We start from the raw sequence: 115,245 nt of genomic DNA on the forward strand, positions 1-115,245 counted from the left end.
AAAGTTGCAGAAATTATTCATAATGATCTGATTTTCTTTGAATTAGTTGTAGCAAGCTTGCCAAAGGGACGACCAAAAGAAATACAGTCATCTATCATTTGTTATCTTGTGACTAACAAGAAAAATAAGATTCTTGCAAAAAGTGATGTAAAAAGTCACGATTAAGGTTAAAAAGGAGAAGAAATTCCTAGCTGTCATAATTGATGATGATGAACACCTGCTGCTCAGTATTGCTGCCACACTAGTAACTGGATAGATAATAAGTGACTTGAACGCTTTGAGATTGACCAAAAGCATGGTTTGACTTCTCAGTACCCCATTCAAAAAGAGTAGACTCTATCAATTATAAGAAAAAAATGGATTTTTTTTTTTTTCCAGTGGGAGAGAAAATTTAGGCTCATTGGGAAACTGATGGCTCGAAAGATCCCAAGCTGGGATTCCTAATATGTTCTGTATTATTGCAAGACTATAGATTTCAAGCTAATTGAAGGAAGTGTATGAGTCTTAGAAGATCTGGGAAAGGCAACTTTTAAATAGAATGGTTTCTCAGTTTTACCTATGGCACAGATAGCACACCGCTACAATAAAATATAATCAGTGTTAGTGCCTATTAGAAATGTTCTAACAACATAAGTATATTTTACATTTCCCTTAAATCCTCTTTTGTCACTTTAACGAGATCTGTCATTTATGGTAGAGCTGCCATTAAGGTTGTATAATGATTACTGACATGCAATATTTCATTTTGAAAAGCTCAGTACAGTTGCTTCCTGAAAGGCATTGAATAAACAAAGGTGCGAGCTGATGGCTTCAGTTCATCTCACAACAGGAAAATACTGTATTTGGGTCTAATGCAGGTTCCTTCAGCAATACTGTCACTGTATTTTAATATTTGATTTTGAGAAAGCAACTTGCCATATAAAAAGTTAGTTGCAGTTTTTTGTTTCCCTCAACTACAACTTGTGAAAAAAGTGTGTTAGAAACCATTCTCGGAGTACTTACAATGTTTTTATTTTTACTGGAGGCAGTCCTTAGAGTATGATTTTTTTCATGCTTTGTTATTCTGATGACCATTTGACATTTTCTGGTGGACAGTAGGATTGGTTTTTTCCATAACATTTCGCTTGGGTGCTCTGTGGACTGGACCATGAGCTGAAAAATCTCTTGATTAGTGCATATGGTAGTCAACCCAGTACACACACTTACATAAACACACACACACACATAAAACAAGCAGTAGTATATGAGTAAGTTCACCTGTTTGATGTGGGAAGGTGGATAAGCTCTAAGCTGTTCTAGTTAGAAGTAGATACATTCTGGTTACTCCTGAAGACTCCAATGCATGTAACAAAAATAATGCCCCTGCCTTAAAGTGATTGGAATGCCAGATATGAGTAGGTAAATACAGCAAATATACGAGATAGAAATAGGTGTATTTGAGCCTGTAGATGTTTACTGGTAAATCTGCATGTTCTAGAAGTCTAGAACACTCAGTGTAAATAATTTGCAATGGTTTGAAAACAAAACCATGTTTTTATTTTACTTGTTTAACTTTTTATAGTCAGTCCTTGATCCAAATAGCAATACCTGATACTTTCGTGAAATGTAGATATAAATTAAAATGTTTTTCTGCTACAAGTGTAGATAGAGTATTTTACCTTGTTTGTATCACAAAAATGGTAACATTTGGATTTTTTATGTGGCTAGTGCTCATACTATGTACCTGCCAACATAGACACAACGTGCAGTGCAAACCACAAAAAAAATCACATTGGTTGAATAAGCAGAATTTTATTGACAATAAATAGTATGGGAATGAACTCATAAAGGAATGTGAATATATTATATTAAAGCAACATTACTTTATTATTAGATTATATTATGTGCCATAAACAATGGTGTTAAGTATTATTATATTATTATTGTTGGTGTTTTTGATTATTACATTCTAACATAACCACAGTTCTCATCATTTAATATGTTCTGGCATAGAGCATATCTCATACTAGAGTTTGACCAGTGTCAAAAGCAACACTGTTATTGTATCATCATATAAAATAGCTGTGCATATTTGTTCATAAATATAACTTAGATAACATTAAAAAAAAAATATCTTTTTACTTGAAAAAAGAAATCAGTTCTGGTTAGATAATGGTGTATTTACCATCTTGATAGAGCAAAGAAAACACCAGAAAATAAAGATTCATAGGAAGACTGAATAATCAAACCATAAAATAAAGCATATATATATATATGCTTTTTAATATATATATAAATATATAAATATGCCATTTGTTGACCCCCTGAGCATCAGATAAATGTGCATAACATATATTATGCCCATTTATTTAATCCGAAAGGCACACTCACTTACAGAAAGAGATAGAAAGTTTTGGCACTGAATAAACTTCGGGTAATTCTCAGCTCTATTTCTTCAGGTTTAAAGAAAGCAGTATTTTGTATAAAACTACAATCACAAAGTAAGAAATCAGAATTACTGAACTTTTTATGCTGAAGAAGCCAACGGCACAGGGAGAAGTGATGTAAGGCAGAAGAGTTTCAGTCAGCTTCAAACTTTGTTAAAGCCTGTAACTTTGACAAATACTGTTCTGCTCAACAGAAAGTGCAGATAATCCTTTTTATGCTCCAGAAGTGGTTGATGTGAGACATGTGAAAGCGAGGTTGTTGGTGGATATATTAAGGCACATAGCAGGCTGGTTTATCTGGATGACTACAGAGTTTCTGTAATTGTATATGTAGATTGAACTCTGACCTGTATATATTGAAGTGGAGGAGTACTGAGTCTCACTAGGAAAAGAAACAAAGGGGCAAAATTTGTGTGGTTCAGGACTTTGTGGAATTACAGCCTAGGGTAAAACCATGCTGCTGGTTTTTCTTGCCTAGGGAATTTGAATATGATGAGAGACTAGCTGTATTACCAGATAAATCTTAAGTAAATACTTGGGTTTAGAAATCTGAGGGAACTGTGGACACATCCCATTGGAATATAAACCCATTTATGTTCCCTAGGGAGACTGGATTTTGAAGAATAGGATGAAAGATTCAATTCTTTTCCTGGGTGACAGCATTAGAGTCACAGTTGATAGGAACTCTGTTATGATCCATTTATGTTGGACATATGTTTTCACAAATGGCTTCTATTAAAACAGTTGAGGATGAAGGTATTTGCATCAAATAATTTCTTTTGTCCATGAAGACATGTTCTAAGGATTATGCCTCACACCTTAGGTAACTGCTGATGTTTCTTCAACTGCTTCCCTCCCCATTCACCATTGGGCTGAGACTTTAAAGCTTTTACCCAATAGTTAGTCATCATCCATCTCTGAAAAATCTGATTCAGACTCAGAAGGAAGAGAACCAGGATAAGATATTCATTTATATGCTGAACTTAAAATAAGCTTCTTTAGCCTTAGGTATTTCTCAAGAAATTTCGCAGAAATCCCCCTGATTTCTGTTTATATTCTAACTTAATTCCTTTTTCCCCTATACATTTTTCACTTTTAGAGGTAGTGATATGCCTATGCCAAGGTACAGATAAATCAGTCATTTAAACAGATGTTTCATTCTTTCTTGTATTTGACTGTCTTCTCCCCCATTTTTACAAATCCAATTGATTCCCGACCAGTTTGACTTACCAAGAAAATACCACCTCTAATAAACATTCAGAGGAGGGTGAAGTTTTGGAATATTTTTATTTCTTTACATCTTTATTTAAAGTGTTGATTAGTGGCCTAAATAAGCCTTTTGATAAGGAGATAAGAATTCTCCAATATTTCCAGGTTTTGGGGAGAAATAGTTGGAAGGAAACAGTGTAGAGATGCTGATTTTATCTTATTATTGCAAAATACATAATCTACTCATTTGCAGCTTTCTTTTCCTCCTTAAGTGCATGTGAGTAGTAGTCCATAGAGAGCACAGTAGCAAAGTTTAATTGTTTCTTCTCTGCCTCTAGAAAAGGTATAGCTCTTTACACACTACAGAATAGTCCCCTTTTAAGTATGGCTTAGTGTCACATTAATCAGTCTCATGAAGCTGTACAGAAATTCTGGTATGCAGTGCTGATTTGATTGCTAGTAAGGTGTGCCTTCATATGGATAAGCTGCAAGTGAAGGCCACTTTCTCAAGATCACTAATACTGGCTTAAGGATACAACTAAGTTTGTATCTTCTGCTTTGGCTTCATCAAGTTGTTCTGAGCAGCTAGTTCATTCTCATATTCTTAATCCTCCTGCCAAGACATCCCACCATGACATTGACTCAAGGACTCAGGATGGGAATTTCAAAAGTCTTTCAAAAGCCCCCTCTGGTGCCTGTTAGGGGGAAGACACAAATGATTTGACTGCAGTTATGGGAAGTACTCTTTGAAATTTACTGTTTAACTTTGAAATTGCAGGCATATCCTTATTTCCATCCATCTCCTTGCCAAATGCTGCTACTCAGAAAGAACAGATGCAGTAGACTTACAGTGAGTTGGAACAATTTTGATTTCACTGTTATCATGTAAGGTGGTGTTCACTTCTCCCTTCTGTTTGCTTTCATTCCTATAGTGGATGTTTCATTTCTCCTGTCCTTCTGGTTGTCGTGGTTTAACCCTGGCTGGCAACCAAGCCCCACGCAGCCACTCACTCACTCCCCCAACAGTGGGATGGGGGAGAGGATTAGAAGGGTGAAAGTGAGAAAACTCATAGGTTGAGATAAAGACAGTTTAATAGGTAAAGCAAAAGCTGCGCATGCAAGCAGAGCAAAACAAGGAATTGATTCACTACTTCCCATGGGCAATCAGGTGTTCAGCCACCTCCAGGAAAGCAGGGTTCCATCATGTGTAATGGTTACTTGGGAGGACACACACCGTAATGCCAGATGTCACCTCTTCCTTCTTCTTCCCCCAGCTTCTATATTCAGCATGACATCCCATGGTATGGAACATCCCTTTGGCTAGTTCAGGTCAGCTGTCCTGGCTGTGCCTCCTCCCAGTTTCCCACGCCCCTCCAGCCTTCTGACTTAGTATAAACCTTACCCAGCAACAACCCAAACCATCAGTGTGCTGTCAATGTTGTTCTCACACCAAATCTAAAACAAGCACTGCACCAGCTACTGAGAAGAAAACTAACTCTGTCCCAGCTGAAACCAGGGCACTGGTACTACAAGGAAAAGGTTGGCAGCTCAGTCACCTTTGACTATAACTGAGAAAAGCAAATCTTATGGTACTGGAGTCATAATTGCAACTAGGCTAATCTTAGATGACTTTATTACAATATTGTTCTTATATTTTCTCCATATTCTTCCTGTGAGAAATGCAACAAAACATTAATAGCTCCATCCTGTTGTAGTGTTTCCCATATTAAACTTGGAAAGGATGGCAGGCAGAGAAAGATTCACAAGGAGGGTTTAGTGGACAGTAGAACTACAGTATCTGTGGTGCAGCTGTCTAGACGAATGAGTTGACTAACAGTTGTACACGTAATTTACTTGGACTGGGTAGTGATGTGATTATCTAGTGCTATGTGTTGTAGGAGAGCTAATCTGCAACACGCCTCTGTCCCAGCCAGCTTACCTGGAGGCCATAACCTACTGGCCAGTAATTTTCTGTGTGAATGGAAATGTCCTTTACCTTGCTTTACAAAATAGATGATTCTTCTGGAAACGTTGACTGATCCTGTGGTGTGATAGGAGGTTAATGTTGTTGCTCCAGTGTAGCCACTTGAAACCCTACAATCTGTAATCACTGTACAGTGGGCTGAATGACTCAAATGTTCATTGTCTCTCTGAGCTTTTGCCGCATGGAGCTGGAATGGATCCTAACGAATCTTTCTAACTACTGTTTTCCTTATATAGCTATATGAACAAGATGGCTACTCTGAAACTGCTGCTGAGCTCCCAGCTACCTCACTGGAGGCAAAGAATTCCCTTTTTCATATTTTCCCCCAAACATCGAAGCTCCCACAAGAGAGGTCGCTGCAGTTCAGAGTTTGCCTTTTTCCACTGCCATTAATTATTCTGGCTTTCACAGAGTTCTCATTTCCAAATGAAGTAGCATCAGTGAACACTTACATCTATCACTTGAAAGGGGATCTGAATGGAGAAAAAGATGAAGCCGTTCACACTATCACTCAATTCAAATGAGGAGTCACCTCCTTCTGCCTGGTCAAAAGAGACCATCAGCTATAGACCTGTGTACTCTATTGGCCTGCCCTTTGCCTGCTCTTAAGGTTCCCATGGCCGCTAGCTTCTCACTGAAGGCATCTTGCCCATTAGAATAGCATCTCCTTGGTTAAAGAACAGACAAACGGACCACTGCCTCTGGGCAGTGATTAATTATTACAGACTTGTGCATCCACATGGGTAAACGTCTAAGAAGTGCACTGAGAATGTAAAAGCTTACTTGGGTATCAGAGCAGAATACTCCTTCAGAGTATGCAACAGTGATAATGTTATATTACTGGCTTAATTAAATCCTGTATAACCTTAGTCAGAACTCGAACTGACTTAAAAAATTGAGGTGAAACTGTCAGATGCTATGTTTAGGAACCAAAAGTATACTAGGGAAATGAAATTCATAATCCATACTGTGCTCTGTAATTGTAAAAGACAGTTGGACATTGCAGAAACTGAAATCTGTTGATTGTGCAGCGTAGATGGACTGTTTAAAAGAAAATCTGGACTGCAAAAGTTATTGGCTAAATTCTCTTGTGTGTTTTAAGAGGAAGTATTATAGGTAATAGTCCTTGTATAAATATACTGATGCTGATCCAGAACTGACTTTAAACTGTAAGGACTTTCAAACATCTCCTGTGACATTATCTGCACAGTGCCTGATCAACAGGTGCTCAAATATTCAGAGCCACCGAGGCAACGTTCTATTGATAAGTAACCAATATTTATCTTCAGGGGCTAGTAAAACAACAAGAAGGCAGAGGATGTCAGATATCATCTGCATGAGTGCTACCTGCATTATCCATTTAAAATATTGACAGAAATATGGACACTGAATACAAGGAAAGGAGAGGAGAGGAGAGGAAAAATAGATTTTAAATTATTGCAAAGTCAGGAACAGAACTGTGTAGTGCAAAACTTCTGTGTAAGAACGTTCTTCTTCTCTTCTGGTGTCAAAAAGCAGAGTTATTTTTCTTTCTGAACATAGAAACTCTCTGTTATGAGTCACCTTAGTCCCAAACTGAGTTGGATTAATTAGAGAAAATGCAGTATTGATCTTTTTCTTAACATTTACCAAGAGTAGTTGTAAAAGATTAGGTAGTAAATGCCACACAAATGAGTTGATCTTGTGTGGAAGAAATACCTTCCTCAACCTAGCAATGTCTAGTTCAAAAGTAGGCACCCTGAATTAGTTTTTACTGTTCTGTCTGCAGTACTAACAAGACAAATGAGATTCATGCATGTCTTAGTCATACTGAATCTTTTCCTCCAGGACATGTATGAATCCCCTCACTACAAAAAAATACCAACCTGACCTTAATTTAGCCCATCCTTTAAAAATTGATCAGATCATGTCTTGTAACCATAGGATTGACAATGTAGTAAAGATTTCAATTGGCAGCTTTGGTCCCAGGAAAGGGAAAACCCCAGGAGAAATACTGGAGAACTAGATTAACAAATGGCCTTTTATGGTTCTAGAATGTGCATCTGGAACAGGTGGAGGTAAAATGAAATTAAAGTGATATTGCCAATGTCCAACAGAAAGTGGCTACAGGGTGGCAAGATGAGCAGTCACAGACTTAGCAATATTCTTTCAGAAAGGCAAATTCCCAGCAATTAACATACTTGCCACTGGTAAATGATTTAATGAAAAACAGAATAAAATTAATCAGGTAACCCATTTTCATAATGGCCAAGATAAAGAAAACTGTCTGAGCAAAGGAGTTATTAGTTTCTCCCATCATGAATACGGCTGGACTGTGTCTCAAGCTCCCTCAAAGCTAGAAATAAGGAAAATCCCTTTATCTCTTTGATTAAAGACTACAGTTGTAATTTGGTATTATTTTGCCTATGCATGTGACATCAGGTAAGAGAAAATCATATTCAATGCATACCACTGTTTTAAGGAAAAAATTAAAATATAGGACTAGTTTTCTTTATCCAAACTATGTAATAAAACACTTCTTTCATTGCTATTTTGCAGTGGCAAATAATCTGTTTATTTCTTCTGTGATACCTCTGCTGTTGTTTAATCCCATTCTCAATATACTTATGAATTTACTGATCGGTTACTCTATAAGTCACCTGATGATGACACCCACTGTGCTCACATTCATGTTCCTTCTCTTGTAGTTTACTGGAGATTCAGCTCCTCAGTGCTGAAGACTGAGTGTTGGGAGTAACCCAAAAATAAGGGAGTACCAGGCAGTGTATTTGTTGCCACAATGAGATTGAGACTTCCTTCCTGCTAAGTGAACAGCTGAATAACTCAGCCATTTATCAAATGAAGATGGAAAAATGGAGGTGTCTGGAGGAAAGAATTACTTATTATAGATAGCAGTTGGTATGACATGGTTATGAATCACTAAGAAAGCAGTTACTTTAGAAAAAGCTGAAAGAACACTATGCAACATTTCAGAACTACCAGGGGACAGGTGATGGCACTGAGTCTCAGAAATATGGTTACCATGATTTCCAATAACCTGTCAAAAGTGATTCCTGCCTTTGAATTTCTTACCTGAAAAGGAGACCAAAGTTACAACCTCTTCTACATTGAAAAGATTTCTGCCACATATAATTTTTTTTTTCTAAGTGTGTAAGAGATTTGGTCACCTCCTTTATTCAGAGAATGAAATTTATGCTACTTTTCTTTGGTTGAAATTTAGATTGAAATCTTTGGTAATTGCTAAAGGAACTTTAGTAATTACCATAATGACTAAAGTAGTGTCTGTCAGAGGTAACAAATGAAGTAACCAATGATGTTCTGTCACCAGACAGTGGAACCAAGCATTAGCATTACCTTCTGTTGAGAAGACTGGAGATAATTTTTAATACCTTTATGCTACTATTGTAGAAAAGGGAAAAAAAAGGAAAGGAAGAATCTTTAAATAAATATTCTGTTTTTTTACTTTGAATTCTTAGGTGAAATAAGTAACTGGATTTACCTGAAAACCATGGTAGAAATAAATGTATTAAGAGATAGCCAATACACCTTTAAGACAAAGAGGCCTTAGCTTGTGTTTTGACACTAGTTTGTTGAAGAAATATTTAATAAGAAAAAAAAATGCAAGGAAAACTGTCACATGTGACTAAGAACAGAAGTGAGAGATGAGCTGTGATCTTCTAAGAGCACAGATGGTAAAGGGAGAGATTTCAGATTACAAAAATAGCTATAGCCAAATGCTTTAAAAGGGTATGATAATTTTATATTAATAGTAATAAAAGAAGAGCTTTTCTCTGAAACCCCATTCAGTTAGCCCTGAGCTGATGTTCATGAGGACATTCCCACTGCAGATACTGTGAGATCTTTTTAAAGAATTTTTTTGAAAAGTTGGTAAGTTGGGCAGTGTTTCTTTTCCAGTGAGCTTACCAAAAATAAAGACACTTTAAGTCAAGAAGAAGCTTTAAACCCTGTTAAATTCCTTTCATTTATATTTCATAACTAATATCATTTTTATGTACTTATTTATGAATACTCTGTGAACTACAAGGATTTTATTATTTTTTACATGTTATGGTATGTAAGTAGGACTGTAAATGTTGCTCTTTTCAGTTTATTGTTGGTGACAACATCATTTCTCTGAGGATATTCATGGAAGATCTTGGTTCCCAACTTGTGTCTTTTGGTCAATGTTTGCATTCCTTCTGTATAACCTTTACAAAACTCTGTATAAATTCTGTAAAATTTTTTTCTTCATACTCTTCACATTCTTTGCACTTTGCTGATGTTGTAGAATTCAGCTGAAAAACAAAATGCAATAGTAAACCAGGATACTGATCTATTTTTTCTGAGAGACAACTAACCCTTGTCTGTCCTGTTTTTTTTTAATAACTCCAATGCAGTCAATGACTACAGAAAGGATTGCTGGAGGCTTACACAGTACTTATGGTCTGTGCAGCTCCTGGCCTGCTCTTTCAGTAGGATCAGCTTTCAAAGATACAGCACTTCAGTGAGAGATGCAAGTGGCTGTCCCTTTTGAAAATTAGGATCCTTTTCTGTATGTGTCTGACCATACCTGACTTTTAGATACTGAAGTTCCAAACTGTTATTTATACATACACATTCAAACACCTTCATATGTATACATGCACAATCAAAAGTATCTGCTTTGAAGGGAATCCTGTTGGTTTTTTTTTTCTAAAAAACCACTAAATTTTGCTTTTTCATTGTTCTATGTGTAGCTTTTTCACTGTTATATGTACAGGTTACTACATCCCACTTGCTTTCATCTCTGCTATTCCACTTTTTATATGATGAAAGAGGTATTTCAGCTACTGAAGTAACACTTTTGACTTGCCTTTTTTCCACAGACTGTTGGTGTTACTTACCTTGTTTTTTTCAAAGCTTATGTTTCCATTTTTCCATATGTTTAATACATCCTGTGTTTTACTACAATTTTTGATAAGACATTCTTGAAGAATCACATTTGTCTCTAGGAAAAAGCATCTCATTACAGGTTCTTGGCATTCTTTCTGAAAAAATGAAGTTGTAATAGTTTTACGATTAAAAAGGAATAAGTGAATGTAGGATATAATTTACCAATATGTGGCTAATTTTTATTTACTGCCACCTTCTCCTAATATTCAAATGCTTTTAAACATCTGCAAAGATTGGCTGTGAGAGCTAACAGCATAAAGGCTGGCCAATTTGCTAAGATGAGGTTAAACGTAGGGTCTTGAAGAACCCAGGAAAATAATTAATTAGGATAAAAATTTGGGATATAATTAAACTTAGCAGAATTAAGTTAGTATCATCCTTAGTAGTCTTCTTCAGAGATCTGAATTCAGAATAGGAAGAGGAGAAGAGAAAGCAGATATTACCTGTATTTCACAAATTAAAGACAAAGAGGCAGAGGTACTAATTTCTCCATCCAGTCAACAGTAAAGCCAAGGATAAGTCCCAGGTTGTCTAACTTCCATGTCAGATTGTCCCACTTTAAGAAAATCTTCCAGGCATTGCAGGGTATTAAATCAGCCATTACAATGGGTTAACCTCTCTGGCTCAGTTCAGTTAAGAGAATGTGTGTGCAGATGTGGATGTGTTTGTTTTGCGACCATTTTTCCGTCATGTACAGGGCTAACTGTACAGACGCATCAGACAGTGCTTTCTCAGGCTTGTCAGATCCACTGAATAAATCAACACCGCTGTATTCTGCATGCACACTAAGACTATTCTGAGACGGTCAGGCCATCATTTCTAGGAAATCTTTCATTAACACTTTATGTACAAGATTCATGTATTTTCAGTGTTTGGGACAGTCCTTGCATGAATGTTTAAGTTGTCAGGAAAGTAATGTCTCAGGAGCAGGATACTACCACAGCAATAAATCCAGCCAGTTCCACCAGGGCTACACCAAAGGCGACTGCTTGGAGTGGGGTACTGGCTGGATTAATTTTCTTGGTGGGACGCATGTATCCTATGGAGTGCAGACTGAGCTCCACAGCAACAGATTATGAAAAAGTCCCTTCAGGAATGCATTTAAGATGATCATATTTTACATAGGTATCTATGATTGCCTTAAGAATTAATTGACAAATTAACATAATTCATCCTTTGCAGGATCTAATTCCTTGAGAGTACATAGGGATACATAGGTACATAGGCTACGCTAAGGAGTGGCAAAAGCAGAGAAATGCACAAGTAGATGCTGACAGTTACTCTCCATATTCCACCTCTCCGGTATTTTATGCCATTAAATAGCTCATGGTGTTAAACAAATTACTTTGGAAGTATTTTCTTTGTTGTTCTTTTCCTCCCTCAAATTACAAACAAATACCAACAGTATTTTAGCAGTGTTTAATAAATTAATTTTGGATCATCCTTTTAAATTGAATTATTTTAATAGCAGATGATTCAATAAAAAGAATTAATACCTGCTTACAAAATTTATCGTAAGTACTTTAACTAACAAAACTGTTCCTTCCAAGGCAAATTATTTGATTTCTGAAACTTTTCTCAATTTAGACCAAGGCTGACTTAGGAGAAAGTTGCTAGTGAAGAAATGAAGCTATCGTATTAGACCAGTTGTGGCCAAATTTCAAGTTTACTTACATCCTCATCTGTGTTTGCAGTATATAAACTGACATCAATGTCCTAAAAGAAAACAGGAGTTAGAATTATGAACATTAACTAACAGATGTAGAGATAATAAAGCTAACTCTGCAAAACATGGATTAGCTCCAAATTTAAAGGCCCAATCCATCCAGGTACAGGGAGCCAGCAAGTCAAAGGATCTTAAAGTAACCCAGTAACCTGCAGGATGGGCTTCACTGTGAGGAGGACTCAACAGAATCAAATCCTACAATACTTTCTCTGAAGGAGCTAACTCCCAAGCCCACTGCCCATTTTCTTATGAAAAGTGAGAAAGAAAATAGTATGTAATTCTAGAGTCTGCAGTATTTGGTCAACTCCAATTCCCTTTAACCTCCTATTCCTTTGCTTCCACCCATGAAACAGCATTATACAAACACCATTCCTTTTCCTTCTCCCTGTCACTGACACTTCTTAACTGAGTACAGTGTTAAATATTTAATTATGTCAGCTCCTATGATGATAAGAAATGAAGACTTTTTTATTAACTTACTTTGGATGTCTTGATCTGCTCCAAATCTTTCAGAACTTCTGCCCACTTGCACTGACCTGCTGCTGTCTTTGGTACAGAAGCACTAGAACAGAAGAAAACAAGAGACCATTAGGCTAAACACTAGGTATACACAATGTTTGTGCTGGAAGAAGAGTCAGAGATCATTAAGAAATTATAGGTACATTGCTTACATGTATACAAATATATGGTAAATGTGTGGGGCAAATATATTTGACAAATTATAAAATCACACAGATAAATATAATATAGATCATATAGATAAAAGCTATCTCAGAGTCACACACTGTATAAACAGTCAATGTGGTTTTTAAAAGGCCAGTTTTGTAGAAAGTAATGCAAGAGAAAGGTTAAACTACTTAATGTAAAATACCTACAATTCTTTTAAAGTGTACAAAAAATCACAAATTTCAAAGTCTCTTATATGAAAAATCCACCCACCCACCCACCCACCCCCACTACTATGGAATTTCTGCCTTAAGCCCTGTAGAAATGTAAATTTTTGTGTACCAGGAAAGCTTCCTCCTGCTACGTATAAGATTTTGCACAAAGTGAACCACTAAAGGGTGGAAGGGAGATTTCTGTCTCCTTGGAAGATTTTTGGAATGTGAATTGCAGTTTTAATGTATCCCCACTTGGATCCCTAATTTGGATGCCTTTCAATACTGCTGTACTATAAATAATACACAACAGTGTAGGGAAAGACAGACCAATTGTTTTGGGAAGTTGGTTTGAAACAAGCAGTTGTTAAACTTTAAAACCTTAACCAAAGGCTCAAAAATTACAAGATTGGAAAAGGAAAATAAATGGGGTTTATAACAAGACTCAGAGGACACTTACCATGTTTTTGCCAGGGAGAGAGAGAAGAAATGTCAGACCTTAGCAAAGAGATTTGATTGAAGGGGCACAAGGAGAAAACAACTAGGGCATGCAGGCCCTTGAAGCATGGCCAGTTTTCTAAGACAGGAAACTGGAGTGAGAATGGAAGGAGGCATCTCATATACATAACTCAGCATACGTACTTAAAAATGCTCGCATGTGGCAGTTTTTTCATTGCAAAGACGTATGGCAATCGATGGAGGTCTTTAAATGCCACAATTCCAACAACTTGAGGGTTACCACAGCAATTAGGGCCAGGACGCAATCTTGACCGTACTGAGCCTCGCCAAAGACAGAATAAAGTAAGGGGTAGTGGCCTATGAAGCAATGCAGGACTGCATGTCATGGCAGGAGAGGATCCACTCTCTAAAGTGACTTGAGGCAAGTAACAGCTGTAATAGTAAAAATAAATAATGTGCATTTACTGTCTAATTAACATAGACTTTGTATTTACCATAGGAAGAAGATGATTAGTCCCATCTCATTCTTTAAAAGGCCAAAGAAATGGCAGTTCAGAAGAAGACACAGCTGATATTGCAGGCAAACGCTTTTCAGGTGTGTTTTCTGAAAGACATAACCAAGACGATAACTTATCACAATCTGATTTCACAGAATTTTGCTTTAGTACTGACTTAATTAACCAATTTGACAAGGCATCCAATCAAGACAAGACTACCTGTTGTGTGTAGATTGAAAGACCAGCTGATTTGAAGCTTGCAGAAATATATAATCACTTTACAAAACAGTTGGTAGAAAATCAGATGCTGAAGACATGCTACAAAAATGTGAACTTACCCGGGCCTCTCTATTTATTTATTTGTTCATACTGCAGACTGCAATTTAATGCAGGGACAATATTAAAGAACTTTTGTTTTGTTTTCCATCCTGGAGGTCTTTCCCCTGGCTATCTATCCAAATTCTATGAATTACCTACAATGATAATATTACCTACAATATTGTGGTTGCATATATATGAAATTCTGCACTGAATACATCAAACGCTATAGTTATGTGTATAGAACTTAATTATAATACTTAGATATATTTATACTTTTTTTTACATAGACTATGTACATCTAATAGTGGGAAATTATGCATTTAAGAATTCTGTCAGTGGAGTCTGGCAATTAGAAATACAGAGGAAGTGTGGGTTGTGAGCTATGCATTGACCATCAGCAAACATTTCACTGTGCACAGCCTGGGCACCTTTGTTTGAAAGGCACAAGCCCTTTCATTTGAGCCCATACAGTTCCTTCACAGAGCTAGGTTAATTATCTGCAACTGTGCTTTTGATCAAAGATTTTATTTCTTACCATATGTACAACACTTTTATATTAACTGACCTAAGCAATGCTTCATTACTAGTGATTTATTTACATACTAACTTGCAAGTGAATATTTAAAAATGGACCAGAGAACGTAATAAAGCTGTGCAGTGGTAGAAGTATCAAAATGGGAGGTCAATCCATACCTTGTCATGTTTACAGGTTTAACTTCCTGAAAGCCACCTTATTAAAGTATCTACTGGCAAAGCCAGGACATTAATACTTACATGTGTCACACGAAGAGTATTTGTAACAAATATTTGTTACTTTTTTAAATAGGAAATGTTTTAACTGCATTGCAATTTGTTTCCAAAACCCACAGATACAGCTGAAATAGCATAATAACCTGATCACTACATAAATTTCCACACTCAATAATGGAAAGCAGTGCCAGATCTTTTATCACCTGTGGGTGTCCAAAACCTGTTAAAAAAGAAGTATGTAAATTAATGATAAATAGATAATCTAAATTATGGTAAGGCCAGAGCAAGTAATACCTCTTCCATCTTCTGAACTATTTCAGAATGGAACATGCTGTGTTATTGTTACCCAAAGTATGTCTAAAACCAAGGTGGTACCTGTTACTGTCTCCACCACAAATGGAAATTGAAAATATGTGAGTATTAAAACCAAAATATTAAGAATATATAAATATATGTATTTTCCAAACATGCAAGAATGTAATGGAAATATTAACTGCTTGGTTATGGTCAAAATTGCTAAATCATTTTCTTATTGTATGACAGAAAGGCTGTAACATTTCCACAGTGATCTGAAATTTGTCATGGTGTTGGTTTTGTTGTTTTTTAAATCTACATACTAATTGTTTTGATTTGGTTTGCCAGTCTTTAGAAAATATCCTAGTTTGGGGTTGGTTTGTTTGTGGGTTTTTTTTAAATTGAAGTTCAAAAGTAGCCTTATGGGAAAATTCAAGGTACATTTAAAGAAATGTAAAATCTGATTTGTTGGATACAGCTGAAAAAAACAGATTTCAGTCCCATGTCAATTTTTTTAAATTTGTTTTAACAAAATTATGTAAAATGTATTAGAAACATTTTGTAATAGGTGAACATTTTGATCATTTTACAAGCCAGTGTTTATCAAACAAGATGAGATGGCTACAAATGAAAATATGAAAGACTTATGTTGAGTCCTAAGAACTTACTAGCTTTGTGTTTCATAATTAGTATTATTAAAAACCTGATTTGAGAAGGAGTTTCAGTCCAACTGCATTGTCAAATTTATGCTGTAGACCAAAGTGTTCAAGGTAAGGAAAATAATACATTATAGTACCTAATGAATAATGGGGCAGGGTTATCATTAGCTTGTCATTTGTTTTCTTTTTTAAATAATTGTTCACTGTGGTGACAATGGATCACTGTGTTCTTTATGATTAGTGTAGTTGCCTTGATTTTTGTTTTCTTAAGTATGCTAGGTAACTATTTTATTGTAATGAAATAATCATTGTTAATTTAAAATAAATCTTAGCCTGTAGAAGTAATGGAGAACTTGTACTGATTGTGAAATGTATTAAAAATACACTACATGCACACTCTGAAGGATATTCCATTTGTTTATAGAGAAGGAAGTTCTTAACTTCAATTAGATCACCTAACACATTCCTTTCAATAATTCAGGGCCATTTTCTACTTGAATTTCTTTATTATTTCATCCAAACTATTATGCAACAACACAAGGATTGTTAGCTTACTTACATGCTTGACAAATTGTTCTCCTGCCTTGAACACACATTGCTGTAACGTAAGAATTTTCTTTGCCTAGTGTCAGTTATTCATTTCTTACTCTGTTTAATCATTACCAATTCCTCTCTGTCTTTGTTATGTCTCTGATACTTACTCTGGTTTTATGGAAGCTTGAACATTGGACAAGGGAGCAGCTCATATTTAGATATATAAATATTTTTATCTGTAGCTTGCATCCTGATAATCTGCAACTCTAGGTTAAGGATTAAAGCCTTTGTAAGTGAATATATGTTATACCAAAATGCCATTAAGAGTTATGATATACACAATAATCTGTTTAGAAAAGGAATGTTGTTTTTTTATAATGAAGTTAAAATGAAGCACTTTAAGAACAGTTACCACTGAGTAAAATCTAAGCCACAGTGGAACTGCTTTCTCTTTAAAGAAGCAAATGTATAAGCAAATGACAAAACTTTTCTTTAACAAGACAGAAAAAATCGCTGATTTTGCTGTTTTGGCTGTCATAGAAACTATAATCTAACTTAGTCAAAAAGAAGTATTCATAACACTTTACAATATTCAAGTTATATCTGAAGGAAAGTACAGAAAGGTAAAATTACATGTCTGTGCCTCTATATGATATATCTAAATTTCTTTCTTAAAAGTTGCTTATAAATTTCTCAGTGAATCCTTGAGATGTGAGAGTCATAAGAAAGTTTAGTTCCTGTGCAAGGTGGTGTTGTTATCTATAAAGGTCCAGTATTTTTATTGCTTATTTTGAACTGTATTTTTCTTCTCAGGGAATTTAGATCCTGAACGAACAACTCCTTGACCACCTCTTGTTTATATGTGCATACGCTTTCGATACTGTTCTTCAGCCTAAAAAAGCTCGTTCCCTCATTGGGATCCCTGTGGTGAGTAAGTAGACAGCAGCCTTTTCTCAGCCTCCATTTTGCTAGACTGTTGTTGTAGGCCTGGTCCAGACGGAACTGATGTTCTTCATAGTAGCTGGTATGGTGCTACATTTTAGCTCGGTGAACAAAACACTGTTGCAAACTCACCAGTGTTTTAGCTATTGCTGCACAGTGCTTGCAAGTCCTTCTCTTTTCCTCACTCTGCTCTCCCCTACCACCCGCAGCGCGTGGGCTGGGGGTGCAGAAGAGGTTGAGGGGTGACACGGCCAGGACCGCTGACCCAAACTGAGCGAAGAGATACATCATACCATAGAACATCATGCAGTGTTAGAAGGATGGGGTGGGGTGGGGGGAGTTTTTCAAAGCTAACCATTGCTCAGGGACTGGCTGGGCATCGGAGACTGGCTGGGCATTGGTCTGCTGGTGGGAGGTGATGAGTGACTGCTTTTTCATTACTAGGGGGGTTTTTTTCAGTTTTTTTCTTTACTTACTAAACTGCCTTTATCTCAATCCCTGAGTTTTTTCTGACTTCCACCCCCCCAGTTCTCTCTCCCGTCTGTCTGAGGTGGGGAGTGAGCACACTACTGGGTGGCAGCTTAGCTACCAGCTGGGGTCAACCCACTACAACTATACAGTGCCACCTCTGGAAGCCTCCATTTCTGTGATGTTCCTCACAATGCTCATCTGCTTCACTGCTCTTGAAAGCAAGTGACCAGAAGCATATAACATACTGATATGTCATGAAGGATTTAGAAACTGGTGCTAATATTTTCACTTTCCACAGCAAACAGGGAACTGCCTAGTGCCAGTGCTTTCTCCATGACTGTATCACACTGGTGGCTCATACTTCAGTATGAGTTCCCCTCATTCCCCAGAAGTTCCCCTTCCAAAACTTTATGTCCAGTTCTTTCATAATCCTGGAGTTCCCTTAATTCCCCAAAAGTTCCCCTTCCAGAACTTTATGTCCAGTTCTTTCAGAATCCTGGAATGTCTGAAGAATCTTTCACTATTTGTGCATACACACACACACACACTCATCTGCCCCCCGAAAAACACACCAACACACCAACAAAAAAAAAACCCCAAAAACCCCCAAAAAAACCAACCAAAGTCTAACTTGCTTAATTTTTGGCAACTCTCAATTTTTCCCAAACTTCTTGACCTCTCAAACACATCTTTTTTCTTAATCAGTCCTTTCTCCCTTTGCCTGTGGGCTTTCTGGCTAGTCTCAATGGTGCTGACAGGTGTCACTAGTCTTTCCATTCCTTACTCCTGTAAGCAAATCATCCTCCTCAGACTGTTGTCTCTTGTAACAACCTGTATTCCATTTTTGTTCATCTTCAGTTTCTTGGTTTCCCTCTCTTTTCTATGTGTATGAAGTGTTGCTCTTATTTGTTGCCACACAAAATTTTTGTTTCTGCCCATTTCTCGTCTTCGTTCTCTAGAGGATTAGACCTCTTCTTGCACATTATTTATCCTGTTTTGCTCAGTCTCTACTTCTACCCTGCTCTACAGATGTGTCCTCAACACTTTCTCTTTGACTTCTTGTGCAACAAAGGGCACAATCTTCTTCTCTCTGTTACTGCTACAAATTTCCCTCTAAAATTGTACCATCAGCTCCAGCTCTCTCTAGTCCTTGGACATTTTATTGAGCAACGTCTCAGGCATAGGGTGTTTTTTCAGATCCATATTCAAGTACTGTCTACATCATGCAGAGCTGAGCTCTACACCCGTTCATTTGCATTGTTTCTGCAATTCTTCTTCAGTGTCTTGTTGTCACAGTAATTATAGCCTCCTTTAGAGAACTCTGCCTCCTCCCCCGGCAAAATCCCATCCTGTGGCTCTTTTTCTGCTGTTCTCTGTTGGCTACATAAATTGTTCTGTCCTCCTGTGCTAGGGCAATCCCTTTCAAAGGGACAAAGTGCCAAGTAGCTGTACAACTAGAGTGCAGCATCTACTTAAGGTTGTGTATTGTGCATAATATTTGAGCTCATTCTCTATGCTTAGAAGCATAGAGAGCATTTTTAATGTCAGAATCTATAAGACTGGGAAGAAAATCAGATGGTTTTCCTATTTGTACCCTAGTCTTGTAAAAAAAAGAGGCTTGCTTTTTTTTTTTTTTTAAGATTTTTTTTTCCCGAGCAAAGCCATTGAGAGTAAAGATTTCATAAACTAATGGAAGCAACTAAAAAAGGAATGGAGCCCATAAAGAAAGCAATACTTCTGAACTAGATAGATGTTTCAGTATCGAGCCCTTAAATAGGTAATTCTGAAATCAAATTTTCATGGATCTTGAGTAAGTTTTAGGGGAAAGACGTGTTCTTAATGCCTTGTTATGGAGTAAATGCTGGAAAACACTGCAAGTCAAAGGAGTGGGCTCACTAAAGGATCTCTCTTCTCTTTTATTCCTAAGTTCACCTAGGCAGTTTTAAGGGAAAAAACAAAGGAAAACAAACAAACAAAATCCCCAATTATGAATTATTATTAGAACGTATTTATTCTGATGGGATAGAATTCAGCGATAAAAACAGAGAACCACATTAATGTGCTCCTGAAACTACAAGAAATTCTGTAGCAGATGCTACCTATATCTACACCTTGAGAGTAACTTCATTTGTGTGTTATCAACATCAACAGAAAGTAATATTTTCCTATGAAGGGATCTAGTACTAGGGTCTTAAATCCCTTCCCAATTTCTACAGACTAGTCCCATCTATTGAAGGAACATATTTTACAGCTCTGGTAAGTTCTGTTCTGAACACTATTTGATGCAGCAATCATTAAAAAGTTGCTTCTTTGCTATCACAGTGCCTGAATCTATTATGATTCCACAGCCATTTTAGTTCTTCTTCTCCCTTCTTATCCATCTTCACATAGAAACCTAGGAAATCAGCCCTCAAGCTCCACCAGGTGTTACCAGCAGCTCTCCTCCCCAAGGTTTGAAGGCAGAGAGCGAGCTTTCCACTTTTCTGTCTAGCTTGTACTTACTGATCCAGGAAGGAAGTCAGTGGAATTACTGAGTGTTAAAATCACATGCTTGAATGCTTGTCTGGATGAGAGTCAAACCATGCCTCATATTGTTATGTCTTCAAGCCTTTATTTCACAAAGCTAAAGTACTTTCATAGAAGCTTTGTATATAGCTAGTTAGGCAGGCTAAAGCATTTTTGCAGCTGCCATTTTAAAACTGGGCACTCTTTAAATATTACTCCTATTCATTTACTTCCCTTTGACCCCCGTCCCCCCAAGAACTATAGCTTTCCTTGTTTTTATTGTATAGTGGCTCTCCTATGGAATACTACCCTAACTGGTTTATTCAGCTCATGAGTAGCACTTACCTTCAAAAGAGTATTTTCATTAATCAGTATGGAAGGAAACTCTTGCAGTTCTTGGTTTGCTTAAATACTTGTTGATTTGATTTTGACAGTCATCCAGTAGGACCTTCCTCTCCTATATGCTCTTACTAATTGGCATTTATGCCAGAAGTTTGCAATGCCTGTTGGAAAATTTTGCTAAAAGGTCACAGAGTCAGAGTCATTGCTGTTCCACTCAATACCTTAAACATCAGAATTTGAAATGTAAGAAGTTAAATATTTCCTTTGACCTTTTTTTGCAAAACATACTTGAGGCCTGGGGCTCATACCATTGCCTTATAGAGATGTGTCCTATACTTGGCTATAGGCCTGAGAGGAAGTTTGTCCTCGGTGCAAAGAATGATTTTACATGCTTCCGAGGAACCTTACAGTCACAGTAGCAGTGAAACCTAACAGAAGTGCTGCAGTATTTAGGGATAAATATTACTAGGTGAATATAAGTGTGAACATTATAAAATAAGAGCTTTCTTTCTAGTCTGTCTGCTTTCACTAATTTGTCAGAATCTCAGAACAACGCATACTCCATGGCCACAAGCCTCTTCCATTAATAGTTCTGCTTGAAATAGGGGTGCCAGGTCCCTATTTACATGATTGAGAGACAAGGACATCAAACATGTTGCTTAACTCCATACGTTAGACTTACCCTTGCCTGCCAATTCTCTCTCAAGTATTTTTTGTTGCTGGCAAAATCTAGCCAGAAAAGAAAGCTAAGAAAAGAATACATGCTTCTTTCTTTTTACATCCTTCCATGTAATGTCAGTCTTTCAAGGTATCAATCATTTATTGAATTATGAAGGATCAACTTAATGTTGTCCCGATGCAAACATATATGACGCTAATGCTAGGTGTGCTTTACAAACACTGTAATTGATAAATAGAGAAGCCCCAAGTTTTAGTAATGGCAAAATCAGTGGTTTAAATGCATAGTCAGTAAAGTAAAGAGGAGGTACACAGCAAAAAACTTCATTTGTAGGTCACAAATGGTTAGCTTTGACCATTTATCCCCAAACAGCCCGCCTCAGGATGCAATATGCAATAATTAGTGAAAAGGCCTTTCAGAGTCTACTCTCCTGGATTAGTAAGCAGTTGAATCACAGGAGATTCAAAATGTAAAGGACATTGATAAAACACACAAAAAAAGAGCCAGAACTAGTCAGCACTGAAGATTTTTTAGCAAAATGTGTCCTGATCTATATATGCTGTCAGGCACTCTCTGTAAATATTAATTGTAACTTTTTTTTTTCTTTTTTTTTTCTTTATTTTCTTTTTTTTTCTTTTTTTTTTTTTGCCATGGCAACAAGTACCCAACAGGGAACGAAAATACATTTAGGGATAAATTCTCTGTGCCTTTAGGGGTAGGTCTTTATCATCTAGAATAGTGCCATACACAAAAATTTAAACAGTAAAAAATATAAAGGATGTCATACTGATGCATAAAAGTTGGAAATCCTGAGACCAGAAAATAGTTATCACAGAAGCTACTGCTGGACAAGTAACATCTCAGCCTTAGCAAAACACTTAGCCCTGAGACTGTGAATAGTATCATATGCTAATAAAGCTCCTTAACACACTTTTAGTAGATAGAAGACTAAAAATAGCAAATGCAGTTCTCAAAATGGTAAAGGCAGTATTTTCAGAACTTTTTCAAAAAAGGAAAATTATAATCTATAACCCTCTCTTACAGCGATACTTTCACTGGAATTTCCTGGATCTTGAAGTAAACAGGCAGGATGTAGTTTGAAATACTCTACTTTTTCTTAAATCCTAATGTGTGTCAATTGCCACAGCTTTACTGAAGCCAATGAAGTTATTTCCATTTCCAGAGTTGCTGAGAATTTGACCAAAATGTTACACTGGGAAGAACAGATTTATTGAACAACAGAGGAAAGCAGCACACAAACTTCCAAAAGAAATACTGTAAATAGATCAATAGGCAGAAAAAAACTAGTATCAGGATTCAAAGAAAGAAGAACAAAATATCTCTACTATAGATTTGTTTAATATTTCTGCACAGGAAAGAAACAAATTTGGAAAGGAAATTATTTCTGCTTTATATTACTCTAAATCACTTACAAATAACAATGCAGTAAGACTTACAGCAACTGAATAATCATCCTTAGTTTCTTGCCTTAGGATGCAGGAAAATTGATTATTGGAATTGCTCTACAGAAGCCTCCCCCTTTCGTGTAAATTTTGAATGTGGTTTTGTGGAATGTAATGAATTATGAGATTGCACACAGAACCACTTTTTCAATATGTGTGCAAGTGGTGCATGCAATACAGTAGTTCTCATTTAAGGTTTCTTCAATTTGTATGAGTGATAGTTTTCCTTCATTTCTTGGCAGCCAAACCCAGAATGTATAGAGGAATGGAAGAGTGTGTGCAAACTAATGAGAGCTGAAGCAATACTAAATTATATTAAGCTGGTTTCTGTATCATAGCTCTTAAAAAAGAATAAATGGTAGTCATAGTCCTTAACAGTGTAGCACAGCACTCACCCAGAAAACCAAATTTTCTTTCAGACAGGGTAAGATGAGTCTACTAGTGAGTACATTCATTTAGACAAGTGTTTTCAAAAAGATTGAAAAAACGACTTCACAGGGATGTTAAAGCAGTTGTGTATAAAATAATTGGCAATACTGTGAAGCACAAACAAATCCCTGGGTGCCTTTATATAATAAATGTGTGTGGAACAATATTATTGAAAAGAAGTAAACTTTTGGATCAAATTACAGGTTTGCACTCTGGGATTGCTTACTTCATTGATTTAACATACAAAATGTTTAAGCCAAAAGCAACTCGCTTTGTTGATAGTAATTGAGTGATAACAAATGTTTCCGATATGCTCATACAAGCATATATTATATATATATATGTGTGTGTGTGTGTATAAACTGTAAAGAGATTAAATACACATTGTAAGTTTAACCTATGACCACATGGCAAAAGGTCAATCAATTCTATTAAATTAATATATATGTATTTATATTATTTACAGAATTATGATTTGTCTTGCTAAGTAAAAGAAACATTTTGGGAGATAATGTAGCCTGCCAGAAAAATTAATATTTCTTACAAACTGAAAGCCACATCTTCAGATCAACATCAATCAAATAAAAAAAAACCCAAATTAGACTTATTTTCAAAATGGACTGCTTTCAGCAGCTCTCACTGAAATAAATGCCTGTTTCAGCTGTAGGTAACTAATTTACTAAACGTGCCACATCCACCTTGTGGGAAGACGTAAGAGGCATAATTTTCCCCATAGTCTTCTTTTCAGGCAAGTTTTTTCATCACTGTTGAATGGTAAAGCTAGAAATTAGTTCTATGACATCCTAAGCAAGGACTGATAGTGTTTGATCTGCCTCACAATCACAGTCTCTCTTTTTTAAGGAAAAAAAATTACCAAAAGTATTAATAACTGTGTGTCATACTGTTTGCCTGAAGAGTACTAGGTTTGCTGAAGGCAATATAGCCCTGCAGTCTTATATAGGCTTTTCTTTGCTCTCCCACCAGCTAACTGCTTGCTTGTCACCAGAGGAAGGTATCTATTTGTCCTGAACGGGAGCATAACATTGCAAACTGATTTACTTTGTTGTCCTTCTAAGAACAACTAACCAAGTTTGGTTTTGGCAGATGTTCATCCAAACGCCATGTAAGGTCCACATGGTTGGTAAAGTTAGAATCAAATTTAGAAGTCACCAAAAATATGGCCATTCTCATAAAGCCTGGCACCCTCTGGTCTTAAAACCAAAATAAGCGTCGTGCATACTGCACAAAAAGATATGCAGCAGAATGCAACTGAAATGAAATCAGTGGGGAAAATTCATATCAATTATCACAGATGAGTCCCAAGCAGCCACCTGCCTTATGAAACTTTTGTGACTAAATGTTTGAAGCTTAGCTTTATATTGAAGTCTTAGGATTGCACTCTCTGTGACTCATGCTATTAATAATAAATCTCTGGGCATTTCAGTGTGAGCCCCCTAGAGGCCAAGGAACCAGCTGACTGTCCAAATAAGCATTCCTCTTCGGTTGTTTTTGAAAACTTAACTGATAGCACTGGGGGCCTGTTTTCACATGGGAAAAAAAATCAGAACAAAAGGAGGTTGTGTTACACCTGTCTCAGGTCAGAATGAACAAACCGACACATTCTTCCTACTTAGCAACTCCGAAACCAAAACACAAAGTTGTCATCAATGCAAACGCTTATTCTAAGAACAAAAATAAGCATGATAGGCTCTTTCCCCAATGTTCCTAGTGCCCTCTCCGTAAGATGTGCAAACTGGATAATCAGCTTTAGCTGAGAGTATGGTTGAAATGTGCATGCTGTAGAATTTTACACTTTCCCTAAAATCAGGAATTTTGAGATTTGCAATTGAGCTCACTGACTTTTTTCTCCAGCTCTCTTCTTTAGAAGCTGAACTTCTGAACTACTGAACTTGACTCCTCCTCCTGAGAACACACACCTAGAAGTTTTCAACACTTCTGCAAGAACAGGTCCAGCACCATTTCAGTTCCAAAAACCAAATCTTCTTCTTGGTTGGTTTTTTTTTTTCCCAAATTTCACATCTGTTTGATTTTTCCAAAATGAATGATTCCTTCCTGCCACTTTACAGTACCCCTGTTGCATGCCATCTCAGAAAGTCTTGCAGATGAATTAGGCCAGATTTAACACTATTCCTTGTTTTACACTTTGACACTACTATCTTTGTCTTAGACCTATATAGGCAGCCAGTAACAGTTTTGCATCAGAGTAGCCATGCAAGAGTTGGCTTGTTGAAAACCTGTTTTATATTAAAGCTAATTTACACAGCTTCGGTACACTCAAAGGCCTGCAGAAAATCCTGTTGTAAGAAGTATGTCACACATAATGACTCTTCATTAGTCCCTGCTGGTCTTCAGGTAGTATGTACCTTATAGGAAAGTGATAACAGGCAGATGAGAAAGGGTTATACTCCCTACAATTAGGTACATGTCTCTGATAGGAATTAGGGAAGGACGTAGAATTTAGGAATAGCAGAGCTGACTGTAAGCAAAAGTCCTCTAGGCCTGCTGTTTCCAACCACAGCCAGTCGTGAATGCTAAGGGAAAAGTGTACTGATACCTCCCAGATACATTCTCCAGTCTCCAGCGAAGGAGAATGCATATAAAGCTTGGCAGATTCAGGGCTAGTATTTTCAAGTTTATAATTTCACTAGCCTTTTTTCCCAGCTCTTTATCAGAATATTTTCTTTTTAATGGATTTTTTAGAATTTTATGTAGCAGTTTCTTCTATGTAAATCTTTTTTTCAGCTTTCATTTCAAATTTTGACAGGCAATGTTAAGTTCTAAACTTAAAATATGAAGTTAAGTAATTTAAAAATGCAAAATGTTACATTCATAAGGACTCTTCATAATGTAATTTTCTAAAGAGTACTGCTTTTACAAGCATGTATAACCTAAGGGAGCATATCTTCAACGTCTTAAGTCAGCTTGAGTTTTCTAAAAGTCACGATGTCACTACCTTGGGTAAACATACATATTGTTTTCAGGCATTACCATGGAACAAATGCTGGTATTTACCCTTTTCCCAAAAACAAGTATTTCATTTCTTTGTCATTTCAATCTATTTATTTTTGTTTCAGTCCACCAGGCACTATGAGAACATTTTCATCATTTGCAGTAGCTATTCCAAAACTGAGCAACCTAGTTGAAAACAAGAAAACAAACTTTCTTCTCTCTTAGTCGCAAACTTTGAATTAAAAAATTCATGAAAGGGCTAGAATTTACTAATTCTAAATACTTGGGACAATGTACCGTACTTTCAAGATCACTTATGGCACCAAGGCAGGCACCTGTAGAATTCTTCAGAGCACACAGCAAAGTTTCATCCCATAGACCCAATTTTGTGGGCAGCTGAAGGGATGATAAATATCAGTTTATTCTATTAGCTTCAGTAAGAGTGAGGCATTTATACTACTCAAATGCCTAGCATATTTTTTCCAAAGGTGCTTCCCTGTCCTTCAGAAAATCTGAGGGATCCTGAGCAAAAAGAATAACCTATTATTTTGAGAATGCTCCTTTTTTCTTCTATATCAGAAATAGTTTAGCTACTCACATTTAACTCATACAAGACCAGATTCAAATAGTCTTTGAGCATGTTACTTCCATTCCTGTTTCTTTGGAATGAAGACTGACAAAAGCTGTAAGCCAAATACAAAACTAACTAGCAAGAAAAAAATCAATCATTCACAATCTTATATGATAAAAATACTGTAATGGTTAAAAATCTGCAAAATTGCTGAGAAATATGGCACATTATGGTTTATTCTGGTTAGAAATACTAAGTAGTACATTTAAAGTAAAGGTTTCTCTCATTTGCAAAACATTTTAATGGTTATGTGAACTAGAGAATATGACCCTTTCTTTAGAAAATAATTGAAGTATAAACAAAAATCAAAATTAAGATCCATGATTTAAATGAAGGGGGGTTTTGTCTGCTGATACTTAAGTCAGGACAAAACAGATGTCTTAAATTATCCTGAGATAGATGAGTCTGTCCCAGTTTTCAGATGCTGCCATATTTTTGATATGGTATGAGCACTGAACTGTTAGGAAAGGTACTGGCAAAAACCTTCAGATCCTAGAAAGCACAGAGGATCACTACTAGCCCTCCACCTTGCTGGATCACCTTACTGTTGAAAAGTCACTTTTACTAAGTGTAATACAGAGCTTGGGTTGGCCTTCTTGACATTTTTACATCAGTTCACTTTCAATGCTGTATCTTACTCAGAGTGGTAGTCAAATTATCTATTACCTTCTTGCCAAAAATTGTCATATGTGCACAGCACAGAAATTTGCATTATTGTCAAGTCACTCATCTTCAGCTGGTTGAAAACTACTAGAAAACTACTTTGTCCTCATTATAACCCATGTACCTTGGACTCACACATAGTTTAAAATGAGACATGAAATATTCATGTGTCATTTAAATTATGCAAAATAATCTACAGGCATCCATCAAATCTTATGAATCTGAGACATATTTTCAGTTACATGAGAGCAAGAGATAAGTGGAGGTTTTGTCCTTAAAAAAAAAAAAAAAAAAAAAAAAGGAAGACAGAAAAAAGAAGCAATTGTTTCAGAAGTAGAACATGAGAAGAGTTTTGCAAAGATTCCCTTGGAAAAAACAGTCTCACGTCTCACAGATACTTGAAGACTGAATGTATCAGTAGTGTTCATGCTCTAGATATTTCTATTGTATCATCATACACCTATAATAACGTAGAATCATAGAGTGGTTTGGGTTGGAAGAGACCTTAAAGACCACCTAGTTCCAACCCCCTGCCACGGGCAGGGACACCTCCCACCAGCCCAGGTTGCTCCCAGCCCCATCCAGCCTGGCCTTGAGCACTGCCAGGGATGGGGCACCCACAGCTGCTCTGGGCAGCCTGTGCCAGTGCCTCACTGCCCTCACAGCAAAGAATTTCTTCCTAATATCTAATCTAGATCTACCCTCTTTCAGTTTAAAGCCATTCCCCCTTGTCCTATCCCTACATGCCTTTGTAAAAAAGCCCTCTCCAGCTTTTTTGTAGGCCCCTTTAACTATTGAAAGGCCACTATAAGGTCTCCCTGGAACCTTCTCTTCTCCAGGCTGAACAACCCCAACTCTCTCAACCTGTCTTCATATGTTCAGGTAGTTAGATAATCCCTAACCAAGATAACAAAAGTTAGCAGTATAGGGGGTTTTGAGCACAATGCACAAATCACATGTGTTTTGAATATGTAATAAGGGAAGAGAGAGAGTAAGAAAGCCCATAAAGCTGCCTGGATTATAGGTATCCAACTGCTGAAGATTGTTTTCTCAAAGCTCAAGATAAATATGAATACTAGAAAGGAGAGCTACACCTTGTGTTCTGATCAGCTACAGAGAATGCAAATGGTGACAGCAGGTACCCATAACAATTTTCAACTGGGTTTATGCCCATGGGGAATTCAGAACCAGTGCATCATAGCTCATCACCATATAGGGTTTCTCTATATTCTCTCTAGCTCCCAGTTTCTTGCTTTTACCTGGTAAGGAAATGAAAGCAAATGGATTGATTTTAAACTCCTGGCTCCTACAGGAAGAAATGATAGCATCAGCCAAGGAATGCATATAAAATCAATGTCTGTGATGACCCAGCTGTGTTATATTCCCAAAACATTTTTGACTAATCAAGGCAGGTGTCTGTTCAGTTACAGAACAGATACAGTAGAAATCACATTCACAACAGAACATGGGGTAGGTTCCGCCTATGAAGATCATCTTCTAGCTCTTGGTGCTGTTTTCACATTTCCCAGCAACTGCTGAAGTCACAGTGCTGAACAAAGCCTCTAGAAGGTCCCCTTCATCCTCAAGCTGGTAATCAGAACTATTTTGTACTAAATTATTTCATAATAACTTACAGAGACAAGATAGATGTTTCAAGAGTCCTTCATTTGAAAATGAGACAAAAATCATGGAACTACAACAACTTCACTATGTTTTCCTTCAGAAATAACAAATTCCTCTCCTGATCCAAGGCACCTACAGCTGAGCTCTGAGTCATCTTCTTATACAGAGCTTGTTATTGAGAACAGTACTCAACTCTTCTATCTGCCTCCAGTCTTTGTCGGCTGCAGCTTGCACATCACTCTTCCTCCAACACATATGCATACTCTGTCTTTCTGGTTAGGGGAATAATCCCAATCCCCCTCATAAATCAGGATTGTGAGGGCAGACACGGGTCACGTCTCTCTCATCATGCGGTACTAAACCTTGATAGCTTCATTACATCCTGAAAACCTTTACAGTGAAAAATACCAGCCTTTATGAAAGGGTAGAGATATTCCTGAGATAAAGTCATCAATGAAAATGTCTCCCAAAATCAGGCCAAATTTAGTATCTTCACTGTATTTTCTTCAAGTTTTACCATACAAGTTAAATAAGGGTGTGTTCTGTGATAAACTTCTGCTTCAACTTTTACAGAAAATGCATGCTGGACTGACTCACTAAAGTCTTTTTGTTTTAATCTCAAAGTTAATCTACAGAGAATCTTCACAAAGGTACGTGTCTCTTTCTCTGAAATATTTTCCATATGAAATCATTAACTCCTTTATATTTGAATTCTACTTTTAGAAAGGGTGAATACAATAACAATTTAACAATGTAATTTAGCAGAAATAGAACCAAGCACTTTGATTCATGCACCAATCAAAATAGAAGAGCTTAATGCATCCCTTTAATAGTCTAAAACCTTGCAGTTTTTATAGAGCTGTGAGATCGATTTAGATATTTTCTAGTGATGTTTTGGGTCTCATATGAATTTTCTTCAACATATTCTGACCTTGTATCAGAATCTCAGTAACATATGAATGGTTTTGAAGTTTTTTGGAAAAAAAGAATTTGCCCATTCCTCCTAACCATCTCTGATGTGATGTGGCAGATGTACATTTTTCTACATTTCCTACCTGCTTTTAATTATCCTCCATGGGTCTGCTGGAGCTAAGCAGAAGTAAACAAAGCCAAGCACAGGAGATGAAAATCAATGGAAAAAAATACTGGGAAGCTTCAGCAGTTTTCCCAAAGCTGTGTTTTTTTAATTTAATTGTAATGATCTCCTAATGGTATGAATTTCTTGATTCATAGCATGTTCATATTCCTTTTGTTTTACAATTGCAAAGGATACTGATTAACATTCAGTCAGAGGATAAGCTCAGTTAAAGGATACTTATTGAGTAATTTCCAAATTGTGGTTACCATTTCACTAACAAAATTTCACTAATACGCAGCCAACTCTGTGTGACTTATTTTTGTCTTTTTTAAAGTAGTGCGAATAATAGGAATTAATTTCAATAATGTTATATGCTATTTAGTCACATGAATATCAGCACGATTACTATCAGGAAAAGATAATAGCATCACTGAAACAAACAGATTGTATTTGCCTGTTTGAACTCATTTTTTAGAAAAAAAAAAAAAGCAGAGATATCATCTGCATTTTCAAAAGACTGAAATTTTTTTGAGAACTCATACTTCATATTCATGCTATACTACTTTTTGTCTAATGGTAGCAACTGAAAACATCCACTAAGATGGAACCTAGTGTGCTATACTCTGAACTACATAGACCTGTAATTAATGATGATGTTTTCCAAAAGACCTTACAAAACACCTCAACAAGTCAGACAAAATGCAGAAAGGAAGGAGTTGTTCTGTCATTTTTATTGCCAGAGACACAATAATATTTCTTTAAAGGCCTCTGGTCACACACAGAAATTGTAGAGATTTCAGAAAGCGAACTGAATTCTTCTGAATGCCAGTGTGGATTTTCAGGTGAACAAGCATCCCACTCCTTAGAAGTCACATTAGTTTCTCCTCTGGGTTCAGACAGTGGAATTGTTCTTTGGAGGCTGGCAACTAATCCGAACACTTTGCAGTTAAAATCTCAGTAACACCTAGACTAGGTTTCAATGGCCTTGAGACACGGCATTGGTTTATTAGGCAGTATCATAGTACTAATGTCACAGACTAGAAGAGGCTTCTGGGAGTCCAATTCCTAGTTCTGAGACAAAACCAAATGCCGATGTCTTATTTATTTATTTATTTCAGAGATCTTTGCCTAGTACCTAACACTTCTAGAAAAGATTCTTCAATATTCTTAGGGAGCTCTTTGTCTCATAACACACGACAGCTGCATATCACAGCTTAATTTCTTGCAGTAACAGCGTGTGGACTCTTGCTTCTCAAGATGGAAAAGGATATGAAAAAGAAGATTAAAAACTTCCAAGGACATCTAACTATCTGTTGCCTGTTGCCAGCATCTTCATAAGAACATCTGAAAGGTGAGCTGCTGGGAAGAATGAATAAGTAAAAGATACTGCTTAATTTGGATTATGCCTGACCTTGCTATTGCCTGAATCTATTGTTTTCTGCTTACTAAACAAAAATTTAGTCCTAATTTATTTGGCACTTTGAGGATTTTTTGATTAAAGACTGGTAGATAAAATGGCCAAAGTCAAACTCTTACAACCCAGAGAATGTACTCTTTTCTCCTGCTTCTTTCTGTGTCTGCCATTTCTTCAGACATCTTCTGTAATTTCCAAACCCTATCAGCTACCTCACTTGATGCTCCCAGGTGGCGGTGTGAGTGGGATTTGAAGAGCAGAGAGAAGAAAAAACATCTGTTGGGGCTCACTAAATATAAGAAAGATTAAGAAATATAATGTCGTATTTGCTGGTATAAGATATAGGACTTGAGGCTGACAAACAGGCTATACTGTGTGGTAGGATCATCTGTTGACTATTGTAAGGAGGGGACAATATTGAAAGCTGAGAAAAAGAGTCACGCGATATCCTCAATGAAAAACAACTCATATCCCAGATTTTCTTGTTTGAAAAAGGAACGGTAGCTGGGAAGGGGAAGCACAAATTATTTCTAATGAATTAAATAATGATATTAAGTGAAGTGAAAGGCAAATTCTAACTAACACAAATAAAGACAGGAAAAAATTACTTAAGTCTAAAGTGCCATAGCATACCCCTCAAATTACATGAAATATTTATCTGCAGATCAACAGCAGGTGAGATGAGAAGTATTGTGGGTGATTAATATGATTCAGGATCTCAAGTTTGACATATTCAACAAATTTCAAGAAAGACAAGGACCTACTAGAGAGGGTCTAGCAGAGGCTACGCAGATGATGAGGGGACTGGAGCACCTCCCTTAAGAGGAAAGGCTAGAGACACGGGCCTGTTTAGCCTGGAGGTGATCACTAGTAGAGCACAGCGACCAGACAAGGGGCAATGGGCACATTTGCCTTAACATATGCGCAGAAAGGCAAGTGGCAGAAAAAGAGGTGGAGTTGTCAGTGATTCATCATCTTGCAGCCTGAGTCAGGGAAAAACGTACAGCTGTTCTCAGCATACCATTAATTTTAGTCTGTAGGGCTTTTCTGGATTGGAATTTTAATCAGAATATTCTCCATCAGGACCGACCATTTCTGCAGTTACTCCAGCAGCTGTTTCTGGATGTTCCCATCTTTCTCAGTACTGTCTTCTGATGATTTGCTATGCCTCTCGCTTTTTTCATCTCCCTCCTTTCTTTACTTTGTTCTCAGTTTTATGTCAATGTAACTGTTTATATTAACAATTAATGTCAGTGAACTCTCTTACTCAGCAACCTCCTTAACCACCACTTAAGAGCATCACACAGCCCACAGGCTAGCACTGGACAGGGGCTAGTTCAGTGCATGCACAAGCACCCTTGAGTACACTAAGGATAAGTAATGATTTGTGAGCCTTTAGTATCTTCTTTTACTGCTTCTCCGTCAAGTTCCCAAGGACCAGCTACTCTATTTGAACTTTTTATGGTATCTTTTCTTCTAGCATAAAGGGATAACTCATACAAAGTGTCCAACAGACAGAGATTCAATTACTCAAAGTAATTTTCGTAATGAAAGGCTGATCTGATTTCTGGAAAACAGACTGGGAACCTTGGTTCCTAAATTTCTGATAATATTATAACTACCTGTCTGCTCTGCAGTGAGTGATACCACTTTGGGCTGATCTCTGGAAACTGTTCTGAAATTTCCAACATTATCAGGATATTGTCAGTTAACTTTTTTGTGCAGTGGTTTCTAAGATAGCATTTTATATAAATGGTCTTTCAAAAATAAGTGAGAAGATAGCTCAATGATGAAGGCATCATCCAGTTTAAATTTTTATTGATCACTAAAGATTTAAAGAAAAAAATATTTGCAAAACTACTGCAGAGTGCACAATAATATACTCTCAGCAGATGTTTTTTTCCTCATAGTAGACTATTCTACCATGATTTACTATTTTCAACTTATTGGCACCTTTTTTTTTCTTTTAATAGGCACAACATAGATGTTAATGGTTATATGTTACGTCTGTTTTTAGACACTAAGCTATATTGCAAAGGATGTTGTCTTTTTGTTTGTACGTTCACAGCTATATCATAAACTGTGTATACATATGAGAAATAGCATAAAATGATTAACTTAAGAGATGATCAAGTAACAGCATAAATGCCAGATGAATAAACTTGCACATACTTTTAAGAGGGGTAGTGGTACCATTGTATTTTAAAAGGTTCACTGGCTTTGGAAGCAAAAAGAATTGCTTCCAGAAGACATGAGACTTCTTTTAAGTTATCATGAAGGCTGAAGGAGATTAAATAAGTAACTTATAAAAGAGGCAACATTACTATGACCAAAGGGCAAACCAAGCTTGCTTAGTGAGATAGTCACACAATCCTGTGTATGCATCTTGCTACATGAGTAATGGGTTTTTTATTCTTTAAGAGTAGTAGGGGGGATACTACAGTCAAAATAACACTGGCTTTATTTATATTTGAAATGCTTAGCATAAATAGAAACTTATTTGCTTGCCATGCATGTGATATTTTTACAGGCTTAGAAGAGTAAATATCCTTAACTTGACTCACATGTGCTACAGGCAAGCATTGTGCAAGAACTAGCATGCAGTAACTTGTACCTGCTCATGACACTGGGTTATGACCTGCTCTGCAAGTATCATATATCATCTTCAGCACCATCTGAGAAGCGCCAGGACACACTTTTTTTATATGACAACACGGACAGGAGACTAAAAACATAGTGACAAAGGCCCAGGGAGTTTATTGTCTGGTGTGGAGAGATGGAAGATTATGCAGGGGATGGTAGAAGTGTAGACTAGAAAGAAGGAGGTGTAGATGTGGGAGCACCATAACAAGGTGTAATTTTGAGAGGCCTGTGGCAAGTAGGTCCATACAGTAGTCGAGATCACAGTACTAGCAGACACCTGAAGCCAGACAATAAGTGGAAGATACTACGATCTCCCAAGAGTGATCTTTTGTCTTTTCACACAGTCTCCCAAGAGAATACAAACAGCAGAATGGTAAGGAATTAGATAAAAACAAAAAACAAACCTTATAATGAGTGACTCAATACATGGGAGAGATTTGGGGGTGTGACTTAGCTATGCCACATCATTCACCTGTTCCATAAACTGCTGCTGTTTGCTCTAATCCTCCCAACTTTCCCTAGGCTACATTGGTGGGGTTTGAGTTCCAATTTTTTCTCCATAATCGGGAGAGCTATATATTTCCTGCTTTTAATAAAAGCTAAGATTTTGATGTAATCAGTCTGGCACTTCACGTGAAGTCCTATGAAGCCACTCAGTAATCAGTGATTAACTCAGTTTTGATGTGATTGTTTCTGTGACTTCTGCCGAAAAGCAGCTGGTAAGACAGCAGAAAAGATGAGTGATGATTTCAAGTCTGAGCAATTATACATCTAGAATTGAAGAAGCCGAAGAAGCTTTGATCAGAATTTGCCGTAAAAAAATCCACTCTGTCCTAAGGAACAGTTCACTGCCATAACTAGCATGAAGACCATTCAGACAATTCCTGTTTGGCTTTTTCCCCCTACCTGCGTATTTAGGCAGACCGGCTTTGCACGGGGCCCTACGCATCCACAGTGCAGCACGCTGGCAGGGAAGGCTGGGTGGGATGGGGCTGTGGAGGTGTGTTGAGGTGCCAGGGTGGAAGGGCTCTATGCATGGTGCCTGCCTAGGAGCCCGGCTGCAGCCCTGGCACCAGTGAGGGCCCACAGCTGGGGCACTTCCTTTTTTCCATCATGGCAAGGTACCATGCAGGCAGCTCTCTGCTCTGTTTGTTGCCATGGGACAACCAAGTGTTTGAAAGCAGGAGAATCCCACCTCAGGCTGCCAGGTCCCTCAGCAACAGGCCCAGGAAAGGAGCCCTCCTGGAGTAAGGGGAGGACTGGCCTGCCAGTGTGGAGCTGCGTGCAAGTGTGGCAGGTACTGAGTACCTTATGCTTTAGGGTTACAACAGGGTCACCTGGCCAAGCTGCTTACTGGAAATGAACTGATACAGAATCATCTATATTGCATGTTGAGGAGCTGTGAAGAGCGCTACAGAGGCTGAACACTTGCAACCTGTATTAAACAGCCTTGAGGGTCAGGGGTTGTGGCCTCATGTTGCAAAACATCAGGTACACATAGGCAAGAGGGAAGGTCTGCTAGAACTTGCTGTGCCACAAATAAACTGTGGAAAACACAAATGTGAAAAAAACCCAGACCTATTTACTATGTAATTCTGATAAGTGAACGAGTGGAAAAAAACAAAGCAGGAAAACATAGAATGCTAGTGATCTCATCTAAAATACTGGAAATGTTTCCAAGCCCTGTATTTGCTTTATCATCTCATTTTCTTGTTGGGCTGTAAAATAACATTTAAAGCTTTGCTGAAATTTCCTAAAATGTCATGTTGTTTAAGTGACACTTACCTGACTCTCCAGCCTGCTCAGTGTTCCAGCAGAGTTTCGTGTTGGCTGTGCTGTCCCAAGCATCCTGCCTGCTGGACCATTACTCAGAACAGGAGCATAGAATTGAATCAGGAAATTACACCGTGGGACCTAGATGTGGAAAAAATATGTATCTGTAGTGTTGCAATAGAGTTCTGAGTGGCTCTCAGCCCATCTATTAAGAGTATTCAAAGCAGGAAGTTACTGAAATTTTGCAAGTTAACTCTTGCAAGTCCTCTTTAAGTCTTCTAAATTAATGGAAAGCACAAGACACAGAGTTTTTTAAAGGTTTGGTTTTTTTTAACTAGATAATAGAGGCCCATCTTTGAATACTGCAATAATATGGGGGGGGTCCCCTGGAAAATGTATATTGTCATCAAAGGATAACTTTTTTTGACATCTGATAACAACCAGAAGAGAGGTTGTAGCACATGTACCTAGTGTTGAAGTCAGTAACATCAGTATAATTCTGTTTTTTATAAAGAGCCAATATAAATTGGAGGATTTCCCCCGATTACTACAACACAGCATGACAACTGCTTTTAATAGTTGCCTTTTACATAGACACAGTACAGTCCAGCTATGTGATTTTACTTTTGTTCTCCCCTATTTTGTAGAATAAATTAGAAGAAAATAAATGAGGTAAACCATACAGAACCAAGGTTGGGTCAGCAGCAATTCACTACACCACCTTCATTTAAGCACTGTTTTCATAGTAAGGATCATGGCAACTGCCTAACCAGCTCATTCCCCTTTGTATTACCTTTTTACAGGTGACACAGTAAAACCTAATTGGAATGTTCTCTTCTTTTTTAGAAACTCTTTTTTCCCCTAGAGTCACTTTCAAGTTTTGCAAGTGTTAGGGTTGGACAAACAAGCAAAATTTTTTTTTCAAACAACTGGTTTTGTATTCATAGCAGACCTTGAAGAAATACAGCAGAAAATGATGAAGACATGTTGACAGAACAAGGTATTTAGATATTAATATTAATATTTTTATTTTTTAATCTAAAAATGTACTTTTAATTTTATAAAAGGAATCCTAACACATTCTGCAAGAAAATAAGTTTGTGAAGGAGGCTGCATACAGATGTTGTGGAAGCCCCATCCTCAGGAGGTGTTAAAAAACCAACCGCGCCTGGAGCAACCTGCTCTAACATTGAAGTTAGCCCTGCTTTAGGTGGGAGGCTGGAAGAGGTGACCTGTAGGTGCCTCTTCCAATGTAAATTATTCAATGAAATTAGGCTTTGAATTAAAAACTGTGATGGAAGAAGGGGACAGAAATATGTACACATGCACAGATATGTGATTGCATAAGCATTTTCTTAGAAAATTAAATTAAACACTGATAATTTCAAAGATATGGGCTGGGACCACAGTCCTGTTTCTATATATGTAAAAGGGCTATTGCCTGCTGTTTTGTTAAGACCTTCTGCAGCTGGGTCTCAAACAATAGGACTCAGTTTCAGTTGCTTTTAGTTTGGTCAAGCTGAAATTGTTAGAAATTACTTAGGCTGGTAATTTTCTTTTAAGTCCCATCAAGAGTAGTTCAGTCATTTTCGAAAAACAAATTAGCAGAAATGTGCATTTCTTTCATATAAAGAAAATGTTTATAACCATTTAATTAAAGCTGTGCTTTTTAGTAATGTGTTCAAGTTTGGCAGCCTGGAAAACCTGCATAAACTTGGCCAAGTCATGAGTGGCTTGCTTAGACTACATAATTGCAGAAAAGATTTGTTGGCACTGTATAGCTGGTCTCCAGCAGTCTCTTCACAATTAACGTTTTCTATCTTAGAGCTTCAGAGGCAAGCAGAATTCTTTGTATTAAAAAAAAAAAAAAAAAAAAAGGCTTCCTACAGGAATAATGTGGTGAAGGCTGAGGATCAGAAATCAGTGATCTTGCTGGTGCACAGCAGTGAATTTGAGTAGTATGACTGAATGGAAAGCACAGCAAAGAACTGAGACAAGGTGGAGGTGAAAGGAAGGAGGAAAGGTTGAATGTAGCAGAAGTGGGAGCATTTATAAACACTAAAGCATATTCTTCTTGAGAAATTGAAACTCAATCCCATGCTCACTTCCTTCCCATGTATTCCTAATTTTAAAAGATATTAAACCTTGAATCACAGTATGATGTAATGATTTCCTTATTTTGTCACAGGATTTATAAACAAAACGGATTCAGTTCACCAAATGGACCAAGCTCCTGGAAAAAAAAATTATAAAATGAAGCTGTGTAGGAAAAGAGGCAGAAGGCCACAGAAAGAAAAGTATGGGTTCAATGACAAAGGTAGCTGAATACAGCTCTGAGAAACAGTCCTGTCCCTGCCTTCATCTCACCATCTCCCTGTAATTTGGGCAAGACCCTTAACCGAGATTTTTCACAAGTAACAATCCTTTTCTGAGTTCCCTCCTGCAAGAAATCTTGACTTTAAGTTGCTTTGTATATCTTCCTTAGGATGAAATGCTTCATGGTCCCCAAACATATATTTCTAGTCTCTACAGTCAGCTAGCTCAGATGCAGGTTTCTCCAGTGGAGAAGAAATTAGTGCCCTCTACAGAGCTTAGTTCAAAAAAGTGTTGAGTTCTCACAGCTGCAACAGAACACACTGGGGGCTATATGTGAACACAGACAATCCTACAGCATGCTAAACAATCTTTTAAAAAAAAATAATCCATCTCCAGGTATCACATACTGGACCCAAAATCACTAATTTCTTCCAGTCTTTTTCCATTTGTAAAGTAAAATTCCCATTTTCTTATCCCTCAGGACTTCTGGGCAAAATTAACTACTTCATGTTCAAGGAGCAGTTGGATACTATACTGGTAGGTGTCATAAAGGGGGGGCAAAAAACTTAAAATTAATTTTTCTGGATTTACAACACGATGCAAGGAATGTGCAGCAAATCAGACATGGGGCCATACAAAAGAATACATCAAATAGAGAGTATCTGTTTTTCCTGGGTTTGCTGGGTTTATATATATAGATATAGATATATATTTTCTAGCCAGTGTAAAGTCACACTTCTGGTGCCTATGATACGACTGTAGACCTTTTTTTTATTAAACAAAAAGATTTAAAATTAAATAAAATGAGTGAAAGAAAGCTGTAAGCAGCAAGACAGCAGGTAAACCCCGATGTGATTACTTTTGTCATCACAGCATCCAGTGCTGGTCATCACAGGTCAGGTTTACACTTGGAATCCCCAGGATGAGAACAGGGACCAGTGCAATCCCAGGTGGGCTCCCAGTGCTGCCCTCCTTCCCATCCCTTCCACTGCCTGGCGGTGACCTACACGGCATGTGGCAGCACTGAGTACAACTAATCATGGTAACTCTAGTATGAGAACTAACCTCAGGAATGTGAAACAATATTTGATGTATTTACTCTGCCAAGAAGCAGCACAAAGAAAAACTCCACCTAGCAACCACAGCATTACCAAAGTATGCTATCAGGGTAACAAACCATACTCTTGGGATTTCTGCCATAGGCTACAACAGAGGAGCCTGCAAGAGTTACTGTCACTCCCATTCCCATGTTCTTATTGGTTTTAACAGGTATGCAAATGTCTATTATTTTAATGGCATTCAAAGTGTAGCTACGTGACTCAGGAGAGGGCCAGTATGGCTTATACAAACAGATATAACTAGTTGGTTTTGAACAAGTGAGCTTGTTACAAACAGGTTGATGGTAGTCACCACCAACTGGTAAGTCCAGCAGCTTTCAGATGTCAGGCGCACCAGGTTTCCACATTCCTGCAATATCGCTCTTTAATCCTGGAAGGACAGCTAAGGTTCCTAATTCCCTTTGCAGGCAGACAGTAACACTTGGTCACTTGCCAGAGGTACACACAGGTACCATAATTCTTAATCAGTCAATGCAGCACCAAAAGAGGCCACAGAGTTCATGCCTAATTTTCCATCATATTGGTTACAGAATTGGTATTATGTTAATAATAGTTAACAACATATTAACACAATATATTTAAGATGGGCAGAGTGAAACCTTGTCAGTGTTGTTATTCCTTTACATAAAATGGGTCTTCTACTGCACAAGTTGTTCATAAGATAATTAGCTCAGTAACTGCATTGTCATATTTTGTATCTGCACAAATAGGATCTGTGGCAGACGGTGACCTGACTTTGCCAAACAGCTCAAGTCCTTTCTCCAGTGGAGACAATAAACTTCTCCACATGGCCTTGCTTATAGCTTAAACTCTAGGGAAGAAAATTGCTAAGCACTTGACGTTCACAGCCTTCTGGCAGAGTCTGCAGCCAGGGAAAGGTGCAGTGGGAACCATTTTTGGCTAGCAGTTTAGAATATGGCAATACAGCCAGTAAATTTGATTCACTGGTATTTTTATTTACAAGAAGGGACCCTAAAACACTTGATAAATTCTGGTCATGGGTGTGCTGATTTAGCAACTTCGGTATAAGGTTTTTATAACTGTCACAGGGTGCAACCCTTCTAGTCTATAGGTATTTTTATAAAGCAGGCTTTTAAAAAGTTCCTCAGTAGGTGAAAAAACCAGCCATTTTTTGGTAAAGAATTTTTAAGCATTGGCACTAGAGTTAATTGATAAACTATTAAACTGTTAAGTTTTAATTTATAGCAGCTATAATGGCAACAGTGTCTGAGTGATCACCCTATACTGCCACTAAAGACATACCTCATCTGTTATAGCAGGAAATACTTTAAGATGATTTGTAATGATGCATACATCTTATTACCTGCTGATAATAACCTATCAGGAAAGAAAACAGTTTAATTATATAGTACATCTCCCGCTGGCTTCCAAATATTTCTGCTGCTCTTCACTAATTTCTAAGCTAAAAAAGAATCAGTTTCCTTATTTTACACTAGCACATTAATTTATGAATGGAAGATGGAAAGCTTTTATTAGCTGCTGAGGTGCCTGAATTCTTTCTGTTGTCATCACACTACAAAAATCTAGCCCCAGCCGCCTATAAATCCTGATGGATGGTGGAGAACACGCCCCAGATCAGTTAAAGGACATGGAGCAAATACCAGACTAGACCTCTCATGTGGTGCAGAGAGATGTGCAGAATATTATCTCAAAAGTGGCACTCAGCCCCCACCAGGTGGGATCTCTGCTTACACTGACACTGTACAGGCATCTTGAATGAAATGTCTTTCTCTTATAGTCCTTCCTTCAGGTTCATTCTGAGCATGGCATTATAGCACCATCTTGGGAACAGCACTGGCCCAGAAAAAGCAGAGGAGCCTTCAGCATGCAAGAATCTTTGAGATGGGTACCAGTGGCTAAGGTTCAGGGTTTTGCACAGAAGCAGTGAAAAGGTAAATTGATCTGGGATTAACAATAAGAAATTGGAATTCCTTTTGTCTGTGAAAGACTAATCTGTGTGTCTAGGTATCAGGGGCTTCCAACATAGTCCTATCCCTTGGAACTCCTGCTCAAAAAGGAGTCTGAGCATATATTCCCATGAGGACCTACCGATAGTGCTTTCTACCAGAGTTTGGTCTTTGCAGAGACAAATACATCAGCTTGTTTGTTCATCTGTCAGCATTTATTCCTGGACTGAACTCTTGTCCTACCAAAGCCTGTAAAATGAGAATTGGAAATCTGGGGTTGAGTAAGAAGAATGTCTTTAAATTTGGGAACTACTTGTAAGAAAATAAGATTTTGTTTCATACACATTTCTCTGAGTAATAAGTAGCTGATAATAAATAACTGATAGTAGGGATTTACCCCCCACCCCCTCCATTTCTGAGCAATTACTTTTTAAATACTTTTGAAAATTAGAAATATTTTAGCATGCATGCACAGCAAATGGACATGTTTGAGATGTTCATGCTTTGCCTAACAGTATGATTTGGTGTAGAGAATTGGAAATATGTTATAATAATGAGAATTGGCAATGTATTACAGTCCTGTAGTTAAAATAACCTTTAAAGTTACTACCTTCCATTATGAGCTTTTAAGCTCAAAGAAAGACCTCATGAAAAACATGAATGCAAGGGTATTTACTTTCCCAGGTTTTAGCTCCCGTTGATGCTGCAGTGATGAAAGAGGATATAGCAACAAGATCATGTCATGTAAAAACCAAGAGGAATAAAATATGTACTTTGTGCAAACTAACAAGTTCCTTCCAACAACTGAGGTTGGGTTGCTATGCTTTACTGATGCCTGCAAGCAATAACACTGTGCTGGCCTGCAGAACAGTGATCCTCTTTACACCACAAAACATTATTTTGATAAAACTGTGTGTCTTACAGGGGGACTGTTCCAGATTGTCCTTCTCCCTGCTGTGCTGGCTACAGCAAGCTGAACTCTGTGAGGATAGAAGAGGGAAACATTTGGCTGACAGAACTGTGCACCTCACATTGGAAAGTTTGTGTCAAATGCATTACTGGCCGTGGCCTGGAAGAATCTGCAAGCTGAACTGACAAGGTACTTCGCACTTCTTAGGAAAATCTAGCATTATGTGGTATACTTAATTACTTCACATCAGCCTGTGCCTCTGTCCCCAGTGACCCCCTTCTATTTTTAGTGAAGGACTGGGAAGCCTCAGAATGGATCTGACCATAATATTCTCCTTCCCAGAGAATTCAAACATTCTTAATGACAGTAAGTTATCATAGAATAGTTTAGGTTGCAGAAGACCTTTAAGAACATCAAGTCCAACCATTAACCTACCACTGCCACATCCACCAATAAACCAAGTCCCTAAGCACCACATCTACACATCTTTTAAATACCTCCAGGGATGGTGACTCAACCAATTCCTTGGGCAGCCAATCCTTGATAACCCTTTCAGTCAAGAAATTTTTCCTAATATCCCATCTAATACTCACTGCCCTGGAAAAGATTTAGGCCATTTCCTCTTGTCCTGTGACTTGTCACTCTGGAGAAGAGTCTGATGCTCATTTGATTACAGCCTCCTGTCAGGTAGTTGTAGAGAGCAGTAAGGTCTCCCCTGAGTCTCCTTTTCTCCAGCCTAAGCAACCCCAGCTCCCTCAGCCACTTCTCACAACACTTGTGCCCCAGCCCCTTCCCCAGCCCCGCTGCCCGTCTCTGGACACGCTCCAGCCCCTCAGTGTCCCTCCTGCAGCGAGGGGCCCAAACCTGAACACAGGATTCCAGGGGCGGCCTCACCAGTGCCCAGTACAGAGGGACAATCATTGCCCTAGTCCGGCTGGCCATGCTATTTTGGATACAAGCCCGGATGCTGTTGGCCCTCTTGGCCACCTGGGCACACTGCTGGCTCATTGTGTTCAGCCATGCATCAACCGGCACCCCCAGGTCCTTTTCCTCCAGGCAGCTTTCCAGCCACTCTTTCCCCCAGCCTGTAGCATTGTGTGGGGTTGGTGTGACCCAAGTGCAGGACCTGGCACTGAGCCTTGTTGAACCTCATGCAGTTGGCCTTGGCTGATGGATCCAGCCTGCCCAGACCCCTCTGCAGAGCCTTGCTGCCCTCAAGCAGATCAACACTCCTCCCCAGCTCGGTGTCACCTGCAAACTTACTGGGGGTGCACTCCATCCCCTTGTCCAGACCGCTCGTAAAGATATTAAACAGGACTGAGCCCTGGGGAACACCACTTCTGATCAGCCACCAGCTGGATGTGGCTCCATTCACCACAGCTCTTTAGACCCAACCATCCAGCCAGCTTTAACCCAGCAAAGAATACACCCGTCCAATGCACGAGTAGCCAGTTTCTCCAGGAGAATGCTGCGGGGAACGGTGTCAAAGGCTTTACTAAGATCCAGGTAGACAACATCCACGGCCTTTCCCTTATCCACTAGGCAGGTCACCTTGTCATAGGAGATCAGGTTAGTGAAGTAGGACCTGCCTTTCATAAACCCCTGCTGGCTGGGCCTGATCACCCCAGATGTCCTGCATGGGCCACGTGATGGTGCTCAAGATGATCTGCGCCGTAACCTTCCACGGCACCAAGGTCAGGCTGACCGGCCTGTAGTTCCTCTTTCCGGCCCTTCCTGTAGATGGGCGTCACGTTTGCTAACGGCCCGACTTCTGGGACCTCCCCGGTTAGCCAGGACTGCTGGCAAATGATTGAAGGTGCCTTGGTGAGTTCTAATTGGGCTCTGGCTCTTCTAATTTTCTTCCTAGGACACCCTTATAGTCATCCTGAGTTGCCGGCCCCTTCTTCCAAAGGTCACTAACTCTCCTTTTTTCCCTGAGTTCCAGCCAAAGCTCTCTGTTCGGCCAGGGTGCTGCTCTTCACGGCTGGCTTGTCCTTTGGCACATGGGGACCGCCTGCTCCTGCGCCTTTAAGATTTCCTTCCGGAAGAGCGCCCAGCCTTCCTGGACTCCTTCGCCCTTCACAGCTGCTTCCCGAGGGACTCTGTCAGCCAGGCTCCTAAACAGGCCACAATCTGCCCCATGGAAGTCCAAGGTAGCAGTTCCGCTACCTCCCCTCCTTACTTCTCTGGGAATCAATAACTCTGTCTATCATTTCGTGATCGCTATGCCCAAGGCGACCCCCAGCCACCACATCACCCACAAGTCCTTCTCTGTTCTTCTTCTGTGGTCCACCCTCCCTAGCTGGCTCCCTGACCAGCTGTGTCAGAAGTTAGCTCCCACACGCTGCAGGAACCTCCCAGGCCGTTTCCTCTCCACTTCTGTGGTGCAGTTGTTTTGCCAGCAGAAATCCGTTAAGTTCCAGTCTCCCATGAGAACAAGGGCTAGCAATTGTGACACTTCTCCCAGCTGCTTCTAGAATATTTCACCTGCCTCTTCATTTTGGTTGGGTGGTCTATAACTGACTCCCACCACGCTATCGGCCCTGTTGGCCTTCCCCCCGATTGGTACCCATAAGCACTCAACCCCGTCATCACCGTCATTCAGCTCTAGACAATCAAACCCTCCCTGACACACAGGGCTCCCCCACCGCCTCTCCTTCCTTGCCTCTGCCCTCCGAGGGGCTTATAGCCATCCATTGCGGCACTCCAGTTGTGCAAGTCATCCCACCGTGTTTCCGTGATGGCAACTACATCACAGTTTCCCCGCTGCACGGTGCCTTCCAGCCCCTCCCGCTTGCTGCCCGTGCCGCGTGCATTGGTGTGGGGGCACTTCAGCTGGGCGAGCGATCCCGCCTCCTTTCTGGGGGAGAAGCCCTGCTGCTTGCGCGACCGTTCTCAGGCACTTCCATGGTCTCTAACACGTCACTAACCCCTGCCTCTTTGCTGCCATATGGGTCTCCATCCCCTACCTCGGCTGAGAGAGCAGACCCAAGGACCTTTGTAGCACACCGTCCCTCAAACATTGGCGATCAGCCCCCAGGCCTGTTTAGCGACCCTGGTTTTAGCCCTTTCCCCCTTCAAATCCAGTTTAAAGCTCATCTAATGAGCCCTGCTAACTCCTGTGCAAAGATCCTTTTCCCCTTTTGAGACAGGCATGCCCTGTCTGTTGCCAGCAGGCCTGGTGTCATGTAAACTGAACCATTATCAAAAAAAACAAAATTCTGCCAGTGACACCAGGCTTGGAGCCAGGTATGGATCTGCTGGCTATTCCCATTTCTTCCCTCACTGTTCCCTGCAAGTGGAAGAATAGAGGAGAGCACTGCTTGTGCTCCTGATCCCTTAACCAGTCGTCCCAAGGCCCCAACGACTTTCAGTTGCCTTCGGACTTCTTGCAACTTCATTGCTGCCTACCTGAAAAATCAGTAATGGATTTCCCTTTCCAGGGGGGGAAACCCGAGGGCTGTACCACAGCAGGCAGCGTTCCCTTCACACCTTTAGCCCCGGCCCCAGGGAGGCAGCAGCCCGCCCTAGCAGCGCCAGTGTGCATGCAGGGCCTCCTGTTCCCTTCGGAAGGGGGTCTCCTGTGACGCTGACCCGTCTGTTTTTCTTTATGGAAGCGGTTTTGACACAGGCCATAGGCTGACAACCCCAGCAGCACCGCCGTGCTGGCTGAACCGCTGTCCTCGTTACTGCTCGGTGCCGCGGGCAGAGCCCCACGCCTGGCACGCACGGGCAGGTGGGGCGGCCACCGAGGGCGTCCTGTGTCCCTTAAGTCCGTGTGTTCAGCCAGGCGGAGGACAGGGAACCCTCCTTACCCCGCGCCCGGGCCCGTCCCGGGAAAGGCAGGGTGGGATGCCAGCAGTCCCTCTCTCCGCACTCCCCGATACCCCTCACCCCCCACCCACCCCCCCCGCCCGGCGCCCTGCCACCGAGCGGCGCGGCGCCTCTGCCCGGCGCTCCCGCAGGTGCGCCCGGTACCGGCACAGAGCGGGGCACGGCCGGCAGCCCCGCGCCGGGGTGGCTGCGGGGTCCCACCGGAGCTCTGCCCGGGCAGCCGCGGCCAGACACGCCGGGTGCAGAGCTCGGGGCGCGGCCTCCCGCCGGCCGGACACCGTTGCTCCCTGCCCGAGCTGGCAGCGCTTGCGCGCCCTTCCTGCGGCCCGGCTGCCCGGAGCGCTCGGCCGCGCTAAGGGCTTCCCTGAGCCGGGGACGGGCGGCGGCCGCCGTCACTCCGCGTCCCGTCAGCCGCTGTGGCGCCAGCCGCGGCCCCCCGGCGAGTCTCTGCCCCCACCCCCCCGCGCCCCCCCGGCGGGTCTCTGCCCCCCCACATCCCCCCGAGGTGCCCGCGGTGCGGGGAACCCCCCCGCGCACGGCGCTAAGCGCCCCGCCGCCCGTCCCGCCTGCACCGGCGCCGCTTCGCCGGTTCCGAAAGTTCCGGTCTGTCTGAAGAGCTGGCAAACCTGACCTGGGCTGTTGGAGTTCGCAGAGGTGAAGCGACTGCGACAGGCTCCCAAGTCATACTGCACGTTCTTAGGGTTTAGAACACTCCAGCAGGCTCCCAGAGAATGCATGTGATATCTCTGCAAAGATCACTTGTTTATACTAAGTTAATTTATAATGAAGTATCTCCTTCCAAAATAAAATCCCCACGTAATACCCTTCCGTTTGTCTAGTACGTGTCAAATAAATCAGTAACCGTAAGTAAAAATAAACCCATTCACAAACAGGCGAAGGAAGAAGTACCATGCTACTATTTGGAAAGTATAGCAAAACATTGTGAAATTATAACCAGGATTTTCTTCTGCAATATCAGACTCTTAAAAAAGTAAGCAGCACAAATATACCTGCTGCCTACAGAAAGAACCACAAGGTTGTGGTTGTGCGCGTTGCAGGAGAATTTCCTATTGCTGGCTTTTACAGAGGTAAGTTTGCAGGTTTTGACAACAGAATCCTCCACAAGCTTCTGCCCCACACATTTTTTTACTCCTGCTTTTTAGTTTCATTAGTGCAAAGTGGTATCCTTAACAACAGACTCATAAATGCATTTGCTTACGCAGGTTTATGACTGGCTCATGTCTCCCTATTACACTGTTGTTAGCCGCTGTATCTCTGTATCACTGCAGTAGGATTCCACTTGACTACAGATTTTCACTTCCCTGCCTGCATTTAATGCTTTTTCCAGTGCATACACTAAGATGGTAAATAACTTTTCTCCCAGCTTTATATCTCTGTCCTTGCTATGTTAATGAGGCTCACAGCAGTATCTTTGTTTTCTTCTCCTTTTTGCTGTATGAATTTCTTAGATAACAATGACAAATTTTCACTGGCTAGCACCAATTCTCCATACTTGCTGATGTCTCCTGCACAGCAGAAACAGAGAAACAGGTGCTGGGTACAAGGCTAAATATAATACTTAAACTATGTCTTTTTATAACAAATCCTACGAGACAATTTAAAAAAAAATATGAATAATTGAAATCTAAGTTCCCTCATTGTTTTAATAAAAGAAAGAGACAAAGAAAAACAAAAGAATGTTAAAAGCTGTAAAATACTCACGAGTCTCAGGAAAATTGTGCAGTAGCTTGCCACAGAAGTTAGGATGAAGTTTGCACTAGTGACAGCTGCAGACGCTCCACCCCTTCTCCGTTCTGTTTTACTTTCAGTTATATAATAATACAGGACTATCTTCTTACTAATGCGGTGTGGAAATTATTCTCACCACAAATAGCAAATAGTAGGCATTTCCCACTGCCATTTCTGAACAATTTTCAAATTTGGAAAAAAGCCCGCCCAAAATGTGGGGAAAGACACATGGCTGTGAATTTGAAAGCAGGCAAGTGACAACATGAGAGGCAGCTGCCTGCTGTTCCAAGCAGTGTGATGTTTACACATGGTTACCTCTTAACCACACTGTGCCCTTGCCTCTGCACAGTCCCTTACCCCTTTGGAACTCAAGTGTAGCCTCCCAACCACAGTTCTGAAGAGTTGCTTACCTTGGAAGCAAACAGTGTAGCTTTATGCTATCTCCTCCTCTTTTCTGCAGCCTGAACAGTGTTTTACTGGAGCAGCCACCACAGAAGAGAAAGGGAAGTTACCTCTCAGGGCAACATCAAGAACGAAGAGCAGAGACGTGGATAGAGGATGGCCAGGACAAAAAGGGGCTTCTCCAAAAGGTACAGCATATGGCTTGCTGTGGGACAACAGGACAGAGAGGTGTCATAGACCTAGGTGACATCAGAAGAGGGTACTTATAAAGGAGGTGAAAAAATCTGCAATTTGTAATGAACTCAAAAGTTGTGGATTTTAGCTGTTAAGAAAAGTGGAACTCCAGTACCTGTGGTCCTGCTTAGAGACCTCACAGTGAAAAACCTTTCTACCTTGAGCTAAACTTTAATGTCCTGAAGATGAGGCTCAGCATCTCCCTAGGAGTACTCTTGGGTTTCCAGGAACCATCAATTACCTCTAAGAGTCATGCACTCCAAGGGCAACAGTGAATATGATACTTCCTCTCCATCTCCAGACATCTTCCGTCCTCTTCTGTGTGATTCTGGGTGCTGGTTGTTATTCTGTGCATTTCACTTTCTGTGAGGTGGTAAAAATACTCTGCAGGTTAAATTAGAGAGTTTTAGAAATGGCTCTGTCTCCTTACTGAAGAAGAAATTCATTTCTAGATGTGGGTGTTTCTTTCCTGTTTCTCAGTGAAATAACATTTTTTCAGGACCATTATTTATAAAACCTGGTGAAGGACACCCGTTAGTTCCCTGTGCTGGGATTTTCTATTACAGCCAGATTCAGAAAATCTGCCTAAGGACCTAAGTAAGACTTCTGTATCTTGAGCAGCTGCCAGATGAAACAAGGACTGGAACTGAGCGTTTTCAGACAGTAGTTCTAGATGGCTGCATGAGGAATTAATTAAGTGAGGCAGCTTGCTGCCCTTTCTCAGCACCCCTGTGCACTGTATCCTGTGGTCCAACGCTTGGGTCCAGCATCACTTCTGCAGAGAAGGCACCGAAGTGGAAGGCAGCCACACTGATTAGCTGCTGTGTGGGATCTGGTTTGCAGTCGCTACCACTGTAAAGAACCTTCCAGCAATTTAACACAAGACAAGACTCAGAATTTCATGCTCTCCAGGGACTCTTGGCTCTCTCACATCACATTCTACATGTGTCTCCAGAAAAGCAGCTACTGACACTCCTTGCACTCTGTCTCAGTATAGAGTGTTAATATCGCTTTTTAGGCAGTTGTGCAGACAGGAGAGGTGAAATCTGCCTCAGCTGGCAGCTGCTAAAAACCTGGGCAGTATTTGAAAGAGGCAAAAAACCGTACAGACTTAGCTGGAATTCTCACCATGACAGAGTACAAAAATGAAAGCCAAAAGGAGGTAGCAGCACCACAGGAAAAAACACCACCCTAGATAAATACTGAAACCAAAAGAACATAGGCATTTATTAACTGCTTGTGACATGGGCACTTCGTTTATGTCAGAAGTGATCATGAACCTCCATTTCTTCAGTTTCCTCCAGCTCAAAAGAATGACAGTGATTTCAAGTACACATGTGAGTGTATGTATTTGGACTTGGGATCCCAAAGTCTCTCATAATTGTCACTTTTTAAAACTGAAAGCAAATAGATTGTTTTCCATTTGTCTTTGCTTTTTAATGTGATACCTTTGCTATACTACAATCTGTCAGATTTTTCTCAGCTAGGAAAAATTTATAAGCAAATAGCCAAAAACAAGCACACAGAGCTTTAGGTATTCATGAATTATATACTGTGGGAAAAGGGGAGGAATCACATATTTAAAAAAAATTTAAAGCCAATTTCCAAAGAGCTTCCTTTGAACACTGCGGAACAGAAACACTGTACATAGGGTGGATTTAATATATTTTTTTAACTCCTCGGTTCTTTTTTTTAAGAACAATGTTTCTCTGGCATTTCTGAAGTTAAACTATATATCACTTTCTAGCTTAATATAAAAAGCATTCCTAAACATTGCAGTAGCTGTATATAAAAATTATGCAAGTGTCAGCATGTATTACATTACAATAGGGTGGCAATACCACCTGCACTCTCTCAAAATTTAATTCTCATTCATTTTCTTAATTGCACAAAAATGTGCTTCCTAATTACACAAGGGATGTTTTATAGTAATCTAAACACTACTAGCCACATCAAGGTATTCATTTATAGCATAAAATATTCTTATGCTCTCTTTGAGCAAAATACCCCTTTCTAATTTATGCAAGTTTCATTTATAGTGGACACAGGCTATTTGGAAAGATGTTGGCAATTACTCTCACTAACGAGCTACTAAATTGTAATTTAGTATTATAAGTGCAGTGACAAAGAATGTGAATAACTTATCTCTCATGCAAACAGTGAAGTGAAAACAGATGCATGAATGTCATTTTGAAAACAAAACAGGGTAACCAAGAATTCAAACACAACCATCCTGATTTGGAGCAACATTGCCCAAACATTTTGTATGGCTGCAGGACAGCCAACAAGTCTGGGTTTGTGGTACCCTTAAGTGTGTGCCTGTATTCTCATGAAATTAATTGCTTTGGAATTGGTGTTAGTTCTGTAGCTGAACACCAGGAGAGGAAGTATTGCTACAGGAGCAAGAGTGAAGAAGTGAGAGGGAGGAAAGCTTTTCCAGAGCAACGTGATATGGGTGCTTATACAAAAATGTCATATTTTCTGAAGGTAGTCTGGAAAAAAAAGGCAGCTCTTGCAGAGCCAGATCTCTTCACCGTGGCCCCCAACAGACCCAGCTCTGAGCGAACTTTCTTTGCTAAATTTCTGAATGCTTAAAGTAGGGACTACACTACGCTTCTCACCTACTGTATCAGTTCTTTTAAAAAAAAAAGTCTTGAAGTGGAGTCCTTCTCTGATAAAACATTATGCTCTGATAAGCATAATGATTTTTTTAAAATTAATTCCAAAATTTTTAGAGAACCTGAACCCAATCATACAGGCAGATGCAGAGAACAGTACTTGTAATTTGAATAGTGTCTCTTCCCCGAGTATTTTTTATTATAGTGTTCCTGCTGTGTTTGAATGTTTGCTGCAGGGCTGAACTACTACACCCTCAATTACCAATTTCATTAATTTCTGCACAGGAAAATGAAAGAACTGTTGTTTTCTGCCTCTAGGTGACAGAGTGGATATAAAGAGCTGATAAGCAGGCAACAACTTCAGCTCCACCCACTCCCAGTATGGCAGCCAGAGGAGCGAACTTGGGGAAACAGCCTTCTGCCTCTGAGGAGTCACCTCCCAGCCATCCCACCAGCATTCCCGATGACTGCGTGTTGTTTGAGCTAAGGTGAGCCTTGCTTCTAGGGATAGTGGCCAGCAGCAGAGCACCTTACTCCTGAGCCGGAGAGGACAGCAGGGAACTTGTGTGATGAGGGACTTATGTAGATGTCTTTGATACATGCTAGGAAGGTGTGTTTCTGGAAATTATAATCTTCAGCAAATTGAACACATAACTGAATCTGGGAGCCGTCCTGCACCAGCACTGTACAACACATAAACAAATAATCCTATGGTGGAGTTATTGTTGTAAGAGAACACATAATGGACTAAGCATGGGTATACGAGGTGGCGATGTGTGCCTTCTGAAAATCTAGGCAGCTTCAGCTTCATGGCTGATGCAGGACTATAGATAATTTTTTTTTCATATTAAATTATAATTTGTTCTAAATTATAGACTCTTCAGATTGGTTATTAAAACCTTCTGGCAACTCAAAAATGCTATTTAATTTCTAGAGACATCTGGAGAGACATTAATATTCTGCCTTTCAAAAGCATGCATGATATTTCTGGCATGTTATAATTTATCAACTATTGCCATTAAGCATGAGCTATTCCTGTTTAAAGATACAGTGTTTCCAAGCAAAACCATATCAATTGCTAAGTTAGCGAAGACAAAACAAAGGGAAAGGTATTTAATGCTTAAAACGAATGGAAATATGTTTCTGAATCTGTGAGAAAAAGCTAACACAGAAATGTGCAGCTCTTAATTGAAGTGAGAAACCTAGAATCTTAAGTGTTTTGTTTAGTGCCTTGTGAACAAGCACTATCCTATTCAGACATAATTGATGCAGTATTGCAGCCTCGATGTTTTCCTAAAATAGTCGCTCCTTAAATTGCATCATAGATACAGAAAATTCTACACAAAATAAAATCAATATGTGAATAAAAAAACTGGCTAACACCCCAAAAAAGGCATGCCTTCACTAGAGCAGTTCTTTCAAGTTATACTTGTGTTATTTCTCTGTTCATCAACCTTCAGTGCAGTGGCCAGACCACAAAACCCTTGCAGTCCACGCTACATGCCAAATCCACAAAACTATTAGTGGATCTAATATGTATTCAAATAGCCGGCTAGTTCCCATAGGAATAGTTCTCTACGCAAATGCTTTTTTTGAAGTTAGGTGCTTGACCAGTTGACTTGAGATGACTGGGTACTTTCTGGCCTGGGTAGCTAGAGCCTTGGTCGTCAGGCACATTTAGCTGTTAGGTTTCACGTGCCAGCTAGGGCACTGTCAAGGTCAGCCAGCTAACAGGGCTGGGAAAAGCCTTTTGAGGGTTTAAGTACCCCTGGCTGCACTGGCCATGCCTCTAACCACGATCCGTAGCTCAGGATACTCCCCTGAAAGTTGTGCCTTTCTTCAGTTTAGAGCACAGTGTCCAAAATGTGTGGGTCAATTTTTTTTATTTTTTTTTTTTTACTACACAAGTGTTTTATAAGTGTTTCTCAACAGAAATTCCGAAACAGTTAATTGAAGAACCAAAATGTTACATTATAATAATGAAGCTGAATCACCTGGGGGGGTGGGAGGATTCTTTTCTTCGAAGCTAACTATTGATCAAAACAATTTGTCAAGATCTCTCAGTCCTAGCCCATGTAGACACCATCTCTGGGGTTAACAGACTGCTTTGTGGCTCACTTTGCCATTTGTAGTTGGAGCTTTCAGGAATGCAGGAGAATTAAATCCTAACCCATATGACGATACAAATAAGGCAGTCCTACTAAGAAGTAACATGCAAAAGAGAGGGCTGAAAGAGGAAAGCATGCAACTCAGTAACGATGTGCATTCCATCAGATTATTTCCCTTTCTTTCTGTTTAATACTCAAGAACAATAACCATGACGTATGTGTCATATTTCTTCTTTGATAATAATGTTTCATAGTTTCATTTAACTGTAATACGACTGCTCTGTTTAATGCTCAGAGGTTTTGTGACAAGGGTAGAAATCAGTCCATTCTAAGTAATTTCTCTATAAACAGAGAAAACAAGATATTTAGCTGCCAGGTGGACAGAATGTGTTCTAAACACTTGAAATTTAAGAGACTGCACAACATACCGTATTTAGCCAAAAGGAAGGAAAGGGCTTTCTCCAAGTAGTTTAACTTTAAATTAGGAGTTATACCAAATTCAAGGTTGTCTTTAGTTTTGTCACATCGCTTTCATGTTACTAGGGTATATAAAGAGCCTTTTCATATATTATGACACACTTGTGCAATATTAAACTCCCACATCACCCCACAACATATTGCTCGCTCTTTGACACTAAAAAGTCAATGTGTTTTCTGTAGGGAATCTTAATATGTAGCATACTATGTACAGAAAGAACGAATGCACCGGGAGTTATCGAAACTTTGACTAGTTGATAAAAAGATAGTGTTTTGAAATTTGCTATCATTAATTGGTCATTAGTCATTTCAGTCCTGGGGTTTTTTGATAGCTTATTGTCCTCAGACCAGCAGTTTCCCCCCATCTGTTATTTCTTACCTTTTCCCAGAGTACTTGTTACTCGGAAACAGCAGCCTCCTCTAAGCGGTATGCCATTGCTTTTGCTGGTGCTGCGTAGGACACAGAAACGCTCAGTATGCGTAAGAATAGAGATTTCCCATTTTTAACCTCCACTGCTCTCTCTGAGTTCTTCTATCCTCTGCCTTGTAACTGTCTAGCCTAAGTCACTGAAATTCATTGTAGGAAATCATACAATGGCATGTAGCAGCAGAAATGTACCGGGCATTTCCAGTCCTCTCTGTTTCCCTGGTTATTTATCTGTGTGTACTACATGATCCCTGAAAAGAGCTGAATATAAGATGTTTATGGACAGAGTTTCCAGTATCAGGCCAGTGAACTCCACCTAGTGAGCAGTTCAGGTGAATTGTCTGTAATCAGGGTCCGAAGCAGGGTTAGCTCGCAGATGCAAACAGTGGCCCACAGAAGCAGAGACTGGTGAGGGTGACTTTGCAGCTGCTCAGACCCATGGCCGGGCCCGGCCCATCCACAGGGAGATGAGAAGGTCCAAGCTTCCCAGAGATGGAAGGCGTGTGAAGTGACTTTTAGCTGTGTGAAAGCTTCAGAGTTTCCTATCATCAGCATGTCTAGCTACCCTTGATCTATGACTTGCAGTTCTTGTTACTATTCAAGGGGATTCACAACCCGCTCGAGACTGATCAGCACAGAGAAAGACCAATGACTGACTGCGGGGCCATGTCCTAGCGCGGGGCAGAAAGCAGCGGCAGCCCTTTGAATTGCCACTGCAATAATGTCCAAACTGGGGAAAATGCTGACAAGCCAAAAACTTTTGTCAGTATGGTTGGATCAAGGTTTATGTGCATTAAAATGAAAGATGAAAGATGTTCAACAGCTTATGATATTCTCTGCAGAGTTGAAAATGTGACAGAAAAAAATAGTAGGTTTTTGTGAAAAAACATTATCAAGGACATGATGTTCAAACTACACATTGTTGCTAATTTTGCCCTTTCTGTGTGACTTCAGAAGCTACTTGTACAGTACTTTGTCAAATATTAGCAAACAGTAGCATCCAGAAATATCTGAAATATAGATTAAAATCATATATACTGAATTTTAATTAATATAGGTAAAGCTTTGTGGTTTTTTTATGGGAACAAAGTTAGGACTTTACCACTATGGAAGGGAGTTAAAGACTGCAGAGGACATCACAATTAAGAATGCAAGTACTGATATGTGACCATTAGGCTTCATGCATGTATTTAATAAACAAATGAAGCTTAAACTCAGGAAAATACATTGCCCCAGAAACAATTTAGTTTGTGAGAGTGCAACTACACATAGTAATGCTAGTGCATAAATCCTATGTAATGAAGATACTAAGTAGTGAACTTGCAAGACATGGACAAGTAAGAACAGTGGGTTTGATGCCACCTGAGAAAGGATGATAAAATCTCTGCAAAATCTTGGATATAGAATACTATGACATTTCTTCTCACTTCCCAGATACCTAAATTACTGGCAACATATTGTCATTTGCTTTTTTTTTTTTTTTTCTACTACAGGATTCCTTCTGAAGTGACTTGCACTGAGTTTACCTAAGTGCATTGATTTTGGTGCAGTTTCTTGTTTTTTAAACGAATGCAGTGTGGCTTAGGTGGAGGGATGGAGTTGAGTTCCTGCTGATATTACACTTTCTTGCAAACCCTTCCATGTATTTATACCAGTGGAGACTGTGATTTCTTATATTTACATTACATACAGCGTGTACATAAAATGGCATGCTTTACTTGTTTCATTCATGGGTGACTGAAATCAATTGTAGTGTACTCTCGTACACATATCCATAGAAGCTTAGATCTAAGAATCTGATAAACACAGTTGTCTTCTGGCACCCCAGAGGAGCAAGGAGATCCATTTAAACTTTGGCAAGGAGGAAGGGCTAAGTCTTTGCACTGAAAATATGAAAAAGTGATTTGAAATTTTGATGCTAGTGCAATTTTGTAATACCCTAAACCACAAGTTCTCAGAGACCTTTTTCATTGCCAGCCATCCCAATCAGTAGTAACTATATTCAGCAACTTTTAATAAAATCCTGTATGTTCAACTTTGGCTGAAATGGGAAGTTTAGCTTAAAATGGTGGGTTTTTGCTAATTCATACATTTCTGAGAAGCAGAGTGAATGTATGAAACTGGTGACCTTCTCAAGGCTGCCTAGGGCACATAAATGGCCACTGTGTGACTGCTGAGGGAAGGTAGTGTAACTTGAGGTTTCAAAAGTACTAGAAATATTTCATCTGATCATTTAAGAAAACTACGTCTTCACCTGAGAAGGGGAAGAGCTGTTTTCCTGTGGTCATTCACACTGTGATTTCTGGTTGTTTGGGGGTTTCACTTTCCCCCTCCCCACCCTGGTAGTTGCTGAAGACCTGCTCACATCTAATAGGAAGCTGTGCTTTTATAGCACTAGTTTCCACCTATTCTTTTTCCCTTCAAAAGCAAAATATAGATTTCATGGTCATGTTGATCCATACTACTCTCTTTAGATGAGCACTGCTACTGTGAGGAGGCAACTTTACTCTCCATAAACACTGGGCAGGAGCAGAAGACTGCCTGTGCCGTGCAAATAGCAATTCAAGAGGTAGTGCTGGATATCCATATAGTTGCTGTCTAGCAGCATTTGTTAGGATCTGAGCTTTTATCAAGGACTCTATTATACTTCCCATCTCCTCTTCAAGTAAAAGATATTGACCATTCAAATTTTGATGAGTCTTTAATCTGTGATTGCACCTCCTTTAATGCTTTGCTTAAAAATACATCACTGATCTTTCTGATTTATATGGAGCGTTCTTCTATTGTGTATATGATACAGTTTTAAGATTGTCTGTGTTAAAACAGATCAAAAATTGAGTTGTAAAGGTTTTGTGGCGTTGTGTGGTCCATCCTTCTGCCCCAAGGCATAAGCGTGTGTGCCTAAACCACACCTGGTGGGTATCTTATTGAAGTGCTCTTTAAAGCTTCTGTTATGCTGAAAATCTTCAGAGGGATGTGGCATGCAAAAGAAGTGCACCGCAAAGGTAGGATCCTGTGGCAAATGCAGGGAAACCAAGAGAATGAGAAAACACATAGCAGAGAGCCAGGTCTTAGACGTGGGCAAAAAGGAACATGCTGTTCAGAATCTCTTGGTGCCGTTCATGATTTGTTGACTGCCCTCTGGCCTCTGACTGAGCAGCAGGTTTGCTTCCTGTCTTATGTGTAGGCTACTCTTAGTCCCTCCCTGTCTTTTTTTTTTTTCCTTTGCATACCTCTGCCAGCACATGGCTGATTGTGACAGGTGTCTGCTCTGGAAGGTGTGCCATGGCCGGTTATCCCCATGCCATTTGCTGACTGACTACGTCAGCAGCTGACTATCCAGATTTTGCACTCGGTGTTTTGCAGTTTCAGCCACTTTTCCAGTTTTCCAAGATTATTTTGCAGTTTGCTCTTCCCTTCCAAAATGTTTCATTCCTCCTGTTTAGCACTGTTTGAGATTTTGTCAGCAGAGCTTTCATTTGATAGCTGCATCACAAGTGAAAGTGCTTGAATGCAGGATGACCTACCCATATTCCTGTCTTTCAATTACACAAGTTCCCCTGTGAGCCACATTCATGAGTCCACCTTTCCAACAGGTTGTGCTCCCTCATGCTGGTAGATTCCTTGTTTGCTTATATTAATTTCACATGGCAGCATGTCAAAAGCCTTCCTGAAGTCAAGACAATGTGACAGCTGCTGCTTCTCCTCTATCATCTAGACTTGTTATCCTGTCACAAAAGGAAGAATAATTTGTCATAATTTGTCCATAACAAAATGTGTGGGCTTCTTCCTCCTCCAATTTCCATTCTCTCTGAGCATTTCTTCTAGTGGCTTTTCAAGCATGGGGGACTACCTGTCTGGACTGTAGTGCCCTCACTCTTTCTGCCCCTGTCTTGAGGACAGTTACTGTGCCTGTTTTGTACGAGTTTGGACCCTAGCACATCAGTCAGAGTTCCTGAAAGCGAAGGAAACCAGAAGCCCAGACTTAGTAAACCAAAGGTCTGGTAGCCCAGAATGCAACCTGCCTGCCGTCTGCTGGTCAGAAGCACATGGGGAGCGTGAGAGCAGAGCCAAGGGCACAGGGACCCTTCCCCACTGATACCCTTGTGTCCTGCAGACATCTCTGACAGCTTGTCTCTTTCAGGCAGCAAAAAGCTCAGCAAGCTGTCACAGTCATTCACATCAGATCTTAAACAGGGGTCCTGCTTTGTTCACAGTTGGTCCTATTTGTTCACTATTTGTTCTCTACACTTCTGCTAATGAGAATTTACTTTTTATTTTTGATGACATGATCTGTTCTCTGTCATAAACAAAGTTAAACTTTTATCACTGAGGCTCCAAGTGATTTTCAGCTGTGGTGTCTTGATAAGTGAAATGCTGTATATTATTTTTAAAATATTAATGTATCTAAAAATTATGGTAATGACTCCTTTTGTGTCTGGTGGTAAATGCGGTATGTCCCTTGTACAATACTTCCAGAAGCATAGAAAGTACAGCTATTTCATTATACGAATAGCTAGTTTAGCCCTAAGTGAGTGTGTATTTGGTTCATGAATGCTGACCTGCCGTATATCTGTGCTGCACTTTCAGAAGAAATGAAACCTTTCTATGTAAATATTTGGACGTTTGGGGCCTGGGATTTTTAATAAGGTGTGGTGTAGAGGACTGAAGGCAGCGGGATGATTAGCATTGATAACATGCAGCTGTGGCCTTGCCTGGAAGGCAGTGGGTTGATGGACATGGATGATGTGCAGCTGTAGCTCGTTCCTGCTAAGTAGTTAAATAGCCCTGAGGAGCGTGGGAGAAGTGGTTGGATGGAGGAGGAGCAGTGTGGTCTGGTCTCTGGAGGAAGGAGAAACAGCACAGACAGTAGAATCTGCCTGCCAGTAAGAGCTTTGTTGCAGTCTACTAGTTTGTCTGTGGTGCAACAATAGGTGCCCTGTGTGAGGCCAACTGAGTTGGACTCTGACTACAACTGGTGCCTGATGTAGCTGAGAAGTGGAAGAGCCTGTGACCCATGACAAGCACTGTGAGAGGTGAGCTGTTGCCAACTAATAGATACGGGTGTATTGCAATACTTGTTGTCCATCTGAACTCAAATAGCAACTGTATAGGACACTGCATGATAGGCTGGCTAGTCCAATCCTATAAACCATTGCTAGTAAATGCTTATGTTTCACTTACCCTCACATCTTCCATCGCTTGTTTTACCTTAGATTCTTGGTATGGGTTGCTGCTACTGTTTTGTAGATTATTCAGTTAGAAAAAATTTAAACACAGCAAAAGCAAAAACTGATGTCTGACACTGAAATATATGCTTCACTTATAAACCTATACCAAACACAGGATCAGAAAAAATAGCAGGCAATACTAATTTAGTGATCTCAAAAGTTTTTTCCAGCCTAAATGGTTCTATTCTATTCTAAAGTCCAACCGTTAACTTACCACTACCAAATCTACCACTAAAGCATGTCCCTAAGCGCCATATCTACACATCTTTTAAATACCTCCAGGGATGGTGACTCAATCAATTCCTTGGGCAGCCAATCCTTGATAACCCTTTCAGTCAAGAATTTTTTCCTAATATCCAGTCTAAACCTCCCCTGCCGCAACATGAGGCCATTTCCTTTCATACTGTCACATCTTACTTGGAAGAAGAGGCTGACTCCCACCTGCCTACAGTCCCCTGTTGGGTAGTTGTAGAGAGCAATAAGCCCCAACTGAGCTTCCTTTTCTCCAGCCTAAGCAACCCCAGCTCCCTCAGCCGCCCCTCACAACACTTGTGCCCCAGCCCCTTCCCCAGCCCCGCTGCCCGTCTCTGGACACGCTCCAGCCCCTCAGTGTCCCTCCTGCAGCGAGGGGCCCAAACCTGAACACAGGATTCCAGGGGCGGCCTCACCAGTGCCCAGTACAGAGGGACAATCATTGCCCTAGTCCGGCTGGCCACGCTATTTTGGATACAAGCCCGGATGCTGTTGGCCCTCTTGGCCACCTGGGCACACTGCTGGCTCATTGTGTTCAGCCATGCATCAACCGGCACCCCCAGGTCCTTTTCCTCCAGGCAGCTTTCCAGCCACTCTTTCCCCCAGCCTGTAGCATTGTGTGGGGTTGTTGTGACCCAAGTGCAGGACCTGGCACTGAGCCTTCTTGAATCTCATGCAATTGGCCTTGGCTGATGGATCCAGCCTGCCCAGACCCCTCTGCAGAGCCTTCCTGCCCTCAAGCAGATCAACACTCCTCCCCAGCTCGGTGTCACCTGCAAACTTACTGGGGGTGCACTCCATCCCCTTGTCCAGACCGCTCGTAAAGATATTAAACAGGACTGAGCCCTGGGGAACACCACTTCTGATCGGCCACCAGCTGGATGTGGCTCCATTCACCACAGCTCTTTAGACCCAACCATCCAGCCAGCTTTAACCCAGCAAAGAATACACCCGTCCAATGCACGAGTAGCCAGTTTCTCCAGGAGAATGCTGCAGGGAACGGTGTCAAAGGCTTTACTAAGATCCAGGTAGACAACATCCACGGCCTTTCCCTTATCCACTAGGCAGGTCACCTTGTCATAGGAGATCAGGTTAGTGAAGTAGGACCTGCCTTTCATAAACCCCTGCTGGCTGGGCCTGATCACCCCAGATGTCCTGCATGGGCCACGTGATGGTGCTCAAGATGATCTGCGCCGTAACCTTCCACGGCACCAAGGTCAGGCTGACCGGCCTGTAGTTCCTCTTTCCGGCCCTTCCTGTAGATGGGCGTCACGTTTGCTAACGGCCCGACTTCTGGGACCTCCCCGGTTAGCCAGGACTGCTGGCAAATGATTGAAGGTGCCTTGGTGAGTTCTAATTGGGCTCTGGCTCTTCTAATTTTCTTCCTAGGACACCCTTATAGTCATCCTGAGTTGCCGGCCCCTTCTTCCAAAGGTCACTAACTCTCCTTTTTTCCCTGAGTTCCAGCCAAAGCTCTCTGTTCGGCCAGGGTGCTGCTCTTCACGGCTGGCTTGTCCTTTGGCACATGGGGACCGCCTGCTCCTGCGCCTTTAAGATTTCCTTCCGGAAGAGCGCCCAGCCTTCCTGGACTCCTTCGCCCTTCACAGCTGCTTCCCGAGGGACTCTGTCAGCCAGGCTCCTAAACAGGCCACAATCTGCCCCATGGAAGTCCAAGGTAGCAGTTCCGCTACCTCCCCTCCTTACTTCTCTGGGAATCAATAACTCTGTCTATCATTTCGTGATCGCTATGCCCAAGGCGACCCCCAGCCACCACATCACCCACAAGTCCTTCTCTGTTCTTCTTCTGTGGTCCACCCTCCCTAGCTGGCTCCCTGACCAGCTGTGTCAGAAGTTAGCTCCCACACGCTGCAGGAACCTCCCAGGCCGTTTCCTCTCCACTTCTGTGGTGCAGTTGTTTTGCCAGCAGAAATCCGTTAAGTTCCAGTCTCCCATGAGAACAAGGGCTAGCAATTGTGACACTTCTCCCAGCTGCTTCTAGAATATTTCACCTGCCTCTTCATTTTGGTTGGGTGGTCTATAACTGACTCCCACCACGCTATCGGCCCTGTTGGCCTTCCCCCCGATTGGTACCCATAAGCACTCAACCCCGTCATCGTCGTCATTCAGCTCTAGACAATCAAACCCTCCCTGACACACAGGGCTCCCCCACCGCCTCTCCTTCCTTGCCTCTGCCCTCCGAGGGGCTTATAGCCATCCATTGCGGCACTCCAGTTGTGCAAGTCATCCCACCGTGTTTCCGTGATGGCAACTACATCACAGTTTCCCCGCTGCACGGTGCCTTCCAGCCCCTCCCGCTTGCTGCCCGTGCCGCGTGCATTGGTGTGGGGGCACTTCAGCTGGGCGAGCGATCCCGCCTCCTTTCTGGGGGAGAAGCCCTGCTGCTTGCGCGACCGTTCTCAGGCACTTCCATGGTCTCTAACACGTCACTAACCCCTGCCTCTTTGCTGCCATATGGGTCTCCATCCCCTACCTCGGCTGAGAGAGCAGACCCAAGGACCTTTGTAGCACACCATCCCTCAAACATTGGCGTGCAGCCCCCAGGCTTATTTTATGTTTTTATATACTTATCTGTGTGTGTACTTGATGATGTTAAGTGGTAACTACTGCAACTTCAGTAGATTATTTTTTGATTAAGCTTTCAATCAATTTCTGTAACTTTTTATTCTTCCAGCAGTTAAGCTCTCTTATATGTTTTATAGCATTGTAATAACTCTTAACTTACTTTTCAAACCATGATTTAGATGTTCAGATTGGAAAGTATGCCACAAAATATTTGAAAAGTACTGAAAAACCCCAATTTAGTTACTTTGCTGCATTCTTTCGCGATTTAATATGTTTTCCTAGCAAACTGCTGATCTTTAGAGATTAAGACTGATTTGAACCACATGTCAGGTAAGGAAACATCAGCTGGTATGAAATGGTATAGCCTGCTCTTTTCCTGCTATATTAATAATGTTTACCAGTATAGAGGTTTTTGAAATTTTCACTTCTAGGGAAGCTACATTTCTACTCCGTATAAAATATTGTATGACCTCCTTCTCTGTTCTTATAATGACTTACGGTATCACACCAAATAAACAATAGGATGCTAGTTAGCATATATGGAATAGATATTTATAGGAAAGGGTCAGTTTTCTAAGATAATTTTTTACTTGGCAAAAGTTCACTTTTGCGTTAATGTCATGTAGAAAGATGAAAGTACTTTTCAAGTGTGAATGTTAAGATTAGAGATGATGATCAAACCATTAACATGGACTTCTTGAGGAGGATTTATGGAAGATCTTCACATCTAGGAATCACAAGGACAGGAGAAAGTGCTGACTTTAAAGAACAGACAATGACATATAGTAGATTAGCAAGGGGAGTTAGTAGATATGCAGATGATATCTTTGAAGTTTTAAAAAGATTTGTGTTTCAGAAGCCACAACCAACTTAATTGGTTTTCTAGAACCTTTGACTCTTTCAGTGTGGGGCACTGTGAAATAATAGACCATTCTACAAATATATATGAGCATTATTGTAAAAGTGAGAGAGGTCAAAAGGACATGTTGGAAGAAAATGGAAACAGTTTATTTCCAAGTTGAAAAAGGGGTAAACATTGAAAGAACCTCAGTGATTTAATGTTTCAGGATAGTTCACTAAAGTTTGTAGGGTTTTAGACACAGTCCAGTAAATGTATTTTAACTTCTCTTAGTCCAGTGAACAGATAAACTAGATTTTCAGGGGGGATGTTGGTTAGGATATTTAGCCATTTAGTAGCTGCTTTTTTCCCATCTTTTTTTTTTTTTTTTTTCTTTCCCCCCTCACCCACCTTAGAAGATAAGAAGATGGAGAAACTCCAGTTTCTAAACATTTTGCGCAAAAAAATAGTTTCCAATTGCTATGGAAGACCTGCATCAGAAATGATGTTCTTTTGCAATTTGTGAGCAAATCTTGACTTTAAGATTACTTCCTTTTATGTATTTGAAATTAGTACTGCAAGTTCAAGTGTTAGCTTTGTTTCATGTGGAACTGAAAAGTACTCTATAAAAGCTAGGAATTACTATTCATTTACCTTATGCTATTTATAGTAAGTAATATGCGAAACTATGTGGTAACATGTCTCCTCTTTCTTTATGTGAGCTGAGCTCTATAAGCTTCCTAACCCTGACTAAATAAGTCTTACAACTTGGTTTTCCCTTGCATGTCTGTAAATTAAACCATTGTTGAATGAGGGACATTAATGAATACTAAACCAAAAAGGTGCATAGTTGAAGAATTCACTTGTTTTTTCAGCTTACGTCCATACACCATGGATTTTTTTCCTGCAGTCAAGAGACATTTATTCTGCAGAATTTAAGCTTTTCCCGCCCCCCCCCCCCCCTCCCCCCAAGGCTTCATAGCCTAAAGGGTCATGAGAAAAACTTTCCATAAATTAACTAGATGAAACTGATGGGATATTGTTCAGGAAGTAGTGTTTTGAACAATAAAGAGCTGTGTGAAGTATACTTTTTTATCACCGATTTTTCAAGGCAATCAACAGTATAAAGAAAATGTAAATATTAACCATTGTACTAGTGACTCTAGCAGACAGAACTGGCTAATGTGTCTATCTGTTGAAACACACTAGGGAAAACTTTCTGACCGGGGAACACATAGTCCCTTCTTCATTTCCTCTTGGCTCTTCCCACCATGCTTAAAAACCTGGGACTCTACATACACGAGGGGTGGAAACAGAAGCTGTAAAAGGCAGTTGCCACCTAGTGACCCTTTGGAAGTGCTCGATTTCTTGGCATACTGTTGTCTTCATTACCAAGGCAATCATTGCCAATAATACTGGGTCCTGTTGTGATTTGAAAAGCAGGACCACTCGGTGCCTGTGAATATGTGATATAATGCTTATCATCCAGTGTAGCCATAAATTTGCCAAAAGGTGTCCTGTCTGCCAGAAAGCTAGCTGGACAGAATTGCAGCAATTGCTGTAGCTAAAAACTGTGTGTGCATCTGTTTTCTGGACTGTACAGAAGTCAACCCCTTACAGATGACTAAAGCAGTCCATGGCAGAAGAGAAACAGGTTTGATTTCTTCCGGTAAAACCATATCTTGTTTCTGTCAATTGTATGATTATGCTGGTAGTTTGAGGCAAAGATGAGAAGTACTTGTTTTATAGTCTGTTGAAACAAGTAGTGAGTTTTTTCCCTGCTGGTTTTGAGAAGCATCAAGATCACAAAACGTAGTTGTCTGAATTACAAGTTCTGCTTTTGCTGCCGATTTTTTTTTTTTGAAGATTACTTTAGGCCATACTTTACACTAGCATGAATGTGGAGGTTTTTTTATTATTTTCATCAACAACTTGTGTGTTACGTAAGTCTGAAGATGTGATAACTACTTTGATGTTAACCCATGTAAAGAGCTTCTGTACACAGAGATTCAGAAATCTAAGGGAAAGCAATTAGAGCGATGTGCATAAATGAAGAGTTTTAACACCTGCTTTCTGTTGCCTTCATTTGGAAATAAAGTAACTAGCTCGGATTGCTTCAATAGCCACCTAAAAGTAAAGGTATACCTTTCACTTCCAAGGGATTATGGGTAAGAAATGTATATGCCAGCCAAAGATTTTCATCTTTTGATAGAATTTCATTTGGGAATGCTGAAATAATCTAATTCTTATCTTGCAAGATGCAGTCTTTTTCCGCATTCAATATGATCAGTTTTGTTGATGTTTTAAGAGTTTCATTTTGTCCACATAACTGGATATGGTTCTGAGCTTACCGGCTCCGCCAACTACTGTGAATCAAGGATTACATAAAGAGATTTTTATTTGAAAGAACTCAATGTCTTCAATCTTGGCCAAAGAGTAGATGCTGAAAAATTTTCTTTGGGTCATAGTGGTTACTGTGAAGAAGATAATCTTAGCTATGAAACAACTACAATTTTTGAGCCAAGGGATATGAAATAAACCTTGGGTTTATTTAAAAGCATCTTTTCCTACAGATCGTCATTGTCTTTGTTTCTTTTGCTGTCTCCTCCAGATGTTTTTTGTTTTCTCGTTTTCCACTAAATATATTTGGGTTGAAGATACGTTATGATAATTTGTTTGATACGCTTCAGTTTGTTTGGATGGACCAATTAAAGATGAAATATATGTTTATCTAGAAATGCTTATTTGTAGAGGCAGAGGAAATTGTGTAATGTTTCATCTGTATATGTAATAGTTTGCCTGTTGTTTATAATACTGCTTTATATTCTAGCTTAGAAGTCTGAATCTTCAGATCTGACCACTCGAAATTCTTTTTCTTGATTAATGTTTAACCTTTCTGACATGTAAAAATACTTGTAAACTGGAGTTCTTTGCAAGGTCTTCTAAGAAAATCAGTCTGGTACAATTGCAGGCAAGTGCTTATTATTATTTTCTTCCTTCCTGCTTGTAATAACTCTTTTACTCTTGCATCATATTTTCTCATCTAGTATTTGCTATTTAAGCAGAATCTTTCTATAAAATTCTGGTCTTAAGTTTTTAATCAGCACTTCACATTTTTGCTCTCAGATGTCTTGTGAAACCCAGAAGTTATGGCATGTGTTGCCTCCATAATCCGAATTCAGCAATGTTGTTTGTTCTGTGGCATACCTCATATTCCTTTCAGGCCTGTGTGTTTGTCCATTTGCAGCCTCTAGGAAAACAACATTAACTTATTTTTATATGCTAAGCACTTTGAGATTATATCTGTCTGTCTTTTCTGAAAGGCAGGTCTTTTTACTTGGTTCTTCATGTTAACAAGATAAAATTGTTGTGCTAAGAGTGTGTTATAAAGTGCGTATAAAAATAACAATGTTGCAGAAACCAGCCAGAGGCAAGATCTGTCACAAGTCTGCTTAATTACAGTCTTATTAACCAATTATCTCTGCATTATGGAAAAGCCTATAAAATCAAAATGCTACTTTCTAGAGCCTCTGTTCCTAACTAAAGTAATAGTATCAGTTATTAAGAATTAGACTCAGGACAAGCAGGACTTCTTGTTACATGCCTAAACCCAAACTTACAAATGTGGTTTTCATGCTCAAAAAATGGTGACACATTCTTCAGCAACAGAATGAAACATAAACCCCGCCCAGTGAGAAAAAAAGGGCATGTTATATCTAATACTAATTCAACTGTAAATATCTTCTAGTGAGGCTATCTCAGGCCAGCAAGAATACTAGGTTCCTTGCAGTCACATCCAAGCTCTTCTTGAGCACAAAATCTTAAACCACCATCAGGCTCTTCTGTAATTCACTCATTTTATCACCTTTTATGTTGTTCGCTACGGTCTCCTCCTCATTGAGAACTCTCATCCTTCCTGTCCTGTCCTTGAAAGCTCACTTCAGGCGCTGAAGTGGTGACAGATTGCCACACAAAGGACAGTCTCCTAGATCTGAGCCAGCACTGTTCCGTCTGCTATTTAGCAGGGGTTTGTGGGAAAGCAGCCAGCCCAAATACTCCTATTAAAAGTGGAAATAATTTCATTTATCCATAAAACTACATTAGCCTGATGTAGCAGAACCCTCCTTGTTCACCTGTGTGGAGTTTAGTGGTGACTCTCTAAGGTGGCTTGTTTTTAGCCACAGGGCATAGCTGCGTGCAGTCGCTGGCCTTCCCCCAGCTTTGATCATTGCCTGATCAAACAATGTTACCTTGTTGAGCTCTATGCAGAGTTTTCAAGTGGCAGAATTTCTCAAAATGCACATTTTATAGCTAATCTGTGATAATTATCACCTAATTTAATATAAAACCGAAGGGTTAGAGGGCAAAAGGTTTAATTACTGCTAGGTGGCTGGAGAATTGTATCATCATCAGATAAAGTGCTGCATAATTTGTTTGTAGAGTTTTACCTTGTAATACCTCTAACGGTGTGATGTCCCTAACTAGTTTTCCATGTGTATTTGCAAATTTCACTGTTAATAACAATCCTAATATGGTATTCATTAGTCTGTTAATTACATAGTCATTTACAAACTCTTGCTTCCAATTAGCTTTAATGACAACATCGGAGTCATTTTTCTGTGCTGCCATTTTTGTGCAACACTTTCCTGTTTAAACTGCCTGCTGTTCTATCTTAATTAAATTTAGTAACAGTGGTGGTAGTTTATAGGGGACTTTTTTAACCTTATTTAATGTCAGACCATTTATACTCGTTTGAAGTAGGTACTGAAAACGTTTGCATTAATCCAATTATTTTGAAAAGGAGCAAACTTCAGTTCTTTCAGATTATTTTAATTAAGGTAAAATCTTCATGAAAGGTCAAACTCCCTACCTGTGCAAATACCTAGAACCATCGGTGTTTTTTCTAAGTACGCTAAAGACACAGTGAAAAATCTACAATTTGATTTTTTCAAGAGGAAACCATAATTTTTTGTCATTTCCTTTTTTTTTTAATAGCAGGAGGAAAGGGTGAAAAGGCTGTCAGCACCATTAGTGACTCAATAATGCCGTTCAGACAGAACTTCAGGTAGGGAACAGTTGCGGTATTTTTTAACTTGGGAAAGCTCTACAGGACCTGAATAATACACTTAGCATTATGCAGCACCCTTGAAGTTGCACAGTGAGACTAGACTCATGGCTCTTATTAAAAATAATTATCTTTTTAACCCACACAAATGTAAAGCCCTTCAGAGAATCTCTCCATGAGATTATAGAAAATCATAGAAAAGTAAGATTGGAAGAGATGCTAGAGGTCACCTAGTCCATCCTCTTGGTCAAGGAGGCTGTCTAAACCAATACCATTTCTGAAGAAAAGTTTGTTAGACCTTACACTAAGGATTTCGCTGCTGCTTTGGTGGGCTCTGAATGATAAGGTCAGATTGCCGTAATGAAGATCACTCCAATACTGACTGTCTCTGTAAATTTAGAGGTGATTGCAAACACCTTTATCCTAGACATTTACTTGACTCTGGAGAGGCAGTACGCTTGACTGTGCTCTGGAAAATCCTGTGGCTCACTTTGAGTGTTGCCTAGAGCTCAGATATGGTTTTGTATGCAAAGGCTGATGAAGGACAAATTGGAGGTGTTCCAGTGATCTGACAAGGTAGCTGCCAGGATGGCATGCTGAACTTCAGATTACATGCTGAAGCAAAGTAAAGGAGGGGGAAGGAGGGATGCAGTTGCACTGTTGGAGGTGGGAGGGAAAAGCCATCTGTAAGTACAAGACAAGCCACAGGCAGTGATGGCGGGCTGTGCTGGGAACAATTTGTGGCTGTGAAGCAGAAGTTGGAGCTGAAGGAGCAAAATCCTTGACAGCCTCGTAGGGGCATTGTCCCATGACTGACAAGTAAAGTAAGTTGACTCCAAAGTTGAGGCAGGAAACTGTCTCTAGGGCCTTCCTTCTCTGTAGCAGATGCAAATCTCAAACATTTCAGGGAAGGGAAGCGGAAGACAGGTCTTTTCTTCCAGATCTGCTTGGTCTTGCTTGCCTCTATTACAAGCACAAAGGTGTAATAGGCAGCTTTCTGCTCAGCTTGCTGACTTCTATAAATCTTGCTGTTAGGCTTCTAAGTCACCCTTAGATCTGGTCAACAGTTTCATAGAAACATAGAATTGTTTAGGTTGGAAAAGACCTTTAAGATCATAGAGTCCAACCATCAACCTGCCACTGCCAAGTCCACCACTAAACCATGTTCCTAAGCACCACGTCTACACATCTTTTAAACACCTCCAGGGATGGTGACTCAACCACTTCCCTGGGCAGCCTGTTCCAATGTTTGACAACCTTTTTGGTGAAGACATTCTTCCTAAGCATCCAATCTAAACCTCCCCTGGTACAGCTTGAGGCTGTTTCCTTTCACACTATCACTTGCTACTTGGGAAAAGAGACTGACACCCACCTTGCTACAACCTCCTTTCAGGCAGATGTAGAGAGCAATAAGGTCCCCCCTCAGCCTCCTTTTCTCCAGACTAAACAGTCTAGCAAATGAACAGCCTAGCAGAGAAGCTCCACATCATCTCGGAGGGATGTGTGGAAAAAGTATCCTAAATGACTATCTGTGCCTTGTACCTATTTACCACATCAGCTGGGTTGCATATGTTGCCACAGAAGGGGAATTTTAAGACATGGAAAAGAGTTAACTCCTGCATGTCCTAGCAAAGGCTCATGAGGAATATCTTGGTGTCCACAGCCATTTCTCGGTGTCCTTGTAGGTGCTGTTGAGTGCCTTCAGGAGGCAGATGGGGCTGCAGAAGCCTTTCCTGGGATCATGAGGCAAGAAGGTGTTTTTAGGCACATTGAAATGAAGATCAGTTGTGAAAGTTAAAGGCAGATATGAGCTGGGATGAGATTTAAATAATAAAACCAATAAAAATAATTCTCAGTGCAGCTCAAAAGAAATAAAAAGGACATTTCAGAATTACAAATGACAGGAAGGAAGAAAGGTGGATTGGGGATCGGTAAAAAAATCAGGCAGAGAAGAAACTCCTGCAATATGATGTCAGTTTGATATATACATATCTGTTAAGTTTGCCTGAATTCAATAGGAAGAAATAGAATAGTTTGAACCACAGTAGTTTTACAAACAAGTTTTATTGCTGAGAACTTTAAAACCAAAATGTGAAGATGGATCACTTGTGTGTCTGGTGACACTAACTCTGTCTTGTGCATATTGTAAGATTTTTTTTCTCCAGCTTTAGAAATTCTCAGGCATTTGTTACCCAGCTTTCAGAATAACTTTTCGGATAGATTTTTTTATTATTATTATTTTATTACCAAAAGAAATGAGAATGTGCATGAAGCATAACTTGACGGTGAACAGAGTTAAAGAATTTGTCACAGTTTGCAGCAAAAATCTGAACATTATCTAGTTGGGGTTCAGTCCACAGAACACTGGAGTGTAAAACAGCTGCAGTCATGGCAGGTAAGCAGACATAGAATGGGATGGGTAAATGTTTCATGTGGGAAATCCTTCCTGGAAAATGTTTTTGTGAAATTTATTGTAGCGCCCCTTGCTTTCTTGTTCCTTAATGTGGAGCATGCCCAGAAGAACATTATTTAATAGAACATTTAACTGGGTATTTAGACTGTAATTTGGAGTTGACATAGATTATATGATCTTTTTCAGACAGACTCATTAAGGGAATTGACACTTTGAAAAAACAGGTATTTCAAGGTGTTAAGTACACTAAATTCCAGTTAATGATACGATAGCCAAGGATAGCGAGGACCATGCAATCCAGCATCTATTTTCCTCCCTTAATGATGGTAGTGCACTGTAGAGACATTCTAACCAACCAGGCATCTAAAAGTAGGATTCTTTGCATCTCTGCCTCTCTCATCCTTGGTTACCAGGAAGAATTATGAGGACATGGAAATGGCTTAAATCTAGGGTTTGGAAATGAGCACAACCAAAATACTGGCCTACATCAGCCCTTTCCATACGCACAGCTCATATGTGGCCCTCACCTATTCTCTCTTCTGAATTAATATTGGCATGGAGAAATGCCACTGACTGTGAGCATGTTTTCTGTATGAGTTCTCACTTTTGCTACGACAGAGGCAGCTCTTCTAACACAAGCTAGAGGAGAAATTTCTTCTGCTTCTTTCAACTTCTTCTAAGTATAAGTAACAGAATAAATGGTCAGGAAAGTCTCTATCCAAAACCTTTCTTAACAGATTTTACTAGATGCTGCAAGACCTTTCTAACTTGCAGCTGAATGAATCAAATAAATGAAATTGTGTGAAAGCATTTAGACACCTTGTGACTAACACATCATGTCTTCTGAACTCTTCTTATGTTGGAAACCTAGCAAGATTGTCCTCAAAGTTCTTTTGCTGGTTAGGGGGAATGAGTGTACCTAAATTCCTGTAGGCATTCTGTGCAGATATCCCATATTATTCAACTTTAAACGAATAAATTCTCTTTGATTCTTTAAATATAAATAAGTCTATAAAAAAACCCACAACCCTATTGTTTTCAGGGATTGTACAAACTGTAATGTATGTAATTTACTTCTTCCTGTCTCTTGGGCATGAATATATGATTAGTTGCTACACTGGGAATTTTAAGCTTCTGGCCTTTTTGGCCATTTGAATTCCTCTTCTCAGCACCTCTCTCTGTTCAAATCCACAGCTTTGCTTCCTCCAGAGTTTGGTTAATTACATCCGTCCTTTCAATAAAAGACACGATGTCACTCTTTCCTTTAAAAAGTTTGTTAATACTGTAGCTCCAGACGCAGAGTACCGTGTGAGCCCTCAGCTGAATTTCTAGGCCTCTGATTTACTGTGATTAATGCCTTGGCTTGGGACTGCTTTGAGATCCAGGTGACATTTGTTCTTTTGAGGCTGTTCCTGCAGGATTGTATCCTTTCTAGAAGGTGGTACGTGTAACCAAGAACAGGCATTACAACTTCAATGAAATGTTTTAACTGGTAAACTGGATTCAATGTTGTTTATGACACTTGCCTGAAGAAGGAAAATGAAGTCTGAGTCAAACACAGAAGGTTGCTCTCAATTCCATGCCTTTGCTGCCTACAGCTCTTGGCACAGACGGGAGAAAGAGAGCATGCTTAAATAACCTCCCTGCTACTGCCCAGAGGGAGAATAGTAAATAAAACCTGAGCTTCTCGGAGGCTTGGGTCTGAGCTCTTATGTCCAATTTCCAAAGAATGAGGTTAATATAGTGTCTTGCAGAGATCTGGGGTCTGTCGTGGATGAACATGCTGTCAGAACATCTACTAGATGGAGACTTCCCATCTTGTTTGGGAAATCTAGCTAGGCTCAGAGAGTGAATTAGGAATCGCAATCAGGTGTAAGTCCAGAAATCTAACTGCAAATGCCAAGTCTAGTCAAGAAAAGAGGGACATATGAAGTTTAGTTTTTAAAATACTGGTTTAGCAGCAACATGTCTGCAGGGGCTAAGAATGGGGGGATGTGCTAATTACAGCTTTGGGCATAAACACTACATTGCAGTATCATTTTTTGTTCATCTTAGCCTTTTCTTGGATCTGGCTTCATAAATACAAAAGCAGTAGGGAGAAAATTAAGTAGATTGTTTAGGACAGTATCACACTGACAGCAAAGCTGAAGGAAAGATGCTGACAATTTATAGTTCAGAGGAAAAACTTAGCGACAAGAGATACAACAAAAATGCTAAGGTCTGTAGGTTCTTTTAAAATTTCAGTCATACTTTCCTGTGTATTAAGGGGAGTTTCTCTCTCAATTTGCATGGAAGTGATATTTGTTCCTTGGTGTATGCAAACCACTAAATTAATCCATGTGTTCACTTCTACAGTGTCGCAAGAAGACTGAACCTGGGAGCTGTAACCTTCTTTAAAAAACAGTTAACTTGATAGTGAATAAAATTGTGGCCATTGCCTGTCCATCTCTAGCAGCCTGCTTCCATTGACTTGCTGAGTTGTTGCGGTTTGTTTTTTCTATATTTTGCTGTGTTTTATCTCTCTTATCTTTAAATTTCTTTCAGTTACGAAGCTATTTGCTAGAGATTCAGATCACCTCATTTGGGCTTCTCAAAAAAAATAATGACAGTTCAAATTCAATAACTAGAACTTTCCACTGCAGAAATAGTAAAGTTAGTTTTTTGCTTCAGCAGGGAAAACTGTCCAGTGACACTGACCGCAGGACTTCTGTCACTGCACTTACTGGTATCGTTTTTTGATGTGTTCTGAGAATTTTTAAGATAACTTTCTTTCCTGTTTCTTTAATTATCTGAGGTTGTTCACAACACCAGTTTCTGCTACCTTTGAAACTGTTGTAAAGCCGTATGCTACAAAGCCAGAGCAATAAGACATATGGAGACAACTTTGGGCAATGTGGAGCCAGCTGGCTGAAAAGATTTTAGGAGATATATCTTCTTGCTTGACAAAGAGAAAAAATTATGGGGGAGGGAAAAGAAAAAAGAAAAAGCTTAATGGTAAGTATTTGAAAGCACTTAGAACATCTCTGTATATTAGAGACAAAATTATTGCTTAGATCACTCTCTGTGATTCCCAGCTCAGAACTTGATTCCAAATACACTGTTTTAATACTGATCGAGTATAGGTATCTTGTGAATGATCTTGGGGTCACTGAAGGTAATAGGTGGGTTTGGCTTTTTTTCTTTCCCACTGTCTTCAGTGACCCTGATATGAAGTCTTATTTTCCATTTAATATTTCTTATGTCCTTGGACATCCTAAGTGAATTCTCTTTTTGTACAACATTTACTGTATGCAGCCATAAGAGGTATTTATTTTTTTTTCTGTAAAAGAAATTATTTTTTAGTGCTTTTAGATCCTTTTTTAGGTTCATAGAAATATCTTCATGTGCTTTTTGATAATATGTAGAATTAGAACTCTTCTGTCTAATTGCAGGCACAGGAACTGTCACTGATAAGCTGCTTGTTTTCTTCTAGCTACAACAAACACTGTCTGGATATTTTTTTTTCCATAATCTTTCCAGCTGACTGGTTCTAAATTCCTATGCAATGACATTCCATGATCACCTGCCAGACTGCTGGTTTGAGGCAGGGTAATGGTAGCGCAGATTTCTCAACAAGTTCTGACTTCCTTTCTTGCTGTCACCCATATCTAGCTTAGTAACTTCTGTGTTTTCTAATATTTATATTCTTTAGCAACCATAGAACTGCTACTGTTGCAGACTAGTGCCCCAAGAAGTTCATTGCAGTATGGCCTTTATCTAGGAGTCCCCAGATGGGGTTTTAACAATACAAATGAAATATATTGCTGCTTCTGAATAAGCTTCCTATAGGAAACATTCCTTCTGCTTTCTCAAAGTGGATGCTAATTTAATGGGTTTGAGTTATAGCTGTCAAGCACTCACCAAAATCTTGACAACCAATGTTTTCTTCTTTCATGATTTCTATGCATTTCCGATCTTTTGCTGTCCCTTTATATAGGGTAGTTGTTCTACAGGTTTTTCAGAAAAACTAATTTTTCAGGAAAGTGTGACTACTCACTCACTTAGCCCTTCCCTAAAAACCTCTCTGGAAGACTATTTGCAATCTGTGCCGTTTCACAGGAAGTATTTAGCCATTTGAAGCCTCTTCTCCTATATTTTGTTTTTAAAAAAGAAGAAAAAAAGAGCTATGGATGTAAAGTGAAAATATGCTTAACAATTTCACTACTCTTGCAAATACTTGCTGAAATTGCTAAAAAAACCTGGATGTACAAACATGAATGTTAGTTATTCACTTTTAAAGATGGTCTATTCTTAACATATTTGTCCACACTTCAATACCACTTTCCTGGTATTTAGAAAGGTGTTTTTTTTTTTTATTTACTTTGATTAGATCAAAACTAGGTGCCCCTCTGGTTTTGTTATCACAAACAAAATAGACTTTATTAAAGATTATTAAATAGACTTTAATTAGAAACTGCATAATGGGCTTGCTAGCTTAATTGACTAATAGCAGTCTTTGATTTTATTGCATAACTAATACCAAAATACTTCATTTAAAAGTCTCCATTTAAGTTTACCCATATAAATCCAATAAAGCTCAGCAGTCAATCTATAAGAATTTTCTGGGGATACTGCAGAACACACCTTGTCTTAGATTTTTTTTTTTCCCCCTTTCTAATTGAAACTCTCACCACATAATAAAAAGGCAGGTTTTGCATGGAGAAGCAGCGTCTCCTCTTAGATCAGCTGGTATAGGCAGAAGGGGCAAGCTTCCAGGCTGTCTCTTTTGAAGCAGAGGCAGCAAGCTGCAGTCTAGCAGAGGTTAGGACCAATTGTTGGGAGTTGAACAGCTATCCTGGAGGAAGCCATTGATGAGAAATGTGTACTGTGCACTTGCAGAGAACAGTGGGATAATAAAAAGCAGAAAAGGAACATAGTGTCAGGCCACCTTGGCTGAAACAACTCTACTGTTTCCACCTTTCTTGAGTAGAGTCTTGATCCTAAAGCACTTCCATTACTTTCTTAGAAACAATGAGAGCCAGCACAGGAACAGAGGGATTACTGCACTAGAAATAACATCATAACACTGCTCTTACCATCAGATTTCCTTTGTGCACTAAGAAGGCACTCATTGTCTCATCTTTGTTGTATTGGACATGTTTCTAAGAATCCTGTGCTGGCAAGAAGCAGCTTTTCAGGAGGACTGTCACCAAAGCACCTGACAGTAAGGAAGCACAGTGTATGGTGTGGCAGCTCCCTGAAAATACGTTAGAGTGTTTGTACTGCATTTACTTTGTCCTGCTGATGGATTTTCATGATTGTGTTAACCAAGAGCTGACAAAGCTGAACAGTGTTTTGAAATCAGGTGATGGTGTTTCTGGGAATAGGCTTTGAAATCACTAACATAACATGATATGGTTCTGGCTATTTCCAGTCAGTCTCAACAAATGAACTGGAAACCTTTTTGGAAGTTGTTTCACTCTTTCAGTGTTTTACTGTTCATACATATCTTAAAGATAGTATTTACCTTGAAGATAAATGCTAAAGAGGTATTTAGCCTTAGATGGCATCCCCTGGGCAAGATTTGAGAAGATGTCTGTTAGAAACGCTGAGTTGGTGCAGCCTGTGTAGCGTCACCAATCACTAAGTCTGAGTCTCAGGATTGAAGTTTCAGCAATAATCCAGGTGTCAGGGAGAGTACAGATGGAAATGTTTTCTTAACTGGTTTTCAGCCAATGTTGAGCTGTTTTGTGCTGTTTGTTTACTATTGCTTTCTTCAGCCTAGCTTAAGTGTCTTGAAAAGAGAGTGATTCTGCAGTATCCTTGGCAGGCGTTTCGTGGTATAGGTAGCCTTGCTATTCTGTAACTGCTTACCCTGGAGAACTGAAAAAATTATATACTTGACAGTATTAACTGGAGGTCTAAGTGGGTCATGCCATGCAAATATTGCTGATTAACAGTACGAGAGATACTGCTATATTTGCAAAAAGCACTTTAGCATGAGTACTACAAGTACTAGAAAAGTAAGCATTAGAATATATAAGCAATTCTGTACCCAAGCGCAAGCGCTGAGCAAATGCCCACAAGGAAAGGGTTAGCAGAGTAAATAAACAGAGATTAAATATCTATGCTTTCAAAACAGAACTGAAATATAGTACGTTAGATTATTTTTTTTAATTGAAAAAGCTGATCCTCATTGTCAGCTACCAGAGATGTTCTGAGAGTGGATATTACATCTCTAGCTGCTCTGGACTTATGTATGTTACAAGTTCTCAACAAAGATAAGAAGAACCCTTTGCTCTTTTTGCTTTTCCACTGTTATGCCCTGAGTCATGATTCTCTGTTTCTACTCTTTCTCACAAACAGTACTAGCAAGCACTGCTCCTGTTCTGGTAGCATTACTGAGAACCACCCAGTAGTCTGTAGCTACCTCTGTAAAGCTTGACAGAGTTACAAAAATGGCACCAATAGCTTGGAAGCTTTGACAGCAAATGATCTGAAGGAAATTTATAAGAAAAGCTCAGGAATGTGGCTGACCTGATCACCAGCAGCACGTTTCCTCTAGGTCATTTGCTGCAGGTGATCAGGTCAGCCAATTTTCTGAGCCTTATTTGAAGTCTAGGAGAGAGGTTTATGGGCAAAATTCTTTCACAATATGATGAGGTTTTAGCATAGATTGTAGTTCTGTAAGAGTCGTTTGTTAAAGATTCAGTGTAAGGAAGAATATGATAATCAGAGATACATATTTAGTGCCAGTTTATCCTTCTGCCTCATGGTAAGGTTCTCTGTAGTATGCAAATGACTCATTCAAAGGCTCATCCATCCCTCAGAGCAGAGTTCTCACTGAGGTCTCTTTTAATGGATGAGGTGAACTTTATGAGTGGTTTTCTCAATGCATATGAGAAAAATGGTGACATGATGTACCTGGTGGTACTTACCAGATATTTTTCTGTGCTTTTGATGTAAAGTGGTGTTATGGAGCTAGGTGGATCGTTCTGCAGATTTTTTTCTTCAGGGGCAGCATCTTTACTTTTCCGCTAGGTTTCCAGTTGTTCCTTATGCTCTCTGTTGACATAGCCATTGCAGTCTGACAATAGCACAGTTACTGACTTATTTGCAACAATTGCCAGTGTATTTTCCTGCTTGCATTAGAATTCAGTTGGTATGTGTTTTCACTTCACTAAAGTCACTATTATTAGCATCTGTTTTCCTAACAGTGTGTGTTACATCTCATGCCGGTCAGGCAGAATGTAAGGATGTCCCAAGATAGCAGGTAATGGAGAAATCTAATGGATTAAATTAATGCCTGCTGTAGTCTGAACAGCTTCAGCTAGAGTTATCTCAGAAATTAACTTGACCCAATATGTGAACAGAACTGTTATTACCCAGAGTACCAGTGATATCCTCTCTTCTACTTCTGTTATTAAAACTATAATACAAACTTGAGTCCTTGTGAGAGCGATCAAGGAGAGATCTGCCCTCACTGCAGTCAATCAGATGTACCCTTCATACATACAACCAGATCCTTGGCTAGTGTTATCAGCCCAGCTGTTTTCGATACATCTGCAGAATCAAACACCATTCTCTAATGTCCTCCAAGAAACCAATGTTACAGTAGGTTTACGCAATGCTTTTGGCACATAATTACACGATTTAATGTGTAATCTGTTGGTTTATGTTGTATATGACAGAATGGAAGCTAAGTGTCCAGACTGCCTTGCAGATGGTATGAGGCTGAGACTAGTTATGATAATATGCTTCTGAAATCAGTAAAAGCAGCAAAATTGTTTGACAACTGGTTAATAGTTAGATGCATGTCACTCCACCCGATTGATCAAATGCCTGATTACTTTTTTCCCCACTCTTTCTTTCTGTTTTTCTTTCCTTTGATTTTAATGGGTTTTGGGGCAAATTCATTTTAGTAATGAAGAGCTTACTAGCACAATATGACAACTTTGTCTTTTACAAATGAAATATATCAGGGAGTCTACTGAAACAACAACAACAAAACCCAAAGACTTTCTGGTGGTCTGAAGCAAATGGCCTTATCTTTCTAATTTTTCCTGAACTATGATTTGTTATCTTGCAATGTTTACTGTTGTATTTCATTTTTTTTGACAAACTCTGACACAATATTATGTTTAAGGAGTTATTTAATAAAGTAACAACATTTGCTTTTGGGTTACAGAGAAGAAATTTCTGATATTATAGCAGAAAATTTTCATTTCTATGGGAAATCTACTGTATTGTAAAGGTCTTAGTACCAGTATTTTAATGGTTTTCAAATACTAATAGTGACCACTAACACAATCTCAAAGAAAGTGGAAACAGTCTCAGAAGATTTTCTTGCAAATTTTTTCCGGCTTAGCAAAATAGATCTTTTACTTTCATGGTCATTCTACCACGTCCTTCACCGTCTTTACGATTTGGCAACAACGTAGGTGTCAAAACTGATTTGATGTCTCAGCGAGAAGTTATGCCTAAAAGAGAAAGCCATCAAATGAAAAACAATAGACAAAACCCCAATGATTCATTGACACATAATAACAGATGTCCTAACTTTTGAGCCCTATAAATCTCACTCTTCTTAATCTCTTTCCAGGTAAAAATTGGTGTGGTACTTGGGTTGCAAAACTGGGGTGTTAAAAATATTCTACATTAGGACAGCATTTATTTTGCTATTCAGTGGAAAAAAGGTTAATTAAGTACACGCCATACCATTTTCCTAAACTGGGTCATTCTACAGTCTATTGTGTTGTATATTCAGTATTTTAATAAGCTCCTTTCTATGGCATGTCTACTTTCAGTTAGTGCTGACCATTCCAAGGGAGGTCCTGCAATGTATTTGCTTAAAGCTCTGAAGTATTTTAATATTTTCCGCCAAAAGGGGTCTTCATTTTAAGCTAAACTTCAAACACCACAGCAGTTTAAGCTCAAGAAGAGGAACAAAGATACTGAAGATAACAGATTCTAGCAGTCTCTGAGTCTCTTTTGTGCCCTTTGAAAAATAAGACTACCAGAGAGGCAGCTTTTCCCCCCAAGGCATTTCCCTAATTTTTTCCAAATGTTGCTTCATTGGAGCCAAACGGTCAGAGCCATCTAAGAATCCTGCTACAGATGCACAGAGTTTTTTGTTGTTGTTGTTCATTTCCAACATGTTTAGTTGCATTCCTGAAGCTGTAACTGAGATAAAGCATGTAAAAGCTTTGTTTATAGACTTCTCCACAGCTCGACCTCAACAGATTTTCCTTCAAGATGCATTAGAAAGAAAATGTTCCCAAGTGTTACTGTTGCTGGTTGCTTTGTGTTATAAACAGTTAATCTGGTTCATTGAAACATTCCTTAGTAGGCAAGGAAACACACTTTCAGCATACCCTTGCACAAGATTTGGCAGGAATTCAACGCATTAGAATTCAACTGCTGAAGCACAGCCAGCTTGGACTGCTTTGGATATCTATATTTCACTTATCCCGCTATCCACTTTATTACTCCCTACACTCAACTAAAGCTGAAAAGAAAATAGGGAAAATGGAAGGAAGGGAGGAGTCAACAGTTCTGTAAGACTAAAAGTGATAGTCAGGAACAGCTATGATAAAAATTAAAATTGTATATACTTAAACCAAATTGAAGCCCATGTGTGTGCTGTACAAATACCAAGCTTTCCATCTGAGGTTCTCCATCATATATACAAATGAGTTGACTTAACATATGAGTTCATGATGTACTACATACCTATTTACAAAGGTGCTTCAGATATAATTTTTAGGCATGAGTAAGTAGTGTGTGCTTTCTTTATGTCTCTTCTGAACCCTTCTCTTTTCTTTCTCCAGGTTCTGTTGCTCCTGTCTTTGTAGCCTCTGTTGAGAAGTTTGCCCGGATTTTTGCTTAAGCCATTTATGCCTGTCTTTGCTGGGATAGCCATTGTATGGATGGTTCTCTACAGGATCCTGACTTTTGTTGCCAGACCTACATAACACCGTTGTTATGCTGGGAAACACACTTCTGTTCTTGCTTCCAAAGGTATGGTTAAGAAAAACTGTTCTTCCATGATTAGGCCAGCAGTAACAGGGACCAGTAGGAAATTCACATTGGTCATTACTGAAACACAGTTTGAGAAACACAGAAAAACAATCTAAGCTTTCTGGTCATAATGAGCTGGTTTTCTTCTTTTGTAACAACACATCAATTGGCTGCTGTAGCAGGTGATACCATATTAAAGGAACAAGAAAGAAAAATGAGCTGAAACCTTTCTGCCCATGAGCTATGTAATATTAAACCCAGTTTCCTAGTATGCCATGGGTCAATGTTTCCAACATGCAAGCATGAGTCGGTTGGTTTCAACATCATCTTGGTACAGAAAAAAAAACCAAAAACAACCACCAACAAAGCAGACAACCAGGATAACACATAATGCTTGATTAGTGAAATGTAGTGATTTCATGATTATTTTTCCATTTGAGGAAACCCATGAAGGCAACTATAGTATCCACACGCTCCTCTCCAAGTCTATTTTACATGTAGATGCAGATCCACATAATGGCTAATCCAGGTGTATGCCTTTGTATATGACCGATCGATGTGTGCACAGTCAATGCATAGTGTACATGTAGTCAGTGTCTATTTAATCATAAGAGTACGCCTAGTGCGATGTCTTTCCACTTGAAATATATGTTCCAGTTCAGAAATTTTAGCCTTATTAAAGACATAATAATATTAAAGCATATTGTCCAGGGGACTCGAAAGCTAAGTCTCCATCCCAGGCTTTATTCTTGTCAGTGACTGATGAATCAGTGAGCAAGACCCTGCCAGAATACTGCTGAATCTAGAGAGGTGGACACCATCATCATGGGTGGGATTGGGATGCCCTTAGCAGAGATCTACTTGGTACTGGATTGTATTAGGATTCCCAGAATCAGGAAAGACATAAGATTTAATAATGTGCTAGCAACTTTTCTGGACTGTGTCTTTCTTACTGGGATCTGGAAGGAGCTGGCACCTCCCCTGTGTAAAACACCAGCCAGCCCCACAGCAACACCTGCCAGGTTTGGCATTGCAAGGCTGAGCTGGGCAGCCAGGTTCACTGGCCCCTGACAGTGACCAGCATAAGCATCAGTAGCTGGTCCCCACTTTTTAGGTGCTTCCATCTCTGTCTCTTGTTCTGTACCCCCACTCCTTTCTTTTGCTCTGCAACACTGCTGAAGCAGCTCTTTTCTCAGGTCCTAGCGAGAAAGACTCGTCTTCGTGCACATTTGGGAGAGTCCTAAATGGATTCTTGGCTCTCAGGAGGTATCAAAAGATATTCACACTTGACAGTTACAAGAGACATTTTAACAGAATCCCTTACTTTTATTTTTCCTTTTCTAGACTACCTTTGCACCCCAAGCCTGGAAACTTGTTCTAAAAGTAAACGCTCTCACCTGTATGCCCAGTTGGGGCATAGATGGTTTGCTCTGGTTTAAACTGCAGGACTGCCCAAACTGTGCAAGTGAAAAAAGTGTCTTTCCTTAACTTTTAATTAGTTTCTCTCATTCATCTCTCCTCACTATCATTACAAAGCATTCTGGAGAGGGTGAGGGAGATTCTACTCCAGGGGTAAAGAGCTTTCCTTTCCTTTTTGGCCTCAGGCATCCATTTTAAACAAGGCTCCTATTGCAAGACAGTGGCAGAGACTGATACCAAACATAAAATTTCCCAGAGAGACTATTAAATCCAGGCTGACCTGATTTTAATAGCATATAATACTTCCATGGATTGCAAGTAGGTAAACAAGCTTTGAAAAATACCTTGCATAAATGGACTTTGAAACAGAAAAGACTGATAAAGAGTCAGAAAGGATGCAGAGGCTATTTTCTGGAGGGGAAAATAAAAGAAGAAGAAGAAAAAAAAAGGAATATCTTGTAGAGTACCGTTTTACTGAGTTAGAAGCTTTTTGAATCACTAACATGCCATTTCTTGTCCTGGACAGCTTTGCTGTAAGATGCTATTGGAAAAGCTTTTTAAAAACCTTGGCATCATTTCTTGTTGGGATCAACTAGGAAAAAATGGACTTGAAAAATCACATAAGTGTTTTTTCAAACAGTGGAAAGTTTGCTTTAGGTTTAGTCCTCTTTCAGATGAGACATGTGCCAACAGCTGCTAAAACTGAGATACTCCATATTACTCTTTTGTAGATTCTACATGATAAATACAGGAGGGAAATGGGAGTGCTTTTTCTAATAAATTATATTTGGGATAACAATGTAAACTTCAGAACAACAAAGTTCAAGAAATGGCAGTAGAGCAGTGTTTTATAAGTAACTTTTTCCTTTGAGAATTACTCATTAGTCTTGAGTCCAGTATTGTTGGTGACATGCCTAAAAGTGGCTGATGTTCCGAGCGGGAAGTAACCAACCCATAATTTTATGTATTATACTTTATCCCTTTTACGTAAATCTTACCTTGCTTAGACAGCTACTTACTCCTTAAAGAGTAGTCTGTGTGGCACTTGCTCCTGACACTGTGGCCAACCCTGGAGTGTCAGTGTTTTGGTTCAGTGAAAGCTCAATGGAGAGATATTGAGAGAGACCTACAGAGTCTTTAGCAGTCCTGGGTGTAGTGCTTGCCCCCGGGAACAGTGCTGCTGTGCATGTCTGCTACAGTTAGTGAGCTGCCCAGTGGTCATTGTGCTGTATCCAGTGCTGCAACCTGCACAGTCTCTGCTCAGTACTCCTGTGATGTTTTGTTGTGAGCAGACCATATATCCACTTTATGTTGCAAAAGAATTGCTCCATGCCCAAAAGCATAGATTATATCTACTTTCCCACTTTTCTACCTATGCATATTTACATGCTTGTCTACTCATGTGTGCTATAGGCCATCAGTTTTGCATCAGTGCTGCTGTTCCACAGACTCCTACTGGGACACTGTACTGCTGTAGTTTTTGTAAAGGATGTAATGCTTCAGAATTGGTGGGTTACTCATAGTGTGGGATTTTTTACAAATTCCAGTTCTTGAGTCTTTTCTTACCTTTACAGCACTCATTGTAAGCCAATTGTTTTAAAAGTTTTACAAGTTGTGAGCATCTTATGCAGTAGCTGAAGTCTTGTGAGTATATATTTAATGGCTTTTAGTTCCTCAAAGAATATCTAATGTTTAGGGGATTTCATTTCTGCTCAGCTGCAGCATGTGAATATTCAGTCTATTATTTCATTCCCAGCGCATTTAGTAATTGTCACACCTTGGCACCTTCTTTTTTGACCTCTCCTTTTTTTCAAGTAGAAGTCTTGTGATGTTTAAGACAATGATTTTCTCTCTGGATCTGGTTCAATTGACATGGGGTCCCTTGGCAGGCAGCTGAGGTCTTGCCTTCCATTAATAATTGTACCTGGTGATATGGCAAAGGTTAGAATGTCTGATTTGTATCTTCTGTCACAGCAGAAGCTCTGCCTGATATTGCAGATTCTGCAGGTATATGAAGTAGGTAGGCTTATTTGATCAGGTCGAGTGACCTGTTATTTACGGCATGCTGCTCAGTGGTTTTGGGATGACGCCAGCTTTGGAGAAGAGGTTGTGATGCTTTTGCTGCTGGTTTCAATGTCTCTTCTTTGCAGCTCTGCCTGGGCTTGACCACCTTCCATGTTATGAATCCTGTGCTTGAACAGGCTGGGATGGACCAACTGATAGACACAGAGGGGTCTGCTTCTAAACTCAATCTACTGTCCTGGAGATTCTCTCCTTAAAATTATAGATGCTTTTCAGAGACATCTTCTTTGGGAGAGAATGGAGACTTTCTGATTACTATTCTCATCCACTTTCTATTTCAAATGAAATCTGGTCCTTAATTCCATCTTCAAGCCTGTGTTTTGCCCTGCCCTGCTGGCCAGCTACAATTGATATTCTGTATATTAGCCATAATATGTTTTAAACAATGTCATGACTTGATTTTCTGAGTTTTCTTATTGGCAACTGCATTTTCTGTTTAGCCTCAAAATGAAGCTAATTCTTCTATGCAATTTTTGAGTCTAATACTGCTGCTTTATCGGTGCTCCTGAGATTACACGTCAGCTGCAATCAACCGCCCGTTGTTTATACACCCTGGCTGCAGGAATGGCAGCTGGCTTCTGCAGCCTGTGCACAAGTGAGCTGAGTATCTTTGCAAGCATTAGTCACACCATGAACAGCCTCCCCTTTATTACCATTGCTTCCTAACATGAATTACTATTTTCTTTTCTTGAGGTAGCCGTGGTAACACATCCCAGAACTGCTGTTTCTCATAACTCTTACATCATTGCCTCTCAGCTGCATATTTATCTTCCTGTGAGGCATGATGTGTCCATAGAATATTTCCTGAACGTTGATACATGTGTCCTCAGTTTGTGTCCCTCTTTTCCACTGGATCTCTTTTAGCTTTAGCCTGTGCACATGTTCCATCTCAGCAGTCCTTGCTGGGAAAAGGAGAAGGTGCACCACAAATTGCATTTAAACAAGCCCAGGGACAGAAGCTAAATGCTATAAAATGTCAGTAATGGGTTTAGCCATATGCGCATTCTTTTTCACCCTACTGGGATTATGTTTACTGCTGAAGGAAGAGGGAGAGGGCTAGGGAAATTCCATCTGTCATTGAAACATACTTCTCTACTGACGTAGTTAGTAGCACTGTATCAGGTGGCGTGCAGTGCATTGAGCAGATTTAAAGAGTTCAGCTGAGGCCATCTATTGATTATATAGTAAATCCAACTTTAGAACTTCTAAATTTGTATCAGCGAGGTTCTGGCTGCATGGTGCAGCACAGCAATCCAGCGTAAACTCTCCCTGCCAAGTCAGCTTTTTTTAAAAGCTGTAGGTTCAAGCTTAAGATTGTGCTAGCATGCTTTATGTCAGATCAAGTATTGCTTATTCTGACAAAACCAACATAAAAAGCACTCTGTGGTGTGTGCTCTGGCTAATCTGCCCAAAATACCACGGCCTGATTCAGATCAAATTACCACTGGGTGATCATGCGGGGCCCTGGCATTATTGGCTGCGGACCTGCAGTGACAAACAGTAGGTAGTAAAGAGTAGCAGTAAGCACTCTTGAGCTTTTGGCAGAGCTCACATGGTATGGCTATTCAGTCTGCCCGAGCCATGGCCAATGCCATGTAGGGAAGCTGGAGAATCACAAGAACCTTTGAGGCCACTGAAATTAGCATCTTTCTTCTTCAGCCTTAGACAGCAAACTGTTTTGGCTCTGGCCTCTGTGGGAAGTGGTTCCCACTTGTTCCTTGCTGTTTCTGTAAGTTTGTTTCCAGCATTTGAAGACCAGTCCGCCCCAAGTCATGAGAATTCCCACTGTTGCTGAGCTTTTCCCCAGCAGCACTTACAAACATGTGAGGAGCAGACCACAGTTAATGTGAGATTATTACACAGTCCATAGGTGCAGTGTAGTGTGAAGAGTATTTCAATACAGGATAGAGGAGATAATACAGTTTAGGCATCCCTATTTCTCATCCCCACGTTACAGAGTTCCATTTTGACTCTGTGTGCTGCTGGATCTGCTACCAAAAAAACCCAAATACATTTTCCCATGGTAACTGTCCCCTGACCATGTCCTTTAAGGAAAAGGGTTGGTTAAAACTAACCCCCAGAGCAGCTCAGTTTAAAAAAAATAAAATAAAATAAAAAAAAAAAGCAGAAAAAACCAAAACCCTACAACATATTCTGTGTTGAAAATTCCAGTTTGCACAGGCTAGTAGTCATTATCAGATGTTAGTGACAGGAGTTAAAATCTCAGTGCCATTGTGGAATGAGAATTTAGGCACTGTCCATTCTCTGCGGGCTCCTCTGTTTATCAGCCTCCTTTCCCACCTTCCAGTTGGGAACAGATATTTAAATCCACAGGACGTAGCCACCCTGTTCTGTTAATCTTACAAAACCCTAAACTATAGTTTAGGCTATACATTAGTAACTATTTGCACACTGCTTGTAATTTGTTGAGGACATTCAAACTGATTTGGATTATTTCTTAAGCTGAGATAGCTGTTTGGTTACTCTCATGCAGTTCAGATGCAGTGGGGCAGTGTCAGAGTGGGTCTACTGGGTGACTCCCACTGTCTGTAGGCAAAGGTCAGTATTGGAAAGCTGCTTTACATCCCAGCTACATATTCAGCTGAGATCTGTCTTCACAGAGCCATGTCCTTCTTTTTCTGTTGGCACTCCAAGGAACCGAGCTCTGTCCGGTGGCTGTCTTGATGCATGACTCAGAGGTTCAGAAAGGATGGTCTTTGAGTTTGAGAGCTGCTCTTGCATTAAGAGAACAATTGCACAAGCAATGGATACAATTAATTTCGTTTTATTTATTTAATTTGTTTCAAGCTCTTCTGAGCTTTTTCTTTGCCTTTGCTTTGAATCCATAATTTTTCTGCCCGCTGTGAAGCACGGGGACTTTCTGTGTTGGATCTACCAATACAAACCACAAAGAAACTGACTGGGACACAAGTGCCTTATTTGCCAGTAAAGCCTTGAATCCCTGTGAGGCAGGTAAAACCTAGATCCCAAGCGAAGTAAAGAGGCTGTTTAATTCTCCCGAGCTGTTTGCTGGTGCCTCATCCTTGCTGCGTTCAGTGCTGCAGGGCACAGTGCAGGCCTGGAACACCCAGGTTTCTTCCGGCAAAGTCTAAGCCAAAGCATGTTTCTGGGCTTTGCTTCAGCCACTGAATTCCCACTTTTCAGAATAAAGGAACTACTTGGTTTGTTTATCAGGCCTGGCCTACAGTCGAAAGGTGGTGAGTAGAAAGTGGGGTGGAAGCGATTCAACTACAGAGACCAAAATAAGGGGCTTATCTGAGATACTCTTGAGTTTAATTTCTCCGCTTACCTGCTATTGTGATTTTTGGGTCAGGGAGGACTCTCAGACAGCCCCCAGGTCTTGATATCCCACAGTGCTCTGTCTTGTATTGTGGTGAGTGATTACACGGACTCCATTCCGTGCTCAGTCAGAATCCCCTTATTGCCCAAGTGAATGCCTTCTGTGCTAACCCAATGGCTACCAGAGCCAATCAGCTTTGGATTCGTGGCTTTGCGGATGCCGGTAATACTGCTTGCCAAACACGTTCATGGTTCCTGTTTTCCAGGATCTTTTGCAGCTGCACGTGTGTTAACGAGCTCACAGTTCTGGGTTCACAAAACCACCACGACCCTTGGCTGGCCCGTGCCATGTCCAGCTAATCTCTAATGTAAATTTCCCATGTGAACAGCAAAGGGAGGAACAGGGTGTAGCACCGTTCTGTCTCGAGCTATACCGTCTCCCACATCTCCCACTTTTTGGTTTAGCCCGGCACTGTTGACAATAATAGCTGCCATGATTCAGGTTCAGCCTTCTGTAGTGTTCTCATCAAGGCCCACACAAACTGCAACACTAAAAACAGACATACAAACACAAAACCACCCAACACTACAAAAATCCACATTTGTTAATTCAAACCCCAAAACCATGTCTTTGGGTTTAATCATTTCAAATTGTGACTTAGATCATCCGTTACATTTTTTGCATCACTTTTTACAGATTCAAAAGCTGATCTTGGAACTGTGAATGGAATAATTGAATATCCCCTTCTAAGGCTAAATCAAAAGCACCTTGTTAAGTGCTGCTTGACTCAACTCCAGTCATTTATTGTTTTATTCCATTTTAGTGCTGTAATACAGAGCCTGGTATGAGTATGTTCCCAGTCACAAAGCAATTTCATTTGAGTTTGCATGACATTTTGTCCATCTCCTGTCCATATTACAGCTGCTTCTACAGCCTCAAGTCTCACTAGTGTTTGCTCATCTTTTTTTTCCTGGACCTCTAATTCCTGTGTGACGTTTGCTAGAGCCTCCCCCACTTCATGTGCTGTTTGTACAGATTCTGCTAAGGCAGCAGTAGCCACCGAGGCAGCAATGAGGATTATGGCTACTGAAATTATACAAAAAATCAATCATGTTAAAAATCTTTTCTGTCATTTACTAATTTTATCCACCTCCTTCCGAAGTATCCTTGAAAAGCGGCCTATGCTACCTTCCCATTCCCTCCTGAGATTGACAGGAACCCAAATCTCTGCCTGTCATCTTAAAGGCACCCCATAAGAGATATTATTCATTGTGATATTTTGATATGTAAAACAGCTAGCATAAATAGGATTAGTACTCATTACACAAAACTAAGCATTACAATTTGTGATATTCAGATTAGATGCTAATAAAAAGATGCTAATGGATGTGAAGTGCATACCATAACCTGATGGGTGTGAAGAAGGGTCAAATTATCCTGGGAATGCTTGCTATTGGTCAACAACTGAGAAACACTTCTTTCAAAAAAGGGTAAAGCCATATGCCATAAAGGTTCATGCGTGGGTGATGTGGTCACATTCTATCTTAAGCTAAGAAGTGGCCCTGATGTTCCCCTATTATGCCAAACAAGACAGTGATTAGTGTTAATGAAAAAGGGGACTGAATGATTTCCATCCCATAACGTGCATTTAGGTCCCCAGTCAGTAAATTCTGCCTGCTGACCTGCAATTGTACAATTTCCAATTCTTGGGGACTGCAATCGACATGATTTCCAAGCCACCATATGTATATCCTGTAATTTGTGTAATGTGCATCTGGATAATTTGAGGCTTCATATCCCAATGTGTTATATACAGAATTATTAGATTCTCGTAATCCTGGGATGGTGACAATGGTAAAATTAATTCCTTTTTCTTGTTTCACTGCTGTCATATGATATTGAGGTCGCATGCTTACACAAGGTCCATTGTCATTGTTGGTAGTGGTACATATTGGTGGCAAAACTGTTATGTGACATGTGGGTGTAGATTGATTTACTTGCATCCAGTTTTCTTTCTGTGTGGATGGTGGGACCCAAGCACTGCCTGACCACAACATATCATTATTGTCAATTGAAGGGATGCATCCCATCATGTCAGGGGTCGAAATAGTCGCAGATCAATGATATGAGCCCAGTAAATTTGTGCTTGGGTTATAGGTATACTCATGATTAATTGGGTATCGGTATTAATTATAGGTTATATAGGTTAAGATCAATGTACACAAAAACATAAATCTGCAAACATCACCACATCTATTCCCTGCTGCATTGAGTGTTTAGAAATGATTCATGATTCACTCCGATGGCCTGTTGGTTTTCAGCTCCTGTACTGGGCCAGAACTCTCCCATGTCTGTGATTTCTTTGTCATTAAGTAAAGCTTTGCAATTTTTGCTGATAACCAGCAGAGACCTGTGGGAAGAAGAACACACACATACCCTCTTCCTCATGTTATTAATTCTACAGGACCTGTCTATTGTGATTCTCCAAATTCTTTATATATATCATGCTTTTTGTTGAGCCGCAAATGGAGGGACCATTCCAAATTGCCAGTCAGCTGCTGTTGTAAATAACTGATGGTCAGAACAATTAAAAAAAGTAAGTAGATATAATGCTTTGTCTAACTGTTCCTGTGGGGTAACACTGCCCATAGGATTCCCCCTTTTTTGTTTGTTTAACATAGCTTTGAGAGTCCCATGGACACGTTCAATAATGGCTTGTCCAGTAGGAGAATGCAGTATACCTGTAACATGTTGTATAACACAGTCTTGTAGGAAGATAGAAATTTTCTGTGAAACATAATCAGGATCATTATCAGTTTTAATTGTTTTTGGAATGCCTATAGCGGCAAAACATCTTAACCAGCAGCGTTTCACATCACATGCCTTTTCTCCCATGTGTGCAGTGGCTACCAGAAACCCTGAGAAAGTAGCCACGCTAACATGTACATAACGCAGTCGACCAAATGTCGATATATGAGTAACATCGCTCTGCCACAATTCATTATCTTGTAAACCACAAGGGTTCACTCCTGTGTATGATGATACCTGTGTGATACGTTGACAGTCAGGGCATGCACAGGCAATTTCTATGGCTTGCTCTCGGAACAGAGCAAATCGTTTACGCAAGGAAGAGACATTTTGATGAAAGAAGTCGTGAGGTAATTGGGCTTGCTCAAAACTGCGTGGCAGTACTGCTGTCATTGGTAATTTGTCTGCCATAGCATTTCCTTCAGTTACTGGTCCTGGTAGAGTAGTACATGACCATATATGCATTATAAAATATAAATGTACACGATTTTTAAGTAGTGTAGCTGATTTCAATAGCAAGGAAAAAAGTTGTTTGTTAGTTACCTCTTTTATCATTGCATCTTCAATGCGTTGAACAATACCTACAACATATGCAGAACCTGCAACGACATTGAGTGGTTCGGTCAAAAACATTCAAAGGTGTGCAAGGCCGCTGATAGTTCAACAATTTGTGTGGATCCTTCAACGATTAAAATAGATGATTGCCAATCTGACAAATCTGTTTGTTTCCACACAATGACAGCTTTGTGTGTTTTCCCTGACCCGTCCTGAAACACTGTGCATGCTCCTTTAATGGGAACACAAACACATCGGTTCCTTGGCTGCAACACAATTTCAGAGAGGGAATGTAACAGCTTATGTTATAGAAGAGTGTAACATATCTCATTTAAATAATCGGTTAGAGCGGTTTGTAACAATAAGGATTTCTTATTTAATACCACAAAGTCATCTTTAGCCAGCGGCAGATAAATAGCATTAGGATCATGTCCTGTCAATTGCTGATGATTCCAACCTTGTGTTATTAAGGACACTATCACGTCTGGTTTTGTAGTTAATGTTTTCATGGTTGTATGAGACAAAAAGATCCATTCCAGAGTCTTCGACTCCTGCACGTTAGCACACCATTGATCTAAAAGGACATAGGGTCAGAAAGAAGCATAAATTATATGCAATTCTATTGGTAACTTGACATTAATTCTGGAGGTAAAGGTAGCTGTGATTTTATCCAAAACTTTCTGCAAGGCAATTTTCGTTTCTGGTGTCAATCTTCAGGAAGATAAATTTGAGTCTCCTTTCAACAAGGTAAACAGAGGGGACAAATCTTCAGTTGTGATGTCCAAAAGAGGTTGTACCCAATTAATTGTTCCTAGTGATTTTTATAGATCATGAAGAGTGGTAACCTGCTCAACAACACGCAATGGCTGTGGGAACACATATGAAGTAAAGAGTCTCTATGTAGATACTTCCAAAACTGCTCTGTCTGCACCTTTTCCAGGCCTATTTGTAACCTGAAGCTTTTTAATGATGATTCTGATTTAACAAAAGCAATGAACAGCACATTTTGTGTTTCAGAAACAAGGAGGATGTCATCCATATAGTGATATAAGTAAATCTGCTGGAAAGATTGCTGCACTTCTTTTAACACTGCATCCACGACTATCTGGCAAATCGTGGGGCTAGTCATCATACCTTGCGGTAGAATGACCCAACAGTATCATTGCATAGGTTTGCTGTTATTAATTGAAGGCCACAGAAAATGCAAAATGGGCACAATCATCAGGGTATAAAAAGACCAGTCCTTTAAATCAATAACAAAAAAAAGGCTAATCTTCTGGAATCACAGTTGGGTTAGGAACACAAGGCTGTAATGGCCCCACTGGGCTCATTACTGCATTTACAGCTCACAAATCTTGTAATAGTCTCCACTTACCAGATTTTTTTGGAATGACGAATACAGGGGTGTTCCATGGACTAGTAGATGGTACTATGTGACCTAATGCCAGCTGCTCCTGAACTAACTTTTGCACCCATTCCAGCCGCTCTCTCTTCAACAGCCACTGATCTACCCAAACAGGCCTGTCCATTAGCCAGGTGAGCTTGAGTCACGGCTGGACATCAGTGACTCTTTGTGAAAATTTGTTGTTAATATGACATTCCACTGTGATAATAAATCTTGTCCCCAAAGATTACAAGGTACTGCAAGGACATACGGTTTTAATACAGCTTGTTTTTTATCAGGGCCTTCCACTAACAGGGTTTGCACGCTTTGCAGCGAATCTGTAATCCTCCAACCCCTGACCACCACAGATGCTTGCATTAAAGGTCAGGTTGCTGGCCATTCATGTTGATTAAGAATAGAAACGTTGGCACCAGTATCCGCCAGTCCTGTAAAAGGTTCACCATTGATGATGATCATCATCAACATGGGTTGCTCTGGTAATACCTTCTGCATCCAGAAAATCCTAGGTGCCCATGTACTACTGAACACTCCTTCTTGCCTTTGTTTATTGTCTGCCGCGATGGCTGGTACGGTGATAAAATCAACTGTGTAATATGCTCCCCTTTTGGGATAGTACAGGGAGGATTTGCAGTCCAGACCATTATTTTAATCTCTCCATTAAAATCGGAATCAGTAACTCCAGGTAATACAAAAAGTCCCGACTTGGTGGTTGAAGAACATCCAATTAATAGACCACATACACTGTGAGTCAGGGGGCCACATAGCCCAGTGTTTATAAGGTTTACTGATCCATCTGATATTGTAACTTGTTGTTACTGATCCATCTGATATTGTTGTCTCTGTGGCCAAACCCAGGCCGGCACTGCAGGTTGTGCTGTGTCGGAGGGAATGAACAGTTTTATGCTGGAGTTCACCATGCTTTGGTCCTAGGTCAGGTACACTTACTGTTGTTGAAGGACCCTGTTGTGCATTTTTGAGGCACCAGGTCTCACTCCTCGCTTCCCATTTCCCTGGATTGGATTTCCTTGCTTATCAAATTTTGAGCGACATTGGTTTCCCCAGTGATACACTTTTCTGCACTTCAGGCACAGCTGCATAGGTGGTTGTTTCATATTTTGCCTCTGTTTTCTATTCTGGGGACAATCCTGCTTCTTATGCCCCACTTGATCACATTGAAAGCATTTAAGCACAGCCCATGCCACTACCATCTGCTGAGCTAAAGCAGTGATGAGCATTTTTGCTTTATATTGTTCCAATCTGACATTCTGACAAGCCTTTATAAGATCAGCTATTGTTTTTTGCTGAATTACATACAGGATCAATTGCTCTCTTACAGTCCTCATTTGCATTTTCAATTGCAAGCGGAAATAGCAACATCTCAGCAGCTTCTTCGTGTTCAACTTGCGTCATAATAGCAGTTTGTAACTGACCTAGGAACTGAACGTAAGGTTCCTGAGATCCCTGTAGAATTGATGTAAAAGATGCATCTTGTCGGCCACAATCTGGCACCTTTTGAAGGCCTTGACAAGTAAATCTGCGACTTGTGTAAGTACTGCTCTTGGCAGTGCAGCTTGTGCTCCCCCCATGGCGTAGTTGCCTTGGCCTAGCAACTCATTTTCTCCAATACCTACTCCAGCAGCAGTATCATCCGTAACCTGTGCAGTCACAAGTTCCTTATACTCTGATGTCCAGGCAGTATATTGTGTAGCTTATAGAACCATTCTAAGCATCGATTGCCAATCAGAAGGGGTCATGACATAAGATTCTCCTATAGCTTGTATAAGGTTTATAGTAAATGAAGTCTGGAGACCATATTTTCGTATCGATTTCCAAACTTCCTTAATAACCTCGTATGGTCAGTGAGCATACTCTGGGGCTCGGTTAGGTTTCTATATTACAGGTATAGTTTGGAGGATAGAAACATCTCCTTTGCAGAGTGCTTTGATCCTACATTTATCTACCAATCCGTTCCACTGTCCAACAACATTCAATGGTCCTGTACTTTCAGAGGTGGTGTAGAAGCAAAATGTGGGGATCTAATAAGTGACATGCATGATACTGATTTCTTTCGCTGTGCCTGCAAAATTTCATCTGCTGTAGGGGTGGTGGCTGCCATAACCTTTACTGGAGTTAGTGGCGGGTATAAATCAGGTTCATCCTCAGGGTCTATGTCCCTGGGATCAAAAGGATCGTTAGGTTCTGGCGAATCTACCTCCCGCGCTCCCTGTGTCAGGTTAGGAATGTCACTGTACACAGGATGTAATATTTCAAAAGACTGCAGCTCTGCCTGTTCCTGCTTCTGAGAGAATGGAGGAGGAGGAGGAGCAGATGCTTGCAAGGTATCTTCTGCGGGTCTTGGAGCATTTAAAGCTGTATACACTCTTCCTAGCAATAATGATTTCCTCAGGGACTTTGAGCTGCAAGTCCTTTCTCGTTTGCAATTCCTCCCCCACCTTTGCCCACAAAGAGCTATCACATGAGCCTGAAGAGCAATAGTCTCTTATCCACACCTGCAATCTAACCAACTTTAAGGCCGATACCGCAAAGCCTTGTTCTTTCAAAATTCTCTGCAAAATCTCTTGGTGGAGCCTTTGCTCCTTTGTAGCTGACTGACCCATCTTGTAATTGCTGCAGCTGCTCACCTCAGTCGTCCAGTAAAGGGTGATGCGTCTCGAGAGCACACGCATGCGTATGTCTCCTCCATCTCAGCTGCAGGTCCACCACTAGCAACGAGTTTCAGTTCCGAATGTCTTCAGGTCCCTGTTTGGGTGCCATTTGTGGTGAGTGATTACACGGACTCCATTCCGTGCTCAGTCAGAATCCCCTTATTGCCCAAGTGAATGCCTTCTGTGCTAACCCAATGGCTACCAGAGCCAATCAGCTTTGGATTCGTGGCTTTGCGGATGCCGGTAATACTGCTTGCCAAACACGTTCATGGTTCCTGTTTTCCAGGATCTTTTGCAGCTGCACGTGTGTTAACGAGCTCACAGTTCTGGGTTCACAAAACCACCACGACCCTTGGCTGGCCCGTGCCGTGTCCAGCTAATCTCTAATGTAAATTTCCCATGTGAACAGCAAAGGGAGGAACAGGGTGTAGCACCGTTCTGTCTCGAGCTATACCGTCTCCCACATTGTATGAGGCTGTCACTCTCTTTTAATGATCATATCACTTAACAACCTCCTGGATAGCTCCAGGGGACAATTTGGAGTACACGGATTATACCATATTAAAGCGCATCTGTACTATTAAGATGCCTGTCATGGGTGACAGGCAAAATCAGAAAGCAGAAGAAAAATATTGGTCAGAAGGGCTTCGCTTAAGCAACTTGTGTCACTACTGAGTTTGTGCAGCTGATCTTTTCTACTGCTGTCTGCCTTTTGGCCATTTGGAGAGTTAAACAATAGACAGTGGTACAGTGCAGAGGTATGTTATATCTTCTTGAACTGCTCTAACAGTAGCCACATTGTAAAATGGAGCCCTCCTTCCAGTTCAGCTGGTTTTAAAAAAATAGATATAGATATATATTAAAGAGCTTTAATTGTGAGAAAGACATGCCAAGAAAAGTCAGGGTTGATGCAGCCTTTAAAGGTACCAGATAAAAGTGGGATTAACCATCACTGATGCTGGAGTCCTCAGTCTGGGTCACACAGGAGGTGGAATCCTGGAGGTCTTCTCTAGCTGGCTGAAAGGATGACAAAAGGTGGTCTTGACCCCGGTGACTCCTGAATTTTGCCCCATGTATGGTGCCTTGTTTTATGTGGAATGCTTCAGCAGCGTAGCTACAGACTCTTCTCTGCTAAGCAGAGCCCAACACAAAACCTGCCTGCGAACAGTTGTGCACCCAAGTGCTGCCCCTCAGCCTGCCCTGGGTAGGGGTCTCAGGCCACGCCCCGGGCAGCCCTGCGTGAGCCAGCAGGCTGCCATTAATAGCCCCTCCGACTGCAGCACAAAGCACACATGGATGTTTTCCATGTTGATTGCTAACCTTAAAGCATCATAATCATAACCTGTTCTGAAAACATAAGTGATTGCACTGACTGGGCCCTGGGTGTTGAGCTATTCCTGCCAGGCACCCAGGTTTTAAGGGCATAAATAGAAGACCACACTTTTCCCTAAAAAATGACCTGAAATATCCTTTGATAAAACCTTTGGAAAATTTATGTGCGATATTTCATTGTTTATGTTGACAGCAAGAAAAAGAGGTATCCTCAAGTTCTGACTAAACATGAAAGATGAAATTGCATGCAAAAAAAAGGATGTGGGAAAGGAGCTTTTCATAACAAAATCCTTTTTCAATACTACCTATTTATGGTATTTTGGGCCAATTTCATGAAGTACCATGGTTAGTGTTTAGGTTATTGAAAGCAACAGATTTGTGGGAAATAGTAACTATTGGGGAGATCTTTTGGAAAGAGGGAAACTCCTCAGAATGGGTTAATATAGATGTTACCCAATTCACTACTATAGAGGTATGTTTAGAATCCATATTTTCTGAGCACGTCACATCATAAGGTTCTTGTTCTTCTTTTGTATTTATGCATATAGCCTCACATTTTTTTCCCTTATCGGCTTTCTCATAGTTACTTTCCATGATCTCTGTGACTATTTTCTATTAAATCTGTGTTTGTGTTATTTACAGAGACTTCAGTGTTGTTTCCAAGAAGTCTTTCATGTTGACTTCTTTATTTGTTGTAGTTTATATTTTTCTTTCATGGGTGACTATAGGTTTTCCCGAAATGACATTCCAATTTTAACATTGCAATATAATGTCATTGTTAAAATGTTCATAAGCAAGAAATGCACGATGGTAATTCAAGCCTCGGGAAATGAAGAGGAGGCTGTTATAAAAGAAGCGGCTCCTCTGAGGACAGGCAGGATTCAGTGCTGCAAGAACTTGCTTCTGCCACCTTCACTCACCTTGAGCAGCCCATGATTCCTGAGAGGCCACGCTCTTTCAGATGACTCGGGCTGCTTGCCCAGTGAAAGACTGTTCAGAGGGGACAAGGGGTGATGAATCTAAGAGTCTGCTGCCTAGAAGCTTTCTGAAAAGATTAATTACTCTGTGAAAGAGCCCAGTAATGAGAAATGATGTTGCTTTTGTCGTGGGCTGTTGGGTCCTGGATGGTCATTCCCATTTTCTAGGGCTAACCCCTAAAGTAAATAGTTTTCTTTTTGTTGACTGTCAGCAGCTTGTCACTGTGCAGTGACCTGGATGTGCAAGTGCTGTGGACGAGAGATCTTGTGGCCTCTGCCAAATCTGTACAGGGCATGTCTCCCACTCCTCAGTGCCCCCTGCCATCGGTTCCTTTCAGTCTGAAAGGAAGGAGATTGAGCAATTTGTCACTACTTGTTTAGAAGCAGCTTTGCTGCTTGACGGCCAAGTCATTTCTTGTTGGCCTTTCTTTTCTTACCTCTGAAATTTGCTTTGCTCCACTCCTTCTCCTGCCTTTTTTTGCCTTTTTCTTTTCTCTCTTTAACTCCTCCTTTCTTTACAGGATATGGATTTACATGTGCCTGCATGGACACACACACACACACACAGAATTTGAGTAATGTGTAAAATCTACTTCTGATAGACACCTACAGACCTTCCCATTTACCTAGTTTTTCCCTCTATGATTTTGTAGTATTGCATGGTCTACTGTCAGTCCCTGACTAATTGGTGTTGTCATGACACCAAAGCAGCACTCATGCACTCTTCCTAGTATTTTTGTCTTTAGTTGCATGTATTTGTTATTCCCTTTCTAAGAAATATGACAGCACCTCCCAACTCACTGTTTCTTTGAAAATTACTGATGTCAGTGTATGAGTAGTGATTTGCTGTGCAGCTGCATTCAGTCTTCCACAAATAATGATGAGAATGCTTAAATTAAAAATCCTCAATTGTATTAGAAAAATTGCCTTGGTCACATGAGAACTTTCACCTGGTGACAAATTTGCCTGTGTATCTACAGACAGCCCTTAATATATGCCCCAAAAGATTAAAAAGTCTGCAAAGGGAGCAGCTGAGGCTACCCAGAAGTCTGGTCCTCCATATCCCACAAAAGTCATTCTTTGTCCCTGCTGTCACACTCCACAGCACAGCCATCTTCCTCGATGACAAGACTGGTGAGTGCAGTTTGCCTCTGGGAAGAAAACCGGGTGTACAGACTCTATTCTGTGTACATCTACACAACTATTTATTTTGCAAGTGGTTGCCCCATGACGATTTTTCATGAATAAAAAGGTGCAATGAGGAGATTCTCACTGTGACGAACCCTGCAGCATTTCAGCAGTGCTTCCACAGCTGATAACTGAAGGCAGTCGGAGGGAACCAAACCTTAGGCTTATCAGCCTAATGAAGTGGATTGTAATGCAGCACTGTCACTTTTTGTCACTGGTTCTTTTAGGGACTTTCTTTCTTGTGGAATGATCCAAAAAGGTATCAGCAGGTGACTGCTCACAGAGCTCTTTCTAACCTAGGGTTATCATGGTGACCCGTTGCCACCTCTCCAAGGCAGCTGGCCAGGAAGCATGCCACTTTATCCCAGCTGAATGGAGAAGCCAGGGATGTTTTCAAAATGAAATACAGGCTCAGTACTCTCTGGGGCACATGACAAGTGACAGGACAAGAGGAAACGGCCTCAAGTTGTGCCAGGGGAGGTTTAGATTGAATATTAGGAAAAATTTTTAGACTGAAAGGGTGGTCAAGCATTGGAACAGGCTGCCCAGGGAGGTGGTGGAATTGCCATCCCTGGAGGTATTTGAAAGACATGTAGATGCGATGCTTAGGGGCATGGTTTAGTGGTGGACTTGGCAGTGCTGGGTTAACGGTTAGACCTGATGATCTCAAAAGTCTTTTCCAACCTAAATGATTCTATGATTGTGTGTATGTTCCAGGATTTACACAAGCTGAGTTCTTGGGCACACATTTCCGAAAGGCTTAACCTCTCACCTTGTAATGGAGTGTTTCTAAAGCAGTCATATACTATAGTAAACAAAGCCCAGCTCTCCCGTCACAGATCGTGTGATCTGAGTACATGATAAGAAAATGAACAGGTGCAAAGCCAAAGGTAGCATCCAGCTGAGCTTGAGAGTTTGGAATAAGTACAGGAGTAACCGCAGTATAGGGACAATGAGTCAGGCATTATGTGCATGGGAAGGCATCAGTAAGTCTTAAGCAGAGATCTGAAGTGACTTTGTGAATTTTCTTTACAGGAAGCTTTTCATTTACAAAAGGAATGTGCTAAAAGAGGAAGGAGCACTGTTGGAGAGCACCAGCAGCTGGAGAGCCATCTCTTATCTTCTTGGGCAGCTGCAAGCAAGTACTGACCGCCATGTGCTTTGAGGCAAGTGGGTAATAGCAAGGTACAGAGCTTATCTGATGCGTTAGGAGAAGAGGTAGGTGAGGGATGCAGAGTACATGAAAATACAATAGAGATGGTAAGTCAGCAAGATGATTTTTACTGCGATGTGTTAAATGGTTTTGCAGGGACATAAAGTAGACTTGATGAAACCAGGAAGAGGAAGCTTCAGTTGTGGATATGTGAGACAACAAAAATCTGAACCAGGGCTTTACCAAAGAAAAAGGGGCTGGATTTTTAAGGCATTGTGAAGGAAGAATGAATGTAATTTGTGTCGAACAGGTTGTCTCTCCTCTTGCCAGCTGTGCATGTTAAAGAGAATGCTGCTTTTTGCCATTCACAGGTTACTCCTCTTACAAAATTACTGAACATTTCCATGCCTGTCATTATTCAGAAATGGTTACAATTAAGTTAATCTAATTATTTGAGTTCCCTTTGTTTTGGTTCCTCTTATTGTTGAAATTAGTTCCTCTGCTAGAATCTGCAAGCTTTTGCAACTTTTGTTTCACTCATTATTCCCGATATAGCTGTTATGTCAGCATAAAAGTCCTCCCAGCTTGCATAGTATATCTCTATAGCTCTGTCTTAGGCCATATAAGCTGAAATCCCGTGAGAAGATTTTTGATCAGGAACCTAAAACTTTAAGACTACTCAATCTGCGTTCCTCAATTTTTATCCTCTTGTTTATTTCACTACTAAACACAAAAGCTTACACAACTGTTGAGCTTTCTTAATCAACCCTGATCTAGCTCACACTGCTGTTTGTAGAAATACTTCCTTTCACGTCAGTGAGCTTGATCTGAGTAAAGCTAAAGCCTTGATAATACCAAGCTTATTTAAAGAATCTTAAGGTTTGGCATAATATGAGCGAAGACCAATGCTTCTTGTGAGCTGCAATGGTAATTTTGGTAAGGGACACTCTTTTAAAAAATTAAATAAAAATCAGAATCTCTTACGTTCCTACAGCGAATACCCAGGTTTGCTGGGGATAAAAGTTCTCTCTGGAACCACAAGAAATTGCTTAAACTCTCAACTATAGAATCCCTATTTTTCCATACTGTACAGAAGATGTGTTTTCCAGTACAGCAGATGTTACTCAAGATTTTCCAAGTGTAGTTTTTACAATCTCTCTTCAGCATAAATTTTAGTTGCGTTGGCTTCATCTTTATTATATGTAACATACAATGTAAGAAATAACCCCTCTGGTTTGAAAGCACAAGGGAGGTGACAGGATGGGCCACACCAGAGGGACACAATTAGCCAGATGAACCAGAAGCACCTGGAGCCAGTTGCTTCTCCTGGAGGACATCAGTGCTAAGAGCAGTCAACACCCGAGTTGTCCTAGGGAAGAAAGGTATGATGCCTTTGGCTTTTGTTTGGTTTCCTTAACAAGATGAGAAGTCAGCTTTGGCCAGGAATGAACAAAAAGGTATATTTTGTGTTGCTTTTCATTTTCAGACAGAAAGGAAATTCTCCAGGTTGTGCTGATGTTTTCGTTGGTGAAAAGCATAGATGTGGAAACCTGGTGACTATAAGGGAAAAGGGAGTAATGTGGGGAAGGTACAAGACAACCTTGCTCCTCTTCTTGTTACAGGGCCTGAGGCTGAGGATACAAATTACAGTATTCTGACACTATTCACAAAAATATTCAATAGGACTGATATATGGGGCTGTGGAAGTGGAAGTAACGCATAAGGGCATGGCCTTCATGGTCTGAAGTTTCTCTTTTGTCTTCATGAGACAATACAAGTCTGGGGAAGATGAATAAAGCTGAGACTGTGATTCTGCAGTCACTCTGCACTGACACTAGCACAGGCTGCTGCCAAAGAGACAGAGCTACACGTTTTGACAGTAGTCTGCCCTTATATTTCTTCAGGGTAATCAGGGAGTTATGCCCTCTGTTAATTCAGGCTTACTTGTTGATGGAAAAGAGAGTGTTACTCTGGTTTGCAAAGGTAATGTTTTATAACTCCCTAAGTACACAGGTAAAATTTCACTTCTAGGTTTATTTTTTTGCAAAAGCACTAAGGTGTTTGAGGCAATCTTTATCTTACCTGCTACACTCAATTTTTATGTAAATTTGATGGTGAACATCAGTCATCATAAGAGCAAAAAAGTGGGAGGAGAAATTATACCAGCAGGTGCAATTAGCCATGGGAGCCTCTTGCTAATGAGTACTATGACTTGCTGTGCCCACAAGGAGAGCAGTTTGTCCCCTGAGAGGGTGTTCTGGAGCACACCTGGTGCTGGATGTGGTGGTGCCACCACCTGCCTCCGTCCCTGCTGTGCTCTGGCAGTAGGGTCCAGCTGTGTGGCAAGCTCCAGCCTTTCTCCCTTTCTTGGTACTGATGCTCTGTTTGCAGGAGGTGGGGATGAGGAACCTCAGCTCCCTCCACTGCTGCTGGTTCCCAAGATGCTGTCCTGTCACTGTGCTGACTCTAAAGGTCAAATCTTCATGGGCACGGTGCTGCCCACTCATACAGATTTCAGGAGAAGTACAGAGATGAATTATTAAATAATTAGCAGAAGAGAGGTTCAAATCCAGGGAAACCAACCAATATCACTCCAGATTACTTGTATGTACTCCCCTGCATGAGTTTTTCATCCACTTGTAGGGAATTCAGTAAATTTAAATCAAACTGAGGAAAGTATTTGTTTTCCTGATCCCTGCTGCAGTCAGAATTTTTTCTTTCTTGAAATGCAGTCTCTTTCTCCAGTACAGCCAGTTTCCCTCTAATCATCTATGCACCCCACACCTGCCCTTTCTTTTTTCTTGGTAGTGTCCATCCTCTTTGATAGTATTCCCTTGACAGGTTTTTTCAGGCAAATGCCTGAAGTGCTGCCTCCAGCTGTTTTGGGAACAGCCTCTCAACGTACAAAACGTTCAAACAGCGTAAAGGACAGATGAAGGCGCACACACTATTGCTAAGTACCCAAAACATACACAGTCTGGATTGGCTGGGGCTGTGTTTTGTTACCCCTCCTCTTGCCATTCCATTTCATTCATGTCTTTATTTAGGGAGATGCTTTGCTTTCTCGTCTGCCCAACACACTCTTGTATGAGTGCGTGCAGACAGAATGCAGCCCTGTCACTGATGAAAGCCCGTGCCCTGTGTGGACATGAGAAAGGAGTATGGGCAAAACAGAACTAAAACAGTCATGAAACTCGTTCTGAGTGAAAGGCTGAAAGAGCCTGAGGAGTGTTTAATTCTGTGGGGCACTACCTATCCTAATGCAAAACCTTCCTAGCACTTTTTCCTGAGAGAGGGACGGAGCTTGAAACAGTGGAACAGTACCATTAGGTGCAACACCATAAATGTGAGGTAAATGGGTCACCACGAGGGAGTTCAGGTCACCGGCTTTGAAGTTTGGAAATACAGTACGTAGGAGAACCGTAGGTGCTCAGGTGTTCCCTGTTTGAGGTGGCTGACTTGGTGAGGTTTCAAACAAAAGGGAACGCATCAATGTTCTGTCTCTTCAGCTCTCCTTCACTACACAAAATAATTGTGCTTTTTCCACCTACAAAGGAGAATAAAACATTTTTGTCCCCCTTCAAAATTTTCTTTTGTGATGATGCCTGAAGAAGCACTGATAGCAAGCCACATACGACGATGCTGCCTACCTTACTGATCTCTGCTGTCTCTTGTTCTCACTGCCTGTTGACTTGTGTTTTATGAAAGGTGTAAAGCAGAGATTATCTGTGTAAAAAACCCAGCAGAGTACAGCTTTGATCTGTGACCAGCTCTTATTATCAACGTCATTAGTAATAACATGGAGTTCCTTGAGCACATTTTTTTAATGGAATACTGTAGAAGTTGACCCTGTAGAGAAACAAGGCTGACTTGGGGGAGCTGTTAGTGTACAGATAAGGGGCCAAATCTGCTGTGAAACTGCAAGCGAGTGAACAGCTCGTGATGAGCAACTGCTTTGCTGCGCGTAGGCAAGTTCCAAGGCAGAATTTGGGCAGATAAGCAATTGTATATAATCAGCACTTGTATAGGCAATAAACAATCTCACTTCTTCACTGACTTGGGGTCTGTGTCTTCATATACCACAGCATACTGTCCCCAGGGGGAATTAGCGTATAATTTTTCCAGTGTCTAAAGAAAGCTGTCACTTGGCTAGTGCACAAATACCATTCCCCTTTTCTTCCCGACTACCTACTCTCATGAAACATGCTGAAAGATAACATACAAGAGACTTTTCCATCTCTGTCAAGTTGAATTGTAGCTGGCCAGAGGTTCAGACTGATGAAGGTGGGAACTGAGAAGTACCAGAACAATGACTTATGTTTTACCTCCAGATCCACTGTTATAAAAATGGGCTGCTTTATTTCCAAGTAAGGAAAAACAAAACTGGGATGATTCCATAGCAAGCAGTGTGCTCACAGAGCAAAAGTAAGGCTGCCTTACTAGGCTGTAACTTTCATGCTGTCCTCGGGTGTGGGACTTCGGGTTTTTTGTTTTGTTTGTGGGGGTTTAGGGTTGGGGGTTTTGAGTGCTGTGAACATGACTGGAATTTTTTTAGCCCTAGGATATAGGCATCTCTTCAGCTTTCCTGCACAGTGTAATGCATTGCCAGTAATGCATTTTTCTGCTGTCAGAAGGCAATATAGAAAAGCAAACACACACATACAAAGCCTACTCTTCTGTAAGCATGAATTCAAGCCATTTTTGCTTTGCTGCTTCTTGTTGTCAGATCCGTTTCTCTTGAATTCTTGTGCTTCATAAAAAATAATAAAGTATCTATAGTCAAATCTGTGATGAAGATAATCCAAATCGCCATCCTTATGTGAAAACCTGCTTCAGTCCATAACAAGTTGCTGTCTTCATATGAGCTTTCTTGGAAGAAAAATCTAGAGGAAATAAAACAGGATCTTGCTGTCTCTACATTTTTCCCAGCTTCTGAGAAATAGTTCCATTAGAAAACAGTCATTTCAGCAATTTAAAGCCTGGCTTTAGAGGATGCTGAAGGATTTGCTTTGCTTCATGAGAATGTGCTTCAGGGTCCTCATGCAGATATGGGAGAAAAAAAGTCACGCTGCCTCATAGTCTGCAATGCTGATTGAGCAAATGTTGGGGAGACAGACCAGCATTTTGTGGTTTCTGGCTGGTTAACTGGCAATGGGGTAACTGATCAAGTAAGTAAATAATGATAGAATTTTTTTATCTTTGTTAGATAGATTTGGGGTTGGTTGGGACTGAATAAGAAACATCTGAGCATAACATTTCCTTAAGTGCGTAGCAGCCATTGATATTCCCATTCCGTGCCCTGGGTGAGAGATGTCCCGTTTGTTGTCACTACTGCAGTGCTTCTGTTGACAGAGCAGCTGCATCTCCTGTCCCACTACTGCAGCTGCAGTGCATGCAATGGCAGCAGCCAACAGCAATGGTACATAAATGTGTCCAAAATCATACTGCAGTTTCATTACCTATAAAACTTACCCTATAAAAGGGGGCTAGGGGGGGGAATCACTATTGCTTTCCTTAAATAGATCAAATTTCAGTAATAATCCTGGAATTTCCTTTACCTTTGATTTAATAAATGCAGGAAAGGCCTGGACAGCCACTAAATCAGCTATCCACTGGTAGAAGGAACTTAGTGATGCAGCAGAGATTCAATGCTCTAATTAAAAAGTCTCAAGCTATTAGAATTTTCCATTATGGAAACAGGATGTTTTTTTGCCTCACAATCACAATGTTATCTTGACTCACCTCATATATCGCAGACGTGGAAATTAATTTGAGGGAAGAAATTTAGAATGTGTTCTTCTATGCCATTCTATTTTCAGAAGGTGGGAAAAAAAGAGCACTGACCCTTTAAAACTGGTTTCCAGTGCTTTTATATTGCATCCCAGTACCTGATATTTTTTTTCCCCATCAGAAAAAAAAAATGTATCTGGATTTCTTATCTACTTTAAGGGGCCTAATCCTGTAGGAGGTCTAAAGGGTTTTAAATCTCTATTTACACTACAAATTCTTCCAATTGTCTGAGTGTAGGGCTTTTTACCACTGCCTGTATTTTCTGTGAGCCAACCTATTCCAGGTTGGTTTCCATTTCAAAAGAACCTCTTCCACTTGAAAGCACTGTTTCTTTTGTTCCTTTCTAAATACTTCTTGGAGGTCATATTTTTAAATTATGTAGGCAAATCTCCTCAAAAAGGTAGGTGCTATCAGGAATCAAAGTCATGGAAACAGTATTCTCTGTTAAGTGGTACCTGGGCATGTTACTATTTAATAAGGCGGCAAGAAGGTATTACAGTCCTGAGCATTTAGGAAGTCCTATTGAGAAGAATGGCAGAACTGAAGAATAGAGAAGCCATTTGAAGATTGTGTTTTCAGCTGCAACCTGCAGTACAGAATTCTCTTGCTGCATCTCTTTATTTCAAGGTCTGTCGTAGATATATAAGTAGTGTGTGTGTGTACATATATACATAAATTTGTAAGGTATCGGTCTAGGCAGTAATTGGTACGCGGTGACTTGGCAATAATGAATACTGAGATTCAGTAAAGGAGCGTGTAAGAAGGTATTTTCACTCCTTTGTGGGTAAAGCACGCTTTATTAATTAACAGAGAGAGGGCCTTTTGTAAAGAGGAAGGCTAAGCCACCCAGGTTAGACGCCTCTCCTGAATTGCCTTTCAGAGGAGCCCTTTTTCCCTGCTGAGAGCCCAGGCTCCCAATTTTGACATTGTGATTCCAAAACTGCAACTCACCGGGATAAACATCTGTATAAACAGACACTTATATGTGTGTAAGCCTGTGTTTCCTGAAGCAGACATTGCTTTTTGTAAAGCTTATTTCACACTTCACTTCACCTGAAACCACCTTTTTCACATCTTCTGTGTGGTGGTTATTCACACGCGACAGTTACGGAGCTAGGCTATAGCTGAATGGCACAGCTTGGGCATGGTCCCGTGCTCACTGCATCAAGCGCACATCCAGTCACATCCCAACTTACATCAACCTAGAGAATGTGGGTTTGCAGTTGAGTTTCTGATGCGGGATTTTTGGCAAGTTTATGATTTGAGAATAAATTTGCTAATATTTTTAGTCTGAAATAACTCGATCTGCATTTGTAACTTCTCAAAGGAAATAGTAGATATTTTTGTCATTAAATATGGAGATATTGGACTGTTGCTTTTTCCCTGCATCAATTTCTTTTTTATCCTATATGAATTTTCTGTTTGGTAGAAAGAATCTCCACTTGCCTGCCACTGAAGTGTCATGGAGCTCATTACCTCCGATGAGATGAGCAGTGGCATGGAATAATTAAACTTACTTCCTGCTGGCAAGTGGGAAATTTTTCTGCCCCATTCCTTTTGATTTGACCTTTGACTAAACACATTTCTTTTTGCTACATGGATGGTGTTTCATCCCCTGGACGTAGTGTGTTGCTTTATCCTGGATGAGGCAGTGACTTCTACAGCATTGTTTTCAAAACTGTGTTTGCAAGAAAGAAAATGTGATCTTTCATATCGTTGAATGAAGACAAAATTTTGCCTGTGCAAATCCTTGTTAGATGGCAATAAAATAGGATTTTTCTGCCTATGTGAATTCATTTCCATAATGGAATTTCATTACTAATACTTTTTAGTGAAGTTGTGTTGCTTTCTTTATACCACGTAGTGTTTAATCATGTAAGAATCTAAACCAGAGCTTTCTGGTGGAACCCACCACGTAAAGAGTTCTTGGGAGGCTTCAGAGAGAGTCAGGAGATAACATACTGAAATGAAGAGGAATAATGCTTCTATTATAAGTTTTTTCTTAGTTACCAGTAAAAAAATCTGCAATATTAAAAAAAAAAGGGGGGGGGGGAGCAAGAACCCAAAGTGAAAATTAAAAAGGCTGCCTGTCAAAGTGAAACGTAACCTAGTTACACTATGACATGAGTTCGATTTAGTGGTATCCAGTCACTGCCTGTGGATAATTGGCACTTTCCTACAGCAATTTTTCTGTCTTTCATTTTTAGGGGTTTTTTTATATGCATTTGAATGCATATGAATATGGGTGCCCTATGGACCGAAATGTGAGAAACACACCGTGGGAACCAACAGCACACACTTAGTCACACCACCCTCATAAAATTGGCCAGCTGGCTTTGATCAGAAAGGAAAACAAGAGGGGAATATCATTCCTCAGCCTCATAGAGGCTGATCTCTGGGGGCCTTTGGTTCTTTTTCGCTGCTCTGTTTTTGCAGTTAGTTTTATATTAGTAAAAACAGTCTAAGTTTAGTATCTCCCCATCCCTAGGCAAAAAGGTGATTTTCCCTTTCTTGATTTCTCACTCTGACCCTGTTTTCTTTTTCTTGTTTTTCAGTGCAGAAACTTGCCTGCCAGGGATAACAGAGTGGGCTCGGGTCCCTCTGTAGCAGAGAAGGGAGGATTAAACAAGGGTGTCCCTGATCCTGAGGGTGTTACCTCAGCCAGCACTGATGGGAACACTGCCCTGCTTGCGATTCTCCACCCTCAGTTAAAAAAGAATTGTTTGCTGCTCAGATACTGACATCTTTCCTTTCTGGAGAACATATGGAGGTATGTCCCTGAAAATCCCTGAGGAAATTCTTACTTCTAAATGCCAGCTTTGCCTTCTGATGCCTATAAGCATTGTCTTGGGGAGCACGGGGTACCACACAGATCCTACCACACAGAGCTGGTAGCTCCCCACATAGCCCAGAGGCAGTCTGCACAAAGCAAAGCTGCCTGCATCCTGTCTGGGCTCTACTTCCAGTATCACTGACAGGAACGCACCCACCAGCAAAGGGTCACCTCCCCGGCACTGGGAGCCTAAATGCTGCGGAGCCAGTGCTCCAGGCTGAGTCTCTGGTCTGTTCAGCCCTGCTTACCCAGCACGGCCCCGTAGACCTTCGGGGGCAGCTGTGGCATCAGGCAGTGGAATCAGGTCTGGTATCAGCGCGCTATGCGGAGCAGGTGAGCTGCTCTGCGCTTGACCCCTGCTCATTCAAGAAGATCTCATTCCAGTTAGGAACAGTAAAATCCATCATCACCAGTTACACCACTTTTTCTTTGCCTTTCTGTCCTGTTGGCTTCGCTGAGCACCAAGCAGCTGAAAATTTACATGCTGACAGGGTCTAGCTTTCACCTACGGCGATACCGCTGTTAGACCACAGTGATAAATGAGGTGTTTTCTCTTGGGGAAGTTAACTTTTGCAGCTAGGCTTTGTTACCAATTTCTTTCTCCATTACTGCACACCAGGACAAATGCCCTCCTGCTCATGTTCTCAGACTTCTTGGAAGTATCTTGAGAAAGACTATGTACACCTCTACGTCAATGTAGATCTGAGAATAGGCAAGAAAACAAGCAAAGACAGAGCTGTGAAAGTTCTGCCTCAATGAAATATGGTACCATCTGCTCAGACTTCCTTAATCAGAGGCTGGGGGTCTTTTTAGAAAAGTTTTCATTTTGCTTAAAATAAACCTTAAATAAGCTTAAGATTTCAACCTCTAATAATCCTTAAGACTTCTGCGCATGTTTTACTGCAGAACTGCACGGCTTTTGTCATTTTTCTAAGTAACAAGCCAAAGCATAAGGTCAGTCAGAATATTTTGTGGTCATTGCTGTAATACTGTTCAGAAAACCAAAAAAGCAGCTTGAAACACAAGATGGGTTAGGGCATTTCAGTGGTTGATCCCGTAGAAATTTTCTTGCAATTGCATTATTCCAGCTAGCATACAACTTTATTGCTTAAACAATAAATCCCAATTGACTTCCAAAGTGCTACTGGCGTGGGACACAGTTGTTATTCCAATGTTCTTGGCGCAAACATCATTTTTGCACCACCAGGGAATTTAGAAAATTCTTTTATTACTCTTGACCTTCCAAAAACAACATGGGAAGATGACAAACAACAAATACAACATCTCCCAGATACAAAAGATGATTCCTTAAAATTTGAGCCAATGCCTACTTTTCAGTGAACAGTGGGACACCAAAAAGCAGAAGAGTGGAATTTTGAAGAATTTTAATGAGGCTAGTGCTGTCCCAAATGCTGCTTTCCCCCCAGTCATTGTGCCACTGAGTATTGTGGAATTGGGGTTTCTAAATCATTAAAATGTAAAAGAAAACAGAAAATGCTGCTAACTATAGAGGCATTTGTGAAATACTGAGTCAGGATGGACTGCAAGAACCTTTTAAATAAGAAAGCATAGACATTTAAATATCTATGGGTGATGCAAAGAGAACATACCATGCCATTGATCTGTCTGAGCTGCTGCTAAACTTCAGGACTCACTGGTTGAAATATCCAAGCTGGATCTTCAAAACATACTGCTCTCAGTGAAGACCCAGCATGTTTTCTCTCCATTTCTGACTTTCATAGCTATAGAAATTAGAAAAATGCATTACTGAATCTAGAGGAGACTCAAGAAAAGCACCATATGAACCCAAATTTTCACCATTTCTCAAAACTAAATTTAATTTTGAAGCTTGAAGATTAACAGTGGCATTTCTGAGCAATATCTAAGTACCCTAAAAATCCAAAGTGCATTAATAACATTAAGAAACTGTAAAAGGGGGGAAAAGTTTGAGTGAAGCAGTATCGCTAAGACAGTTCTTCTCTCATGGAACTTGTACAATTTTGGGAAACTGCTGACACAGCTGACAAAGTATTAAGCCAGTTTATATCTGATGCGTTCATTCTGTCAGGACAAATTTTATCAATTGTTACTTTTAAGTACTGAACTGTATATAAGAGGAGTGGGCATAACTCATCACTATGCTTAGAAATGAAGTGCAAAATCCAACAGCCAGTAATGCAACATTGACTTGAAGGCACATTTTTGTATACAAATAGTTCCGCGCTTTCTAAACATGTGTCCCAAAGCATATTAAAAGGTGTTACATTGAAACTGAAGATGCCTCTTAGGCAATAGAGCTGAGGTAAAGTTAGCTAGTGGTATCTCAGCACAAGAAACTAAAAGAACCTGGTAAACAGGACAGTGCTAACAGAATCCTGAGGAGACGTAAGGATGAAATGTACAACTCGCTAACCTCGCTCCCTTAAAAAAAGAAACAAAACCCCAACAACAACAAAAAGACATTTACTTGCAATCCTGCTACAGCTAGCTATTATTTACAAAAGGATTGTAGAGGTTCTTTTTGTTGTTCTTTGGGTGTTTTTTTTTAAATTAAAATCACCGTAAATTGAAGATCAATGAGCCTTGCTTCAATATAAAAGGAGTTAGATAAAATGATAATTAAATTTAGCTTTAAATAACATAGTCCTTAGCTAGAGTGGCTTTTTAATGGGAAATAAAAGGCAGCTTAAAAGATTAGGAGTTAAAAATGTAAGAGAAACTAGTTTTATGAGGAACACAAAGCACATAATTGACCTCTGACAGATATTCAGTATTCAAAAAAAACTTATTACCTTAATTTACCAAACACTTAAAAGGGATATAAATACTTACGCCTCAGAGTTAAGCCAAATTTCTAATGAATGGAACAAAGAAAAGAAACTTTCACTGTATATACCTGTAATTTCTTCATTGCCCATAAGGTAATTTATTTGGATTTTTCTCCGATACTAACTTCTATCAGGAGCAGATTGCTGGGGCAGGTCAAGTTATTCTTCTGCTGTGCAAGTAACTGTGAGGTGAAGTAGATGTAGTGCAAAAACAGAAAAGATGGGAAAGGGAAACAGAAATATTTCCCCTTGGAGAAACTGGTTACAGCACCAGCATATCTTTTAGGAAATCTTTGTATCCCTGCTGTCCTTCTCAGATGCCCTAGTTCAGCTACTGGAAAGAAGGCACATCCCAAGTGACCCGTTAGCAAAAAGAGGAATTGGGAAGAGGAAACACAGAAGAAAATAGTATCCCACAGGCCCTTTTACATTTTTTGTGCTTTGTGCAGGATTCACATCAAAGGGAGTTTTGCTAATTTAAAGATATGATTTTTGTTTCTATAAAACCTTTTTTGTGACAATGCTAATAATCTTTCCACAGCAAGGAAACGTTTGGGGTGGGTTTTAAGCTATGGCAAATGATCCAGTTTTTTCCAGCTCCATTCCAGTAAAGTCGGTCTTCTGAAGTCCCCAAGTGCATGAACAAGATAGATTGTAGTAAACTCTCTAACAGCAGGTTCTCATTTCACTGGAATCACAAGCAATATATTTTTATCCATATATCCAGCAGCAAAAGGCTCTGATATGGTAATTTATACCTCCTTTACTTCCTTTTCTTCTTTTTCCTTTGTATTCATCTCAATGTATTTAAAGCAAGAGGTACACGGCTGTGTACATGCATTCACACTGGAGAGCTGAAAAGCACACGTGCTACACCCACCAGCAAAACCCAGAGGCTAGGGCTGGCTTAAGGTATACTCAGGCTGGTCTATTTTATCAGGAGCAGCAGCTGAGGAGAGAACTGGTCTAGAGAGGACCTGTCAGGCTGCTCTCGACAGGATGGTTTGCCAGATCAGGTTTGCTGTTACCACTGGTTTTTTAATTGCCTACCTGCCTTATAAAAGGCACCCCCACAGCTATCATGGACCCCTTGTAGTCAGCTGAATAAGCACAGCTTCTAGTTTTTAATGTGATTCCTTTCATAGCTTTCGATTTTCCTGTCAACTCAGAATTAATATTTTTGTAGTACTTTCACATACTGTCTTGCAGGGGTTTGTACCCACTCACTTTTTCAAAAGTTGCTGACTCAAATTAAAATTCTAACAGATCTTTGGTTCCCTGGTACCTAAGTTGCTTTTGAAAACTTTAAACTGTAACTTGTTTCATTAAAAAAAAAAAAAAAAAAGCAAGTTTATATGTGCAATTTTAACAAAAAAAAAAAGTATCGAAGTTGCCCATTTTGACATTCATCCTGCTCGAAGAAGCAGGATTAAAACACAAATAGGCCTAAGGTCTATGTAAGCATTGCAATCAGAATAGGCAACTCTTTGTAATTCAATACTAGCTATGGTGCAGAAAATTTCACCTCAAGTAAGAATGGGAATATTGAAGGAAGTTTTTTAAATTTCTGATACTTCATGTAATACAGAGACAGCCCTGGAATGCACATCTGAGACTGCATAATCCAGGAATTACCTAAAGAGACAATGGCAGTAAAGAATCTTTAATTCAAAAAGCCAAGTGCTCAAACCACATAAAACCTACTGAGAAAGTGCTACAAAAGATGAAGTGAATCAACTGCTGGCCATGTAATTATCCTCCCAGCAGGCTCATCAAACAATTCCCAGCATGCCCTCCTGCCTCTTCTGGGGATGTTGTGACTAAATCTAACAAAATGATGGCTGCAGTCACCTCCTTTTACAGTCACTTGCATTACAAATTGGATGCAGTGTCAAATCCTTGAAGGAATTGATGGTTCTCATCAGCAGTATTTGAGTGTCAGATGCTAACCTTTTGAAGGCAATTGGAAAAAAACATCCATTTTTTTCCAGATTGAGAAATCCTTAGGGAGGAAGCATGCTGAAATATGCACTTCTGTTATGTTTCTTCTTAGGAGGAAAGGGATTTTTTAATATCATTTTAGGTTATTTTAGGAAAAGGTACCAAGGCTTTTGGAAACTTCTCAAGCAAATCACTCCGTTCATTCTTCCTTAGCATAGGCATCATCTTTGTCCTCATTAGGGATAAGCAAGTTGAGCAAAACTAACTTCAGAAGCTGTGTCAAGGCACTTGTCCATCCCTTACATCTTTTAATCCTAGTCATAAATATTTATTGTTTTAAGAATTTGCTTCCAAAATCTGAAAGAGAACTCAAAGCTTAATTACTGCGGTTCTTTAATATGAAAATTATTCTCAGCTTTAACACACCTTGGTGAGACCTGAACTGTTAATATAAACGTTTCTTTCATCTTCTCTGTGACAAACCCAAAAAATTACCTAGAGCCAGAGCTTCACATTTAGTTAGGTCTTTCACAGCCGGTGGCCTCACAGCACAGTTTTGATAACTATATGTGTGTTTTCTGCCTGAGCAGCATAAAACAGTGGCAGCAATTTTAGCAACTTGTAGGTTTTAACTGTAGAAAAAGCTGTAACATCTCCTGGATGAATAACAGTTGCAAGGTGAGGTGTGATTTCTCTGTTTCTTTTTGTACACTATCAGACACAAACATAAAGCAGTCTTCTGACTCCTTTAGGTTGTATGTAGTTGAAAGAAAATATTCAATTGCCCTTGATGAACAGAAGTCTGTTAGCCTCCACTTATAATCAGCAGTACGAGTTCACACAGCTCTAAGCTGGATTTTCTGGATTTGAAAGAGGAACAGCCTTGAAATCCACTGTTACTGTCAGACACGAGCTTTGGAGCACCTCACCTGCATTATCTCAGATACAAGGCTACGTGCCTATCTATTACTGGGAGAGGAGAGGGCACCACCTAGAATATCTGAGTAAGATCATGATGGTAAAGATGGAAAGCTGATCTATTGTCACAAGGAAGCTGCAAAGCTACACTAGGCATCCGTGAGACTTCAGGGTAGAACTGGTAGGAGATCCCATTTAGGTTTGGAGGGTTACCAGCAAGAAGCTTTAGCCTTATTGTATTATGAGCCTGTCCACCACACCGGAGATTTCTGCTAGTGTTGGATAGGCATCAGAACGCATTTTTCCCTCCACAGATATGGAGCTGAAGCAGCACTTGTGGCATAAGTCAAAATGGTCTTCTTGAAACCAGTTACCTCAGAAAAAAAAACAACACCTGATTCCTGCTGTGTGCGCTATGTCTTGTCACACTTTTGTGGGGGAGAAAAGTTATGAATCTCCTGATGTTTCTGATTGCTCCACAAATTCATGTCCTTTAATGTGAGAAAGGACCATTAGCCTCTCTCTGTCCTGACTGTACCTCACATGGACCGCATTATCTCATTACCAGTGCAGCAAGGCATGTAACTTGCAGGTTAGGAATAAGGACAAAATAAGCTGGCCAGGATGAAAGCCCTGGGGTGTTCCTCCTGCTGCATCCCCAGAGGACAGTGGGAGCATGTTTGGTGACTGCCCATCCAGTGCTGGCAATGCGCCAGCTCCTCTTCCAGCCCAGGGAAGGGGCACTGGCTGCCCTGTTCTGGGTAGTCCTAGGGAGGGAGGGAGCTATGCTCCTAGAAATATTTGCTTGTGAAAAGGTTGTGAAGTGGAAAATGTTACCTTAAAAACCTCTTTGGATCATTGAATCCTCATAAACCAGAACATTTTAGGTTTGTTCTTTTTTTTTTTTTTTTTTTTTCCTTGACTCTACATGGCTTACAAGCTCAGGACACCTGAAAAATCCAGCTTGCCTTTGGAAAAAGCTGTTTTCACTGGCTACAGTTCAAAACGTTAGGCTTATTCAAAACATGACATTTGCATGTCTAAGTGGATAGATCAGTTTCAGTGCATGAGTTAGAAAGTCTGCTGTCATCTGTCATTGAGTTTATGGAAGTGTATGTTCTTGGAACAGGCTTCTCTCTCTCTTTTTTTTTTTTTTTTTTAAGGTCCTTACCCATGAACTTCACTAAGTCAAGTTACAGAATCAATATGTGATGACACAGTTTAACATGGGTTTTACAGCCCTTAGGCTGGT

At 40.2% G+C, this 115,245-nt stretch overlaps 1 protein-coding gene and 1 long non-coding RNA gene across 6 annotated transcripts; one reads left to right on the top strand and one right to left on the bottom strand.

Annotated features, from left to right (window-relative positions):
* Nucleotides 1-9,571: 9,571 nt before the first annotated feature.
* IL15 (interleukin 15) lies at nucleotides 9,572-48,649 on the bottom strand. 5 transcript variants are annotated; one of them, XM_056363036.1, is made up of 9 exons: nucleotides 48,124-48,142; nucleotides 47,033-47,147; nucleotides 36,308-36,436; nucleotides 16,837-16,935; nucleotides 14,109-14,218; nucleotides 12,758-12,839; nucleotides 12,226-12,267; nucleotides 10,503-10,646; nucleotides 9,572-9,914 (listed from the first exon to the last, which is right to left on the bottom strand). In XM_056363036.1, the coding sequence occupies exons 2-9, from the start codon at nucleotides 47,084-47,086 to the stop codon at nucleotides 9,801-9,803; spliced, it is 774 nt and encodes a 257-aa protein (XP_056219011.1). In that variant the 5' UTR covers nucleotides 47,087-47,147; nucleotides 48,124-48,142; the 3' UTR covers nucleotides 9,572-9,800. The 5 variants fall into 5 exon arrangements, with proteins under 5 accessions (XP_056219011.1, XP_056219029.1, XP_056219020.1 ...); XM_056363054.1 differs by lacking the exons at nucleotides 47,033-47,147; nucleotides 48,124-48,142 and adding an exon at nucleotides 48,561-48,649; XM_056363045.1 differs by lacking the exon at nucleotides 16,837-16,935.
* Nucleotides 36,443-111,572, top strand: LOC130160513 (uncharacterized). Its single transcript, XR_008826012.1, has 11 exons — nucleotides 36,443-37,295; nucleotides 38,484-38,612; nucleotides 39,093-39,148; nucleotides 41,489-41,642; nucleotides 42,582-42,756; nucleotides 48,611-48,740; nucleotides 51,723-51,892; nucleotides 80,608-80,797; nucleotides 99,566-101,065; nucleotides 108,029-108,243; nucleotides 111,452-111,572. It is a non-coding gene; the product is annotated as an uncharacterized LOC130160513 (long non-coding RNA).
* Nucleotides 111,573-115,245: the final 3,673 nt, after the last annotated feature.

This window comes from Falco biarmicus, chromosome 1, assembly GCF_023638135.1.
Source record: "Falco biarmicus isolate bFalBia1 chromosome 1, bFalBia1.pri, whole genome shotgun sequence".
Taxonomy (NCBI): domain Eukaryota; kingdom Metazoa; phylum Chordata; class Aves; order Falconiformes; family Falconidae; genus Falco; species Falco biarmicus.

Bases quoted from the DNA above. Each gene is read 5' to 3' on its own strand.
- IL15 (XM_056363036.1), bottom strand. From the start codon at position 47,086: ATGACTTGGGAGCCTGTCGCAGTCGCTTCACCTCTGCGAACTCCAACA. The intron at 36,437-47,032 runs GTCAGGTTTGCC...TTCCACATCTAG, and splicing joins TGCGAACTCCAACAGCCCAG to GTCCCACGGTGTAATTTCCT. The intron at 12,268-12,757 runs GTAAGTTAATAA...GTTTTCTTTTAG, and splicing joins AGCAGATCAAGACATCCAAA to GACATTGATGTCAGTTTATA.